The following is a 144,179-nucleotide window of genomic DNA, read 5'->3' as shown; positions in this document are numbered from 1 at the left end:
TAGTTTACCGAATACCGCCTCAAACGGGCAACAGCCATTTCTTTTAACCCTTAAAGCCTTGACACACAATCCCCTAGGAACACACAACGCCCATTTCATGTTTGGTCTTCGACGAGGATGGAACACACAGAATCCAGAAGGCATCATCAAGATAAATTTCGGAAATCACTCCAATCAGGCAGAGTCAGACAAGGGGAGGATAAAGATAGACTACAACACCTTAAAACCCATAGAAATTATCCAGATGGCCACGGGATATACTGAAAATAACCTCTGGCTCCAATGGATAGCTCAGACTGCCAAAGAACAAAGTAAATCAGATTGTGTGGCATGCGCGGCTGCAAGACCACATTAAACTACTGACCCTGCTCCCCTGCACTGCTGGATTTGAGTCAGGACTCCCCCACCTATATAGATGCTATAGGTGTCCCTAGGGGAGTACCAAATTAATATAAATTGGCTGACCAAATTTCTGCAGGATTTGAGAATATACCAATCATTGCTGCCCTTTTCCCTGTGACCCCTAACAAGAATGTCGACCGCATCAATTATATTCATTACAATATCCTACGCCTCGCGAACTTAACTCGAGATGCAGTTGAGGACTCGCTGATCAAACAGGACCTACTTCCCTTATGTCAGTACAAAATAGAATGGCGCTGGATATGCTTCTAGCAGAAAAGGGGGGCGTATGTGCAATGTTTGGTGATATGTGTTGTACTTTCATACCCAATAATACCGCCCCTGATGGTTCCGTCTCAAAAGCTTTAGAAGGGTTAAAAACACTTTCAACCACTATGCATGAGCACTCAGGAATAGACAATCCGTTCAAAGACTGGATGACTGGTATGTTTGGACACTGGAAAGGGTTAATTATATCATTGTTTATATCCATTGCGGTTTTTGTTGCTATTATGGTGACGTGTGGATGTTGTTGTGTATCATGTATTAGATCTTTGATTGTGCGCTTTATTACTGCAACTATTGAAGGCAAGGCAACCACACCCCCTCATATGATGCCTTTGTTAGCTATCCCTGATGACGACGAGGAGCCTGAAGGGGTGTTGAGAATTTGATTCAAGTCCGCTGTGCTTAGGCTTCTGGTATAGATGTTTACTTTTTGTATTCTTTTAGTGAAGTCTTAACAGACTTCAAAAGGGGGAATTGTGGAAATATAAATGCCTTATCAATAGTAGCTAAAGCTAAGATATATTTGGGATTTGCTGCTTATAGATTGATTATTATTAGGAGTTTTGAGTTATGCTTTTGAGAGTTAGAAAAATCCTTAAACAGTAGCTTCTAGTGTGGTCACACAATGAGTGTTTATTATTCAAGCTTGCAGGTGTTTTCTGTCTGTATCGTGAGAAGCCGGCAGTATATTAGGGAGGCATTTTACTCCTCTCACTGAAGATTCCTGAAGACGTGTGGGAAACTGACCTTCAGCAAAAGAATGTGTGAGAAAACTGAGAAGGGCTGCACAACAAATGTAAAATGTATATTTCAGCAAAAGAATGTGTGAGAAAACTGAGAAGGGCTGCACAACAAATGTAAAATGTATATTTCCTGTACTATGTGTGTGTTCAATAAAAGAACGGTGCAGGGGAGAGAAAAACAGATGTGTTCCTGACTACGCAGATGCAGCAATTCTCTCCCCGGCCGGGTGAACAACTTTATTACTTAGTCTGTGTTTTTCTTTCTTAGAGATTCAAGTCTAGTTTCTCATACAGAATTAAGATGCTTTGACCAAATAAACGAATGCGCAGGAGTTTAGAAAAACAACTCCAACAAAATACTTCTTGGCATTTAACCTGAGCAGAGAAATTCTTGAATACAGTTGCGATCAAATTGAGCCAAACAAAAAGAGAATTATAACAATAACTCTCAGGATTATAGTTATTATTATTACAGAATTACAGTACAAAGAATTGGCAAAGGGTTTCAGCGTCAGTATATTTGGATTCATGTTAGAGAAAACTGTTGCTGTGCTTCTAAATAGTTTGAGATCTCTTTGGATTATGTGCACTCCTCTTAAAAAGGATCCTGAAGATTGTCATAACAAAATTGATCAATTACAGCATTAAGAGATATGGCTGAGAAAACATATTTTGAAAAGAGATTGTTAAAAATTTCTTTTAATTCTTGAAGCTTCAAATTTGGCCATTTGTCTGTCTTTGATGTTTTGTCTTTGTTTTGTTGGAATATATGTTTGTTTATATGTTGCATGACACAATAATCCATGTTTAGAATAATGTTTCTAAATCCCAGATTGATTAAAACCTCGAGTTTTCAGGAGTTAAGAAGCAGCTTGTTTCTGAGGTGGGTTCATGTTAACAGTTTTGCAGTTTAAGATACACTAAGATGGGTTGGAATGAAGAAACTGGGGTCCGCCTATAGGCTGCCAATCAGAGGTTAGTTCTGCCTGACTCCGCCCACCTACCAGGTTTGTACACGCCTTTGCTTTCATGGAAACAGTCAGCACCTCCCTTCTTGAGTTGTAACACTGTTTAAGAGACAATAGAATCAAAAGGCTTGTAGTGATGGTTGCCTTAAAAACAAGTTTTTTTGTATAATAATTAAGGATGTAGCATGACATTTAGATTTATATGTATTACTATTAAAAGGTTAATGAAATAGTTCAAACTAGTTTGAAGAATTAGTTTTGCATGCAGAATTATTGGTAATTTATTAGATTGAAAGTTTTCCCTGGTGCCATTAAGCTAAATTGAAGGGCCAGGCAGGTAAATTAACCAGGGTTCTTGTTACTTTTCCTAGTAGAGATGGGTACTCGTGTCCTAAGGACATGGTTTGGAAGTGTGGAAATGGATCATATCTGTATCTGCCTGCTAATTTAGCTCATTTACTACCTACAGTCATTACTTATGATTCAATCACCCCATTATTAGAAAGGAAGACAATGCTGAAATGTAAAAGAGAGCTAGGATTCCATATTGGAAAGGGATTTTGGGTACAATTATTCCTAGTTATGGTGCTGCTAATGCAGCCCATAGGATTAATGGGTTGTCAGTTGAGTTAGAAAATCTTACTGCTTTAACTGAGGAAGATTTTATTGTTCTGATCAAGGAGCAGCAGGCTATAAGAACTATAAGTTTGCAAAATAGAATGGTTTTGGATTGAGAGGGGTGGTGTTTGTCATTTAATTGGGGAACAATGTTGCAATTTTATTCCTGATGTGTCTAACAACATGACAAGTATCCATGATAAATTACAGGAGTTGCTGACGACTCAACAGAAAGAAAATATGGGTTCCTCTTGGAATCCTTGGTCCTGGTTCATTATTGGTGGTTGGACATCCTGGTTACTAAAGACTGGAGTAATTATTTTATTTTTCATTTTGATTTTGATGTTTTTTTCATGTTGCGTTATTCCAATGGTTAAAGGAATGGTAATGAGACTGATAAATGTTTCCATGCTAAAAGTTGATAAGGATGTAGAGTTAATTTCTGTTTGTAATGACTATGTTGATTCTGCATTTGGGATAACAGATGGTATGGATAACGATGGATTTTATATTGCTTAAGATGCTATAATGATGTAATAACTCTAAACTGTTTGGGGAGTTAATACTGATGTTCAGCATTCTAGTGGTATAAATAGAGATATGGAGATTTATTCTTTTGCATATTCTTTTTTATTCTGTTGTATACTCTTTTTTCTTAGTTTTACTTTGATTATAATCTTTGGTGATGGTTTTGTAGAATGTTGCTTTAGTTGTGATTATCTTGTAATCAGAATAAAGGAGTGTAATGGAAAATTCTTTTCAATGGTCTGACCTTCTTTTTACCTCTCTGCTCTCTGACCTCTGTGTTTTGGTGACTTAAGAGCAGATGGGCTCTAAATTCATTATCAGGAGTTTTATGGCTAACACTCCCTGAAGTGTTATATCTCAAGGGATGGTAGATGGGTACCCTCATAAATAACTTTGTTACCTCTGACCTGGGCTGGGGTCTAAGGGCTATACTTCCAAACTCTTTTCAGTTGAGGTAACACCCACATACTGTTTAAATTCTGTCTGTAAATTCTGTTCGGGGCTCTGATTCACTGACTAAACTCAGTGACAGGGTCTTCCAACGCTGAATGCCTTTGAATAAACTTATAAAGACAAAGTCCGGTCTTTCGCTTGTTAATGAGTTGATTTCTCTTTCACTTTGATAAGAACATCCACAACAATATAATCATATATAACACCAATAGCTGAAATACAACAGTAGTATTACGTCCAAAGCAATTTACAGAATAAAACAAAAACTCACCAGAGCTGTAGGTACCTTCTCCTGCATATAATGGACCTGGTAGTTCACTAGGCTTCACTGTTTGCTTTCAGGACAGATGCCTTGCTTTGGCTGAGAAAGCCAACCGTTTGAACCTTGGGTCCAGCAATGTGGCCATTGCCATGACATTTTTGGACTCAGTCCACATGTTCTGACACACCTCAAAAGATTGCCGGAGAGGCCTTGACACCATAGAGAATTTAAGTACACCCTTTCATCAAACTTTTTGACAGGTGGGTGGGACTTCCGGTGAGGGCGGGATTTCCGGTGGGCGCCATGTGGTTGCCATGTGGGCAGGAGGTCACGTGGTCAAGCAGGTGGTGTGTCCAAGGGGGCGTAACCGTGGTTGCTGATTGGTTGTCGTCATTAGGGGGCAATACCTTAAATGAGTCAATTAAAACACAGGGGTGTGTTTGTTATAAATAGAACAAGACAAATATGGTATTATCGGAAACTGTTTGGCATCAGCACCAATTAAAAATAGAGGGGGTGTGTTTGTAAGCATCGTTAAACCTTGAATAACCCAATGAAAACAATAGGGCGTGCCTTAGTGTTTACTTTAAATACAGAGATAAAACTCTGCACTTTACATGCAGCATTCGTTGGAAAAAAAGAACACCCGTTCAACAATGGCTAGAGTTAAGAGAGTTTATCGTCAAGCGGAGGAGAAACGCAACGCGTGCCAAGATGATGATGATGAACAAGCAACTGCATCATATACTTCCTCAACGGAGATACCTATCGGAATTCCCGTCGTGACATACTCTACCGATGATGAGGATCCAACATCAACTTCAACAACCATGGTTGAAAATCAGACCTCGGTTCGGCCAAGAGGTATGTCAGTTATGTGCGAAACCCCAGTGACCGTCTACCAGTATTCATCCCGTGAATTGAATGCTCCTAAGAAATCAACATACTACATCTGCAGGGTACAAAGACCCCCGTTCAACACTCTGCAGGAAGAATGGTCTTTGGAGCCATATGGCCTGGTTGGCAGCTGGGGTTATATTTTCATGTATGAAATAGGAGAGCTTTGCCTGTATCAATTGGATCAAGATGAGGTATTTAATGGATCACTGGCTCTGTGTACACTCACCCACAGCGACTGGGCTGTGTTAAAGCTTGCAATCCCGCACCTTAATGATAGCCCTGAAACAGTCTCAAGGCAGGAGAGGGAGGAAGAAGAAGAAGAAGAAAATGAACTGTCTCCTCGACCTATAAAATGGGCGAGAATGTTTCATATACCATCCGATGTTGAAATAGCTCTATAACCTCTCTTTAGCGCAGTGTGGGGGTCAAAAACCACAGCAAATGGCCGCTGGTCTTTTCGGGCAAGCAGACACAGGAACAACCGGACGAGTCCCTCAGATCTGTTTGTGTTGTAGGCTTTCAATCAAGACTGCGGCGTATTCAAGACAATGCTGGCTCTGCCGTTTGAAGCTTGGGCAGAGAAGATGAGTGAAATTGGACATCGTCTTTCCGACCTTTTCCAAAAGTCATGAAGTTGGATCGATGTCATGTCAGTGAAAAAAACGCTGACGTTTCCTGTTTTACGTTTAGAACAAATCCTCTTCTGAGGACACGCCCCTTCCTATGATATATATACGGGGGATAACTGCAAGCTCACAGACACTGAGAATCGTATCATGAGAATGAGTGGACCGACACCATACAGGGATCTCTACAACCACCGAGCAGAGATCCACTTCTCTCCTGAGCACGATGAAAGCTTCAACATTGGACCATATCATCCGCCTTCCCCTGACCTCTTCTCACCATCCACCTCAACATCCTCATTCTCAGAGAACCACTTCAGTCCTGCATCACCTACAGGATACAACATGAAATATCTACCGCTTTCTCCAGACCTCTGCTCACCATCACCGCTATTCATGGCTGAGTCTGTAGACGCGAATGTCCTGCCTGAAGACATGAAGGTGGTCGTGGAGGAGGAGGTAGCCACCGGCTACTCACCCTCTACCGAAGCCCCTACACAAACCCTGGGACCGATGGAGGACCCTCAGCCTTCAGCAGAGGATGAGAGTAACCAGGAGGACGAAATTGACGGTTGGTTCTCAACCACCCTCATCAATACGGTGAAAACAGCGATACTTCATTTATTCAACATAACCTCTTTGAACTATCTCAGAGAAACCTGCTATGGATGTATAACGAACCACCCAAGCCAGCGTCAACACCATTGCCTGGAGGTACTGGGGGAGGATTATTACCAAGTCAACTTTCAACGCATCGTACGACGACTCGTAACCCCCAAACTCATTCCTGCTATTCAGAATCTTCTGGTACTTCGAAGCATACAAGCGGATGACTTCAGAGTGAAGACGATTGCCAAGACGGTTTTATATGAACTGAAATCGGTACAAGGCATCCACAGTGCAATAGCGCACGTTTATGATCGCATAGTCGATGAGAAACATCTCAAACAACTTAACTCTGTTTCAGAGTGCTATGGACTGACAAACTGATCTCACATGTTTGATGACTTGTTGTATCATTTTTTTTTAGTATTCCAGTACTTTAGTTAATCTGCATTATATGATTTTTCTTCTTTTTTCTTTTTACTATTAAATACAATTAAAGTAGGAACATAGTAACCTTTCCCAAAAGTGTTGTTTAAAAGCTAGTAGTGTTTGAATTCATCTGCATTTTATCTGATTTTGTTTTCTGGTTGTTTTTTGTTTATATTAAATACAAAAATAAAATAAAAAAAAATAAGGATAAATCTACCCTCCTGTGTGTTTTTTCTCATTATTTAACAAGTAATCGGCAGAGTGAGCATAAGGCAGAGATGGCAGGAAGACGGCTGATGAAGAAAGTATATTATAGCCCTTCAAATCCGGGAAGTTTTGGGGGTGTAGATAGGCTGAGGAGGGTTATGCAAAATGAAATGGGAAAGAAGGTTGCGGTTGAAAAAGTTAAAGATTTTTTATCAGGAGAAGATACCTATACTCTACATAAACCTGCAAGAATAAAGTTCCCGAGAAACAGAGTTTTTGTCACCAGACCATTGAGGCAGTTCCAGGCTGATCTCTGTGACATGCAAGCTCTGGCCATGGAAAATGGTGGTTATAATTATTTATTAACAGTCATTGACATCTTTTCAAAAAGGGCGTATGTACGAGTTTTGAAGAGGAAAACAGCCGCTGAGGTGGTAAAGGCATTTGAATCAGTTTTTACAGAAAGTCAGATCCCCAAAAAACTTCAGACTGATGCCGGTAAAGAATTTTTTAACAAGAAATTTAAGGTTTTAATGGAGAAACACGGTATTGAACATTTGGCCACAGCGAGTGAAGCAAAAGCTTCAGTGGTCGAGAGATTTAACCGCACATTAAAAACAAGGATGTGGAGATATTTTACAGCTAACAATACCCGGCGGTACGTCGATGTACTGCAAAACCTAGCTAGAAGCTACAACCATTCCTACCACTCCAGCATTAAAATGAGCCCTATGGAAGTGACCCCAGAAAATGCCTTTCAAGTGTTTCAGAATCTGTATGATGTCAAGTCCAACAGATATTGCAAGGACTCAGTGACAACGTTTAAACAAGGGGATCTTGTCAGAATATCCAAGGTCCGTGGAGTGTTTGACAAAAAATACGAACAGAGTTTTACGGATGAAGTGTTTACAGTGTATGACCGGATACCCCGTTCTCCTCCTGTATACAAACTCAAAGATTTGGATGGAGAACCTATCGAGGGTTCCTTTTACGCTGAGGAACTTCAAAAAGTAAAAATATTTAACGACAAGATGTATCAAGTGGAAAAAATATTAAAACGACGTACGGTCAAGGGAGTCAAACAGGTTTTTGTAAGCTGGAAAAACTGGCCTGAGAAATTCAACAGTTGGATCAAGTTTGATGAACTTCGAAACGTATAAAAAAGGTTTGCACTAAACCTCACAGTTGACACAGCATCATGAACCGTCAGGTAGAGGATGATGGCTTTTACGTTACTCTTCCATCTAATGCTAGCATGGAAGTGTTTAAAAATAATACCAGTTCAAGTTTCCGTGTAAATGTAGCTCAACATATTGATTTAGAAGGCCAATGGATGGTTGCATTAGCCGAGATTTCATATCCTCATACATGGCATAATTTACCGGATTATGATGCCTACTTTGAATGGAGGAAGGTTGGTGATGTGGAGATCAATACGCAAAGGATCAGAAGTGGCTACTATAACAGCGTTATTCAACTCGAGACAGAGATGGAAATGTTTTTCAAAAAATTGAAATCGGGTTTACGCATTAAATTCAGCAAAGTTCAAAAGAGATTTGCATTTCAAGCAAACAGTCCGTATGAAATACGCTTCTTCAGCACTCTAGCTTATATGATGGGCGTGAAACCAGGGGAATGGATTCATGTTTCTGAACCAAAACTGGCTCCTTTTCCGGCGGATATAAAGGCTGGTTTCTATCACCTATACTGTTACAGCGACGTGGTCAGCCCTCAAATAGTAGGCGACACTTTTGCACCTTTACTGCGGACCGTCAAAGTACAAGGCACATTCAGTGATATGATTACTCAGACGTTTAACCCCGCCCACTACCTTCCAGTCTCCAGAAGACATATTGAAAATATCAATATAGAAATTAAATCGGACCAAAACGTTCCTGTAAATTTCGTCTATGGAAAGACCGTCATAAGACTACACTTCAGACCGGTGATATCACAACGTGGCCTGTGATAAATTTTATTTGTATAAACTATTCCAGAGATATGTATATAACCTCTAAGATTGATTGGTTATCATTCATATTACGCTGGTCATTCAACACTGCATCAAGCAGGCAAGAGAGAACATGGCACAGCTAAGTCTGAGACGTGATCCAAATCGCTTTGTAAATTACTATGTAAGTCAATCAGGCGGTAATCTGCCAGGGTTTTATGGGGCCCCGGTCATGTACGGACGCGGAATTGGATTATTATTTTCAAAATTATTCCGCTTCGTATCCCCTCCGGTTAAAAAAGGATTTGCAATTGCAAAACCCCATCTTAAAACGGCTGCATCAAATATCGCTTCGGATGTCATCGGTAGAGCCGTGAGTAAAATGAGTGGTTCTACACACACCGACGGTCAAGAAGGTTCAGGAATTATGGTTTTATCCAAAAGACCCAGAACAAGACCCCCTGGTGATCGTTTAAGGACGGTTAAAAAACAACGAGAAACGCGAAAAAGGAGATCAGTCGCAGCTGACAAACGAAGAGGAAGGAAGTCATCCGCAAGTTTTGATATATTTAAATAATGGCTCTTTTACATAACAAATCATCAGAGTGCACGCTGGCAGAGTTGGACTTATTTTCTGCCCCGATGACGCAGCTATCGATCGAAGATAAAATTTACACCGAGATCCAGCCTTTATCAGCAATCACTGATGGAGGGCCGATCGAGTTTTTCATTCCGGGAGACGGAGAAAAGTATCTGGATCTCAACGATACGCTGTTGCATCTCAGAGTGAAAATTACTAACGAGAATGGAACAAACCTGCCAGATGATGCACCTGTAGGGCTCATCAACTACCCGTTAAACACCATCTTCAGTCAGTGTGACGTCACTCTCGGAGATCGAATGATTTCACAATCCAGCGCTACACATCCATATAGAGCCATGATTGAGACATTGTTAAACTTTTCTGAGGATTCTTTAAAAACCCAGTTTAGCTCTGGTCTTTTTTATAAAGACACTGCAGGTGCTCTGAACTCTATTGTTACAACTAACGGCCCTAACCAAGGTCTTAACAGCAGAGCAGGCTTTACGGCAAATTCCAGGGAGGTACATCTCCTAGGCCCCCTGCATGCAGACATATTTTTCTGCGAGAGACTTCTTTTAAACTCTGTTGACCTTAAAATTAAACTTACAAGAGCCAACGATGCCTTTTGTCTCATGGCCGCAAGAGACTCCACTTACAAACTCAGGATATTAGAAGCATCTCTTTTTATCAAAAAAGTTACTGTCTCTCCAGCTGTACGACTGGGGCACGCTTCAGCTTTAATGAAAGCAAATGCTCTGTATCCACTTTCACGTGTGAATGTAAAAACATATTCCATCCCTGAAAATTCAAGGGTATGCAACCAAGAGAATCTTTTCTTAGGTGTCTTTCCCAAGTATGTGGTGATTGCGTTACTGGATCATGACGCTTTTACAGGAACACGCAATCTCAATCCGTTTGACTTTAATCATTTTGATATGGAATATTTAGCTTTGTGTAAGGATGGCAGACAAATTCCTGCTAAAGCCTTCCAGCCAAATTTTAACCAAGGTCATTCAGTGAGAGAGTATTACAACTTGTTTACAGCTACAGGACGACATCTAAAAGATCTTCCACTGAGTATAACACGTCAGGAATTTAATCAAGGATACTCTCTATTCACATTTAATCTTAACCCGGGCGAGGACACAGATGCTCTATCTCCAGTTTCCAGTGGGAATTTAAGATTGGAAATGCGCTTCAGAAACCCGTTGCCTCATACCGCCACGCTGATCATCTACGCTTGTTATGATTCTATTTTAGAGATTGATTCAAAGAGGCGTGTGCTGGTGGATTATTATTAATCTAATCAGGCATGAATAATCATGAAATTGAGAGCCTGATGCGTCATCTGCTGGGAGATTTGTTTTGCGGTGTGTGGCCGTGCGACCAGCTGCCGCTGCTAGCTGACAAATTCCCAGGGCCGGGCTACTTTATTGTGAACACACATCCTTCACACATGCCTGGGGAACACTGGCTAGCTCTGACATTGGATGAGAATGGTCAATCCAGCTTTTTTGACTCTTATGGATTCTCTCCGGATTTCGAGTTCTACCCGTCAAGCATCGTAACATTTTTAGAAGACAGATCCTCAAAAATATTGTATCATAATAATCAGCTTCAAAACACTCTGTCCACTGTGTGCGGTCACCATTGCATTTTTTATCTATGTCATAGAGCGTGCGGATTATCAATGCAGCAAGTGTTGTCGAAATACACCGGAGATGTGATTAAGAATGATTTAATGGTATCTAACTTTGTGAAAAAATATCAGAAATGTGTCATTAATCAAAGTTGTACATTGTATACTCACGGAACATGCTCTTTGGAGATGTTTCTGGATTGTTATGGAATTTAAAATGTCTTTTTTTTTTTTTCATTGTTTGTTTTGTTTTTTTTCTTATGATTTAATATTTGTGTAATGATATCATATGTTAGTGTGTGAAGTAGAGAACGAAGTTATACTTGAAAAATATAATCAATAAATATTTTATTGAATAAAAGAAATAGACTACATGTTTCATTTTCTTATAACGGTTTATGGTGAAAATGTAATCCATCGGGGTGGTAGTGTCGTCTTACGAAGAGACCTTTTTGATCTCCCATCAGCATTTTTTGGATCTTCCAGCTCAGATCTCGACCAGTAGGGAGAATGAGTTATCTGCCTTCTTCTTCTTTTTCTTCTCTGCTTAACGCTGGGGGGTGTACCCCCATTTTCAATCGATGTACCCTCTGTTTTGAAACGTCTATATTCTTCACGAGCATAAGGGTTAATGACTGAAGATATAGGTATGTTTACTTCTGACATGGAGTGTAGAAAATCAGACCATCCTCGGGTTTGTGATGCTCCAGATTTTTTAAACGGAAGCATGAGATTTTTCAACAAATCAATCATGTGGGACCCCTTTATAATATTTCCGTTAAATACAAATTCACCTCGCGAAGTCCAACTCTCACTTCTTTCGGATAATTTCTTCAAAATGTACTCGGCATTTTTACGATTGTGTTTAGGAAGGCTTTTCAGTACTTCCGTAAGAACCTGATCCTTAGGGGCCTCGTCCTGCCCTGGGCCTTGTTTTTCTTGGGACCGCTCATGTTCAGGAACCTCTGTGTCACGCTGCAGCGTTAAACTGACTCGCTGTTTTTCTTCTTTGACACCTTGCTTAAGTAAAGTCAGATACCTCTGGAGAAGAGCATCGTATCTCTTGATTTTTTCATAAGAAGTCAAACCCGGCTCGTTTAATATCCCTCTCATTTCAGCATCCAAATTCTCCTCCGCCGTCTGTCTGATGGACGTGTCTGACTGGGTCAGACGCTTGAATTGATGAGGTGAAATGAGAAACATCTTCTGCGATGTTCTGAGAGACATTATCTCCTGATGATTCCACCCACTAGATCACCGATCAAGGGTGCAAGAGCCGTTAAGATGGGGAGAATAAAACCACCTCGTTGCTTTTTGAGAGCCAACTGTTTAGTTTTTATCCCGGTTCTTTTATCACCCAACAATCTGATGATATTTCTTTGTTTCTTCAATTGTCGGTGTTGAGAGGGTGATAGTTTATTGTTACCTTTTAGGATATTCAGTGCAATCTCGCACAGAGCCTGAATAAAGTCGGGAGAGCAGTGTGCGAGAATATCTTTACGTTTCTGTGGACAGGCCTGGTACAAAGCTCTGAATAATGGTAAATTCCTTTTTATACGCGCTGACATGATGACTTACTTTGTTCTGGGTACGTACACAGCAGGCCACTGCTGAGGAAGTATCCCCGTTCTCAGTCTGAAATGTTCTGGGCAGGTAGGCGTAAAATCGATGATTAAATATCCATGAGCTTCTCTCGTTGCGTCTTCAAAACTCTCCAAGAAGAGACCCTTTTGAGATGGAAACATTTGGCGGGCCAATATATTCAGCTGGAGTTTATCTCTCGGGTTCTTAAACAACACCATATAATTACAGTTCAAACTAATAGTGCGACTGAACTTTCCCTGATAAAAAACATTCTGAGTCAACATCATAACACTCATATTACGATGGTGACGAAACTGGGTAAAGACCTTCATCACGTTTTCATCATCTGAGGCTTGAGCAATAACATCGTCTAGAATAATCAGATGATTCTGATCAGGAGGAAACAGGTTTTCATCTTCAAAAGAATGAGGCAATCCTTCCACAAAGGTAATATTTTTATTCATCTTCTGCAATTCAGCATACATGGGTTGAAAAGATGTGTAAATCCATACAATATTTTCTGGAACAATATCCATGACATGATTACTGTTTTGTAAAATACTTTTTACAAAGAAAGTTTTCCCGCAGCCGCTGGGTCCAACTATCATACATGAGAAAGGTGCTCTAAATCTAGGATCAAAATCAATCTCCTGTAAATCCATGTGACTTTTTATTTTATTTCTTCTTCAACTCTAATAACCGAAAGGCAGAGTTGGCCCGTCAGAAAAAAGACGTCTCTTATCATACACCAGTCGAAACTTTTTAAGAAATGTCGCGTTTGTCAAACGGAATCTCTTTTTATCCCTCCTGATCGTGTGTTGAGGGATTTCAATGACACCCTCACTTGACCCCTGTAAGTAGCCCTCGACCAGCCCTTTGATGCTGTCAAAATTGACCCCCTCGCTGCATTCATGCGTCTGAGTGATGCCTTTAGCACGTATCACTACTTTTTTACGGTTTTTAGTTTGGTATGCATAACTCTTGGGTCCTGTCGATGCAAACTCCGAAATGCTGTCACCATCTAACTCGTCAGTAAGATCACCCAGATAATTCCCCAATTCCAGAGGAGTTTCCCCACTTTTTGTCACATAAATCAAACTGTCCGTGTCAATATAAATCAATCTGTCCTGTAACTTCTCCATGCTGCTGAGAAGTTTTAAACGTGCATTAGCGGTGGTGAATGCTGCTATAAACACATTATTTGTCTTACTTGGTGGATATATGACACGTTTGCTGTAGTTCCACTGCACTACACACATTTCAGGGTTGAAAAAATGAAAATAGTTAACCCTGTATTTACTCGAGAACATGAAGCTGAAAAAGTCTTCAGGGTTAGTGATGACTGTGGTCTGAGACAGATCACTTCTTTGCGCAAATTTCCCCCAAAAACTGTTTAAACACAATTTTGCAACCTGCCTTTTGGCAGGATTCATCTCGATTTTCTCAGGGTCTAATTGGATGCCCTGATGCAGTTTGTAGTCGCTTATATACTTTGACTTACTCTCCTGATCCACTGCTTCAGACGGATAGCCTGAAGCCTCCTGCTTACCCTTTAAAAAGCAATGAATGTAACCTTTAAAGATTGTGTCACTGCTCTTTTCAAAATGCCACACCTCTGTGATTTTAGCAAGACGATAACTACACTCCAACGCTTTACAGAATTCTACACTCGTCCAAACTCCCATCAAAGCTCTTTCTTGATCATTATGCGTGCAAGGACCTGACTGGTAATTTAATTCAGCGCATGTGCGGCAGAGAGTGAACACAAGTTTACCTTGGGATGTTCTGTAAGGTAAAACAGGGAACAACAGGTTACGTGGTGGGTAGACCACAGCTTTGATTATACCGAAGTAGCTGCTGGGGTCATCAAAATCTTTGTAAATGATGGTGGGGTGTCCGAGGGGAAAAACGCAGTTGGCGTTTACATAAGGGTACAGAGATGTGTAATCCACATAGTGTACAGTTTCATCCGGTTCCGCTGTGTACCTCAACTTCATAGGACAGGTGCGTCCACCATACAGCGCATCCCGGGGGGATAGCGGTTCGGGTGTATTAACTTTCTCAAGAAAGCTGATCACCCCTGGGTCTGATTTTTTCATTTCAATCCACTCATGCTCCCATATGACTTCGAGACGAAGGCCGTACACAGTGTGTAACACCTTGCTTCTCTCAACAGTGGCTGCGTAAAACTGTTCAAATGCGACCCCTCTCAACGGACACTTGTCATGAGGCATGTAACACTTTTTACAGCCGTGGAAAAAACAGCCATAAAATTCAAACGCAACTTTGACACCGTTAATCTCTGCATACCCATCCACTGAATATGGCCCGATTTTCTTTTCACCCCTATTTAATGCATGCTCGATAAATATGGTTCTGCTGTCTGCAATCCAGCCGAGCCATTGGATGGACGCGCTGGAGAACGTTTTACTGCTACGTCTGCAGTCCAGAGGTGATGGAATGGCTAAGGTTTGAGGAGGAAGGAAATTGGTTACAAAAACCTTCATGCAGGCTGATGCTATTGTGATACTTTTAAACGGATCCACACTTGTCTCCTTAAAGAACTCGTCTCTGAATTTTAAGCATCCTTGAAAAAGAATTTCAACGTCATTTTTACAATAACGAATAGCTTCTTTCTTAAAGTCAAAGACCTCTTTGCTCGCTTCTCTGTACCAGCTGCTAAACACCTGTTGTTCTTGAAGACTCATGCGTTCTACAGCGTAGCAGGATGGAGGAGGAAAAGCCCCCACATACTGGAGATGTTGTTCAGAGGAAAATAGGTGGGGAAAAAAACCCTTGCTTTGATCGGTAAAGCCTAACGCTTTCGGCATGGCACTAAGCTTCATGCACATGAAGGACAGGCTATCAATGTATTTTAACCTGTAATCAGGGTCGGTTAAACAGAGAAGTTTACTCCCTACCATGACGATATGAGGTTTAATCCCTAACTGCAGCATTGCTGTGAGAATCAGGTAACCATCGTACCCCCGCGCATTGTGCGCTATTAAGGTGTAACCTTTGTACATTGGCCTCCTGAAATGCAGGATAAATTTTTGGGTGCAATTCAGTCCATAAGCGTACCATTCATCACCTTTCAACGTTTTAGCACAGACCAGAAAGGGGGTATGCATGCCGCTCTCATTGACGAGGCATTCGAAATCATACAAAATCAGTTTATCATCAAGCTGATTAATTGCACTGCAAGGCTGAATGTAACACTTATGATCATCGCATGTAATGTCTAGGCTGGGGGGTACATTTTCACCGCAAATACTGCATTTTACATTACACACGTGTGGTTTATGCGGTTTACTGATTGGAATAACGTATATCCGTTTGCATACTTTACACAGTTTTACCAACTCACAGTCACTCATAGGCCTTTCAGCACTATTTCTGATGCGCGGTTCCCTGTGTCTGCTGAAACATGAAGAATTACGACAGATTCTTTGACAGCCTGCACAGTTTACAGGATTGCTAATCTCTTGCATACATTTATATGTTTGACACACTGAACAATAACCTTCACAATGGTGTGTATTTGCATTATCATAGCTGGTGTAACAGTAATTACAAATATATCTGCACCCCATAAAACCTTTGAGATTTTTTATCCCATAGTAATGACCTTGAAATAACAGCAAAAACAGAGGGTTTGAACGATCAGGGAAACTGGTCTCAAATTTACACAGAGCAGTAGAGCCCGTGGTTCTGTGAAACACTACAATTTTTCTCTTCAGAATGGTTTCAAATTTACTAATATCACTAAAAGTAACTGCTGTTTGCTCGTCGAGGCCTGCCTGATGCTGCCATCTCCTCCCCAGTTCTACAGCACGGTGATCCGTGAGCTCAGGATCAGAGACGTGTGCGAGGCTGATTGCAAAACATAACTGATTACCGGTATTGTTTATAATATACAAATGACGCATTTTCTTATTAAACAGTTCACAGTCTAACGTTCCTGCAGCTTTACGCTTAGAACCTCCTGCTGGGTCATTAACAACCTGAAGAACAAATTCCATGTTATTATCTACAGGTATATTTGCATTCGATTGTACTAAATCATCGAGGAACTTTTCGAAAGCAGGCAGGATCATATTTCCATCATCTGTAACAGTAAATGTGATGTGACGATTGAGATTTTCACCCACTAATTCCAGCTGCACAACGTCGTTACGTCTGGTTAACGATCTCGCAGCGTCGGCTAATTCAATTATAATACGCATGATGTCTGTATAGAATGCTGCTAAATCTGGAGCGTTACTTGGACAGGGCGGCGGTATGGTAAAAGGTCTCCTTATTTCATGGTTATTAAAATGTTCACGTTCAACCACAGCTGGAGGATCTCGCTCTATTTGATCAGAACTAACTGCTACATCCGTATTGAAATGACCCCCGTGCTGATCTGCGGCGTGTGACGTAGAAGGATTCTGATGAGTGTCAGGTGGATAATTTTGCTCAATGCTGTGTGGAGACGGTGCGCTATTTAAATCGGAAAGAGCCTGATTGATTACGTTTAAAACGTCACCGTGCCGATCTGCGGCGTGTGACGTAGAAAGATTCTGATCATTTTCCTCAATGCTGCTGTGTGGAGACGGTGCGCTATTTAAATCGGAAAGAGCCTGATTGATTACGTTTAAAACGTCACCGTGCTGATGTTCATTTATTACATTTTCACTGTTAGCAGGAGATGCATTTAAAACGATGTTATCTGCTACTTCTGCATTAACGGGGATTTCGTTAAGTTCATTAACTAAATTTCTTATTTCATCCAGGGCAAGTCTGATTATTTGATCAGAACTAACTGCTACATCCGTATTGAAATGACCCCCGTGCCGATCTGCGGAGTGTGACGTAGAAGGATTATGATAATTTTGCTCAATGCTGTGTGGAGACGGTGCGCTATTTACTTCTGCATTAACGGGAATTTCGTTAAGTTCATTAACTAAATTTCTTATTTCATCCAGGGCAAGTCTGATTCGGTTATCCATTTCTATGAACATAAGAAACAAAATAAAAATAAAACTAACCTACAGAAAAAACAAAAAAAAAACAAAAAACAAAACAGTGATCAGTTCAGTTTAAAATCACCTTGATGTCACCAAAATGCTTCTTTAACAGAATCTGACATGCTGCCAGAAGCGTTAACGATGAGGCCTTATTACGAAGATCCCGTGAGGCTGTAGAGACTGTCTTCCTGCGCTGTCCGTTTCTGTGACCAATCTGTCCTACCATCAACGTTACCTCTGTAAGGAGAATGAACAAAAAATAAATAAATAGATAATAAATATATATATATATATTGAAATAATCACATTAAAGCTGGAAAAAAAATAAAGGAATTCAAATTAATTCAGTATGTATGTATGAATTAAAACGTTTCATTAATCCACTCACTAGCGTTGCTCTGCTTTGTAGCGCGGAGAGTCGCTGTCTTTTGGCCGGGGTTAAATATTCTGTAAAAAACAGAAGACAATAAAAGTTATCTTACGCTGCGCAGCACAGCGTTCATAAATAAAACGAAAAAATAGTTTTTAAAATACACAAGTTTTTTTTTAAATTAAAACACACAAGTTTTTTTTTTAAATCTTACTCCGATTCTTTGCGGTAAAACCTCCAGATTTCACTTCTTGTTGGACTGAAACTGTGCCGTTCTGCTGAAAGCTGTCTTGATCTTTGAAAAGCGACCTTCTGGTGGGCGGATTCAATGTGGCATCTTTGGATGTATCTGTAAACAGGTTTATATGACATTTTATTGAACTATGCTTAAAATACATATATACATATATTGTTTTTATTTAATTTTTATTTTTTTTCTACCCTGCTGCTGCTGCTGCTCGACAGCTGTGTCTGCCACAGATCTCTCAGTCGAATCTGTAAACAGTTTTTATCTGAGGTTTAAAATACATTCACTCTCAAAGAAAAATAGTTAGTTCTTAGGACTTACTTTCTGGTGGTGCCGGTAACTTGTCCGGTGTGTCTTCAGGGGAAATGATGATAATTGACGGAGGAGTATTCAAAGAATCAGTTTTAATTTCTGTGTTAGAAGAAAGTTCAGATGTTGTTGGGGTTTTTTCTTGTTTGGAGATAATTCGCCTTCTTAATTTTGACTGTCGATTCCAGCCACTGAACCCTCCAACTTGATCATTCGGGTTTACCTCTCTCATCAAATCTATAAATTGAAACATTGTCAAGGGTTAACTATAATATATATATATATATATATATATATATATATATTTTATTGCATTTAACATTTACTTACCATAATCTGATTGTGTCAAGATGAAATCATCAAGGTCATCAGCGGTGGGTTCTATGACAAAGAAACAAATATATATATATATATAAACAATATATATAAACAAAATTTGAGAACATTCACATGCATTTAATGATTTCTTAAAAATGAATACTTACTTACTTACTTACGTTTAAAGATGTCATTGTGCTTTTGGGAATTATCAGAAGAAGAAGCCACAATTTCCGGGTTTCCTGAAATATTTACCGACATTTTTTCTTGTCAGTACTGGTATTTTTCAATGTAACAAGTGTTATGGTTCAAAGACATTCAGCATTTGAAGACCCTGACACTGAGGTTAACCAATGAAACAGAGCCCCAACATTTACACACAGTATTTATACCAGAACATGACAGTGTTATCTCAACTGCAAAGACTATGTTTTTAAGACCAAAACCCTTCTTGAGTTCAAAGGTGATATGTTATCTAAGAAACAGACGCAACTGCCCCTTCCTGACATCGCCCTAACAGTTGGATATGGTATAACTGTAACCCTGTAACTCTAAGATGAAAAAGTAAAATGTTTTAGAAAAGCTACAGGTAACTAAAATTATCATTCCTTTTTCCTAAAATGGAGTCTCTCATGATTAAAAAACAAACACATCATTGCTAGAGTCAATTTGTAACTTGGAAACAGTATACTGATGTTCTTTTTTTTTCTGTTAATCTGATATTCGTCTTACCTATTTCAGCTGCTTTTCCAGTATGTTGACGCAGAAGCTGAAGGTTTTTCTCGTTCCATCGATGTAGTGAAGCACAATTTTTTTTATTTACTTTTTTAGGTCTTTTCTATTTTGAACGGATTTAGACTGGCTCATATATTCCACAAATAGGTCCTGCTGTAAAGCAAAATTAACTTACAATTCTGTCAGGTTACACAGTTCCTTTATTAGGATTTCATGTGATAGGTCAACATTAAGTTGATTATACCTTTAAAATATAAAAGGATGCATGTCTTTTTTTTTTTTTTTTTTAGATGTATTAACGCCTGAAAAAACATACAGATTATTAATAACACCCTTAAACACACCCCTGTGTGTTTTAATTGGCTCATTTAAGGCCTTCCCCGTAACACCCTTAAACACACCCCTGTGTTTTAATTGACTCATTTAAGGTATCGCCCCTAATGACGACAACCAATCAACATCCACTGTTACGCCCCTTGGACACACCCCCCCTGCATGACCACGTGACCTCCTGCCCACATGGCAACCACATGGCGCCCACATGGCCCCCACCGGAAGTCCCGCCCTCACCGGAAGTCCCGCCCACCTGTCAAAATGTTTGATGAAAGGGTGCACTTAAATTCTCTCACCATTATTACTTATTTTTGCAGACTTGGCGATAACTGCATGGTGCAGAACCTTTGAGATTGATACCATTCTCTTTGCTGAGAGAATGGTAAACAGAAAATAAAACAGGTAAGTCCTCCTCAATTATCTGAAACTCCTGACAAGTCAATAAGGTTATATTAGTTCTAAGAGTTGCGAGGATGCTGCTACATGTTCTTTTAGCTGTTCCAGTGTGTCCACATTAATTACAAGATTTTGTGGATTAGAAAATTCAGTCCATGAGCAATACAGACCGAGTGCCTGATCTTTACAACTTTAGCCCATGCAGTCATATTTGATGCAGCATCTGTCACTAGGCAGTTCACATTATTAGTGATTCCCCTCTCCTCCATGTGAGTAAATGCACTACCCTCTCCAGATTCTCAGATGTGTGACATAAAGTTGAAAAGCTTCACTCCAAGCAACATATTGCTTAGTTTGTTATCAGCACCAATAAAGTGGCAGGTTATGGTTAAGTACATATCCAAATTCACTAATGTCTAAAGATCTGCTGTCAGGTTTCAAATAATTTCAAACACTGCAAAGAAAGTCAAACTGTCTGAAGTGTGTGGATTCTCATGTATGGCTTTGTAAGGCCTAAACATCAATGAGGCTTTATTATTGCAGACCAACACTCTGTCTCAGAGAAAGCACTTTAACGACAAGTTAACTGACACAAGGTTACCATTTATGATGCAAATGCAGTCACATGATAATGTTCACACACATCATACAAACCTTATTGTGAGCGGTTATCTCAAAGTATTCTCAGATGGGAGAGCTTTTTCTCTTTATTCTTAGCTCCATTTCAGTCAGTGCTGCTGAAAAATACGGTTCTCAGGTCCCGAAATCTCTATTCTTACTAAGGCAGCGACCACACTATTTACAACAGGGGTGTTCAAAGTGCAGTCCAAGGGCCAGTTGTGACCTTTTATACCCAATCTTTTATAGTACCTAGGAACACATCCAGGAACCTGTACTGAAAAGCCAACTTTGGTGCACCTAAATCTACTTTATTTATCAAACTTAATTAAATACAGCACGTGTTTTTGAAAGAGAGTTACCCAAATCCTGTTCCTAGAACTGACAGTAGATCAAATCTGTTCAATCAAGCCAAAAATAATTTACAAACTGGATGCCTCTTTTTTTATTGCAGTAAACGTGCCAAATACTTTTTAAGTTTTGGATCTACAATGATTTTCCTACAAATCAAATCTGAATACTTGATTTGCTTCATTAAAATATTGCAGCTTAGTTTATTATTGAGCAGGTAAAAAAAAAGTACTCTACTTTAAAATAATTTTATTTTTTTGGACCATGAGTACTTAGGGTGTGACAAAATGTCAAAACCTTTGAACAACATGGTTCTTCATGCTTTTACTTTGAAAACCAGCCTCTGATCCTCTCCAGACGGTGGTACTCCTGGGGCATCCGGACTCTGGGGGGGGGGGGGGGGCCTTTAGATGCCTGTGGCCCGCTATTAAATATTCTTATGGAGAAACCTATACACAAGCCCAACCACACATGCATCCACAGGTGTTTGGATTCAGGTGTTTATGGATACACAGATATACAGGGGTTGGACAATGAAACTGAAACACCTGGTTTTAGACCACAATAATTTATTAGTATGGTGTAGGGCCTCCTTTTGCGGCCAATGCAGCGTCAATTCATCTTGGGAATGACATATACAAGTCCTGCACAGTGGTCAGAGGGATTTTAAGCCATTCTTCTTGCAGGATAGTGGCCAGGTCACTACGTGATACTGGTGGAGGAAAACGTTTCCTGACTGGCTCCTCCAAAACACCCCAAAGTGGCTCAATAATATTTAGATCTGGTGACTTTGCAGGCCATGGGAGATGTTCAACTTCACTTTCATGTTCATCAAACCAATCTTTCACCAGTCTTGCTGTGTGTATTGGTGCATTGTCATCCTGATACACGGCACCGCCTTCAGGATACAATGTTTGAACCATTGGATGCACATGGTCCTCAAGAATGGTTCGGTAGTCCTTGGCAGTGACGCGCCCATCTAGCACAAGTATTGGGCCAAGGGAATGCCATGATATGGAAGCCCAAACCATCACTGATCCACCCCCATGCTTCACTCTGGGCATGCAACAGTCTGGGTGGTACGCATCTTTGTGGCTTCTCCACACCGTAACTCTCCCGGATGTGGGGAAAACAGTAAAGGTGGACTCATCAGAGAACAATACATGTTTCACATTGTCCACAGCCCAAGATTTGCGCTCCTTGCACCATTGAAACCGACGTTTGGCATTAGCATGAGTGACCAAAGGTTTGGCTATAGCAGCCCGGCCATGTATATTGACCCTGTGGAGCTCCCGAAAGACAGTTCTGGTGGAAACAGTAGAGTTGAGGTGCACATTTAATTCTGCCGTGATTTGGGCAGCCGTGGTTTTATGTTTTTTGGATACAATCCTGGTTAGCACCCGAACATCCCTTTCAGACAGCTTCCTCTTGCGTCCACAGTTAATCCTGTTGGATGTGGTTCGTCCTTCTTGGTGGTATGCTGACATTACTCTGGATACCGTGGCTCTTGATACATCACAAAGACTTGCTGTCTTGGTCACAGATGCGCCAGCAAGACGTGCACCAACAATTTGTCCTCTTTTGAACTCTGGTATGTCACCCATAATGTTGTGTGCATTTCAATAGTTTGAGCCAAACTGTGCTCTTACCCTGCTAATTGAACCTTCACACTCTGCTCTTACTGGTGCAATGTGCAATCAATGAAGACTGGCTACCAGGCTGGTCCAATTTAGCCATGAAACTTCCCACACTAAAATGACAGGTGTTTCAGTTTCATTGTCCAACCCCTGTAGCTTCTTTCTTTCTCTCTTTCTGCAGATGGAGAAGCAGTGTTCTAGAGTGTTATCTTCTTTTCTATTTATCCTTTTTCTCTCCCATATTCTTATCTCCTTCTTTTCGGCCTCTTACTCTTTCTTTATTCCTTCTTTTTTCTCTTTAATTTCCATTTCTGTGTCCATTTCCTTTGAAACAATCCCAAAGCAGTTTCCAATAGTCTTTTCTTATATATATCAAATGGAACATTATAGAAAAAGCCGTAATACTCCACTTGTGAAAGTAAATCTGTTGGGCTTCTCCTTGGCACTCAGAGAACAATTCTGAGTGCCACTCTGCTGGACAGGACACGATAAAAATAATAACGAAAAAAAAAAAAACCTGAACGCAAAATGAAGCAGTGACGTGTCCGGTGTAGTGCGGTGCATTGTTTCTCATCAATTATGTGATATTCAGCAAGACGACACAGGCATCAAAACGTGGCATTATGCACACACGCCCTCTTCTCACGCGGTACACGCCTCGAAGCCTGGGTTCAGATGTCCCATCACCGCTCCCAGGTTGAAGTTGCCATGCCAAACTTTGGATCCTGCCTACAAACCAGATGGATTTCTCTTGGAATCTGACCCACACCACAGTTGTCCACTGCAGTTTGTTGATTCCAACCTTCATCAGCCTACCTGCTCTCCAGCACTCCTTTCACTCGCCCTGTGGATCTCAAACCTCTCCTCCACTCTCAGTGGAACCCCTCCTGGAACACAAATCCTCTTCTTGACACCTCACCATTCCTCCCTCAGCTACTTCCTTATACCCTTAAAAGCCATCCTCAGTTCTTCCTGCACATATTCACTCATCTCCTTTCCAAACACCACAGAACTACAGACTCGGGATCCACTCTCAGTTGTACACATTTATTGCTGTAATCTTTGTAAGTAGATCTCTTGCCTATCACATTATGCATCGTTCATATGGCTCTGCATGTGATGTGAGTCAGAAACTTACCTCAAAACATTAGTCTATTGTGTTTTTTGGTCTCAACAATGCTGTTTGTTCACTAACAAAGCTCTGAGTTGTCCCAGATCAGTCGTATTTGTACTGAGATTAAATTACACACACGCAGTGACTTAGATGACTTTTGCATTCAACAGGTTGCACTGAATTGTGTGCAGATATTTACAGTGCCTTGCGAAAGTATTCGGCCTCCCTGAACTTTTCAACCTTTTGCCACATTTCAGGCTTCAAACATAAAGATATAAAATTCAAATTTTTTGTGAAGAATCAACAACAAGTGGGACACAATCTTAAAGTAAAATGAAATTTATTGGATGTGTCAAACTTTTTTAACAAATAAAAAACTGAAAATGGGGCGTGCAATATTATTCGGCCCCTTTACTTTCAGTCGAGCAAACTCACTCCAGAAGTTCAGTGAGGATCTCTGAATGATCCAACGTTGTCCCAAATGACTGATGACGATAAATAGAATCCACCTGTGTGTAATCAAGTCTCTGTATAAATGCACCTACTCTGTGATAGTCTCAGGGTTCTGTTCAAAGCACAGAGAGCATCATGAAGACCAAGGAACACACCAGGCAGGTCCGAGATACTCTTGTGGAGAAGTTTAAAGCCGGATTTGGATACAAAAAGATTTCCCAAGCTTTAAACATCCCAAGGAGCACTGTGCAAGCAATCACATTGAAATGGAAGGACTATCAGACCACTGCAAATCTACCAAGACACGGCCGTCCCTCTAAACTTTCATCTCGAACAAGGAGAAGACTGATCAGAGATGCAGCCAAGAGGCCCATGATCCCTCTGGATGAACTACAGAGATCTACAGCTGAGGTGGGAGAGTCTGTCCATAGGACAACAATCAGTTGTACACTGCATAAATCTGGCCTTTATGGAAGAGTGGCAAGAAGAAAGCCATTTCTCAAAGATATCCATAAAAAGTCTTGCTTAAAGTTTGCCAAAAGCCACCTGGGAGACACACCAAACATGTGGAAGAAGGTGCTCTGGTCAGATGAAACCAAAATCCAACTGTTTGGCCACAATGCAAAACGATATATTTGGCATAAAGCAACACAGCTTTAACATTACCTTGAACACATCATCCCCACTGTCAAACATGGTGGTGGCAGCATCATGGTTTAGGCCTGCTTTTCAGCAGGGACAGGGAAGATGGTCAAAATTGATGGGAAGATGGATGAGCTCAAATACAGGACCATTCTGGAAGAAAACCTGTTGGAGTCTGCAAGAGACCTGAGACTGGGACGGAGATTTATCTTCCAACAAGACAATGATCCAAAACATAAAGCCAAATCTACAATGGAATGGTTCACAGATAAATATATCCAGGTGTTGGAATGGCCAAGTCAAAGTCCAGACCTGAATCAATCGAGAATCTGTGGAAAGAGCTGAAGACTGCTGTTCACGAACGCTCTCCATCCAACCTCACTGAGCTCGAACTGTTTTGCAAGGAAGAATGGACAAGAATTTCAGTCTCTCGATGTGCAGAACTGATAGAGACATACCCCAAGAGACTTGCAGCTGTAATTGCAGCAAAGGGTGGAGCTACAAAGTATTAACACAAGGGGGCCGAATAACATTGCACACCCCACTTTTCAGTTTTTTATTTGTTAAACAAGTTTGACACATACAAATAAATTTCATTCCACTTCACAATTGTGTCCCACTTGTTGTTGATTCTTCACAAAAAATTTGAATTTTATATCTTTATGTTTGAAACCTGAAATGTGGCAAGAGGTTGAAAAGTTCAAGGGGGCCAAATACTTTCGCAAGGCACTGTATGTAGGAAAAAAGACACATTTTGGCTCCATTTCACATTCATACTAGTTTGTTTTGGATTGTCACATAAAATCCCAATAACATGTATAGAGTTTGTGGTTGAAATGCGACATGTGAAAATGTTCAAGGTGTATGGACACTTTTGCAGTGAACTTTAAGTAAACTACTTTCCCTGATAAAAATAGCCCTTTTATGGAGGGCAGTGTTCAAGAATGTTTAGAAGAACAGAACTTTCAAGAAATCTTGTTTAAATATATCAACTTTAGGAAAGATTGGAGAAAAACATCCCATAATTTGAGACTCCGCATTGATACACACAGACCTTAAATAATTTTCAAGTAATAAGCCAAACAAAATGATAAACCCTCAGGGCTTTGGTAAACCCTGAACCTCATCAATATATATTTTGTTCTATAAACAGATATTCTTGTGCAAATCCTGGCAAAATTCAGCAACAAAATCGTTTTGAGTTTATGGTTATCTTTGTGTCACAGTTCTTTTTGCAACTTTGCATATTATCACCGGTTTGTTTTATCAACTCAGATATTTAAAATAGTTTCTAGGCTATAAGCAAGTTGATCGCTGATCCATGACCTTATGGTGCAGCTGGACTTCTGACAAATCCTTTTCTCTAGTGATGAAAGGTCCCTGATAAATGCTGCAGTGCCCAGAGGGGGCGCTAACGGCTCAAAAACAACTTTAGGTTTCTACACAGACACAAAAGTCTTATCTGAGATTATTCCTTAACGGAAGAGGTCAGCAGTTGTGTGTGTGTGTGTGTGTATGGTAGGTATGCACCACCATCTAGTGCCGTTTTCTTCCCTTAATTCTCTGAAGCCAGAACTCATTAACAGTTTAATGACGGTGAACTGACTCAGTAGGTCAGAGAGGCACTGACTATGTGTGTTACACTGATACTCATCCAATAATCCAAAGCCTTTTAATGTATCCAAGAAACACCTTCTCTGGGCTCATGAGGAAGTGTTCAGGTTTACATTCCACCACGGGAGAGAACAGTGGCCTAAAGTCGCGCCACATCCAACAGATTCTGATAAAGTCCGTGTATGTGTGCATACATATGGGCAGAGTCCTGCAGAAGAGTATATGTTTTACACAAACGCATACAGATACTGCTGACTCACCTGATGACTCCTGGAAAAAAAGGCACTTCCAGTTTTACTGTTTTCCTCTCAAGGGTTGCATCTGTCACTTCTTTTAACATGTAATTCCGGTGTGCATCACTTACAGCGGGAGACAGGCACAGAAACATAAATCCCAAAACACACAGACAAGTAAAAGCAGCCGGAGGGAGGCAGAATTAAAGCTTCCACTTGTTGACTTTAGGGGGGGATTAGGGTGAGGGAGTGTAGAGGCTGACTTGCAGGTATGGGTTAAATTGTTGGTGCTGCTTTCTGTTAATACATAGATTACAAAAACTTTAGACAAGATTGTTTGCCATAGAGATTGTTAGAAAACACTCCATCTTTATCAGCTGGGCTACATTCTTAACATGGGCTTCGACTGCTGACATCCTCTGATCCAGCTCACATTGTGTCCGAGTTAAAGCTCGATTATGGCAGACTGGCAGCATTAAAGGGGGCAGAGTGAAAGATTGAAAGAGTGGAGGGATGAAAGACAAAACAAGCCTGGTGAAGCTGCAAGGAGCTGAATGGTTCGGTTGAAAAGCAAAGTCAGACATGACCCCTGGTTTTTGCAAAGACTTAAAGAATAAAGATTAATCCTTGGGACAAAGATAATGCATGGTATTGAATATCTCCATGATCTTCCTGTGTGCTTGAAAATTCCTTTCTTCTAATCTTTTCTCAATAGATATTTGTATTTTTTTATGTTTTAGTTTTATAAATAGATTATATGACTAAAATTTGTATATATTTATATATATTCATATATATAAATATACACATATATATATATATATATATATATATATATATATATATATATATATATATACACACACATATATATATATATATATAATTCTCAGTGCCTTCATTTCTGATAAAAGATGCCAAGACCTAAGAATCATCTTAGTTTTGCAATTTATGTAACCGTTATTTTACGATGGTTTGAATCACTGTCACGGTGGCACCTGGAGGTTATTATACATAAACCAATGATTATATACACAGGAAATGGGGTAGGGGTTGGTACATCACCAATGAGCTTCCCGTTTTGAACATGTAAGGCATTTCTATTTGCTCCTCTACAGATTTCCTCCAGTTTTGATTCTTAGTCACAGTTAAATGTTTTAGATAATCAAATACATTTTAATCTTTAAATGATGACTTTTTTGGGAAGAGAAAAAATATCCCAAAACAACCTGGCTCTATGTGAAACATTGTTGAATTACGACAGAAACTGTGATTATTCAGATTGTTTTCACAACCTGAGATAAATTTTACAGCATGCCACCTGTTCAAAGGCTAATGAACTATTGGACCATTCATTTGATTCAGGTGTTTCAAATGAGGGCAACATCTAAAACATGGAGGACACTTCACCTTGAGGACTGACTTTGGACACACTGCAGTAGAAAGAAGAAATCACTTCAATAGAACGTTTTGACAACATAATGTAAACTGTAAGATCTCAAAAAGCAACACTTAATCCTTTGATCTAAAGAAATTTAAGAACAGAGGAGAAACAAATTTACTGGCATCTATCTGTCTGGATATGGTTAGGAAGCCATTTTTCAGGCTTTGAGACCAGCAAACCACAGTCAGCAAACGACAGTCAGAACCATTACTCACAAGTGGAGCAAACAGTGGTGAACCCCTCCTAGGAGATTCCAGCTTACCAACATTAGCTCAAACGTGCATCAACAACTATTTCTGGTGGTCATAAAAGAATCGAGGCACTTGTGCCATTTAAAGCCTGTGTTCATGATTCTTCAATAAGAAAGAGGACAAAATATGTACACCCTCAGCAGGGTCCTGGAGAGTGCATGGGAGTTCGCCCAAGCAGTCTACATGTGCTTTGTGGACTTGGAGAAGGCGTTCGACCGTGTCCCTCAGGGAATCCTGTGGGGGGTACTCTGGGAGTATGGGGTACCAGGCCCTTTGATACAGGCTGTTAGGTCCCTGTAGGACCGGTGTCAGAGCTTGGTTCACACTCCTGGCAGTAAGTCGGGCTCTTTTCCGGTGAGGGTTGGACTCCGCCAAGGTCGCCCTCTGTCACTGATTCTGTTCATAACATTTATGGATAGAATTTCTAGGTGCAGCCAAGGTGTTGAGGAGATCCGTTTTGGTGGCCGTAGGATTGTGTCTCTGCTTTTTGCAGATGATGTGGTCCTATTGTCTTCATCAGTTCATGATCTACAGCTCTCACTGGAGCAGTTTGCAGCCGAGTGTGAAGAGAGGTGAGGTCCTCCCTCAAGTGGAGGAGTTCAAGTATCTTGGAGTCTTGTTCACGAATGAGGCAAAAGTGGAGCGGGAGATCGATAGAGGGATTGGTGCTGCGTCAGCAATGATGCGGGCGCTGTACCAGTCTGTCGTGGTGAAGAGAGAGCTGAGTCAAAATGCGAAACTCTCGATTTACCAGTCGATCTATGTTTCTACCCTCATCTATGGTCATGAGCTTTGGGTCATGACCAATAGAAAGAGATGACGTATACAAGCAACCAAAATGAATTTCTTCTGCAGGGTGTCTGGGCTCTCCCTCAGAGATAGGGTGTGAAACTTGGTCATCCGGGAGGGACTCAAGAGTAGAGCCATTGCTTCTCCACGTCGAGTGGAGCCAGTTGACGTGGCTCAGGCATCTGGTTAGGATGCCTCCTGGATGCCTCCCTAGTGAGGTGTTCCGGGCATGTCCCAGCGGGAGGAGACCCAGAGGAAGACCCAGGACACGCTGGAGGGACTATGTTTCTCAGCTGGTCTGGAAACACCTTGGGATTCCTCCGGACAAGCTGGGCCAAGTGGCTGGAGAGAGGGAAGTCTGTGTCTCTCTGCTTAGGCAGCTGACCCGCGATCCGACCCTGGATAAGCGGAAGACAGTGGATGGATGGATGGATGGATGGATGGATGGATGGATGGAGTTCCAAAACCACTACTGACCAAAAAGAACACACATGCCCATCTCACTTTCACCAAAAATATCTTAATAATCCCCACAAGTATTGGAAAAATATTGTGTGGACAGACAAAACAAAAAGGGTGCTTTTTAGAAGATGTGCATTTTGTAACAACAGGCACTTCTGAAAGGAAACTGTCATACTGCTAGTCAACCTCACATCTTGCTCCAGTTGATGGTGTTTAATGCTGACCAGTTTGCAGCTAGGCTAACACCAGAGTGTTTACTTAAATGCAGTTCCAGGTAATAACGTGTGGACAAAACTCAAGTTCTTCTCTATTTTCAAAAATAGACATTCTTTGAATGTCGTAATTTTTAATGACTGATGTTTCAATCCATGTCACTGTGTGAAGGTTTGAACATCTGCGAAAATCCTTATTTATTAGGTCGGATTTTTAAAATCTGTTTATGCAACAAATGGTTGCACAACTCACTGGCTAGCACTGCGCTTGATTGACACAAGACACCGGCAACTGGTAGAGGGAGTTTAGTCAGGGACTACAACACCAGTCATTTAAAAATGCCTTGATAGAGACCCTAATCCGAAGTATCGGACATCTCTTGTTCACATAGTCAGAAATTATGTATGTTGCTGTACCAATGATCGGTTTGTCGATCATCAGTTTTGTAGACAGGATATCATTTAATTTCCCTTTGGGATTAATAAAGTATTTTTGAATTGAATTGAATTTAATTGAATCACCTTGCTGACAGACCTCAGATTCTAAGGGCAACTAATGGCTCACTCAACCCATTTTTGCAATTTTACCACCTGTAGTTTGTCTTAACAAGATGGTCGTCCAGCCCCTGAAAGACCAACCACACCCAGCACAAAATTTTACTACTACTGATCATGACAACAAAGCACTGGCTCCAAAGGTGACACAATAACAAATCAAAGAAAAAATATTCAATACAAACATAAGAAGAAGGAGAACATGAACACTTAAAGTAGTCCTATGCCAGTAGATTTGCTGTTGTCCAAATTTGTACATTTCATCTGTCAAGAACAACTACCTCAAAAACTTTAAAGAAGAAACATTTTACATGCAAAGTATAATTAGTTTTTCAGGACTTTATATTGTGGTATTAACCTCCTGCTGTCCATCATCTAGAACAGGGGTTCCCAAACCTTTAAAGGTGTGACCCCCAAAATAACACACTGCCAGAGACTGGCGACCCGCTAAAAATACATATATAATTTTTACACTCTATAATTATTTTTAATATATTATTCTTTCTTTCTTTCTTTCTTTCTTTCTTTCTTTCTTTCTTTCTTTCTTTCTTTATTCCATTGCGTCTTTGCGTGGCAATTTGGGGACTTTGCCAAGCCCCAAAATGCACACGATTTTACCCAAAATTGTCCCCCGCGTGAAGTTTTTGTTCTTTAATGTCGTCAGTGGACATGGCCAAACCTCATAGCCACGCCCCCAAACGTGAGACAGGCCAAACCATAAGTTGTAGAGATCGGAAATTTGGCACACTGGTAGAGCTCCTCAAACCAAGAAAAAAAGTCTCTTGGAGGTATGCGCTAAAATGCACTGGAAGTCGGCTGTTTTGGATTAAAGGCGAATTTTTGGCCGTTTTCCACTTTTACTCACCTCGCACTTTAACAAACTCCTCATAGGGATTTGGAGCTATTGGCTTCATATTTGGTCAATATGCAGTTAAGGCATAGGGGATAAAAGTTATCAAAATCGTGAGTTTTCTGCCATGTTTAGGGGGCGTGGCCGGGGGACGAACTTGGCGTTCGAGCTGAAAGTGAAAAAAATGCAAGAACTTTCCCAAAGAAATGGCAAATCACACCAAAGTTGGCATGAAGGAGGACATTCGGGTTACTGACGATCCTCTGGGTTCATATGCTGACATCATCCAAGCCACGCCCCCTGAGAACAGCAATTCACTTTTTTTACCAGGAAAGGTCGCTATCTGGCTGTCTACACTCAATCCGCTTCAAACTGTGTCAGGTGACTGATAACTAGTGGGTCTAACTTTATGTGAAGCACTGTGACTTTTCATAAAAGGGCGTGGCCGTGGTGGCGCGGCAAAGTTTGAAGTCACGCCATGGCCATACGTTTGGCTCTAATTTCCACATAGATCACCTGATCTGCACCAAATTCAATATGATTGATGCTGGTCCAGTCCCCAAAAGAGATCTGATGACATAAAAATCAGCCTCGGCTTTGACCGAGGATTATGACATTCGGTACACATAAGTAACTTCTCAGGGCCTACAAAAAAGTCTCTTGGAGCATTGGTCCAAACCCCACAGGAAGTCAGACATTTGGGATTGAATTTGCCCTTTTGACCCCGGTTTTGCTGTTTCTAGCCCGCATATTTGAGCGAACTTCTCCTACAGCTTTTGACTTAGAGACTTGAACATCACTCGGTATACTCTTAAGGCACTGGGGATCAAAAGTTATCAAAAGCTTTTTGATACGTGAAAGTGTGTGGGCATAGCCAAGCCTCAAACTATGACTTCTCGCCATGAAAGACAAAATTGATATAGATCCTACAAGGAAAGTCACAAGGACCTGAAACCTTCTGAGATTGATCTGCCTCTGGGCCTGAACAATATTCACTGATCAGATACTGACATCATCAATGCCCCACCCCCCGAGAACAGGAAGTGTCATGTTTTCCTTTTGATGGTCCATATTTGGTGTCCTTCACCTAATCAATGTGAAACTGTCCCAAGTGACAGATAACATGATTGCCTAAGACTGTCTCCAGTAGTGACTGGTATGGCTGGAGAGTGTGGCGTATTCTGATGTCACGTCATGGCCATACGTTTGCATCTATATTATACATGCATGGTCCAATTCACTCCAAAACAAATATGATTGATCTTTGTCAGCCTCCAAACAGCTCTATTGGGTTACTTTGGAATTTTGATCAACAGCGCCCACTATGACACTGCATCCTACTGGCAATGTGTGGAATCAAAAAGTGGGCTAGTCGGTGTCCTCATCGGTGGCGTTGCCAGTATCCCGCAGTGGCTGCACAGGCCGAGTTGCGCTGAGCTGCGAGGGCCTTCAATGCGGCTTGCAGCTTTAAGTATATATATTTTTAAATTTTAAAAATGACATTTGATTTAATTATTTATTGGGCCATTTCATGATACATTTCTTTATTTCATGATAAATACATTTTTTTTATTTGTCCGACCCCCCATGGGAATCATTGTGATGTGACCACTGAGGTGTATCTAGGGTCAAAAGGGACAAAATTAAATAAATAAATATATCATGAAATGAATAAATGTACAATGAAAAAAATATGTTGTCTCCTGCTGCACCTCTTCTCGGGTGTAGCTCATTATGGGCTAGGCAGAGCGTATTAACCAGGAGATAGAAGCCACCCTCCGCTGCCTTATCTCCTCCAACCCGTCCGACTGGAACCAGTATCTCCCCTGGGTCGAATATGCCCACAACTTTCAGGTATCTGCAGCTACTGGTTTCTCACTCTTCAAAGTCTCCCTAGGTTACCAGCCGCCTCTCTTCCCATCCGATGAGAAAGAAATCTCAGTCACGTCAGTCAACCATCACAACCGCCGCTGCTGAAACATCTGAAATAACACAATCACTGTCCTCAATCACACCGCCGCTCAGAACAAGAGAATCGCCGATCGCAGATCTACACCAGCACCCGAATATCAACCCGGACAACAGTTTTGGCTCTCATCCTGTGACATAAACATGAAAACTATGACAAAAAAACTTTCTCCTAGATACATTGGTCCCTTTAAGATGCAGTCCATCATCAGTCCCACTAACGTGCGCCTTCACCTGCCTCCTAGTTACAAGATTAATCCCACGTTTCATGTTTCTCAGCTCAAAACTGGTCCATTCCAGCACCTTGTGCCCTCCTTCCGATGTCAGAGAATGGGGTTGTTGTCCTGTTGCTGTTTCCTGTTTGTCTCCAGTCCCGCCATCTTCCACCAGAGGGCTCCCTGTAGCAGGTTGCTGGGCTCCACATGCTGTCTCCTGCTGCACCTCTCCACAGGTGCATCTCATTATGGACAATCAGCTTCTCACTTCAGGCAGCATAAAAGAGCTGGAAGCCAGTCACTCGGTGCCTGAGTGTTAACTGTCACCAGTAACTAAACGTTATCCTGCACCTTGTCTTTTTGACTTTTTGCAAACCTTTGAACCAACCCGAGCTTACCTGAGCATTTTTGATCTCTGTTTCCAATGGTAATCCCTGTGTAACTGTTCCTGTTTAAAGCTGCCAGTTCCAGTGCTCATTCATTTCCTTCTTTGTTGAGGATCTCTGTGAAAAAACCAAGACATCTCTGGATCACTTCCCCACGAGTGGCTCCCACTCTGCTGTAAGGCTGGCTCATTCCTGGCTCAGAGATCTGTACAACCTGTTCGTCCAGCACCAGTATTGCTCTCAACGCTCTGGATTTAAAAAGTGTGAGTCGAACCACACATTAACTGGAAACCACTGTTGGCAACCCCATCGATGACTCACCTTTCCCCCTTGTGGACAACACCAACCCCTTCCGTAAGCTCTGAGAGGGAGGGGGTTGCCAACCCTACATTGACTACCGTGGATTAAACCAAATAACCATCAAGAACAGATACCCATCACCCTTGATCTCCCTACACAAAGCCCGTATATTCTCTAAGTTAGACTTCCGCAACACCTACCACCTTGTCCGCATCCACCAGGGGGATGAATGGAAGGCCGCTTTCAAGACTCCCTTGGGACACTTCAAATACTTGGTCATGCCTTTTGGTCTCTGTAATGCTCCATCTGTGCTGTCAAGCACTCCGAGATTTTTGGAATATTTTCGTCTTTGTTTATCTGGATGACATCTTAATCTTTTCCAGTAACCTGTCTGAACACAAACATCATGTCTGTCTCGTTCTCCAACGTCTTCTACAGAATCAGCTATACATCAAGGCAAAGAAATGCGAATTTCACCAGCCATCAGTCACCTTCCTGGGGTACATCTTCGAGGGGGGACAGGTACGTGCAGATCCTACCAAGATTCAAGCAATCACTGAATGGTGTTCCCCTGAGACCAGAAAACAATTACAGCACTTCCTGGGTTTTGCAAACTTTTACAGAAGTTTTATCTGTTAATATAGCCAAATCGTAGCACCTCTTACATCACTCACCTCCAGCAAAAAAACCTTTGCCTGGACTCCTGAGGCCGAGTCAGCCTTTCAGAAACTAAAGAGGATGCACCCATTCTGGTACAACCTGACCCCCAGAAGCAATTCGCTCTGGAAGTTGAAGCCTCAGACACGGGCGTCGGGGCTGTGCTATCTCAGAGGTCAGAGAATGAGAAGCTCCACCCATGTGCCTGCTTCTCCTGTCCCCTCTCTCCTCCCGAGCGAAATTATGACGTGGGGGACCGGGAACTTCTTGCTATTTGATTAGCGTTAGAAGAATGGTGACACTGGTTGGAGGGTGCAGAACATCTGGTGCTGGTTTGGACCGACCACAAGAACTTGTCCTACCTGCAAACAGCTAAACACCTCAACCCCAGACAGTCATATTGGTCTCTCTTCTTCTCCTGCTTCAGCCTGTCCATCTCCTACTGTCCAGGTTCCAAGAATATCAAATCAGATGCCCTCTCAAGACAGTTTTCCCCAGATGACGAACCTTCAGAACCTTCCACCATTTTACCCCCCAGTTGCATCATCGGCTCTGTAACCTGGGAGATTGAAAACATTGTCACTTGTGCTTTCCAAGACAAACCCGACCCAAGACCTACCCCACAGAAAACTTTTTTCGTTCCATCTTCTGTTCGATCTAAGGTCATTCACTGGTTTCACACCTCCAGATTCTCCTGCCATCCTGGTTCCAGTCGGACCATCGCTCCTGCAATTTCTGGTGGCCCTCCGTCCACAAGGACGTCTGAGAATACATTACTGTGCACACAATAAAATCAACAATCAACGTCCCATTAAATAATTTAATTATAAAATGTGTTTAATACATCGAATAATGACATATGGTATTAAATTATTTCACACCATTTAATAAATAAATAAAGTTGAAATAATTAAATGTATTTTTAAGGGGTCTGGTACTGTTGTTCTGGAGGTCATGGGCTGAAAAGTTTGGGAACGCCTGATCTAGAATCCAGGTTAAAACTACTTTAAGATGGGCGCAGCACTGATGGTGTAGGGGTTAAAGCACGTGACCATATACAGAGGCTACAGTCCTCAAAGTGGCTGTCCAGGGTTCAAGTCCTGGACCCGGCAACATTTGCCAAATGTCTCCCCCTCTCTCTACCCCTCTTTCCTGTCTGCCTACTGTCAAAAAATAAAGGTCACTAGTGCTGAAAAAATATCTTTAAAAAAAACAAACTACTTCAAGACATTGTTACTTTTTTGTGCCTTGGCTCCACGACCTTCAAGACAGGTGTTTGTTTTTGTGTGCACCTGTTTGCAGCTCAACTTTGGTTTTGCATATTTGGTGTTGTCCGGTTATATGACCTAAAACATCTGAAATAACAAAATCTACCAACTAAATATGCCAAGCAAAATGTGAGCAACACTCCTCAGAAGATATGATTGTCAGCACAATGGGATAAAAAAAAAAAACCCATCAATATTCTGCTTCATCATTATGGGTTCGTTATTAAAGATCAAGTAGGTAATGGCTCTTTGGCATCACTGGAAAGAAAAATATATAAATCATAATACCCTTTCAACACAATGTAATTTAAAGGATCTAAGATGAAACCAGATCTCTGGACTTCCTCTTGGCCAGTCAACTTCATTAACATCGGTCAGACAGAGAGATCAGGGAAGTCTTTATTTTCACAAAAAAGAAAATTACCATCAAAACACATTTTATATTTGTAATGTGTTGAAGCAATCCGCTTTTCACAATAGTTTAGAAGTTTTGTCGTGATAGAACTAGTGAAACTGAGACAGGTAGGCAGCCTTACTAGCACACACCTTTTCAGCTCTGTCCACATATTTACTATAAGTGTTGGCAACTCCAAAACATTGACTTTGTTGTCCTTAAGCCACTTCGTAACTAATTTGATGGGGTGATTAGGGTAATTGTCCACTGGAAGACCCATCTGTGCACAAGCTGAAATTCCCTGGTTTATGTCTTGAGATGTTGCTTTAATATTTCCTCATTATATTCTTTTCTCATGATGCAATTTATTATTTGAAGTGCATCCTTCCCTCCTTCAGCAAAACCCCTTCAAAACAATGGACAATGGACTCAATTTTAGTTCCTTGATCCTTGAACATTCTTGATTGCTTAAAAAAATAAATATTTTTCTACAAGTGCATTTGCGAACTGCAATATGGTGTTTTATGTTTTTTTTGGAGTAATGCTGTTTTCTTCACCTAGTGGTCCTTCAGCCCATGTTGGTACAGCAGTGGTCCCCAACCCTGGTCTTCAGGGCTCTTTATTTTGCATGATTTGGGTGTGTGCTGGCTCCTGTACACATGATTCAAGTGATTGTGTTACCTCCTCTGCATGCCATCAAGTGCTGCAGAAGCTTGTTAATCCCTCGTTCATTTCAGTCAGGTGTGTGGCAGCACGGAAACTTCAAAACATGCAGAACAGTGGGGCCTGAGAGCCAGGACTGGGCTTCACTGTGGTACAAGATTCACTTCATACAGTCAACATTGTCACAAAGTCTTTTGCTTTTTTTCTGGGGCTGATGTACACGTTTCACACCAAAACATGTTAATCAGCAAAAGTAAGCCATGTAAGAGATGGTTGTCATGTTGGTTTTGTTTAAATGAATGGTTCTTCCAGATTCAGAGGAGAGGTCCAGGACAGCACTGAGGACTAAAGGTTAGTTATTTTAAGAAGTTGGATTTGGGTCAGACATGATGGAAATAATGGGTGAGATGATTAGCCCACTGCAGGAGAGATGGTGGAGTTCTAAGACAGGAAGGTGAGTACTCCAACAAAGGCTGAGATCAGCAGGTGGTGGTCAGTGGTGCTTGTTGATAATGATTTCTTATTTTTTCTTTGAGGAGATGTGAAGGGCGGTGGAGCATCACAAGGTGGACAGGTGGGTAAATAAAGGAGAATAGTTGCAGGGCGGTCCTAACAGCATGAACCAAGGAAGCAGCCAGTAAGCTACTTTGGTGTTCAAATGTAGCTGTGTGTCCGCACCTCTTTACTACTCCACATAGCTCAATGAGACATTTTCAAACTTCTTCAAATGCCATGCATTCATATTGCAAGCGAACCGCTCCAGGGTCCAGAATGGGTCCACACTGGCGTGATCCATTCCAAAAACCAGACTGTGGCATGGTAATACTTTTTTTTACCGCATCATACAAGAAACACCTCAGGGATCAAGCTGTCTATTTGTGCCTCTAGCATTAAACACTTGTCTAGTCAGCACTTTATACTGCCTGTAATAATTAACTTCCAGGTGCTCATATCCAGTGACAGATTCCAACAGGTTTTTCTGGCTTGCTAAAAATTTGTTTTGCCTCATAACATGAACTTTTTAAGTTCTTGCATTACTTTAAAAGGATATTGAAATTTAGATGCAACAAATTTCCAAATGACGTGATGAAAATCTTGCAAGAGTGGGCTGTCCAAAAAGAACACTGCATTCAGTTAGCCAAAAACAGTAATGAGGTCAAGAAATTCATTTTCATGGCAGATTACTGCAAGAGTTTAACAGTAGCTCCAGCCCTGGTGAGACTTACATCAGAACAACTTTCCCTGTGGTGTAAAACATGATTCATTAGGAAAAGGTATGATCTGGCATTTATACAGCTTCCCCTAGGCGTACATTGAAATGCCCTTAGCTAAGAAACAACTGAATGCCGCTTTGTTGTGGAGAAGCACTCCCAGTTTCTGACAAGACTAGAGAGAAATAGTGGTATGTTTGAGAGCTGTGTTATTAAAAGTGTCCCATAAAGTCAGTGCATAGATAGGTTAGGTAGATCTTTCTCCTATAGGCTTCTCCTAATGACAAGCTGATACTTCTGACAGTCTCTGTTCCAACTTAGGGGATAACTCTAACATGAAAAGGACCTGACCTTGGGTGATGTAACAGCAGAACATCTTGTGGTTACTGGAATCCATTGAAGGGGAATGTCTAAGTAATTAAAGTCCTTATCAATAGGCCATTATCTACTACACCCCAGAGAGGAGGTAGAGCTCTTCGTCTTTCATTAGCTTGCATTTATTAAATAATCTAACCTCTATACAGGTTAAATTCATGGGTAAATGAGCATCAGCCTCCACTGTAATGCACTGTAAATGTTGCAGATGGATAGATAATGTTTGCCCCATTTGAAAGAAAAAAGTTACATCACAGTCAATGAAAAAGGGCATCATTTGAATCATAGATTTATTACCATTACAAGGTTCATTATACATCATGTAGGAACATGTACCTTCAAGACCATTTATAGACAAAAAACGTATATGCATACATACTGTACAACAATCAGTGTTAAATGTCGACAAAGTGGTGGAGAACATCATCATCACAGAGACAGCTGTCTTTCACTAAGTGAGGTGGGTCCAGTTTTCTTTTTTCTCCAATATTCAGTTATTTTACCATAATCCTGCAAAAATGGCTAGAGGCCAAACGACCATCCACGCAGACCATATTACTCACTTGTCTTTATATACAAAATGGCAGTGATTTACAACGAAAGTAAAAACGTTTGATCAACTGGATTATTATGTGGCACTGGTCTATCCATTGGAACGTGTTTAATAAAGAGCCTCATCAGTGATACAAAAATATAATACAGCTATTTTTTTCTCTTCAGAGCAAACATTCATACCTGTCCATGTGTGAATGGCCTAATACACCGGCAGCCATTCCTCTACTGAAAAGAAACTGCTACATGACGCGATCATAAACATAGCATCGATCATAAAAGTGGTTTACAACCTCATGTCCATTTGTGATCATTTCAATGAAACCCATTTGAATGGTGCTTTGCTAAAGTATTCTGAACCCTTGAACTTTTCTACATGTTTCATAACAATCACAAAGATCAATGTATTTTCTCCGGATTTTTTGTGAAGAGGGTATGGCACAACTGCAAACACAGCAAGATATTCCTGTTCAAATAAACTGACAGGCTTGATGAGATGGGCAATGCTCAGACAAGAGGTCCATGGTGACTCTGGAGGAGCTGCTGAGGTCCACAGCTCAGGTAGAAGAATCTCTCAACAGGACACCAAGGACAACTATTAGCTGTGCACTCCACAAATCTGGTCGTCAGAGTAGCACAAAGAAAAACGTTGTATCCATACAAAGGACATATCAGACATATGGTCAGATGAGATAAACATTTAACTATTTAGCCTACATGCAAAATGTTGTGTGAAGGAAAACCAACACTACACATTACCCTGAATGCAACATCCCTTTAATGAAACGTGGTTATGGCAGTATAAAGCTGTTGGGATGTTTTCTTCAGTAGTGAGAGGGAAGATGGTCATGGATTGATTGTAAGATCGATGAAGCTAATTACTTTTCGATGCTGCAAAAGCCTGGAAGGTGAAGGTCCCCCTTTAAGCAGAACAATAACCCTAAACATACAGCCAGAGCATATTAGAATGGCCCAGTCAAAGGTCAGATCAATATCCATTTAAGAATTTGTGGCAAGACTTGAAACTGGTGTTCACAGATGTTCTACATCTAATCTGACTAAGTTTGAGATAGTTTGTAAAGAAGAATCAGAGCTGGAAAAGTGCATGACACACTTTTTAGTTTTTAGTTACGGTTTCTGTAACAAAATGTGAAATAATTCACTGGGTATGAATACTTTGGCAAGGCACACCTTTTTAGAAATTATATATCCTGAGGACAGTTACTCATTCCTAGAAGAAATCATTCGAGAATGTTTTAAAGAACACAAGTTTAAAGTATCAGCCTGCCTGCAAACTCTCGAGATCTCATTTAAACAAAACACCTAGTGTGGTTTACCTGTGGTTAGTTCTTCAACAAAAAAACTCTAAAACAAACAAAAAACTGTCGACATGGCTCCTTAGGGGGGCATCCAAGCTCTTTCAAGTGTGACAACTGTAGTTTTTTTGGCAGATGATTAACTGAGGGAGCATATGGGTGTTTCACACAGGCAAACCATACTCTAAACCTTTTTTGCCCCCCAAGCATGTGAAAGCTCTTTTACCAAGAGTAAGTATACAAATAAAGCATCCAGTGAAATACACACAGCAGCAGGCGCTTTACACATCCTGCCTTTCCCACTTCCTCCAGCACCAGAGACATCATAATCCATCACAGCAGGCTGCACTGTCTCAAGTTCTGTTCATGGAGGAGAGAGAGGTTTATACAACATGAATACATGGCCATTTCCTATGCATTCATGTTGCAGAGTTCGAAGATGAAGAGAAACATTGTTTTCTTGAAGTGTGTGCCATCACAAGGAGAGAAAACATTTATGCAGTGGTCACTGAGATGTGCTTTTGCCAGGAAGGCTTTGTCTACTGGAAATCTTTTACACATGGTTCCTCTGGCCTGTAAAAGTCTGCAACTGTGCTCCCTGAGGTTTGTGGTGGGAGTCAAGCAGGTCTGCTTTAGGCAGACCACTGTCAGATTGAGATTTCCAAAGGATCACAATCTATGTAAATTGAAGGCTGTGGTGTCTTTAGCACACAGTGTTCAGTGTTTGGCAAGTATAGACAGTAGTAGTTCCTTGCTTTCTCTCTTTCTTAGCCTGTCTTTCAGATGACCATTGCCAACTTCACCTTCCTCTTTCAGGTGCAGTACTCAAGCTCCACTTGAAAAAGGAGTGGGGAGTGGGAGGGTAGGGACGTGGAGGTGGAGGGCTCAGAGGAGGAATCCGAGGAAGATGATGTAGAGGTGAGAAGGGAGGGATAGGGGCTCATCTTCTCAATGTTGACATACGTGGTGTTGAGGAGTACATAGTGCTCGCCGCTGAAGCTGGAGAAGATGGCGGAGATGCGCGACACCAGCTCGGAGAAGGAGGGTCTGCGTTCCGGCTTTGGATGCCAGCACTCGATCATCACCGTATGGCTGAGGGAGAAGAGGAGAGGCATCAGGACCAAGCATACTGCTGTGTTCTACATATTTTAGCTTTAAAATAGGCGTTTGAGCATTCATTCAAACTACTACGTTGTCATACACACACACACACCCACACACACACACACACACACACACACACACACACACACACACACACACACACACAAACAGAGAGAGAGAGAGAGGCTGTTCTTAGTTGTCCAGCCCAGAAAAACAGTTCACAGAGATCGACAGTGCTTCTGCATAGACTTGTTTCATGCAACGCTGCCTTACATAGGCAGCACAGTGTTTCGTTTCTGCCATGCATTTCAGGGGTGCAGGAAAAACAACCCACTAGCATCTTTATACACCTGTCATAAAATGTCACCAAATGAAAGTCACAACTCTGAAACTTCATAGAGTGCTATTCAAATGTCACAGAATTGACCCAATAATATTACTTAATCTCATGCTTCACTATGCAAAACCCCCGAGCTGATGAAGATTGCCTCACGTTGGCATGCCAAATGCCGCCTGACCTACATTCTTGTTAGTCTGGCTATTGATTAATTGACCTCGTGGAGGCACTCAGTCAGTGTGTTGTTCAGCATCAAACTTTCATTTCGTGAGATGTTGTTTTGGACTAATGGATGATTTTCTGGTGGATTCTTGCATAAAATAGGACACTAAAACCTGGTAAAACCTGGTAAATCCTGGTTTAGGCTGACAAAGCCTCTGGTGGATCTCAGAGGCTTTAGGCAATGATGGAACAATTTGTATATTTTATAACTTTTTTCTTTCTAAGCCTTCTCACAAAAGGTAATTATTTTATTATCAGTCTGCCTTCAACTTGTCTGTAATGATAGCTTGCAGGAGTTAAGAGAAACTGCAGTACTCTCTGCTCTCAGCCTTATTTCAAACTGAATGAATTTTGTTTCAGAACAGTAAACAAGATTCCTATTGGAGTACATTACATACATTACATTAACATAAAAGTGAAATGTCCTAATTGTTACTTTTTTTATAGTTACATTTTTTTTCACTCCTCTAAACTTTTTGGATGAATCTTATGTCATTTTTACGGAAGATAACTGTTGTTCTGTATGCCGGTCATGTTCTTTATGTTAATGTGAAGCCCAGAAAGGTGATATATGAAACTTAAAAAGTTTTGATAACATTCATTTGAGAGTGAAGCTCAGAAATGAAAAGCTTTCATGTTTCCCCTTTGATAAACTAGAATACATTGTCACAAAACTGACTAAGACAGTTTCACTAACATATTTGTTTAAATTACATGCTGGTTCCTGCTGCCCCTGTGAGCAATTGGCATGGAGAAACTGAATTGCAGGAATGTTTGCAGAAAAATATCACCTCCTCATGTTAACCTTTCAGCCTCTGCCTCCCTCCCACATGAACACTCCCATCTTTTACCCAGTTTTCACACAAACACTGACAAGGGAGCTCGTAATGTTATCAGCTGTCCGATTATTGCTGCCGTTTGTTTTACAACGCTGGAGTGTAACAGATGCTCTTATTGCCACAAGTTTCCCAGAAATTATATTTTATGTGAAAGTGAAATATGTCTCATGAAGTGCTGTCCTGTGGCTATCAGCATGCGATTTTGTCTGTGTAAGCAGTGTAAGTAAGTGTAAGCTGTTATTATGAGTCCTGGATATGGAGGCGTCTTGTAAACTTGACACCTCTTATCTATGTTTGAGACGCTTATTTTGAAGAAAGAACAGAAGCAGTGCTTGATTCACCCTTTTATGTTTACAAGTAAGGACCTCTAATTGAACAGGATAACAACAATTGGTTGAATAACTGTGAAGGTGCTGGAAAGCATTTCCCTCAGTAAGGAGAAGCACATACTTAGGCCCTGTTCACAAGGGATTTTTTTCCGTTTCTGTTAACAAGTCTGCACAACGTTTTAATTACAATCTCCATGGTGGTGGAATTAAACAATTTTCACATCCACTGTTGTCATGTGAACACAGTAGATGTGAAAATTGTGTAGTTCCACCAACATGCCACTAGTTGGCGGTATGTTCTTCGAAACTCAAAAACAACAACTTCATAACTCAACACCGGGGATGTTTTTTAACCTTTACACTCAGGAACCCTTTCTCAAATTTTCATTTTCCATTTTCAGAGAAAATGGAATTTAAAGTATTTGTGAATGTGTCCGCGTAAGCTGAAACAGCATGAGCTGTTGCCAGCACCTCCAGCAGCCTAACCGATGGGGTGATCAGTGGAAACAAACCCAGAAACAATGACCTATCAAAAACTCAGGACAGAAATGATTTCCATTTAAACATATGGTAAAACATAACTTTTATGGACAGGATTTCTAGACGCAGCCAAGGGCCGGAGGGGGTCGGGTTTGGGGACCAGTGGATTTCGTCTCTTCTTTTTGCAGATGACGTGGTCCTGCTGGCCCCCTCTAGCCAAGACCTACAGCATGCGCTGTGGCGGTTCGCAGCCGAGTGTGAAGCGGCTGGGATGAGGATCAGCTCCTCCAAGTCCGAGGCCATGGTACTCGACCGGAAAAGGGTGGCTTGTCCTCTTCAGGTTGGAGGGGAGTTCCTGCCTCAAGTGGAGGAGTTTAAGTATCTCGGGGTCTTGTTCACGAGTGAGGGAAGAATGGAGCGGGAGATCGACAGCCGGATCGGTGCGGCTGCCACAGTAATGGGGGCGCTGTGCCGGTCCGTTGTGGTGAAGAGAGAGCTGAGCCGAAAAGCAAAGCTCTCAATTTACTGGTCGGTCTACGTTCCTACCCTCACTTATGGCCATGAACTTTGGGTCATGACCGAAAGAACGAGATCCCGGATACAAGCGGCTGAAATGAGCTTCCTACGTAGGGTGGCCGGGCACTCCCTTAGAGATAGGTTGAGGAGCTCGGCCATCCGGGAGGGACTCAGAGTAGAGCCGCTGCTCCTCCACATCGAGAGGAGCCAGTTGAGGTGGCTCGGGCATCTAGACCGGATGCCTCCTGGACGCTTTCCTCGGGAGGTGTTCCAGGCACGTCCCACCGGGAGGAGGCCCAGGGGACGGCCCAGGACACGCTGGAGGGACTATGTCTCTCGGCTGGCCTGGGAACGCCTTGGGCTCCCCCTGGAGGAACTGGAGGAGGTGTCTGGAGAGAGGGACGTCTGGGCGTCTCTGTTGAGTCTGCTGCCCCCGCGACCCGGCCCCGGATAAGCGGAAGACGACGAACGAACGAACATATGGTAAAACAAGAAATTACTTGATCCTAACAATTGATGTGATGTAACCTCCATTTCAGTCTCTAGCTGACCAAGACACATGACAATAATTTTATACAACTCATCCACTGTAACTGATTTCTGTCCTGGCTGCTCTCTTATGATAACATAGAAGGCTTTCATGGTGTACTGAAAGCACAGCTTTACAGTATATTATGGGTACAGCTTTTCATACACACATTCACACACACTGACAGTGGTAAGTTTAAGACTGTCAAAAGAGAGGCTGCCATACAACTGGTGCCACCGAGCCCTCTGACCACCCTCAGCAGGCAAGGGGAGTAAAGTGTCTTGCCCAAGGAAAAAAAGACTGAGATAGACAAAACGGAGGTCCAGTCAGCATGATTGTGTAGCCTACTGACCCAAACTGAGAAACCATTTAGAGGCTCAGGAAACCTTTGCATTTGAGTTAATAAGCTAATCAGAGTGTGACACCTTGCATTTCCAATATTTAACTTTTTCACAATATTCTAATTTTCTAAGACAGAATTTTGGGTTTTTATTATCAAAATGACAAGAAATAAAGGCTCGAAATAATTGCACTCTATGCTTAATTAATCTATATACACTCACCGGCCACTTTTTTAGGTACATCTGTCCAACTGCTCCTTAACGCAAATTTCTAATCAGCCAATCACATGGCAGCAACTCAATGCATTTAGGCATGCAGACTTGGTCAAGACGATCTGCTGCAGTTCAAACTAAGCATCAGAATGGGGAAGAAAGGTGATTTAAGTGACTTTGAACGTGGCATGGTTGTTGGTGCCAGACGGGCTGGTCTGAGTGTTTCAGAAACTGCTGATCTACTGGGATTTTCATGCACTACCATCTCTAGGGTTTACAGAGAATGGTCTGAAAAAGAGAAAATATCCAGTGAGCAGGAATTCTGTGAGTGAAAATGCCTTGTTGATGCAAGAGGTCAGAGGAGAATGGCCAGACTGGTTCGAGCTGATAGAAAGGCAACAGTAACTCAAATAACCACTCGTTACAGCCAAGGCATGCAGAAGAGCATCTCTGAGTGCACAACACTTCGAACCTTGAGGCGGATGGGCTACAGCAGCAGAAGACCACATCGGGTGCCACTCCTGTCAGCTAAGAACAGGAAACTGAGGCTACAATTCGCACAGGGTCACCAAAATTGGACAATAGAAGATTGGAAAAACGTTGCCTGGTCTGATGAGTCTCGATTTCTGCTGCGACATTTGGAGGGTAGGGTCAGAATTTGTCATCAACAACATGAAAGCATGGATCCATCCTGCCTTGTATCAACGGTTCAGGCTGGTGGTGGTGGTGTAATGGTGTGGGGGATATTTTCTTGGCACACTTTGGGCCCCTTAGTACCAATTGAGCATCGTGTCAACCCCACAGCCTACCTGAGTATTGTTGCTGACCATGTCCATGCCTTTATGACCACAGTGTACCCATCTTCTGATGGTTACTACCAGCAGGATAACGCGCCATGTCATAAAACACCAATCATCTCAGACTGGTTTCTTCAACATGACAATGAGTTCACTGGACTCAAATGGTCTCCACAGTCACCAGATCTCAATCCAATAGAGCACCTTTGGGATGTGGTGGAACGGGAGATTCGCATCATGGATGTGCAGCCGACAAATCTGCAGCATCTATGTGATGCTATCATGTCAATATGGACCAAACTCTCTGAGGAATGTTTCCAGTACCTTGTTGAATCTATGCCGCGAAGGATTAAGGCAGTTCTGAAGGCAAAACGGGGTACAACCCGGTACTAGCAAGGTGTACCTAATAAAGTGGTCGGAGAGTGTAAAATATGAGTTTCACTTTCTGATGCTAACTAGACTGGACTGAATAATGATGAACAAAACCTGTAAATTTGTGCACACTCACAGAGCATCAGGGCAGAACTCGGGCTGCAGCAGCCTCCTCCCCTGTAGGAGGAACACGGTGATGTCAAAGGTGTTCACATCAGAGTATGGTGGGGCTCCACGTGTCATTAGTTCCCAGAGCAAAACTCCAAAAGACCACTGTAAGAAAAGTGGTAAGATTAGTTTCCTCCATTAACATATCTTTGTAAAAATCATTATCAAAAGAGAAAGTCTCCTAAGGAGGACTTTTAGTGAGCCTAAGTGGGTCTTCAGCAGAGAGAAAAGAGAGATATTCTCTGTGTAATGAACAACAGTGATTTAATAAAATTAATCTGGGCTTGATTGTGCAGGGATCCACGCCCTAAACAGTAGAGTAAACGAGAACATGAATTTCTAGAATAATCATACAATTATTAATATAGAGGTAAGTTTATTATCCCCCCAGTGCAAAATTAAATAGTTTCAGCAGGAGGACAGATTAATGGTGTAAGGTAATATTAGGAAGGATAAATAAATAATACAAACAATAATAAACAACCATGAATAAAAAGTAAACAAAATTACAAACAATACAATACAGACTATTTAAATATTTACAGACTATAAAATGTTTTCAAAAACAAAATTTGGAAAAAAATGGAAAAACTTGAAAAAATAAGTAGAAATTCTAGACAACAGTACTATAATCTAAGCACTATATACATAGAAGGAAGATGTAAATGAGGTGAATAAGTATTTGCTGTCCTGTACATGACAATGTCAGCAGCCCCAACCTAAATAGTCATCTACTCTACAACGCTCCCCGTCTGTGGAGAAGTTCTCTGGTGTGCTGCTATCTCCTCTCTAGCATCTGAATGCAGCAGAATGCAGAGCTGCTCACATTCCAGGCTGGTGCTGAAAGCAGAGGGAACGACGCATTGATCTGCTGGGAATGCCTGTTTGTTCGCACCGTGATTGCAGGACCAAATCTGCCATTCAACACTCCTCTCTTCTCCTCCACCAGCAGGCTCTGCTACTCTGTTTGTTTTTTGTTTTGGTCATTTTACCAAACTAAACTTCATTATTTAAGAAGGCAATGACAGCAAAATGCTGAGTTTTAATGTTAATATGAAATTAATTAATAGAAAAATAGATGTAGTATGAAAATGATCTGCAGGGTGAGTAAACATAAAAATAAACAAAATAATGACAAGGATGTAAATAAGCTACGTTCAAACATTTTGATGCTGTATTTAATTTTGCTACGTTTTATCATCAGGATTTACGCATTTCTGAATCCAGTCTAAATTCTATCATCAGTTAATTTCTCTCCATTGATTGCTAGGAGCGCATTTGTTTTGTTTTTTTGTTGTCTTTTGCAACAACCAATCACAGCTCTTAGAAGACATCATCACACCTAATGGGGTCAACCACATCTCCTCACTAAGATAGGAATCTCTGTCCTCTTCTCGCTCAGAGTTGTTCTCAGCAGAGAGCTGAATCACTCTGAAGCTACGAGTCCTTGGCAGGAATTTTTAGGCTAAGTTAGGAGCTCTTTGAGAAGACTGGGAATCTTTGTGAATATGGGCCCTAGTCTTTACTTAAATAATGACCTTACTTTGGCCAATATTTATCTTAGAAAAAGTAAGTTAAAAAGTAACCAGGACATAGTTACATCACCTGTCAACCAATCACCTCTGGCATACAGAAGAGCTCATAGTTGACTGCAAGTTGTCCTGGCTCTGATTGCAAGAAGCCCAAATCGTCAACCCTTCCCAACATGCTTGACAACGTCATGTGTCATTCATACTGATATATTTGTTTGGTTAAAAACTGTTACGCAATGCAAATATAGCTAAACATCCCCACTTTAATATGATTTAGCTAAAGAATATTGATCCGCAAGTTTTGCAGATGAAACTTTCCATGCCTTCTCTTATATTATGATAAATAAAACCTCTCAACATAAAGGTCCGATTCTTCTTTTAACCTAAGCAGTGTAACTCCTTTACATTTCAAATAGATTCCAATAATGACGGAGTTCTCACCACGTCTGACTTGGTGGTGAATTTATGTGTTTGGAGACTCTCCAGAGCCATCCATTTGACGGGCAGCTTGACACCGCTCTTGTTGTGAACGCTGTAATATTCTTTGTCATAAACGTCTCTAGCAAGGCCGAAGTCTGCCACCTTTACTGTGTAGCTCTCATCCAACCTGGCAGGGCAAAGAGAAAGTTACTTATTGAGGTATCTTTGCTTTGGTTACCTTGTCTCATTGCTGCTTGTAGTTTCATTTCCTTTTCTTTCACATGTATAACAAGCAACAACGTGGGAACCAACACAGAGCTAAAACTGCTAAAAACCACAAGATTTTAGGTTTCAATGTGTTTCTGTATATTGGACAAAACTGTAATTTTCTAAAATGTCGCATTGTATATGTTTTATGAAAAAAAAAAAGTTCGTTAAACACTAAACTTTGCAAAATTCGAAGATTTGTCTTTTGACAGGGAACTACTTGGACAAAAGACAACCACAGCAGAGTTTGCACATCCTTTTGTGTGGCTAGACTGATAAAATAAAATAATCAAATCAAGCTCACATGCAGTTCCTGGCAGCCAGGTCACGGTGGACAAACTTCTTACTGGCGAGATACTCCATCCCTCTGGCCACCTGCAGCCCAAAGCCCATCAGGTCCTTCACTGTTGGGTTCTGGAAGGACATCACATTTGCCAGTTTATTAACCATCAAACCAATGCAACTTCTCAACAGAAGGCTAGATTTCTTCATTGCAATTGTGGGCCCCCTTACATGTCCTTCATTGCGAATGAAGTTGCGCAGGTCCCCATGCTTCATGTAGGGCAGGACCACCAGCGGTGAACCCTCAGGTGGAAGGCAGATGCCCAGCAGAGAGAGAACATTGGGGTGGCTGAAGTCCTTCATGATGATACCCTCCTTCAGAAACTGGGAAACCTCTTCCAAGTCTGTAATTCCTGTAGAAAAAAATACTCAGCTGAGAAAGTGGTATTTAGGGTAAGATTCCAGTAGACATTCCAGTAAATTTGCCTCAAATGAGACCCTGTAATGCTCAGAGAAATGCAAAGAATTCAAGTGCATCATCTCAAATTTATTCTATTGAAAAGCACTGTGAGAGGATGGTCACAGGAAGCTGAAGAAGCTCTACTGGGTGGCTTTGAGGGTACAGACTGGGACCCACTCTGCCAGTCACATGGAGAGGACATCGACACCATGACTAAGTGTGTGACTCACTACATAAACTTTTGTGTTGACAACACAATCCCCACCAAGACGGTGAGATAACAAATCCTGGATCTCCAGTGACTTGAAGGAACTGCTGAACAAGAAAAGAAGAGGCTTCAGAGAGTGAGCCAGGGAATACTTTAGGAGTATATACAGAAGCAACTTAAAGTCAAGATTAGAGACAGCAAAGATGTGTACAAGAAAAAGCTGAGGAGCAAGCTACAGAACAACATCAGAGATGTGTGGTCAGTGAAGAAGAAGATCACAGGCTCCAAGCAGGAGGATCAGGTTGAAGGAAGTCTGGACAGAGCCAATAAACCGAACACATTTTCAGTAGGTTCAGATGAGGAACAAGCTCAGCATCCTTCTCTACTGCACCTTGCCCAAGGCCTGTGCCGACCAGCAATGTGAGATTCTGGAGCACCTCTTCAACCTTAAGCTGACCAATGAAAGGGTTTCAGTGTTGCGGAAGACATCCTGCCTTCTTCTGGTACCCAAGAAAGCTCATCCATCAGTCCTTAATGACTATAGACCTGTTGCCCTGAGATCCTAAAACATGAAGGTCCTAGAGAGACTCCTGTTGGCCCACCTGAGTAAACAAACTAGCACCATTGAAGCCCCACTGCAGTTTACTTAAAACCATGGAGCTGGAATTAAAGACACCATCATTGCCCTGCTTCAACAAACCCACTGTCATCTGGACAATGCAGGCAGCACTGCGAGAATCATGTTCTTTGATTTCTCCAGTGCATTTAACACATTCAGCATAATTTTCTTTGTCAGAAACTCCAGAAGACTCAGGTGGTGGTCTCAACTATTGCGTGGATCGAAGACTACCTGACAAACAGACCACAGTTTGTGAGACTGAAAGGTCGTGTGTCTAACCAGGTAGTCAACAGCTCAGGAGCACCACAGGGGCCTGTAGTCTCACCATTCCTTTTCACTCATGTTCAAATACAAGATGAAGTCCTGTTCTCAGATGACTCTGCAGTCGTCGGGTACTGCGCACTGTGGATGACTAAATATTTCAGTTTGTTGTATCCCCAGTACCTGGGCACCTAGTTCTACATGTTCTAAGCTAATGAGTAGACTACTGTTTATCTCTTCTACAAGCTAATGAATTATGGGATGTGGTTAGTCTTTCAACCACTGATTTTCTGTAGCATATTTGCTGTGTGTATTCAAGGTTAGATTTGAAAAAATGAAAATCTGGTGCAGACCAGACTTTTTATTATTATTTCCTGATACATTATAGTGCCAAAGGTAGTCTGTGACCTTGAGTGAAATCCCAGGCTTAACCCATAGGGTTTAATATGAGAGGTGGCATCCTATCACTGGACCATCTCGGAATTCAGCTCCTGAGCGTTATAAATTATTTTACAAATGTTTGTAGATGCAGTCTCAATGCCTAGGTGACTGATTTTACACATTTCTGGTCATGGAAGTGATTGGAACACGTGGATTCAATGATTTGGTTAGTTGAGTGAACATTTTGTCAATATGGTGTACATATTACCCTAGAATTGAAATGAAATGTGTAATTTTCTTTTTCTCAGACTGAGGATGAAAATATGAAGTTACTGAAGTTTTAATATCAGTGGGAAGGTTGTTCCTTAAATGCCTTTGAGGAAGAAAGACAAGGGTAGGCACCTAACTAGGGGACATGACCCAGTCAACCATTTGCCAATTCCTATTTGCTGAATGCATCCCTGTTTCTGGCATCTCGCACTTTAACCTCTTGACTCTGCTGTAATCTGGTTAGAAATAGAGGCTTTTAAGGTAGATGATTAGCTTCACTTAAAGGTCAGACCTCAAAGAAAGGAGGTGTAGCATGCATGGGTTGGAAAAGCCGTGCAAGTTACAAACATAAATATTTTAATGCAGAAAACGTATATACAAGCTGATAAAGTAGGCTGGTTCTGTTCTGGGGACTCCTCTGGAACCTCTGGAGATCATTGTGCAAAGAATGAAGAACATTATGGAGAACCCCGAGCATCTTCTTCCTGAGACTGTCGTACAACAACACAGTGTTTTCAGACCGATGTTTCTTCAGATCTGCTGTAAGACAGACCGTTACAGGAGATCTTTCCTGCCCACAACCGTCAGCATCTACCTGTATAATATGAGCTACAACAACATTGAATTTCCCTTTGGGATTAATAAAGTTGTTTTTTTTTTTTTTATTGAATTGAATATGTTAACCTATTATAAACTGGTCATAACAGAGCATAGATTATGATCTACTACATATCTACTCAATGCTTTAAATGCAACAAAAGCCAAAAATGGCACTTGGGCCTGATAGTTCACAAGATGAATAGAAAAAGGTTCAAATCCCTGTGGATCAGACCCAAGCAGACTGAGCCTAGGTGGTCCCTCTTCAGTATGTGGTATCCTCTGCCTGAATGGGTGATTCCTCCATATTATTTCAGCATCAATCTCCCTGTCCCAGCTGACAGGTTATAAGATTAGCCAGGACCCTAATGTCGTCCTCGCCGCTGGATCCTCATTCATCACCATTAGCTCGAGCTGAAAGGGATTCTGGGCCCTGATGGGATGAGATCCATAATCCTACTGTTGGTGCTGTGACATACATTAAGGATGGAGTACAGTGTAGACGGATGAACACGTGCATATTTAGACAAGAACAAAGTGTACCAAGTCTTACTGGGAGCTGAGTTCTTTGATTGTAAACAATAATGTATCAGTCAGAATGAACAAGAACATAGAACCAGACATTTGCATGCACTGTACAAAAAGACAAATCTTTTTTTTTTTTTTTCGACTAAAAGGGTTTTAGATTAAATGGTTCCTGTTTTAGATTTGTAACTGTAGTTATTGCAAAAATCATTATCTTAACTATTGCTCTCAAACAGCATCTCCATTGGAACTTGACTCTAATCAATGCAATTTATTTTCATATTTAGTAAACAGAAATATTTTTTATAATCACAACTGGCAAAAAAACTGTAAAAGATAAGTCTGATTTAAAGGGTTAGGTTGGATTTTTTGAAGTGAGACCATATGGAATTATTATCGGTAATACTTGCCATACATGTAGAACGCTGACACATGACTGGGAGCTCATAGGAAAAGTAAGTACATTCTCAAAGGTGGTAGAAGCTAATCATTCCATCTCACCGGTTTATTTGGCAGATCAGCTGATTGGGGGGTAATTTTCAAACAACTATGAAACCTAGAAAGATTTTGTATCAGTTGCTGCACAACTGATATAAAATCCAAAAGTTTATTCCCTTTTTGGCAGAGCAAGAGTGCATTAGAGATTGTTACAGATGGCAGACTCAAGAGTAACTTCACAGAGACACAGATGTTTGGCTGAACAAAATAGCACAAAAACAAATTATTGACAGTTATTATCCACTAATATAACAATGTTTGGCACGGACACAAAAATTTTTACACCTGAAATGATTTAAATTGCTAAAGTCATCTGAAACAGGCGGTGTACATCTGGTTAGTCATCCACAACTCTGAGGACTCTATTTAATTTCCTAAGAGCTCATACTGGTATGAGATAAACATTTGAACTAACCCATTAATGTCAGACATTAAGAAAAGGTAGTCATGTTTCCTTTAATACAGGGTGTGTAAAAATCTGCTTTAAACTACACACATAAAAAAAAAAAGAAATTGCTGCATCTGTAAACGTCATGAATGGCTGCCAGTCTGGGGAGAGCAGCATTATATAAAATAATAATTACTGAAGATTTTCAAGCACTATTTTGGCTTGGAGTACCCATCCTTAACTTTAGTACTTTGAATCAACTTGATTTGTCTTCCAGCCATTCATGATATCACTGTCGTGCTGTCTTAATTTCGACACATATTTGGTTGTTAGGCAGATCACTTTATATTTGACTCTGAAATACTTTGGGTATTCACAGTCAACAACTTGGCTGCTGTGTGTTTGGCTGCAAAAACAATCCCAAGTCATGTTTGACACAACGTATGAGGTGTGTGCATACCACAACATGCTGCATCAAAAACTATTATAGATGAAGAACCTACCCTCCCCCAACTTCTCCAAAAACTCTTAGAATTGTTATTTCTGCTCCTCGTGGCTTGTTTCATCATTCCACTTACTTGATAAGGAAACAAATGACCTGCTAAATATAAAAATAGGTATTACTCACGGTTTAGGGACTTGACGGCACAATGCTGTTTCTGCCCATCTGACTCCAGCAGCGTTCCATGGAAAACACAACCAAAGTGGCCTGCAGGTTATAACATGATGGACTTTAGTCAGAATCAGTTACCATCAAAAGTGTAAAATCTCCTGTTCAAACCTGTGAATGATGCCCATGTAACATGTGTTTAGCCTTGACAAGGGTTACATAGTCATACCACAATCCTTTATAAAAGGAGCATAACTTATGAGGTAATGTAAAGGAGGCATTGTTGTCATTGGGAACTACTGGCTGCCAATAGAACAACTAAAACAGATGTGCTCACCCATCCACTAAGTGAACCACAGTGTGTAAAACTAAGATTACCTGCTTATCTTGCACTAAGGACTTCTGCAGTAACTATTTTGCTCTGCGTAGACAGACTGCATTGACATTTTTGTCTGTAGCAACTATTTCATCAATCACAAAAAAACAATGTAAGTATTTCACATCGTAAGTAACAAATGTTCTTTGAGCTGCCACCACACTAAATCAGTCCCTTCAATGTAACCCAGTATGAGGCTTTCTTCATTAATATCCCACACAGGCTAATAACCAGCGTCAAACCCCCTTGAGTTATTGTGTGTTTTATTGAATTATTTCTTGCATTTAAGACAGGGGGCTCAGTCCAGACTAAAAGGATGCAGGACCAAAATGAGCGCGGCGTTCTCCTATCACGTCCTTGCAGATGGCTGGGAGTGTTGGATTACAGCTCTCCACAATGGACCCTGGGAACACTAGCTGAGAACAAATCATCCTACACCACTTTGAAGCACTACAGCAGCCACCAAATCCAGGCTTCAGGGGATAATTCATGCGAGGGGTCAAACATGCTGCTGTTCCGGAACATTACAATCTTTAGGCTCTTTCTCCGTTTGATATTAAATTTGATCTGTCGGACTAAACTGTCTACTAGATGTGGTAAAACGGGCTGATTTTGTGTCTGTATGTCAAGTTTGAAGTATTCTAAAGCAAGCAAACTGTTTAGTGACACTTTTTATTTTGCCTGACTGTAAATTTTTGTCAGCACAAGCATGAGCTTGCATAAGCACACAAGCATTAAGGTATTATTACCACTCAGCTGGGATCGGAAGTATTTCTTCTTACGGGGTAAGATTTTTTCTCATGTCATGAATTTATGTTTGATTTACTGAAGAAAGTAAAGATGCTAACTGAATTATCTGCAGTCGTGTGAAACAGACAAAAACATAAAATCCATCGCAATCTAAGAATAACATTTGTTTAAAGAGCTGAATTAGATAATTTTCAGCTTGGTCTGCTCTCATCGGTTCCCAGATGCTTTTCTGATCAGAAAATGTACCAAGCTTGAGTGCTATTGGCTCATGCTAAGAACAGCACTCTTCAATGTGAATGGTGTCACTGAGTGAAATATCAGTGACAAAATTAAAAATGAGGTCACAGAAAGCAACGAGATTAACTATATACAGGTCCTTCTCAAAATATTAGCACATTGTGATAAAGTTCATTATTTTCCATAATGTAATCATGAAAATTTAACATTCATATATTTTAGATTCATTGCACACTAACTGAAATATTTCAGGTCTTTTATTGTCTTAATACGGATGATTTTGGCATACAGCTCATGAAAACCCAAAATTCCTATCTCACAAAATTAGCATATTTCATCCGACCAATAAAAGAAAAGTGTTTTTAATACAAAAAACGTCAACCTTCAAATAATCATGTACAGTTATGCACTCAATACTTGGTCAGGAATCCTTTTGCAGAAATGACTGCTTCAATGCGGCGTGGCATGGAGGCAATCAGCCTGTGGCACTGCTGAGGTCTTATGGAGGCCCAGGATGCTTCGATAGCGGCCTTTAGCTCATCCAGAGTGTTGGGTCTTGAGTCTCTCAATGTTCTCTACACAATATCCCACAGATTCTCTATGGGGTTCAGGTCAGGAGAGTTGGCAGGCCAATTGAGCACAGTGATACCATGGTCAGTAAACCATTTACCAGTGGTTTTGGCACTGTGAGCAGGTGCCAGGTCGTGCTGAAAAATAAAATCTTAATCTCCATAAAGCTTTTCAGCAGATGGAAGCATGAAGTGCTCCAAAATCTCCTGATAGCTAGCTGCATTGACCCTGCCCTTGATAAAACACAGTGGACCAACACCAGCAGCTGACACGGCACCCCAGACCATCACTGACTGTGGGTACTTGACACCGGACTTCTGGCATTTTGGCATTTCCTTCTCCCCAGTCTTCCTCCAGACTCTGGCACCTTGATTTCCGAATGACATGCAGAATTTGCTTTCATCCGAAAAAAGTACTTTGGACCACTGAGCAACAGTCCAGTGCTGCTTCTCTGTAGCCCAGGTCAGGCGCTTCTGCCGCTGTTTCTGGTTCAAAAGAGGCTTGACCTGGGGAATGTGGCACCTGTAGCCCATTTCCTGCACACGCCTGTGCACGGTGACTCTGGATGTTTCTACTCCACACTCAGTCCACTGCTTCCGCAGGTCCCCCAAGGTCTGGAATCGGCCCTTCTCCACAATCTTCCTCAGGGTCCGGTCACCTCTTCTCGTTGTGCAGCGTTTTCTGCCACACTTTTTCCTTCCCACAGACTTCCCACTGAGATGCCTTGATACAACACTCTGGGAACAGCCTATTCGTCCAAAAATTTCTTTCTGTGTCTTACCCTCTTGCTTGAGGGTGTCAATAGTGGCCTTCTGGACAGCAGTCAGGTCGGCAGTCTTACCCATGATTGGGGTTTTGAGTGATGAACCAGGCTGGGAGTTTTAAAGGCCTCAGGAATCTTTTGCAGGTGTTTAGAGTTAACTCGTTGATTCAGATTATTAGGTTCATAGGTCGTTTAGAGACCCTTTTAATGATATGCTAATTTTGTGAGATAGGAATTTTGGGTTTTCATGAGCTGTATGCCAAAATCATCCGTATTAAGACAATAAAAGACCTGAAATATTTCAGTTAGTGTGCAATGAATCTAAAATATATGAATGTTACATTTTCATGATTACATTATGGAAAATAATGAACTTTATCACAATATGCTAATATTTTGAGAAGGACCTGTACATGTTATATCTGGGATTCATTCAGGCTGTGAGAGTCAGAGAGAGCTGAGCTTAAAGCAGATAACAAGTTAAACCTGCTGCAGTAGTTGCTCTGTTTGATGCTCTTGAGCTTTCAACGCTTATCAGTATCACAGCACTGGAAAAATGTTTGCCAAAGTAACTCCTTTCCTATGTGGTGCTTTAAGTTTTGATGAACATAGAATGACTAATTGGATCACTGGTTTCCAGCTGTGGTTTGTATCCATGTCTTTTATGCTTTAAAATTCCTTGTGTTTTCTTGGACTGTTTCATAAGCACCTGTGCGTAACATGTTCCAATTTCTTTATTTCTTCTCTTAATGTCTGCAAACATTTTTGGGTTGATCAAAGTTAAAAAGAGGACTCTGTTGTGTTTTTGTACACTTTAGCATTAGTTACTTTGACAACCTGGTAAATACCAGATCATTTGCATTGTGGCTACAGTGTGAAAATATAAACCTTGGAAAAATGTGCAATGAAAATCCTACATGTTAGCAGATGGTGCTCTCTGTTGATCACTGACCTCTGCCGATGACCTGATTGACGTGAAGCAGCAGTTGCTCCCTGGCTATCACCACATGCTGCACTTCAGTCAGCAGGTCTGGGTGAAGACAGGATGGGTCAATATGGACCGGAGCCATCAAGAGGGGTGATACCAAGTCACCTTCCATACCCAAGCCTATCCCACCTCCCAGTGTCCCCAGTCTGGGAGACAGCAGCTCCCCATTGGCTCTGTAGATGGGAGGAGCTGCCCGACATGTCTCAGGCCTGTCGACACCTTGATCTGGAGAAGCAAAAAAAAGAGAAGAAGGGGTCAAAGGTTGGTCGCTTTATCACAACACCTTGACCTCCAGATGTCAAGGTGTGTTACATGATCAGAGAGGGACAGCTATACAGATGGAGAGAAATCTGACACAGATACAGAAACTGACAGAGCTGGAAAAAAGCTTCTGATTTTCTGTTCTGATGCTGTTAGTGGAAGGCTAATAGATGCCGAATTTCCTTCAAAAACGGCAGAAAAGAAACGAAGCTGAAAGAGAGAGCAATGTAAAATGTCCTGAAAGCAAACTTTCCCTGAAAGCAAGCATTAGGTCATTAGTTAATCCACCTTAAGGCCTGCACGCAAATTGCTTCAGCTATGATCCTAGGGATCATAATTCAAGGAGCCTCTCTGTGGCCCTCAGGACTAGAACAGAAACCATATGAGACCCTGCAAATGACATCAGACATATGTTTGATGGTAGATCTTGTATATCATAATTTGCTGGACTCTGTATTGTTTTTCTGTTATGTAGTTAAGTTTCATGTATATAGAATTTAATTGTTTTATTGTGGTTAGCCTAGTCCTTTCTGTCTCTTTACTTCCTGTTATCTCTCTCCATGTTTTTTCCTCTGTCTTTGTATTTTTGTCATTCTTCTGGTTTTTTCACATGTCCTGTCTCTGCACTATCAGACATGCCATATAGAGATGTTGGCCTACATGTGACATGGCAGTTTTTGCTCTACAAAACGGACATCTCAAGATTAACTGATTAACTTTATTTAATCATTTATTAGTTCAGTCATTCTCATGTTGAGTTATATTCAGTTTTGTGATTGTTCTGGTCTGTTTGTGTTCTGTTTTCTACTTTCTGGTCTCTGTGCAGGTAGTTTCTGCTTTGCCATTTATTTTTCCATCCATTATCTAAACCTAATGGAGGGATGGGGGTTCATAGGCACTCATCCTGTTAGATTGTCTCTGTCTCTTTTCTGTGGTTTCTCACTCAGTCACTCACACTCTGCTAATTAGTCTTCCACTTGTCTCTTGTTCTCATCACCTCTCCTCAGCATATACTTGGTTCTCTCTATCTTTGCTGGTTCATTCAGTTATCACATTGCTGGATTCTGGATTACATCCTAATAATAATATATCCATCCATTTTCTATACTTCTTCTGTACAGGGTCACGGGGGAGCTGATGTCTATCTCCAGCGGTCTATTGGTGAGAGGCAGGGTACACCCTGGACAGGTTGCCAGTCCATCGCAGGACAACACAAAGACATACAGAACAAACAACCATGCACACACCCATTCACATCTAAGGGCAATTGAGAGAGACCAATTAACAGTCATGTTTCCGGACTGTGGGAGGAAGCCGGAGTACCCGGAGAGAACCCATGGATGCACAATGTGAAAATGCATGTATAATGCAACATAACCCCATGCAGAAGAACCCCCAGCTGGGAGTTGATCCCAGGACCTTCTTGCCACAAGGCAACAGTGCTACCAACTGTACCACCATGCAGCCCTCAATAACATATATTTCTCATAAATGAAAATATACCTTGAATTCCAGTTTTTGTTTTAAATGATTGATTAAATCACCTATTGTAAGGTGAAATGTATCACTTGAAAAGGAGACCCAAGGTCTCTATGGGACATGTACTGTACATAACATCTTGAATAAATGAAAGGTAGATCATTGTGACAAGTGTTTAAAGAATCATCCCCTAGGCAGGTAATAGACTATATAGTCATGATGGAAAAGTACAACGTGTTTCAACTTAAGGGTTTCACACATCAGAAAAAATAAAAAGCATCTGGCCAGGTTATGAATTAATTTAAATCTAACTAAAGTGTTCAAAACATAACAGATTCTGTATTGGCAATATTTATTACACAAAGATTAAGCTAAAATAGAAAACCTGTAGATGAAAACTAAAACTGTGTACATTCCAGGATTCTGTAGCTTGTAAACCTAAGTAGCTGTTTTTCATGTGACTATCTCACTAACATATTGTTTCAAGGACTTTTGGCCCACTCTATATAACATTGATTCATTGCTTGCATGACCCAGTCTATGTCAAGACTTAGGTTCGACACTAGAATACTTTAGCAAACAGTTCACGGTTGAACCAAAGACTGCATGGGGCTCAAATTCTGTAACTGCCAAGCAAGCCCCAAATCATCCCCCTCCACCACCATGCCTGGCAAGTAAGGTGGTTGTGCTATTTTTATTTTTCTTCAAACACGGCCAAACATCTCTACTTGGGTCTACTTTTTCAAAATAACCCGCTTATTTGTGCAGGACCGTAGAGATGCAGTGCCTATTCAACAGTCATTGGGCTACACTGTGGTCAGGTCCATCCATAACAGTGCAACACAGGGCCACAAAGCACACAACTATCATGTATGCACACACTCATACGTATGGGCAATTTAAAAAGACCAGTCATGTTTTTGGACTATAGGACTAAGCCAGAGTACCTGGAAAGAGCCCACATGTGCATAGGGAGAACATGTTGAAAGGTTGTGACTCGATCTCAGGACCTTTTTGCTGCAAGAAAACAGTGCTAACCACTGCATCACCATGCAACCCTACATTGTTTCATTAAGTCTTTAAGTTCTGTTAGACGCAACTTACAGACATATTCTTTGTAAAGAAATATTTTTGTGGCTTTATCTCAGCAACCTTTCCAAAAAGAAAGAACGTGTTCAGTCCTTTTCTAATTGTACTATCATGAACGCTAACATTCAACTTGCTAACTAAGCCCTCCACAGCCTGAGATGTAGCTCTTGGGTTTTTTGCAATTTCTCTAAGCAAGGAACTATCTGACCTTAAGGTGAATTTCCTAGGACTTGTGTCATTTTTTTTTGTTGCAATTTGTACTTGTGAATAATCTTTCTCACCGTAGTTTGGAGTTCAAATAGTTTGGAAACTGTCTTATAACCTCTCCCAGATTAATGGGCAGCAGCAATTGCAATAGTGTTTCGCTATAAAAGAAGAATTAATATTTATCCATTTAATATTCATTCAACATAAGATATCATGGATCATTCTTCTTGTTTTTGCTTAAGCTAAATCAACGTCACCTTTGATTAACTCAATGATGAGGACTGCTGTTAGTTTGAAACATGTACAATACAGCATGCACAGCTAACCACTGAGGCCAACAATAGAGCAGGTACATAAGAGGCAGGTGAAGTGTGAGAACAAGGAGTCAGGTGGAGAAGGAGTGGGGAGGGGCTTATCTAGTTGACATACCCTCCAGCAGGGTTGTTCTATAGTCGACGGATTCGTGGGAGACCATTTCATTAGTGGGGCTGACGCTCCTTGCATTAGCCAGCCTGTCCAGATGCTGGATGTGACCCCGGCCATCATACCACACCTCAGACAGATCTGGAAACAAATTTTGCAAATATGATCAAGAAAGGGAAAGAAAGAGATTGAAAAAACAGGGGAGGAAAGAAGAATGTAGAAATAGAAAGTAACACAGCAAGACAAAGGGGAGAGAAAGACAGAGAGATAAATCACTGAAAAAAAGCCAAGTGTTTCCACCAGCGCATCCCACACAAGAAATTCCTTTAAACCCACCAGGCAAAACAAACCCAGCAGACACACAGGCAAACAGGCTAGAAAAACACACTGAACTCCAATTAAAAGAAAATGCTAATGTATAATTGACAATTGATCAACTCAAGCCTAAAAAGGTGACTGTGGCTCAGTAGGAAGAGTAGTTGTCTTGCAATCAGAAGCTTCCTCCTGCCATAGGTCAATGTGCCCCTGGGCAAGGCACTTAACCTCAAGTTGCCTACTGATCTGCATATCGGTGTATGAATGTGTGAGCGTTAGTGAGTGCAATTGGGTGAATGTGGCTCTAGAGTAAAGCGCTTTGAGCGGTCTGTATGACTGGAAAAGCGCTATATAAGTTCAGTCAATTTACCATTTTAAAAATCACACCAACTTTATGGCGCCGACTAACAATATTGTGTTTAAAAAAGTGATTAAAAATGAGTGCTAGCTACACAATAAAAAGTTATTTAGGAAAAGGCAAAAAATGACAGAAGATTCATGAAATTAAAAAATAAAGTTTAAGAAATTCAACAACAAGTGGATAATGTTATGATAGGAGTATAGAAGAACATTTGGTGTATGAGTCTTTCAAACCTGAGAAGTCTGCGACAGCTGTCACGTATGGCGGTGGTAGCATGATGCTAAAATGAATTTAACTTTTTTGTTGGATAACGGCATAAATGCATTATCAAATGCCCAAAATTAATATGACTTCAATGCTGACGATGAATGTGTGTAAACGTCTGACTGCAACTGTACCAGTACAAAACACAAAACCCTGAGTTTTTGTTTAAAGTGCATGCTAACGTTAAGTGAAGAGAGGACCAGCAATGAAATATGTTTAAGCAGAATGGGAGATAATTCTCTGTAGCATTCAGAAATGAAATTGGAACTAAAGTATGCAAAGTCTTAGACAGTTAGAAGCTATCAAATGGAAAGCTGTTTTCCAGTTCCTTGTAATCATGACAGATAGGATAATCAGTATTTGTTGTGGCACGGACCAGTCTCTCCCGATATTACCCATTAACACCTCCCTGCTCTTACCATCAATGTGCTTGTTCCTCCTCCACATCAGCACCGTTCCCAGAAGGAGCAGCAGGAAGCTGACACAGACACAGCCCACGATGAGGCCTGTGTAGTCCTGCTCCTGCGCCAGCGTCACCCTGCCCAGATGCCTGATGGAGCCCGCTTGGCGCCACTGAACAATGGGAAAGGATTTGGTTTGTCAGAGGTGAAGCAACTGAATGTTAAAAACTGTAACAAATTTGGTTTTTGTTTGAAAACGGCTCATGTTTGCAATTTGTTTTTACTGTAGCTTGCTTTAAAATCTACAAGCAAAATTTAAGTGAATTTATAATGAATGTTTTGGCTACAAGAGTGACACCAGCTGTACACAACCTGCAAGCCAGTGTTGTTCCTCTGACTGGATGCTAGAGGTGTGAAGCAGTGGTAGCAGGACTGCAAGGAGCAGCAGTATTACTCTTTTAAGCCATTATATTTACTCGTACTCGTCGTCTTCCGCTTATCCGGGACCAGGTTGCGGGGGCAGCAGACTCAGCAGAGACGCCCAGACGTCCCTCTCCACAGACACCTCCTCCAGCTCCTCCGGGGGGAACCCAAGGCGTTCCCAGGCCAGCTGAGAGACATAGTCCCTCCAGCGTGTCCTGGGCCGTCCCCTGGGCCTCCTCCCGGTGGGACCTGCCTGGAACACCTCCCGAGGAAGGCGTCCAGGAGGCATCCGGTATAGATCCCCGAGCCACCTCAACTGGCTCCTCTCAATGTGGAGGAGTAGCGGCTCTACTCAGAGCCATTATATTTATTCCATATTTATTATTATTATTATTTTTGTCTAGTCCTGTCTCATCACTCAAGAGACCTCCATGACAAACAGGGGCTGTGAAAACGTATTTGAAAACTTTTATGTCACACTAAATTCAGACAGAGATATCCAAAAACCTTAAGTTCATTTTGATGAGCTCGGTTTATTTTACAAGCCACACTCAAGGCCTGGTTGTTACAAGATTTGTAGATACAATACATTACTTAACTAGAACCTGCTGACAACATGAAGTAGGCTAAAAGAGCTTAAAAACAAACACAACATGACCAGATCTAATGAGGTTCAAGAACAGATAAGAAACAAAGTGACATTTATCAGCCAGGAATACATATTTCTAAGGTTTAAGGGTTCCAGAGAACCATGGCGAGAGCTGTTATTCACAATTGGAATAACATAGAAAATTGGTATACCTTCCCAGGAGTGGAAGTTCAACATCGACTCATTCAGAAGGTTTCAGAAGAACCCCGAATAATTGCTGAGGTGCTGCAGGCCTCAACAGGCTCAGTTAACATAAGTGTTAACTATTGCTATTCAACAATAAGAAAGAGACTGGCATCCATGTGAGAGATCATAGACTAAAACTAATGCTAATCAAAGAAAACACAAAGACCCATCTCACATTCCCCCCCCCCCACAAAAACCTATAGATGATCCACAAGACTTGCAGGAAAATATTCTGTGGACTGATGAGACAAAAGTGCAATTATAGAATGTTTTCCAGGTCTTTAAGTAGCATTTTTCACAGCATTGTGTCATTTCTGGTCTTAAACTGTGAAATGTCTTTATTTGTGTTTTCTGGTGACACTTTACATAGGAGGCCTATAAACAGTGGCACCAATAGTGCACTTGCCCCTCTAAATTGTGTATGGCACATATGCAATATAGACAAGCCACATTATTTGCATTCAGACAAAACGATGTGGAGTAATAATCAACACACAGTCTGCAACTAGAGTCTTGGGCCAGATTAAATCAGTGATATTGCTCCTGCTTTTATTATGTTTAGTGGAAATTAAGTTCCCACTGCTGCCTCCTGCAGATGAAATGATGTGTGTGTAAATTAAGACTGTCTGGACAGGCCTTGATGTTGGTTTGTGCAGCAGAGGGATATTGGCTGACCCTGCCCTGAGATAAGGAATTTTCTCTGAAGGCCAGTTCACAAGTCAACAGCGATGAGTCTGATAGTGTTTGGTCTGGAGACGGCCGGTGGATTCTATCTCTGGAGGAGTCTGAAGAACCGGGCAATGTTAGGTGGACTATAAATTGTGGACATTTTATAACACAGTTAATGCACCTAGGTGTTGGGAGTTACATTAGTTTACCCCAAGATGCAAAAAACTGATGATATAGTTAAATCCAACTATTTTTACAGCGACCTCATAAAACAGTGTTTCCTTCTATTTAGTGAAGACAGTTGTACCTTAAGCAGCTGTCTCAGAGTGGAATACCGATTCCTGTCATGCCTTTGAAGTATTTGTGTCACTTTTGGTGCACTTCTCTCCTGAATAATGTGTGTATGTTGGGATCAAGGAAGTAGAATTCAGAGTGCAGCAATTATGTTACTATGTTAAAAAATAGGTGTAAGGGTTGGCAAAGCAACTACATGCAGAATGACAAAACAAGCCCCTTCATAAGCATAAAAACATATTTTTTGTTGCAAGCTGTGAACCATGACTTAGTTTTCATTTTAACCTCTAAATACATTGATGTCCCCTTGGACCTTCACTCATAATTCAAGAACAATTTCAACACAATTTCTCTCCTTGCACCTACAGGGGTTGGACAATGAAACTGAAACACCTGGTTTTAGACCACAATAATTTATTAGTATGGTCTAGGGCCTCTTTTTGCGGCCAATACAGCGTCAATTCATCTTGGGAATGATATATACAAGTCCTGCACAGTGGTCAGAGGGATTTTAAGCCATTCTTCTTGCAGGATAGTGGCCAGGTCACTACGTGATACTGGTGGAGGAAAACGTTTCCTGACTCGCTCCTCCAAAACACCCCAAAGTGGCTCAATAATATTTAGATCTGGTGACTGTGCAGGCCATGGGAGATGTTCAACTTCACTTTCATGTTCATCAAACCAATCTTTCACCAGTCTTGCTGTGTGTATTGGTGCATTGTCATCCTGATACACGGCACCGCCTTCAGGATACAATGTTTGAACCATTGGATGCACATGGTCCTCAAGAATGGTTCGGTAGTCTTTGGCAGTGACACGCCCATCTGGCACAAGTATTGGGCCAAGGGAATGCCATGATATGGCAGCCCAAACCATCACTGATCCACCCCATGCTTCATTCTGGGCATGCAACAGTCTGGGTGGTACGCTTCTTTGGGGCTTCTCCACACCGTAACTCTCCCGGATGTGGGGAAAACCGTAAAGGTGGACTCATAAGAGAACAATACATGTTTCACATTGTCCACAGCCCAAGATTTGCACTCCTTGCACCATTGAAACCGACATTTGTCATTGGCATGAGCGACCAAAGGTTTGGTTATAGCAGCCCGGCCGTGTGTATTGACCCTGTGGAGCTCCCAACGGACAGTTCTGGTGGAAACAGGAGAGTTGAGGTGCACATTTAATTCTGCCGTGATTTGGGCAGTTGTGGTTTTATATTTTTTGGATACAATCCGGGTTAGCACCCGAACATCCCTTTCAGACAGCTTCCTCTTGCATCCACAATTAATCCTGTTGGATGTGGTTCGTCCTTCTTGGTGGTATGCTGACATTACCCTGGATACCATGGCTCTTGATACATCACAAAGACTTGCTGTCTTGGTCACAGAAGCGCCAGCAAGACGTGCACCAACAATTTGTCCTCTTTTGAACTCTGGTATGTCACCCATAATGTGGTGTGCATTTCAATATTTTGAGCAAAACTGTGCTCTTACCCTGCTAATTGAACCTTCACACTCTGCTCTTACTGGTGCAATGTGCAATCAATGAAGACTGGCTACCAGGCTGGTCCAATTTAGCCATGAAACCTCCCACACTAAAACGACAGTTTCATTGTCCAACCTCTGTACTTCTACGGGCTATCCCTAATGTTTTAGCAGATTTTTTAATGTTTCATCTCCCTGTTTCTTGATCAAGAAGACCTATGTGTGTAAAAAGGCTTTGAGTAATGCCTGATGACATATCCAATCTGAGCATGCCTTTCTTGCAACTCAGAAGCTGCTTGACTTACGTTCAAGTGACAAGATGGACAGCTGATCAGCTTAGTCAGTTCATTCACTCATCACACTGTGTAACGGATTCGCTCTGAGCTCCTCATTTAAGAAAGACCACATTAGGACATGGGAGTTAAACTCAGGAACACACGAAGAATGGGGTGATTCCCCAAAATGTCCCCAAGTTTATTATATAAAGCTCAGTAAGGCCACAGTGATCTTGTTGCTGCCTTTTGATGCCTCATCCAGTCTGGATAAGTTTGGTTTAATTTGTCGCATGGTGTCTCTTACTATTTCTTTTCCACTGTAGGAATCTATAATAAGTAAATACACGTAGGACCTTTATTCACATCCTATTGGTTTGTAAAAAATTTAATGAAATATACTAAAGAACGTGAACATGGACTGAAAAGACTGCTCCCACCCGTTTTGTTATCTGAGTATATTTGATCATTTCCGCCAGACTGGTCAGCCTGTTTGTCCATCACAAGAAGGCACTGAGATATGAAGTGATGATAAATTCTTATTCTAAGCCTGACGGTAGAAAAATATGGGAATCTTCATATAAATACATTATGGCTGGCTTTATTGAGGTTTTCTTCTCATATCCACTTCGGAAAACATGCGTGACAGCCGGTATCAGAGCCATGATCACATTTTCAGGGTCAAGTTATTCTAGACTGGAATTTTTGGAGTTCTGAGTAGGGCAGGATTTGTGCAATAGTTTAAAGGTAATTAGCACTGTTCTAAATCATTGCCATTTAAAGAAGGTTGAGCAAAAGAAAAGTAATTCACAAGTCTTTACAATGGTGTTTATGCTTTATCCTTATTAACCCACCGCTTCAGTACATGATATTGGTCAGATATAGTTTAACACATACACAAAGAGCCTGCACATGCGTTAAAAACATTAGTTCATGCTTGGGTTTTTCTCCCGGCACAGTCCCTGGAACAAGTTTGAGCAAAGAGGATGTAAGTGCGTATATGTGCCTCTTTGTGCAAACATGTAGTTGGGGCGTGGACGTGTTTTTGTGGTGCCCCGAATGCTTCTGCAAACAACGGCTGTCTTAATCAAAATAATTCTGTTTACGGACTGTTGGACAGGTGTTATAGAGCCTGTGCCTCAAGAAAGTAAACGGCGCTGTGTCATATCCGTGGGGCACAGGTGTGTCTCACCTCCACCTGCAGCTCCTTGGCCGTGGCAGCCTGCAGTTCGGTGGGAACGGTGCACTCCAGTGTGTTTCCTATTACGGTAAGACTCTCACAGCTGTGGTTGGAAACGGTCAAGACCTGACACTTCATCGCCTCCCTGTCCATCCGATCTCCCTGCAGAGGATAGTAGGTGGAGTATAAGAGCGGAGATTGGGAGAATATAACCAGGGTAAAACAAAGCACTGGAACAAATGAAGATGGGAAGGAAAGATTAGTTAGACTAAGCCAGGGACAGAAAAAAACAACAAAATCAAACCAAAATATTTTTGTTACTTTTCTTTAAAATTTGATTTTTATCTCAAAGCCAACTGAAATCAGCTAGCTTCAGCATTTTTTCAGGGTCTAGGTGTGCAAAACCACTGGAAATTTGCCTGATTCTGTTTATTTTCCTATTTTTTCAGCAGCCCCCACACAACTCCATCCCACCATATGGTGGTAGTGCACTTTTCAAAAGAAAGAAGCTTGATTAAATTCTTTGCAAGGAGTTACCACAATTTGTTTTCTTTTTTTCAGCGATGAGTTATAGAAGCAGCAAATTTCCTCACATAGTATTGCTTCAAACCTGCTCTGGGTTTAATCACCCCATCTCCAGTCCCGTCTACGAGGTTATATAACATCTACCAGCAGAAGGTAACTGAGTAATTTAGGTCATATTTCATATTAGTCATCTGTCCTAAATGGGGATCAGAACCAAAATAAATAGAAATGTAACATTTTCTTAAAATAATTTACAATTAAATAAAATCATTCATGAGATCTGAACAAAAACACTCCAAGAGAAATAACCTGGTATGCAGTGGTTTAAGTACATGTTTATGGGTACAAAATGTATACATGATGGGACGAAATGGCAATACCTGGGTATAAAATGGGGGTACCAATTGGCAAAGGGGCGCACTGAACCCGAAAAAACACCAGCACCAATTGACCCGGATCTGTCTCGGACCCCTTGAGACAGATCCGGGTCAATTGGTGCTGGTTTTTTTTAAGGTCAGCTGGAGCTTTACCAGTTTGCATCCCTATTTTGTACATACAGATTTTTTATTCTAAAACTTTTATTTCATACTCAATGTACTTCAAATATTTTCCTTGTAGTTTGGCATAAATTAAAGATATAATCATTAAATGCTCATATCTCATGTATTAATTTGTTTTCTTCTAGATTATTATACGATTATCGTTTTATATTAATTATATGATCTATATACACTGCTCAAAAAAATAAAGGGAACACTCAAATAACACATCCTAGATCTGAATGAAACAAATATTCTCATTAAATACTTTGTTCTGTACAAAGTTGAATGTTCTGACAACAAAATCACACAAAAATCATCCATGAAAATCAAATGTATTAACCAATGGAGGCCTGGATTTGGAGTCACTCACAAAATTAAAGTGGAAAAACACACTACAAGCTGATCCAACTTTGATGTAATGTCCTCAAAACAAGTCAAAATGAGGCTCAGTATTGTGTGTGGCCTCCACGTGTCTGTATGACCTCCTTACAACGCCTGGGCATGCTCCTGATGAGACAGTGGATGGCTTCCTGAGGGATCTCCTCCTAAACCTGGACTAAAGCATCCGTCAACTCCTGGACAGTCTGTGGTGCAACGTGACGTTGGTGGATGGAGCATGATGTCCCAAATGTGCTGAATCAGATTCAGGTCTGGGGAATGAGCGCGCCAGTCCATAGCTTCAATGTCTTCATCTTGCAGGAACTGCTGACACACTCCAACCACATGAGGTCTAGCATTGTCCTGCATTAGGAGGAACCCAGGGCCAACCGCACCAGCATATGGTCTCACAAGGGGTCTGAGGATCTCATCTCGGTACCTAATGGCAGTCAGGCTACATCTGGCGAGCACATGGAGGGCCGTGTGGCCCTCCAAAGAAATGCCACCCCACATCATTACTGACCCACTGCCAAACCGGTCATGCTGAAGGATGTTGCAGGCAGCAGATTGCTCTCCACGGTGTGTCCAGACTCTGTCACGTCTGTCACATGTGCTCAGTGTGAACCTGCTTTCATCTGTGAAGAGCACAGGGCGCCAGTGGCGAATTTGCCAATCCTGGTGTTCTCTAGCAAATGCCAAGCATCCTGCACGGTGTTGGACTGTGAGCACAACCCCCATTTGTGGACGTCGGGCCCTCATACCATCCTCATGGAGTCGGTTTCTAACCGTTTGTGCAGACACATGCACATTTGTGGCCTGCTGGATGTCATTTTGCAGGGCTCTGGCAGTGCTCCTCCTGTTCCTCCTTGCACAAAGGCGGAGGTAGCGGTCCTGCTGCTGGGTTGTTGCCCTCCTACGGTCTCCTCCACGTCTCCTGGTGTACTGGCCTGTCTCCTGGTAGCGCCTCCAGGCTCTGGACACTACGCTGACAGACACAGCAAACCTTCTTGCCACAGCTCGCATTGATGTGCCATCCTGGATGAGCTGCACTACCTGAGCCACTTGTGTGGGTTGTAGAGTCCGTCTCATGCTACCATGAGTGTGAAAGCACCACCAACATTCAAAAGTGACCAAAACATCAGTCAGAAAGCATAGGTATTGAGAAGTGGTCTGCGGTCCCCACCTGCAGAACCACTCCTTTATTGTGTGTGTCTTGCTAATCGCCAAAGATTTCCCCCTGTTGTCTATTCCATTTGAACAACAGCATGTGAAATTGATTGTCAATCAGTGTTGCTTCCTAAGTGGACAGTTTGATTTCACAGAAGTTTGATTTACTTGGAGTTATATTGTGTTGTTTAAGTGTTCCCTTTATTTTTTGGAGCAGTGTTTATTTTAGTAATTAAAATATGGTTGTTAGAAAAGACAGGCGGCTCCGATCCGTACTTGGCTTAGGGTTAGACTAACCCTAAGCTGAAAATGATGAAGGGGTGAAATCGTCAGCAAACAATTTAACTGTTATTGCTGTTTTCCTTCTTCTTGTGATTTTTAATAAGTGAGCTGGAGTTTTATCATGCGTAGCCATACATCTATAGCCTGTGCAATAAACACCATCTCTGGGTCTGGAAGTACACACAGCTGTGGTGTATGACGGACCGTTTTATGCTTTTCAATGGAAAGCCGTGAGAAAACAAAGAGCATCATTTTCTTTTCTGTCTCCTCAAATTTTCTGCTGTTTGACTTTCCTTGTCTGTCATCCACTGTTTCTGTCATTCCTCCTCTCTCCCTGTCATAGGAATGCACATAAACACATTTATCTGAGTGTGGCACAGGGCAATAAAGCCAATGATCACATTCCTTGCTTGACAGTTTGGGATTTTCCAATTTGACACAGAGTGGAGCCTCGCACCTGTTCACTCACACACACACACACACACACATCCGTGTTTTACTATCTTTATGAGGACTTTTCGGTTACTTCCATTGACTTCCATTCATTTTCCTTGATTTTTAGTGCCTAACCCTGACCATAACACTAACCCTAACCCTAACCAGTTAATACCTAACCCTAACCCTAACAATAACTCAATTCATACCCTAGTCCTAAACCTAACCCCTTTCCCAAGAACGGAATTTGAAAAGGTGAGGACCAGGAAAATGTCCTCACTTTGTCAAAATGTCCTCACTTTGCGATAAAAATACGAAAGATGGTTCTCACTCAGCAACAAGTACAAGAACACACACACACACACACACACATTCTCTCATGCACAAACATGCAGCAGTTCTTGCTGCAAGCTGCAGCACTCATAGACATGTACATTAGAAACAAACAACAGGCAGCGTGCAGAGAGAAGTTAAAGTTTGTAGGAAGGTGTCAAAATGATAAGAGTCTCTGAAAATAAACTGTCAGGATTATAATTAGAAAGGACTTTTCTGAGTCTCCTGTAAAAAGATTTGGCAGTGATAAGACCCTGGTTCTAAGCCAAAGCCAACAACCTGAGTTTTTCATTGACGTACAATTTCAGAGCCGTCAGTCAAAAGCAAACCTTTTTATGAGGTAGTTTGCAAAACTTTTGTGGCTAGAGTTATCAGATGGCGCCTAATGAGCCCTACATCTATCCCTTTACCAGAGGGCACACCAAAGCAGAGTTATCAGATGGCGATAAATGTGGCTTGCTGCGGTGCATTGACTTTTACCCTCCTCCACCTTCTAGGAGGGGATAAATGTTAGACTGATGGTGAGTTTAGTATGGGGACCAAGGTCACGTCTGGGAAAGAGGGAAAGAAGGAGACGACAAAAAAAAGGAACAGTCCCGATCCCTTGTGAGAGGCCCAGCACAGCTGCCACAAACTGTCGGGCTGCAGACAAAAAAAAAAAAAAAAAAAAACAAAGTGGAGAAAAATGTATTTCATTGTGTTCCTAAAACAGGGTCTGGGGACTGTGGTGGCCTGTTTGAAAAGGGGCATTAATATGTCAAGAGGTTTGACCTCAGTAAGAACAATACAAGTCGACAGAAAGCATACAGGGAGAGGTATTGCCACAGAGGAGAGATGAGGAGGTAGCAGTGAAGGGTTTGAAACGATGGGAAACAGACTCCACTTCCTGTTTTTCTTTCTGTATTGTTTCCTTCCCAGCTTGACCTGGACTGTGGGTGGGTGGGCGTGTGAATATGTGCAAAGATTGCGAGGTACAGGGCAGGGACCTGGGGGTGTGAACTTAACCTGGCTCCAAACTGTGGACTTGGATTGATGGAAGTTAAAGAGTCAAACAACCCCTCTTGCGAACTCTTGGTAGTGTTGGCATTGGTCATGGTTAGCACCCTGTGCATCTGCTTTTCAGATTTGCCACAGCTCATAAATCGAGATTTTCTTTACTCAACATCCATAACATTTTTCCGGCTCTGCACCTGTTTCTGCTGAAAGGATGTAAAACAAGACCCTCACTAAAGGTTACTGTGATGTAACTGATCTTGGCTGTTCTTCAATTTGGTAAAGAAGTTGTTAGATGATCTTGCTTTCTTTATTAATATAATTTGACTTTTTTCCAACTTTGAGATATTATAGACACAAACTTCAGTATTTGTTGGACATTTCACGCAATTTTCCTCTGAACCAACCCAGTGCAACCATGTACATTCAGATGTCCCTAATTAGTTAGCAGAATGAACCTGTGTGTAATTTGATTTCAACATAAATCCAGTGGTTCTGTGAAGGCTTTAGAGATTTGTTAGAAAACAAGTGAACAATGAGCACTATGAAGACCAAAACCAGCAGACAGGTCATGTAGAGAGTTTAAAGCAAGGTTAGGTTGGAAGGCAATATTTCAAGTTTTGAACATCTCGCAGGCCAGTGTTTAATCTATCATATTGTCACCTTCCTAAAATAATGGCCTAAGTAATGTTTTGTCAAAACATTGTTTTTTTTGCCTAAATCATCTCCTTATGATGTTAGCCACCTCTTGTAAAATTGTCTAAATCCTCAGTTGAGGTGGTCATGCAATTCTACGCCTGTTGCATAATGGCCTATGTCAAGAGTGTGACTTAGGTGGGTTTACAAATGGCAACCGCTTCAGGAAAAACCAAAATGTACCTGCCACTTAAGCTATTTCCACAATTCAGGGCTCATCCCCTATTGGTAAGTGATAAGGATTGCCACAATATAGGCTAGGCATTAAATATTGCATACATATTTAGTATTTTAATTCTGTCTTTCAGTCAGCATTTTGTCCACAAAGTAGCTACATTCATGAAGCTAGCATTTAGCAAAGAGTGGAAGAGCTCCAGAACCTGTGGCTGTAACAAGTAATCATTTTTTGTCAACTATTTTCTTTCTTTTAAAGATTACTTCATCAACTGTTTTTCTTTTAATTTTCTAAAATTTTAATATTCTTTTAATCTAATTGAGAAAGATAAGTAGCTTAATAAAAAGGAATCATAAGATATTGCTATGTCAACATGTGTGATTACCTTTTTGGGTACAATTGTTAATAAATATTACATATATTCTGTGAAGTTTCTTGTGTTTCCTGAAAAACTAAAAAAACAACTTAGGCCATTATTTTTAGGAAGGTGACAATATGAAAACCGAAAATCTGTGGTGTGTGAAAATGTGAAAACGTTAAAGGGTATGAATACTTTTTAAAGGCACTTCAAAATAAAAGAATAAGCACCCTCACTTTGAGCTCCACGATGCTCTTGTTGTCTTTGGATGTAAGTTTGGGGTCCTGGAACAGAGGGTCCTCTACGTAGATCAGGTCCTTCTGATCCGTTAAGTAGCCATCTAAGGAAAACGCCACCTTGGTGACCACTGGTGGCTGCAAGGCAAGCTTAGCCAGAGAAGGTGTGGTACACTGGATGGAGGTCCGATTTTCACCATACACACAGCTCTGAAGAGGACACAAACTAATATTAGAGAATCTGTCTGACAAACAGAAGTGCCAGAAAGGATGAAAATCTAACAAGTGTCTGTCAACTGCTTTTATACTAAATACATTACACAAGACACAAGCTGTTGCCATGTTGACTTCACATTTTTTGTTCACATTAGGACCTCCATGAGAGACACAAACATATTAAAGGATGGAAAACACAACGTTTTGGCAATAATACATGTATTTTCATGTATTTCAATGGGTCAAGAAGGGAAAAAACCTAAAGCAGAACACTCTGCACAGATTCTACCTAATGAACGTGGACACCACAAGTGAAATGTTCTCTTTCCCAGTGACTGTATCAAGCCCAAGTCATGACAGTTCCATCACTAATGCGGAGTTTTTCTGTTTATGAAAAGTCTTTTTTTTCCACAATCAAAAAATGCAAACAGTGTTACGGACATGCTGATGGGATCAGGGAAACAGTACTGAGCTGGTTTAAACTATACTTGTCTGACAGTTTCCTGTTTGTTCGTGTGACTAAACTGTGTTATGACAAATTTTCTCCATGCTCCAGGATAACTTGTGGAGTGCCACAGGGTTCATATCATACCAAGTGAAGCATATATATTATATGCTTCACTTGGTAAAATTATCAGACAGCATGGACATGTTCACTGTTATGTTGATGATACTTAGCTATATTTATTCAGAAATTCTGAATAATCCAATCAGTGAGGTAGGCTGCAGGTTTGTTTTGACTTTTGCTTTTCCTCTCTTAAATTCAGACAAGTCAGAAATTGTTGTATTTGGACCTAAGTCTTTGAAAAACAAACGACCTAGTCCGTCATTTACTCTGCATTAAATTGATCTTCGGTTTTAATATTAAAACCTTGTTGTCATCTTTGCTCAGAATAAGTCCTTTAAATCCCCTATTAGACAGCTAAAGTATAATAACCCTGTTTACCTCTAAGAATAGGCTTAAAACATTCCTTTGTTTGAGCTTATAGTTAGAGTGGCTTAGGTATTTCTGAGCTATCTCTTCCTGACTATGACACTTTGTCTTACTTCTCTCCAATTATGCATTATACTGCATAAATCATTAGATTTAGGTTTTCTCTGTTTTGAATTTCCATATAAGTAACACCTGGTCTAACGTTATGTTTAGCTGTGACACCTAACTAGAGGGGACCATTTACTATGTGTGAAATACAGGGGTTGGACAATGAAACTGAAACACCTGGTTTAAGACCACAATAATTTATTAGTATGGTGTAGGGCCTCCTTTTGTGGCCAATAGAGTGTCAATTCGTCTTGAGAATGACATATACAAGTCCTGCACAGTGGTCAGAGGGATTTTAAGCCATTCTTCTTGCAGGATAGTGGCCAGGTCACTACGTGATACTGGTGGAGGAAAACGTTTCCTGACTCGCTCCTCCAAAACACCCCAAAGTGGCTCAATAATATTTAGATCTGGTGACTGTGGAGGCCATAGGAGATGTTCAACTTCACTTTCATGTTCAACAAATCAATCTTTCACCAGTCTTGCTGTGTGTATTGGTGCATTGTCATCCTGATACACGGCACCTCAAGAATGGTTCGGTAGTCCTTGGCAGTGACGCGCCCATCTAGCACAAGTATTGGGTCAAGGGAATGCCATGATATGGCAGCCCAAACCATCACTGATCCACCCCCATGCTTCACTCTGGGCATGCAACAGTCTGGGTGGTACGCATCTTTGGGGCTTCTCCACACCGTAACTCTCCCAGATGTGGGGAAAACATTAAAGGTGGACTCATCAGAGAACAATACATGTTTCACATTATCCACAGCCCAAGATTTGTGCTCCTTGCACCATTGAAACCGACGTTTGGCATTGGCATGAGTGACCAAAGGTTTAGCTATAGCAGCCCGTCCGTGTATATTGACCCTGTGGAGCTCCCGACGGACAGTTCTGGTGGAAACAGAATGTTGTGTGCATTTCAATATTTTGAGCAAAACTGTGCTCTTACCCTGCTAATTGAACCTTCACACTCTGCTCTTACTGGTGCAATGCGCAATCAATGAAGAGTGGCTACCAGGCGGGTCCAATTTAGTTATGAAACCTCCCACACTAAAATGACAGGTGTTTCAGTTTCATTGTCCAACCCCTGTTTATATACACACACATCTCTAAATGTTTCAATGCACATGTCCAACTTTTTAATGTTTCATTACTTTTTGCAGCACTTGCTGTTCTCTAACAAGGAGCTTAATGGCAAAATTAACAGCAGGTGATTGATCCATAAATCGATCAATAAATTTCCAGGTTCCATCAAAACTGGTATTTAAACAGTCCTCCTCATCATGCTACTCAGATTTTGACATCATGTCACCAAGGCGACAAGACGACACCTCGCCAATGCGATTTTTTAGGATATAGCATGTTCTCAGATGGAAGTGGCCACTGAGCTTAGAGTGTCACAGACTGTCATCGGTAGGTTGCAACAGAAATGCAGAGAGACTGAAAGTGTTAAAGAGAGGCATAGAAGTGGATGTCCTTTGGCCACATCCCACACTGATGACCACTTCATTGTGAACAGTGCCCTGTGGAACTGGATGATGAATGCCACTGAACTCCAGGCAGGTTTAAGTGTGGTAAGAGGCACCCAAGTGTCGTGCCAGACAATTAGAAATTGTTTACAGCAGTGTAGTCTGCGTGCTAGACGACCTACAAGGGTACCTGAACACACCACCAAATACAAGCATCATCATATTGCCTGGACCATGGAGCATTTATGCTGGACGAGGGACTAGTGGGACCCTAAATGATGCTGTCTGATGAATTTCAATTTAGGATGAGCAGAAATGATGGCCGCCAATGATGTTGGAGATGTTGAGGAGTGCGCTATGCATCCGCCACTGTTGTCACCAGATGAGGCTTTAGTGTTAGTGGTGTTACAGTGTGGGCAGGTGTGTCTAGTCAATACAGAATTCCCCTACACTTTGTGAATGGTACGGTGACCGGCCCATATCTGAATACCCATACATGAACCATCATTATTCCAGCCATTGTGCATCTGCATGAACAACACAGGCCTATCTTCCTCTTCATGGACTGCTGGAGACTGGGGTACCTCGAATGGAGTAGCCTGAACTTTCTCAGGACTTTAATCTGAGAAGAAACCTATGGACCAGCTGAGACGTCGTGTAGAGGCTCACAACTCTGTACCCGAGAACCTCAATGAACTGAGGGTTGCCCTTGAAGAACAGTAGGATGCTATGCCTCAGCAGACAAAAAATCAACTTGGATGAGGCGTCGTTGCCAAGCTGTAATTCATACTCAAGGGCACATGAAACGTTATTGAGACATTGACATTTTTTGTCGTGGTATACCCACCACTTTTGGTGGTTTTTGTTTCAATAGATTGTCTGATATATATGCTCTGAAGCAATAAGGTGCCTAACATTTTTTGTCACTGAATTAAAATGAACACACCATTGTGAAATCTACTGTTGCTAAGCTAATGTGTATAGCTCAAACAGTAGCAGTGTTTCTACAACCTTCCTTCTAGCTCGCAACTTCAGTTTATGAGGTAGATGCAGGTGCAGTCAAGAGAAGCATTCTAGGCTGTCTGCGTGTTGAAAGGTCATTGTGCATATTTGCTCTGTGGTGGCAACACATGATAGCCAGTGTTTATCTTCTGGGTTCCTAGAGTTGCATGTGCCCATCAGTCAATATTCCACGTGTATGAGAGGTTAAAAAAAACACTTCTGCGATCGATATGCTGCCTTTAACCTTTGAACAATACCCTGTTGTTTGGGGTGGGCAATTTCAGTGGTACAAATGGTTTTTTGTTGATGCATTTCTAACTATTTTCACCAAACTCTCCCCAAGTTTCTTTTTTTTTATGATGATTTGTTGTGGTATTTGTTCCCAATGTACATGTGGGTTTACCCCAGTAACTCCTGGCAGAATTTTGTAAAGCTTTGAAATGTCTATACCAAACTGTACAAAACAACATTCAGTGTTTTTTCTCTACCCATTTTACTAGCTGAGGCAACATCACACTGTGTGACAGAGCAATCACACCAAAGGTTTTAATATTTTAAAACTTGATGAATTTGGCATTTTAATCTTCCTTTGGCATCTTATGTAGCTAGAGATGAGAAGAGTTAGCGCAGCTTAGCTATGGTCCATTTAATGATCAGTAAAAATTGGGACTTGAGTTTACACCCAACCGCTCACAAGTAAGGGCCCATCAAGCTGATTAACGTTCGGTGTGTGTGACCAGTGTCTCGAATGTCTGTTATAGCCCACCTATTGACAGACTCTCTGTTCAGCGAGGGGAAATTTTTACATAAAAATGTTTTGTATTTAATTAAACTACAGTTCAAATGCGGTTTGTGATAATTTTCACATCATTTTTCTTTTGTGAAAAAAAAAACAGGACTTAAGTGGCATATTTGTAGAAGCTGGGTTCTTCAAAGTTGAACTCAAAAGCAGTGTGGCCCTTTTCAATTAGTACCTAGTTTACCTGACTCGTCTAGTTTCAGCTTTCCGTTGTTTTTCATTACAATTGAGTATCATCCCACTGTGGGCGAGGTCAAAATCAAAGTGACCACACAGTCAAAAAATGTAACGTGACGTGATTCGTATGTAAAACAAATACAACAACAGCCTTGACTGCTGCTCAGTCTATGGCTGTTATCAGACTCAGAGTGAAAGAAGAGAGCCAGAGAAGGCTGTAGGCAGTATCAACCTGAAGGTTACCAGCTAAAGGACGTGTGAGGATAAGCAAACGCTACCTAATGCTAGTTTATATACACAATAAGCCCAGCATACAACGATTTAATGGCTGAAGATATTGGTTATAATAATGTGTATGCTGTGACTAGTTATGCCGCCCCCTACCCAATCAGTGACCGACAGTCTTCTAAGGTCGCGTTTTTACCCTGACACAGTTGAAACCACATCCAAACAGGTACTAAAAATAATAATGGTTTAAAATAACCATTACTAATGGAAAAGCCTATAAAGCAAGTAGAGTCGTGCCAAACCACGCTGAGTAGGTACTAGTGGTAAAAAGGGTCAGTGCCTTTAAAGGGCAGTTTTTTACTCCCTGGAGAGCTGCACTGACTGCAGTAGCACTTCCTGTGTGGCTGAAAAGTCTGACACCTGGAGTGAGCCATAGACGTCCAGATGGACACACACAAACATACTGGAACCATACAGGCATGAAAAATGTGTATGTTTGTGTGTATAAGGGTATCGTTAAGTCCCACAACCAGGAACAAAAACAGTTAACCACATACATATACCAGCAGAGAACAAATAGGGCCGTATGGTACAGTAGACTACCTCCATTCCACTCGGCACACCACCTCCCCATGGGTGCAGCAAAAGGAAAAATATCCAGTGAATTAGAGGAAACCTCAGTCATTTTCATTGTTCAGTCGCTGTCTCCTCTTTTAGGGAGAGGAGGTGTGGGGCTATAAGCTGAGAGCAGCTGTAAATACAATCGCTGGCTGAGCAAGAGCTGCTAGCAGGCCGAGAGCTTAGCTGTGGAGTGATGAGAGAAGCAGCCATCCCAAATCTCTACCATCCCTGAAGGATCATTAGTGGTAACAGCCTGCGAAAAAGCCAAAAGTCATAACAAAAGTGCCTGTCAAATCTAGAGTGATTTATAACAAAGTTGTTTTACTCTGTTTCCTACTGTGTTGGTTTGTGTGATCAGCTCCTTGGGTCACCCTTGTTTCCTTTATTCTAGATTTCACATTCTCTTATTTTCAACTATAATCAGATAATTGCATATTAAAAAGCATAAAACAAAAGCTTTAAATAGATAACAAAAAACACAGAAATAACTGGATATAATATGAACAGTAGCTCAGCCTTATAGCATCCTGAGGCTAAAAGCTGTGTCTGGTTGTTTTGCTTTTGACGTCATGACACCGTTTGCCTGATTGCAAGACCTGCAGAGGGTGTGACGAGTCTCTGACAGTGTTCAGAGCCCTCTTTCTGCACTGGTTATGAAACAGATGATGGACAGAGGGTAAGGATGCTCTATTGATCTTCTCAGCTCCCCTCACTATCTTCTGCAGGGCCCAGTAACTTAGGGAAGCCAGTTTGGATAAAAAATAATTCTAACCATTCCACTATTGCTGAATGTTGCCACATTTTCAGCACACCATAAACTGCAGGTATAAGTGAATATATCTAACACGAGAGGAAACTTAACCAAATAATGAGATAATAAGCCTCAAATGAGGTAGACAGTTACAGCGCTGTGAAAAGGTATTTGCCCTCTTATGAATCTGTTTTTGCTTTGTCATCACACTTGTGTTTTTCAGATTATCAGACAAATTTTAATATCACACAACAATAACTCAAGTTAATAAGAAATGCAGTTTTTAATTGCTGATTTCAGATAACAAGTGGGAAAGCTGTGAACATATTATTGCTCCCATTGTTAAATAATGAATTAACTGGGATTAACCACAATTTTCTGGTTCAGTATCACTAGCCATACACTGGCCTGATAACTGCCTGACCTGCAGAAAGAAGGGGGGCGGTTTGCTTGTCATTTTCGGCTTTGAAACATTGACTGCTGAAGGGGCAGAAACTTCACTGAACAACAGGACAGTAAAACTCCAAAATGTGACTTGAAATGCAATGAATTTGTGAGCCACATTTATTTTTATAAAAGTTGTTTTGTCGTTTTTTTATGGTAGACCTACTAATGCACTTCAGATCATTGTCCTGCTTCATAGCTCAATAGAACTTGAGCTTAAGGTCACAAGCTGATTGCTAGCATTTAGTCTTCTGGGGAAAAGATAGGAAGAAGAGCCTGACAAGAAGCAAACCAGTATATGAGCTGAGGCGACAGGTGCCTGCCTATGGTGAAGACTCCTGTCAAAAATAAATATCTGTATTAGTAATGCACCGCATCCCTGCTGTGGCAATGGGAAAACTTTCAGCTCAGCCCTTCTCCTTTATGTCTATATGTGTATGTATAAATGTATAGACTTCTTTGGCTTTGCGACTGTGCCAGCTTTGTATATCGGTTGGTAACATAAGTCTCTTTAATGTATGTGGTAAAGCTTAGACTGGCTAATACTAGGCTTTAGCAGAGATCTGAGGTGTAGATATCAAGCTAACATGGACTGTTTTTTATGCCTTATCTCAGCTGGGATGTCTGGACCTCAGCGGAAGTTTTAAGAGGTTCCTGGTTCATTCTCCTTTCTACACTGCCCACATGTATGACACTGCCAAAGACTAAGCTGAATGCAAGCCTCCGAGTTAGGTTTATTATCACAACTCTGGGTAGCTCACATTAACCAATTTGCAAGTGAGGGTTACCTCTGGCACGCCTATTTGTGAAATATCTATTTTCAGGGGTTAGGACAATAAGGTACTCATACTGTCCCTTCACAGGCTGAGCTCTAACTCATCCCGTTGACTGGATGGAATTTAACAAGTGACAGCTGAGGCCCAATGGGACATGATCCCTTCTTAAATCATTAGTATTGACAGACTTATTTTATCCTAGCTCTTTGCTTGATGTTTATATGTTATGGTCACATTTTAAATAGAAATTAAAATACTGCTGTAGAGGTTCAGCTTTAAACACATTTTCTTTTCTAATTTTGCTGCTGACCTGAGGGTGAACTGAGCCCTGACTATCACAGGGTGTAAATTTCATGTGCTGTACCACCAGACAACTTTTCTTACCAACCTCCGTCACCAAAGGTTGCAGGTACAATTTCACCCAATAAATGCATTAGTACATAAGCTACGCAGGTCAAAATAGGATAAAAGTGAAATTGTTCTCATGTTTCAAATACACTGATTACACATGACCAAGGTTAGGGGTAAAGTGGTGGGGTACGATAGGTTTTCAAAATTCTAACGTAACATTGTAAATTTCAAGGGTCTAAAATTAGGTTTGTCTCTACTTACACTTGCTTTTTTGGATGTATAAAATAATTCCAATCAAAGTAGCTGTCCATTTGAAGTTGTATGGTATTAAACTCACAGAATTTTATATCTTTCCTCTGCCAATGCTAAATCGGGTAAAGCAGAATGTGAAAAACCATCAACAATAAGTAGATATTCAGGTTGTTTCATTTAATGCCTCAGATGTATATCCCAGAAAAGCTTAGAATGGAGATGATACAAACTAGTGCATATGCCACTCTGCAGCTCTGCAGACGGCTGCTCATACTGAGCCTGGTTCTGCTGGACGTTTCTTCCAGTTAAACAGAGTAGCACCTCCACTGTTGCCACATGCTTGCTTAAGAGGAGTGATTGCTTTCTTCCTTAGACAGATAACATTTTACCTAACGCCAACAAATGATCAAATGACTGGTTGCATTATATTCTTTCAAATCTGAAACCAGTCCAGATATGAGTTCATGTGCTGAAATTTGAGCAACGTTAAACATTTAAAAACAAGACATTTTGCCATGTTGGAGAGCTCTGCTAAATATATCTTATAGAAATTGAGTATAGCTTTTAACAGCCCTAAAATCTTTAGCTTCCTCAGTGTATTTTTAGAGCAATATTGACTGGTTTTCTTCTGCTTTTATACAGATAGAGCTGCTCAAACATTCTTCCCTAACTTAAACAGATTTATATTTTTCCACCCAGAAGTTTCCAGGTCCAGCAACAAGTGTCTGCTGTTGTCAGTCAGTTCCACTGGAAAGACTTGGCATTAATTGATTATAGATGCATTGATAACAACAGCTGGAAAGGGATCATCTGAATTCTTGGGATCATAAACCTGATTTTAGAGCTTTTAACTTCAGTTTGCTCTAAATGTTTGTGTGTAATGAAGCCTAAGCCCTCCTGAGACCCATCAACCACTGACCTGAACACAGGTCAATGACCAGAGAAAGGGAAACTGAAATATGAGACAGTGAGGGTGGGGGATCTTTATGTGTATGTATGTGTGTGTGAGGGCAATAAAAAGGGATATTCCATCACAAAGACTCGAGCTGGGCCTCTTATTTGATGAGTGTGGGTCCTGCAAGCATGTGTTTACAGAGCGTATTATTATCTCCAGGCTGAACCTGCAGCAGCGTGTGCATCTGGATGACAGATAGCATCGTTACAAGGTGCTGCTTGTCCTCAAACCGTCTCCTTTCAGCAAACAACAGCACGCCTTCCTGGTCCGGGAAAACCAGGAAACATTAAATGTGCAATCAGGAAACTTAGATCTCCCATGTTGTCATAACACATGAGGGAAAAATGCTTCAGAAATGTTGTTTACATATTTGTTTTTGTTTTAGTTCTGCTTCCTTAAAGTGAGTCTCAAAATATAACAAATATATATTTTTAGTGCTTGATTTTCTACTTTAGCAGCAGCAATAAAACTTTTGCCCTGAGACATAATAATCGACAGTAGTGGATTAGAGGGGCCTGTAAGCAGTGGTCATGGTCAGGATCACTATTATTGCTCATTGTCATTTCCAGTTGGGATATAAAAACTCTGCTTATGCAGCACTAGAGTAACCAAAGGCATGTTGGAGGTCTGTGTTTTCCTATTAAAATGTAGTTTCCTTTGTTGAGAAAACACAGAAAACAAAGTAAAGCACAAGGAAGACAGAAGAGTTTATGTGAGCTACAGTTTTGCACGAGCCTCACATGAACAGATGTGTTGCTCATTAGAGAATAGATAATCCAAACCAAGTCCAGTTGCCTCTGACTTTGGAATTTGATGAGATTTTATATCCATTGAACACCTTTTCATTGCTTTTATAACTGAGCTAGGTCACTTTTGGAAGCTTAAAAAGCAGCACGGTGAAAGACCAGAGCATGTCAGGTTGTATAATTTAAAACAGCTCCAGGCTGTAAAGACCAGCTGTGCTGAGGCAGAGATTACGTTTTTCAGACATAATTTTGTGTGTCGTAGAGTACAGCATGGTGGAGGTGATGGGAGCCAGCGAGTCCAAGAGGTTCTGCTACTGTGCGTGAGTCACGGGTGACAGCTGGATCCTACATATCAGACAGTGGATTTTCCATTTCCTGTCCTCTCATGTGTGTCTGAAACTGTAGCTGTTTTTCTTTGTCAGGAATTTTTTGTATAATGAGAATACCATTTATGTGTTTGGGGTAGTGAAATGTTTATTAGCTCACATCTTTTTTCTAATGAAATTGCTAAGCTCAGTTCCTGAACTGAAAGTCATCAGTCAAAGGTAAAAAAACCTCCCAACTGCAAATAAAGATACTCCCGACAAGACAAATTCCTCAGCAGGGATTTTTGCTGAGTATGGGAACATGCATGCAGGGGTTTTTGATTAAAACCTTTGATCAGTAAAGAAGAATACCTTCTATTATAAAGAGATCACGGTGCAATATAAGGATGTCCCAAAACCTACATGCAGCTCATGGGACGGAGCAATACATGGAACTGGGTCCAAAAGAACAAGACAAGGTTTTACCAATGTTTGGTTGAAAACTAAAAATCCCTTTTTGATTCATCCACAAATAGAGTAAACCTTTCACAAATCGCCAACTATCTTTTAAAGAATCTGTGATTAGTGTAAGCTCAGGTTTGACCAGTCTATATGTTGCACTTTCCGGGCTTTCACAATCGCTAAACGAGCCAAGTGTGTGTTTAGAGTGTCATGAGACACATATTGAATGATAAGATGCATTGTGTGACTCTTGAGGCGTGTTCCCATTTATTTTGAAGTCAGAAAGGACATTTTTCTTGTTTTGCCCTGTTGTGTTAACAGAGTCGGCTACTAAGAACTTCTCGTCAGTCTTAGTTGGCAACACTTGGTCACAAAACCCCTAAGGAAGCCTCTGCCTCCTTTTAAATCGTTCAGAAGGCAGCATTTTGGAAACTGTATATAAAAGGAACAGCAACGGTAAGACAGACAGGATGCCAATAATCTACAAGCAGTTTTAATGTTTAAGGTTAAAACTGCCATCTGCTTAGGGGCTTCCTATTATTGCTAAACTACAGACTTCAGTCTTATTGAGTTTTTAGTGCGTTTGACCATTTCAAAGCAATATCCAATTTTTTCATAAAGCACTTTTAAAAAGAGTCCTTGATCAAAGTGCAATACATTAAATGACAAAAAAGCAAGAGGAGATTAAAAACACCAAGAGTAACCCAAAGAGATCAAAAAACAAAGAGCAACAATGCAAAAAATCAATAAAAAGTACGTTCAAAATCTAAAAATCGAGACTGATGAAATTGACACCGAACAGAGCTTATTTAAAACAAAGTTAGAGATTTATGAAACCTTTATCCAAAATGTAAAAATACAAAAATGGAGTAATTTTACAGTTTTTTGTTTTTTTTTGCATTAGAAGCACCTTTACAAAAGACAACCTTTGATGGTCAAACCTGGAATATTCTAAACTGATTACAGATTTTCTGAAACATAGTTTGTGTTTTATGAAACCTAAACTCTTGTCCCGTTCTTATGAACCAAATATTGTGTAAGAAGAGAAATGCTGGGATTAAAGTTTGATGGTTATTGATGAACCTCATACCTCCACATATGCAAGTCTTGAGTGTGATTGATCTTGTTGCGTGTAGTAAAGAACACAGTGGTGGAAATGTGTTTCCTTTCAGCTATGTCGTGTATTATGTGAATTGTTTTCTGGCATAACAAAGCTTTATTTATTTCAAGCATTTTAATGGGAGAATATAAATGTATTAAATCCTGTGTAAGATCACCGCCTCCTGTATGCAGCTGTAAATGGAGCATGTGATGTTGTACTCACCACATGGAAGACTGCAGCATTGTGACCGGTGGTGAGAACCATCTGGGGCTGGAGGCCGGACTGGAGGTAGAAGCCATGAGCCGATACTGTGCAGCCTCCACTACAGCGAAGGAAGGGGGGGTCGAAAATGGATCAGCGTTAGCATCAGACACAGGAGATTCCCATTGGGGGGTACCTGCTGTTCGCGTTAGCAACTTGTCACCTCCCACTCACTTCCTACTGCTGTAAAACCCCAGCATTAATCTGTCTCATACCATCCATCAAACCCCCCACATCTCGGTTTTTCGCCTGCACCTTCAGTTAGGTGATGAAACATGGATGAGCTTAAATTCACATTCATGAAAATACAAATGTTTAGGTGCTTCAGTGCTGGCCTGTTGGCCAGAGAAGGCGGAGACTTTAGGGACTGAAACTGGAGCCACTTTTGAAAGAACCAGATTCTAACCTCACAAAGGAGCGTAAGGGCTGGATGCTGCTGATGATGGGGTCTTCGTTGTAGGTAAACAGCACAGGCGCATGGCGTTCAACTGAATCCACCGTCAGCTTCACCGGCTGCTCAGAGGGAACAGTGTGTGGCGGCGTCTTACAGATCAGCATGGTGGGCGACCGGCTACAGGTGGAATGGTACAAAGATTTTGTAGAAATTGACAGTCATTCTGTTTATTTCCAGCAGTCTTGCAACTAACTCTAAATGCTTAAGAAAACAGCAAAAAAAAAAAAAAAAGTGTAAAAACATGTATGCAAGAAAAAGGTACAAAGAAAGGAACCAAAATCAGAACTTCATTCAGTGAGACAGTACTGACCTCTGGATCGTACAGCTTGCCGTCCCTACAGTCACCACTGGTTTGTTTCCAGTGTCCAAAAAATCTCCTCTGATTGTCAGCATGGTATTTCCAGACTTTGGACCAAATGTGGGAAAGATGTTGTTGATCACTGGGTCCTGGATGGATGGAGGGCAAGACAAACTATTTATTAAAGGCTGTATTAGTGAGGGGCGACATTTCTATTTTGATATCGTCTGGAAATACATCCAAATCCAATGAAACATTTACTATGAAAAGTAAGATATTGTGGACTGACACACATTGGTGGGCATCAGTGTGTTCTATCTGTCACATACCCAGCACCAACGGAAAGTTTTCAACCCCACAGAATGATGTAGCCATCACCGTCTTGTACTCTAGCGTTTATTTTAATGTTAAAGTGCCTCGGAAAGGTATTCATACCCCTTGAACTTCCTCAATCTTTTTCACAATACAACACAAATGTTTTATAGGGAGTTCATGCACTAGACCAACACAAAGTGCTGTATAATTATGACGTGGAAGGAGTAGATTACATGGTTTCCAACAGTTTATAGATTCTCAATTGGATTTAGGTCTAAGCTTTTATTGGGTCTTTTTCTTTGTGGGGGCAGCAGTGTGGATCTGGACCTAATTGAGGTCTGTTCTGGACTCAGATCCATTAGATTTCATGTAGACTTTGTAACCGTAAGACAGCGTAGATGTAGACACAGGTAAACCTAAGAAACAACCCTCCAGGCTAAGAAGGAAGCTCTGCATGGTGGTCTCTAAAAAACAAGAACTTAAAGGGGACAGAAAGCATTTTTATTTAGACTGGGCATAATGCAGTAATATTAAATATAATATAAAAAGTTAACCAACTCAGCAAGTGTTAAAAGTACATCACTGTGCTATTGTTGTTTTTGCTAAGATTTTTTTTACATAGGGGGAATAACACATTTAGTGTTTGTTTTCTTAAAGCAGACATTTGCCTATTTGAAAACCTCCTTTTTTTACTTAAATGCTAACATTATATTCACTACTATTTTACAAGTGAATATGACAAAGTATTTATTTAAAGTTATATAAGTTTTAGCTGTAGTTAACATGTAGAAAACATCTTACCACAAATTTGAAGCCTTCCAATTTGGACACCTTGTAGCCACTGGTAACCTTCACTGAATGTCCGGATGGAGTAAAGTTCCCACTGAACACTGGGGAACACTGCATCTCAGTCCATCTGCAGCCGACCCCCAAAACAACACACAAACCAGGCATTATTCTCAAGCACAACACCCAGCATTTAGCCTAATTCAATGATCATGCAGTACCCAGTAGGGATGCACAAAGACTCAATCTTTATCTGAAATGGTGTAGGCTGTCTTTTTTAATTTCCTATAATGAAGTTGTTTGGAGTAAAAAGGAGCTCTTGAATGGGACAAGGTCCCAGTGGATTTGGATAAGGACGACGCTTGAATTCAATGATTTTTTTCCCAGCAATTTTTCAGTTAAGGTAGTCATGTGTTGAATGTGTCAGGCGGGGGGTGGATGTTTTTAACATTCCAGCTTCCACACAATCACTCCTGCTGTAGATGCTCCCCTACAGGACACCAGTGAGCAGGTCTCTTTATGTCCCAAATGCCCACCGCTTAAAACCCCTCAGTGGCTTTTCAAGATCCTGAGCATGTACACACACCACAGAATAACAAAAAACTCACATCTAGCCAACCTAAAAAGCTGATTTCAGATCCCATCACACACACACTCGCACACCTGTTGATATGGTCTTGTTTAGTCAGCTTGCAGGGTGCTCCTGCCACTTCCACGTTCACCATTGAGGCTTTGAAGTTCTCTGTCTTGTCGAAACCAAAGTTACGTCCACAAATCGTCAGAGCTGTAGAGCCTCTAATTGGTCCAGAGGATGGGAACACCTAATAGGAATGCAGAAAAGAGCTATTGTTGGGGCGCTAGCCTTGCTAATGGTGCTAAGTCCAATTATAAGATCCTAAAGTCAGTTTAAAATGTTAATTTTGTCCTATTTTTAAATAACAATAAGCTTTGTTTTGGTCATGATTGTTCTCCTATACATAGGGTATAAGGTTGCCACTGCTTCTAAAATAAATAATAATTACCTTTCCCATCATGAAGGCTTGAAAAATATTTTAATGGTTTTCTTAACATGAATCAGCTAAAACTGGTATTTGGCAAGTCAAAAATAACAAAAACCGTGGTTTGGGAATTGAACACTCATTGGTGTCCACAGTGAGTAAGTGTTTTCCTAAGTCTTGCTGTGATTAACACCAGAGAAAAAAGGATTTTTACATGTTCTTGTCCTGTTCATCCTTTTTGGTACATTTAGCAATGTAAGGTTCAAGAATTGCTTTGTAGTTATTTTGCAGCTCAGCAGGCAGCACAGCAGAACACGATTGGGCAACAGAGAAAAAGCAAGGCAAGCTTGAATCGCAGATTTCATCAACAAGACAATTCAAAGCGCTTTGCATGATAAAAAAAAAAGGCACTGTAGTGACAAAAAACATTAAACAGGTACACTGCATTGGGATGATAAAGGAAAGTAAAGAAAAGTAAGGAAAAGTTGTACTACAGACTGAAATTAATGAATGCACTATGTGCTTTTAGGCCAATATTTTCTTAATGTGAAATCAAACATTTCTCCCTGGGAAGGAGTCAACTCTTTAGAGCTGTTCTGACCCATTATGCATCTTGATAATGGGGGAATATTCCTTTTAAAAACTAAAGTTACAACTAAACTCTCACACAGACCCAGAAAAAAATAAGATTGCATTATATTATATATCACAGTAGTGTAGAGTGAAGTAGAGAACATTTGAATAAAATCAGAACCAAGCCTGATTATATCACACAAGGTTAGTCCAAGCAGACTGAGCTAAAGGAAAGATAGACAGTAGCTTTAAGTTTTCTTTAAAAAGAATTAGCAATAAATAACAACAATAATGGTGCTGTTGTTCTAATCACCAAGGACTTTGTATACCTTAGTGATGACTGGTGTGCAGGTGTTCTGAACCCACACGGAAGAGGAGGGACACTGGTTCCTTCTGGTGCAGCGGCCATCACACCAGCCGCATTGAGTCACTCTCGATGACAGCAAGCAAGATGTACAGGTAGTCAGCTGACCACAACCAGGGCCAATCAGGGGGATCTTGGTGATCTAGGAGGAAAACAGAATTAGGAACAAAAACCTTAAACACATGAATAGAAATTAGGTCCCCTCATTTTTATATGAGCCTGAGCCATTATATAAATCTAGTTTCTATGCTTGTTTGGCTCAAAAGTGTTTTATCGACTTCTCACTTCAGCAATTAAATCAACAAGAAATTAAAATGATAATCTGCCCAGGTTATAATCAAGGAGAGAAGAAAGTACACCCTGCTTAAATTCCAGAATTTGGGGAAAAACTGCATAATTGAAGGAGGTGTCTTTTTTTACAGTGAGTAAATTTAATATGAATACATTGCCTTCAACATGACCTAGTGTTTCTCTTTTTTACTTTATAACGCAAAGGACAAAAAGAACAATAAATCCGATATTATCACTGATCTGTGGCCTCCTTCCTACCTTGTTCCCTGTGGCCATCAGCACTGCTCCCTCCGAGTCTGGCAGTACTACACTGGCAGAGACAGGACTCGAGTCAAGGCCGATGTTCACATGGGGAGACGTAAATCTGGAGAACAGTACCTGGAAGAAAATGAACACTTCTGTAACATCTGGAGATGCCTCTGTTTGTCATTAAAAAAAGATAAAAAAAACATTTTTTTTTTACATTTAACTAACTGTTCTGCCCCAAGATAATTTAATCAAACTGTTTTTCAGCCAATTGTCGTCTCGGTTGAAAAGTTTCATTGTAAAACTGGATTCATTATATTTGAATCATTGTGCCTCTTGAAAATCTTCACTAATGACAGAAAGAATAGAATTCAAGTGCTTAAAGCCCATGATGCTAACCTTCATGTTTCAGAGGAACGTTAAAACTGAAGCCGGATTGGATGTAGAAGCAAAAATAGAAGCTAAGCTGTTTTACCTGATAAAATGTCTTATATATCTGACAAAAACATTCCTATTCAACCCAAAAGGGGGGTCCGGTCATGATGCTCCATCAGAGGGGAATTTATTCATTCACCACCCTTGCATTGTTGCAGAGGTAAGCTGATAAAAGCCAAGAATAATAAAAGCGGGACATATCATATGCAGTGTACAATGGAAAAACTGAAAAAGCTAGAGGACATCAATAAGTTATTGGAGTACTGTGCCAGAACAACTAGACAGGGAGACGGAGCAGAAAAATGATCCAGAATGTGTCATCCCTCCTAGGGTAAGGCCTCTACTTTGGCCTATTTTATAAGATCACGTAAATCAGAGCTGTGTGAAAGCAGCATTTTTTATTACTGTCAGAGGTAAGCTTAATGGCACTTGGGAAGTCAGCTTGTGTAGAATCAAGACCACTTTAGGATTCTACATGCATATCAAGAGATGCCATATATCTTATGAACCTATGCTGGATAAACTAAACATGAACAGTGACTTGCAAAATTATCCATACCCCTTAAACCTGTTCACATTTGTCATTTTCAACTACCATGGGAAAATATGTCAACAGGACAACAATTAGACGCACACTTCTCAAATCTGGCGTTTGTGGAAGAGTGGCAAAATAAGCTATTGGGAAAAGAAAGCCTAGAGAATTCCTGTTTGCCGTTTGTAGAGAACACAGCAAATGTGAATGAAGGTGCCTCAGTCACATGGGACAAAAACTGAACAAGAAAACACCATGTGTCGTGCGAAAGAATGGCTCAGTCAAAGGTCTAGACGTAAATGCAATTTAGAATCTGCTGCAAAAATTGAAAAATACTGTGCACAGATACTCTTCCTCCAATCTAATTGAGCAGGAGCTATTTTGCAAAGAAGAATGGGTAAACAATTGTGTTCCTAGATGTGCAATATGTAGCATAGCATAGCATGCAAAGTATGGACTCTAGGAGAAGGGGGTTTGAACAAAACATGCGGCTTTTTCCTTCTTCTTCACAATTTTGAACTACTTTGTCTATCACGCAAAATCCCAAATACATTAAGGCTTGTGCTTTTAACATGACAAAATGTGCAGAAGTATGAATACCTTTGCAAGCCACTGCATATGTTTGCACTAATTCATTACTTTTTTGCTAACTTTCACTTTTAGTAATCAGTTAGCTTCAACCAGGCAAAAGTAACCTGTTGTCATCCTTCTGCATGTTAATTTGAGGTAAACATCAACGCTCAATCCCATGTTTAGATACAATGGCGGCAAAAATCCCAAATTTTACCAGCATCCACACACACATCCAGTGAAGCATACCTAGTGCAGCATTTATCATTTGTGGTCATGAAGAAGACTTTGGGCTTGGAGCAAGCAAAACTTAACAGGGCTACTAATGGGTTATGTGTGGTTACTCCAGTAATGTGGGGCCTGTCTAAATTATACACACACCCATACTTGCTTGCACAGAAATAGATACATACACAACACACACACACACACGCACGCACGCAAACACACACACACACACACACACATAAGCATGCATTCATCTACACATACACACATATAGACAGAAACACACACCTGGCTGTCTGAAACACACTGTTAAGCCAATCCAGAGTTGTGACTTGTGGTATGTGTGGGATTTATGGCACTGGGCAATGGGCTACTGGATGCACTAAAACTGATGACTGCTTTATCCTCTGGTTCTAACCTACTACGTGTCAGGGCATCCAGTAAAAACCTGACACACTCGGCATAGTAAACTTTAAAAGTACTTTTACTCAGTTGGCTGAACCACAGCTTTCCCTCTGTCTCTTCTGCTCAAAAACATCTTGTTTTCCAGCATCATTCTCTTCACTGCTTGAGCCTCATGATCAACGTTAGCTTTGTGACAGCGAGGATAATAGGTGGCTTTCCGCAGGGGACGCAGCCACACAACAGCCATCTCTCTGGAGGTAATAGCGGTGTAAATTACAGCTTATTGTATTAAGGAGACTGGGGGGAAGTTTGGCCTATAAACACTGGCACTGTGTTATTCCCACAGTGGGTTGACTGAAGTCGAGGGAACACTTCCTGAGTTAGTCCACTGGGGGGGAAACAACGTTCCTTTTCTTTTACTGCCTCTAACCTATGTTCCATCTCGCTTTGTCTGCTGCGACTGACAAGGAAACTGAAGTGCATGAGCAGTTGACAGGTCCTTTTGACCAAACTAACAAAGAAATGAACTTCGTTGGCGTAGAAGAGCATGTCTCACAGATTGTCTTTAGCATAGCTTCAGACGGAGACAGCAGGTGGCCGGAGGGTCATCAGGTCAAACAAATACCACTGTGATTTAGGAGAAGAAAAGTGGATGAAATACTGCAGTCACACTTGCTGATAGGTTTTGTCTGGGTGAAAGGAAGCATCTTATCGACTGTGAAGCACAAATCCAAATTATAAAGGACAAGAATTGCTCAACAATGTTCCTACATAATCAAGCTAATTCTGATACTTTTAAAGAACCCTTCTAGTATGTGTTGAGTTGAAGGCAAAGTGGACAGCTCTCATTCTCAGTTTGGCTCAGGAAGTTCAGCTGCTGGAAGAACACTCTGGACCGAGAGGGCTGTGTGGAGTCTCAACTGATTTTTAAGGGGCCAAAAACCACAGGAGAACGTCTTAAGCCAACCACCAAAATGACACTTTAAAGAAGATATGGATAGACTGTTGATAGATTCATCCTAACAGACCGTGTTGAGCATTTGAGATGAGTGTGGTGTGTTTGCTGCTGTCATTTACTAAAAAGATGTAATCCCTAGGATTGAGTTGACCCCATTTGTTTGGAATCTCAAGGCTTGTCTCCTGTTGATTTTTCTGTAAATTGTACAATCCAATTCTACCTTAAATCTGCTCTGCCAGGCAGTGATAACTGAGTATTGTGCTTGTGTGACAAATAACAGAAGCTCTGGTGGGTCTGTTTGGGTGTAATTCTGTTGTGAGCTATCACTATAGAAATGTAAGCAAGCTCGCTGTGTGGTTGTGCTCTCAGTTTACCACAGACCCACAGCTAACTACGAGGTTGACTTAGTGAAATTTAGACTCTTGCTTTTGCTAAAGCTTAAAAAGTCAGATGTTAAAAGTGGGACTGGTTTTCTGCATGCGAGTGGTGACGGTGGTGGCGGGGAATTGGGTTCCGGATATTGGGTAGAGAGGCACGGCTTGCTTGACATGGAGTGGTAGTTGACTGTAGGGAAAAAACACAGTAACAGCTGCACAGGACTTGCAAAATGCCGTGCAAGGGAACGTGTTAGGGAAGCCCGCCATCACCATTAACGTGCCGTTCAGCTTGTAAGCCCCCTCGCACCCCATTGCCGCTGTTTCTTCCCTCCCTGCCTTTCCTTGCAGCTGTCAGGGCGTTTTTCATGTCTGTTGCTTTTTTCATGCATGTCTTTTATGTCTTCAGTTTCAAAAACACGTGCTATAATTCAGCTTTTACATTATGTGATTCATTCCATTTGTAATATTTTACTAAAGCAACAGAAGTTGTGGGGCTCAGTCGGCAGCCATGACCTTAACGTGTTGTGTTTTAATGTTGAAACGGGTGGGGGGTAAAAAAAGGAAAACCAAACAAAGTGTTGGTTTTTATAATGTGCTACGAATTAACACAGGTTCATCACTGTGAGTTAGTTAACCAAAATCATTAACTACAATATTTTCCCTGAATATGCATTACTTGTAATGGTCTACTATATAAACTGAAACTTAGAGGCAGATAAGAATCAAAGGTACTGTCCAAAGGTATCTTCCAAGTTCTGTAAAGACATCAAACAACTGAAGATTAACCAATTTCTTACTATAATCATAAACAAAGATGGTTACAATGTTGTAAATTTGCTTACATATGAATCCTATGTCTTTTCATTCTGGCTGGTGTTTGATCACATTGCAGACTTTAACTTCCACTTGTGGCACAAGATATTAATAAAACACAACAATATCTGCTTAAAGTGAAATCTGTCTTGCAAAGCGTTGTCCAGTTGCTGTCAGATTATGATTATGATTATTATTATGATTCTCTGTAGAAATAAGTACAAGCTAGTATTATGACAGCTAGTATTATGTGTAACCTTTGAGCTTAACACCCTGTATCTGTGTTTTAAACAGTTATTTTGAAGTAAGAATAGAAGTAGGTCTTGAGTTGCTGTTGAACTGAAAGATCCGACTAATAAAGACTTCTTGTTGAACTGGAATTAAAGAGCAGTCCACCACTTCCAAGAGGTTTGCATGGCAGCATTGTGGGTCTTCAGTGAAAAAGGAACAATGACAGAAATGACACGAATATTTTGTAAGCACCGCAAAACACGGTGCGCCATGCTAACCGTTAGCTGTTAACAAAGCTATAGCATCCGGTTTGTAGCTGCTGTTGGCGCTAAACTTAAAGGCTATGTTCACACTGCAAGTCTTAATGCTCAATTCCGATGTTTTGGTTAAATCTGATTTTTTTGCGTGGTGACTTGTTGTGATCTCCTGTGTGATCGCATTCGTACAACTCAAGTGTCCCGCATGCGCAGTAGATGAGGCAATGACGTCACATGTAGCAAGTGTGCTTAGTGTTTGCGGAAGTAAATATGAATGGAAATGTTGGCTGTATTTAGCAATTTTTAAGTTTTAAGTTAAGAAACGTGTGGGTTTGGCATCAAAGTCAGCAGTGGTGGGATAGGGATGTGAGCGGCTTTAATGATACAGACTTCATTTATAATTTTCAAATGACAAAGGCAACCTTTATGTGCATATTTTTCTTCCCGCTTCCGTGTAGCAGGACCCAGAATAGTGACATTTGTTGAGTATCAATGACGTACAGGTCGAATGAATGCGACCTGGCCGTACAGACCCAGGTCGCAATTGAAAAGATCAGGTACGTATCGGATTTAGGACCACATATCCAAGTGGCCTGGGTCACATTTGGAAAAATTGATCTGTGTCTTTCAGACTGTCATGAAAAGTTTTGATACAGGTTGCATACGGGCAAAAAAAATCGGATTTGGGTCACTTCAAGCTGCAGCGTGACCGTAGCCAAAGGCTATTTCGTAGTCTTTTATTGAGTCTGGACTGCACTTTATCACATTAATTTCAAAATCTAAACTAAGACTGATCAGACTTAAATCTTGATTATTCCATGATGAACAGAAATCCTTTAACACATAGTTTGGAAATGAAGAACTTTGATGAACCTGTGAAACACAACAAGGAGGCATTGTGAATTTTTTTTTCATCAGTCTGTGTTTTGTGAAATCTTTAGTTGTGAAATAAAAAAAACTCCCAAACAATCTTGTCTCGTCTTGTTCTTATTAGATCAGAGTTTCTACCAGCTTAGTCCTAACAAAGACACTCAAAACTGATTTTTTGTGCTTACAATCCCTCACATGCTGACACCTGCCACATAAAAAAAAAAAGAGAAACTGCACAGGACTTTTACCAATCAGACAGCATTTTACAGGGAAACCTCCTTACCTGTATGTGTCGTCCATCTGCTGTTCCAAGGTACGCTACAGTGCGACCATTGACTGGAACCACTGTAATTGAAGTGACCAAGGTGTTTTTCAAGTCTTTGTGCCAGTACTCCAGCCTCTGGACAAACTGGGTCACCTGCAGGTGGTATTTGCCCTCTTTTCCTTCACCGATTCCTTCATGGGGGTCGCAATCATCTGAGGAAGTCTGCAAAGAAAGCATAGGCATGAGACAAAATTTCAACTGAGAAATTGCTTTCTGTTGTGGTTTCAGGCATGACAGAGTATTTTCAGCATTATCATGTTTAACAATATAGAATATTTTTTATATAGTATACAGGATACAGTTTATCTATTAAAATGTGTGACTTTTTATAAGAATACTGTGTGGAGTTAACACAAAAGCTGCTGATCACCAGAGATAATTAGAAAACCGGTGAGAAGGAGACAGGGATTGCATTTCATTGTTCAAACAGACCCTCTTAAAAAACCACTTGCTATATAATATCACATAGAACTATCTGTTTTCATATCTGACCCAGTGGGGGAAGGGTTAAGAGCCAAACCTGCTAAGCCCCCCCTTAGCTACTCTTTCATCAGGCTGAGCTCGTAATGTAGTTCTCGCCATGATAGTACCTCTAGGGCAAGAACATGTTTTGTTGGACAGTGGGGCTGAGGACCACAACATTTCATGGGAAAAAGCTAGACTTTCATGCTGTTTTTTTATTCCACCGACTGTTTTTCCTCTCTCCAACTGGAAAGCACACGTTTTTTTATTCCTATCTGAGCAACTGCTTACTGACATATGAAGAATAATTACCAAAATCTCTCTCCAGAGATTCGAATATCAGTGGTTCGAGCACATTGTTGTGTCTGGAGCCTCTGGAGCCTACAGTGAAAGCACCCTTGGTGCCCAGGGTTTGATCCAGAGCCTTATCAATACCCACTTCACCTCCCTTCCTCTCTTCAACCCCTTCCCTTCCTGGCCATTCTTGTTTTACTGCCTTTGCTCTTTACATGTTTAGCCATGGCATTCTGTCCCAGCCTCAGGTTTCATTAATTATTAATGACCCAGGGGGTGGCAAATCTCTTGTGGCTCTTTAGATCCTTGACCTGGACGCTTGACCAAGCCGTAGCTTTCTGTTGTTTACTCAGCTCTAGTGGATGATCTCTTCACTGGAGTCACAAGAAACGGGGGAGGGAGAGCAGGTTGAACAATCATGGCAACCCGTTAAAAATGTCCTCTTACTGTGAGTTGACCTGAAAAACTGATCTTTCTGCCACAACAAACCAAACTGGATTTAATAACTCAACATATTCCTGAATCTTATGAGGTCATAGCTCCATTATTTGTGGTCTGTGTGAACTTTGCTCAGCTATTTGTTGAGGCAGACAGGCTTTGAAGATGAAGAGAACAATGGGGCTGTAATAAATCCTTTTTGTGACTTCACCTAGTTCAGATGATCAGGACTTTTAGAAGGGATAGGCCAAAACAGGCAGAGAAATAGTCATAACTGAACGGCACACAGAAGCAAACCTTAGTCAAATTAAATAGTTTCAAAATCAGTGGCTGCAGAGAGAATTTTTAAGCTAACCTCAAGGAAAACGTGAAGGAAACTGAAATTTGGTAGAACCAGTCTGTGGCTGAAACACATTAGAAACTGGATGACAGAATAGACACGAAGGAAAGCAGAAAAAAAAAAAACACAAAATATTTTGAGAAAATGCAAAAGAAACGTTTGTGCCTGCGAGAACATCTTCATGATATCTATCTCTTTCAGGATGATAAGTTTGAATTATAATACATCAAAACACCTGTTTGCACATCTTAAAGAAAACAGCCAATACGCAGTAGTTATTAAAACTATAGGACTCTGCCAAACCTAAAAAAACATTGCACGGACACGCATCATTGCAAAAATTATGTCATGTTGAATTAAAAAGCTAACCCTGGACTGATTATTTTCAGAGCAAACAGACAAGACTTTGGTCTGTTTGTTGAAGCGAAGCATATTGATGTGATGACGAGCTCAAAAGTCCAATAGGAAGCATTCCTCTGCCTCGGTTGAAGTATTTAGGTGGATCAAGACAATGAAATTAGACAGCAGAAAGCTGTTTTGACAAGCTTTGTTTAAAGCTGTGTTGCTGTTATCTTTGCCTGTTTTTTGGCTTGAAGAAAGCATTTGTGGGGCGTCCCACCACCACATACCACAGAGGAAAAAAAAGGTTCAACAAGATGCTGAAGTCTTGCACTAGCTTTTATCAAGACCCAAATATATAATTTGATTATAAAAGAAAAAGTATAAAGTAGTAAGCTAGGACTGGTTATGGAAAACAAAATATAATGGTTTGTTATAGAACACTACCAACAGCCTTACAAAGTTAAAAGAAGACACCAGACAGATCAGAGATAAAGTTGTGGAGAAGCAGTGTTATGAAACAATATTCCATGCTTTGAACATCTCATTAAGCACTGTGTCCATCTATTTTCATTCTGAAAAGGGAAAGAGTTTGTGTCACGGTTTGAGGTTGTTGGGGACCCATATTGCAACTGGACCCGGGCAGACACATGATGAGAATAGATTTAAATGACGAAACTAAAACACTTACAGAACATGAGGACACCATGGACACAGTATCAGTCAAATAGGAAAACCCAGCGAAGAGAGAACAGAAATCAGGAATTTAAATACAGCGCAGATGCAATAAGCTACATGAAAACCAGATGAATGCCATCAATGGAATGCAGAGCAGCTGAGGAGGAAACTAGGCAGGAAATTGAGCAAAGGCAGGCTAACGGGCAGAGAATGGATCAAACTACAAACCACTGTGGATCATGACAGGACAAACAACCAAAAGTGGGCAGAGGGAGCCTTGGGATGATGGCAAGAGAAGAAAACAAAACTAAAATTCAGGTGGGCGACCTGGGACTCGTCCCGAGGAGGCACAGAGTTCGGAACGGTGACCTAATGGCCTGCCAGTAGCGAAGGAGGTCAGGGGACCCATGGTGGAACTCAAGAGACAGAAACCCTAGGAGGAAGCAGCGGTGGAACTGCTGGAACCCTTGAAGAAACCTTGGTGAGCATTGGTGGAACCACTGAAACCCTAGGAGGAAACTTGGAGAACAGTGCTGGAATCACTGGAACCTTTGGAGAAGCCCTGGTGGCAGGTACACCTGGATACTCTCGTCAGAGAGCTCATAAACAGGTACACAAGGCAAGCCCACCTGGACACTCTTGTCTGAGAGCTCAGGCACAGGAACATGAAAAAGGGTCCACCTGGAAAATCCTCTTCAGAGAACCTGGTGGTGGCTGTGGTTGAGGCAAAGCAGCAGGTTCAGGAAAGAAGCAGGCTCTGGTGCTCAGAGGCAGCATGAAGGAGCAGAGACATCAACCAGACCCCTCTGGAGAACGAATTGTGGCGTCTGCCAGATCACCTTACAGAATGAGTGGAGACGTTGATCAGACCAAATTTGCTTCAACCCATTTAGGGTATACAGCAAACATGTGGAAGAAGGTGCTTTGTTCAGAAGAAACCAAACTGAACTTCCTTGCCTACTGTGTATGAACACATCTGTATGGTGACACATGATGGTGGCATCCTTCTATAGAATGTTTTTTTTTTTTTTTTAAATGGGAGGAAAAATCATATTTCTAACATTTTTACTTTTCTTCATTGACTCACTGGTAAATCCAGAATAGAATTTACACTTCTCCTTCTTAGATATAAATCCTTAATAAACAAACCCCATCATTTATTATAGATCTAATTGTCCCATATGTCCCAACAGAAGCATAAATCAATTAAACCAAGGACAAGCAGTTTCAAAAACTGTTTCTGTCCAACAGCAATTGCTTAACTCAATACAGCCAGAATGATTTATGCAAATTATTTATTGTTCTATGCACAAACCAGATACCTTTTTTTCAACTACATTTGTAATTGTGACAATGACAGTAAATCATGTTCTACTGTATTCTATTCTTCTTTGCTCAGGTGACAAATTTACCTTTCCTATCTAGTTTAAGACTAGGTTTAAAACTTTCCTTTTTTGTTAAGCCGAAATTTAGAGTGACTTTGGTCACCTATCCCTTGTTTTGCTGATATAGTTCTAGGTCGCTGGCGAACATACTAACCAATTGTCCTCACTCTGCTTCTTTCTCCTACTACTTTCCAGTTATTGGGATACACTTGTCTTTTGGGGGATTTATGCTGTTTGCAAGTGCTTCTGATGTTCTACATGTCCCAGGCCATTTTGTAAAGCAGTCTTTGAGCCATAGAACAGTAACCCTGAGGCAAATATGTAAGATACTGTACGCTTCTTGGCCCCATACTTAACCAGCAGCCATTGTCCCCAAAACAACAGCCCTGCGATTGGATTTCAATGTTGTGGAGCCCCCAAAGCCAGTGGCACTGCTTGGTAGAGCCAAAAGAGAGGTGAAAGGTGATCCCTGTAGCTTAATGTAATTTTCCTAGACTCCCTGTGGCCCCTGGGTCCTGTATGAATAAGCATACTAATGCCTGAATAAGAAACCACTGACTAGGTTACTTGCAAAAATGCTTTTGGATATACAAATTGTATCTGTGGTGCAGAAATATGGTTAAAGGCAGCATCACTGATGTACAAAAATACACATTTTGTTGCTGAGGCTTAGCTCCAAGTTAGCAGACTTGCACACATGCTCTAACACTGTCTGTCTTGTATGCAGGGTGTTCAGCTGGCTGTCTCTCTGGAATAACAGACCTTTGACCTGTGGATTGTTTGTGCAATGTTGCACTCCAGGCAGCAGAGAGCTTTGGTTGTCATTGGGGTGTGTGAAAATGCATATTTTAGAGAGTGCAAAATGCAAAACAATTTCAAACACACACGTGCTTCTGAGGGTGGTGTGTTGGGGGGGATGGGTGTCATTGCAGTGAAGTTGGAGCACACATTACAGTACTCCACCTGGACTCAGATATACACGATATTCTGCAACCTGAGTCTGTGGCTGTAATTACCGTGATGTGTAGGTGTGTGTGTCTTAATGCACAGGTGGCTGAGAGAAACCAGTACATGGTGTAATGTGTTAGTGTGTTTGCATGTGCGGGTGCTGTGGAGAACCAATTGTTGGGAAGTGAGAAGTGCTGACAATAAGGTGAGGACAGAGCCTGGAACTCACAATCCCCTGGAGTTGCCCTCAAGATGTCAAGAAAGACTACAGCTGCATTTTACAATCAGGAGGGGGATTGGGGGCTGAGGTGAGTTCTAGGTATGGGCAGAAATGACAATAATGCATAAAAAAGATCAGCAAAGGTCTGGCATGATATGTAATAAATATCAAGCTTTATAAAGAGGACAAGAAATATTTATTTATTTATATAAAAACTTACATGACATACAAAAAGTATGATTATTTAGAACAAAAAATGCATGTGAAAATGTCAGAAGGGGGACTGAGCAGGCTTGTTTTCACCAGCATCAGACATTTTGGAAACCCAATTTTAAAACCATTTACACATTATACATAAAAACTAGACACATACATACATGCAGCACTGAGTTGTTTTTTAAATTCAGATTTATGTATTATGGTATACATATATATAATATGAAAATAGCTCTACTCTTGCTGCATTTAGGGATTAGCACGCAGTTTTAGCTTAGATGTTTTCTAAACAGGTCACCAAAGTCACTCTGACCAAAATACTCTCAGTAGCTATATTTGTCACATTTGTAGGAACTGGATGCTTCCAAAAAATTATTTCTTGAGGAATTCCACACATTCACCATCTCCTGGTGTTGTAAATTGCAACAACTGTGAGGTCTTTGCTTAGAGTGTGAAAAGTAAGGCAAAGAGAATGCAAAAGAATGTTTTCATACAGACTTTCACAAACTTTGCCATGGCACTACTTTGTGTTGGTTTATCACATAAAAGATAAAAAAAATAAAATGAAGTTTGTCAAATTTTAAAAGGCTTTGATGAAATAAAAAACTCAAAATTTCATTTCATACCTTTGGGATCTCCTTAAACTTTGTAATGTATCCATTGCACCATGTTCTCAGTATACAGGGTCCTTTCTGTCCTCAGACTTAAGCCATGTCAGCAGACTGCACACTGCTGGAGCATTTTTTCAGTCAACAGCTCTGAAACTACACAGCAGGATGACCAATCTACACAGACTTATGTTAATAAGGTATTCTGACAGTGAATAGAGTATTGACTTTATGCTGCTAACCAGTAAATTACATCTGAAATTTGAATTACATCATGTAATTTCAAAAATGTTTTGAAGCATGAGATGGCAGAGATGTTTTTGAGCAGAAGAAAACTGAGAATGACAATACAGTTATTTTTTTATACTTTCCTAACAAGTTACTTCCTGGACGAAACTCTTTCTGGCCAAAAGCCCAATTCTTGTGTGCCACAGGGAAAAGGATATACCCTTGTTCAGAGCGGATACTAAAAATACCATGTCATTGTTTCGTGAAAATAGCAGTCCTTCAAAGCCACATTAGCCATCCCTAAGGCGATTATTGTCCCTCAGACTTCATCAATCCCCCTTTTCACCTGCCATCTTCTTTTCTGTTTCCTTACCTTCTTCCAACACACAAAAACATGAACCTTCAATTTTTAAATAATCTGTTTACACGTCCCAGAGATTAACATGTTTTTTCTGTGAAATGTGTCCTCCAAACCCAGAACGGAAGCAAAAACAAATGGTAGGAGAGTCTCACCTGGCACGGAGCTTGTAACGATATGACCAACAAAGTCATGGCTACAGAGCTACAGTGCCATGCGAAAGTACTCACCCCCCTTGAACTGGTCAACCTCTTGCCACATTTCAGGCTTCAAACATAAAGATATAAAATTCAAATTTTTTGTGAAGAATCAACAACAAGCGGGACAAAATCATAAAGTGGAATGAAATTTATTGGATGTGTCAAACTTTTTTAACAAATAAAAAACTGAAAAGTGGGGCGTGCAATATTATCCGGCCCTTTACTTTCAGAGCAGCAAACTCACTCCAGAAGTTCAGTGAGGATCTCTGAATGATCCAATGTTGTTCCAAATGACTGATGATGATAAATAGAATCCACCTGTGTGTAATCAAGTCTCCGTATAAATGCACCTGCTCTGTGATAGTCTCAGGGTTCTGTTCAAAGCACAGAGAGCATCATGAAGACCAAGGAACACACCAGGCAGGTCCAAGATACTGTTGTGGAGAAGGTTAAAGCTGGATTTGGATACAAAAAGATTTCTCAAGCTTTAAACATCCCAAGGAGCACTGTGCAAGCAATCATATTGAAATGGAAGGAGTATCAGACCACTGCAAATCTACCAAGACCCGGCCGTCCCTCTAAACTTTCATCTCGAACAAGGAGAAGACTGATCAGAGATGCAGCCAAGAGGCCCATGATCACTCTGGATGAACTGTAGAAATCTACAGCTGAGGTGGGAGAATCTGTCCATAGGACAACAATCATTGATGGGAAGATGGATGGGGCCAAATACAAGACAATTCTGGAAGACAACCTGCTGGAGTCTGCAAGAGACCTGAGACTGGGATGGAGATTTATTTTCCAACAAGACAATGAACCAAAACATAAAGCCAAATCTACAATGGAAAGGTTCACAAATAAATGTATCCAGATGTTGGAATGGCCAAGTCAACGTCCAGACCTGAATCCAACCGAGAATCTGTGGAAAGAGCTTAAGACTGATGTTCAAGAACGCTCACTGAGCTCGAGCTGTTTTGCAAGGAAGAATGGGCAAGGATTTCAGTGTCTCAATGTGCAAAACTGATAGAGACATACCCCAAGAGACTTGCAGCTGTAATTGCAGCAAAGGGTGGCGCTACAAAGTATTAACGCAAGGGGACCGAATACTATTGCATGCCTCACTTTTCAGTTTTTTATTTGTTAAAAAGGTTTGACAAATCCAATAAATTTCATTCCACTTCATGATTGTGTCCCACTTCTTGTTGATTCTTCACAAAAAATTAGAATTTTATATCTTTATGTTTGAAGCCTGAAATGTGGCAAGAGGTTGACCAGTTCAAGGAGGCTGAGTACTTTCGCAAAGGCACTGTATATTATAAAAGTCAAATAACAGTTTGCAAAAGGACTCTGAGACAAACAAGTACATTTTTGAAAACATGTACGGTGGTCTGATGAGGCAAAAATTTATGGTTAGGTTTAAGTGTTTTGCCATGATGACAATGAAAAGGGGGAAGGTTGCAAGCTTGAAAACACAATCTCAACTATGAACTCAAAAATGTTTGACCCAAGTCATACTGTTTTAAAGGCAAATCTATTAAATAATAAGGAAATGTATGTAAACAGTTGAACTAAAGTTACAGAAAGAGGAAAAAATAAGTACATGTTCATGAGTACAAGTTTTTTTTATACAGAATGTGGAACAGAATGTGTACTGTATGGTTGAATGAGCTTGCAAGGCCTCTCCAGAAAAGAAACTATCCTCAGCGCTACTTACTGACATTACCAGGAAGAAACCTGGCTGGGTGAGTGATTACTTTGCATCCTCTGCTTCCTGTGTAAATGTCTAAAATATTATCTTTGAGAGCACAGTGGGGATGATTTTTCACATCTACTTGACAACTTCTGCTACAGCATGAATTAACATATATATCTCCTCATCTTCCCAGAGGATTTATGTGATTGAAAACAAGGCAAGGGAATTATACACTGCTGAGACTGAGATGGAGGCCAACAGACACTGAAGCTGTTCTTAACAAATCTGTGTGTTTCCACGACTTCTGGAAGGCAAAGGCACATTCTTCGGTCGAGCTTTCCAGAACTGTCCTGCAAATACATCTTTCGGTCAGGCTGACACTGCAGCTTAAATTTCAATCTGCAGATCAAAGGGGATTAGCTGGGTCAACTCCTTAAGAGATTCTTTCGAATTACAAAGAAGACATATCTAAAGAAAAAAAGGTTCACAAGAATTAGTTGCTAAACTGATACTTTCAGGGTAATTTCAGTGGCAATGGCGTAACAGTCAGCTCTTTACTGTGTTAGTTCGGGTAGCATCCATGCTTCTCTTATCCTAGGTGTTTCATAAAAACTTCAGACATATGAGATACATTACACCATATAAACCTAGGCTAGTCAAGAGAGCCCTGCATTTTCTACACCAGACATATGGTAAATTACTCCTGCTGGACTCATTCTTTTCTTCTTGATTTTTATTTGCTTAAATAATGAAGTCACATTGATGTTTGTGACATCTACTGCTAGAAAGCTTTGCCAATGAACATTATGGGAAATACTACTGGCTTATCATTTATATGCTTAAAGAGGAAAATGCATCAACATAGATCTAGATTTAAAGGTTTAATTTCCTAACCATTTCAGAAAGTTTATTCAAACTATTTGAGGAACGAAAATTAAGGATTTGTTGTCAACAGAAAGTCTAGGGTCTTTCTATACGAGTTTTTCCACTGTGCTGACTTATAGTGAAGCTACTAAAAAAATACAAGTTATACTTATAAAACTAGATGGTCAAACACCACGTCCTTCATAATTCAAGCTGCAGCAAGGCCAATCAGATGTTAGATGATACAACGTAGTGTTAAAATAGTTGAAGTGCTAAACTATCTAAAGGAATAAGACATTATTTTTATGAACAAATTTTAAAACTTCAAGGTTACAGGAGTCATATGATGGAAGTCAAATCTCGTAATAGAGCTCCCTCCCACAAGGTACTTTGTAAGTACAATTCAAGTCCTTTGGATACCTTCTCAGTACCTTGTAAGCTCTCAATATTTACCCCATGGGTGCCACAAAGTACCCTATAAATGCCCCTGTAAGAAAACCATTAAGTACCCATAGGTATTAGTACGTAGCCAGTAAGTATTCAAACGGTACTCTCAAATACACTGTAGATAACCATATTGTACACCACTGGTAACCTGTAACTATACTGTAGATAAACTCATGGTTCCCAATATGCAAATGCATCTGATCATTAAAGCAAGTTCAGCAACTGTTCCCCCATTCTTAAAAGTGGAGAAGCAAACCTAATTTTGACACAAAATGTTATCCATTAGATCCAGGGAAGACAGAGTACCCAGAGAAAACCCATGCATGCACAGGGAGAATATGCAAACTCCATGCAGAATGACACCCCGCTGGGAGTCAAACCCAGGAAGTTTTAGGTGCAAAGCAACAGTGCTACCAACTGCGCCACTGTGCAGTGGGAATAAAATGTACCTCCCGATCTGTAATACTGTTGTACATTTTTTACCCATGTCGAAAATTGGCCACACAGGTCAACTGACCAAAACAAGAGAAAAGCAACATGACCTGCCCGGTCATAATAAGAAACAAAAAACGACAAGAGCAGTACTGATTTATTTGAATATGGACAAGTTTTCTGTGCTTAAACCTTCTGACTGAGCTGTACCTAAAGCAGTACTATCTAAGTGTAAGTTTTAGCTATACATCCCATACTGTTGTGCTTTTGTAGCCTTTATATTAGTCAAACGGGATATTTATTTAAAGCATTAGTGTCTTTCTGAGGTCACAATGATTTCCAATCGCACAGCTGAGCAGAGGGATGAGTTGAATTTACTGCTGCAGCTTCTATTCCTACAGGTGCTCTTAATTATTGAGACACATGAACATAAAGACATGGCCGATTTAGTGCCAGAGCTGCTTTGGGGAGAGTCATACACATCATTTACTGTACAAACATGACTCTATTAAGATTAGTGTTAGCCTTTTTCATTGAGAACTAAACAGGATAGTTACAACTGCATGAAAAAAAGCAACATGATTTTATATTCTTTACCCTGAGAAGACCTACATTTATTTTAAAGAAGGAATGTTGCACAGACAATATATACTTGGAATATTTCAGGGTTATTCAGCCAAATCTTTTTTCTTCTAAAATTCCTCCCTCCTAGCAGTCTGGAATAATCAAATCCATCCACCGGTGCAGACACTTGGCAGAAGCTTCACAGCAGAAACAGCTTGGTGCTTTTTGCTACTGTTTAAGCCTAGAACATTGATGGCTTTAAGTGTTGCTCTGGTTCTATATATATATATATATATATTTAATTTTTGATGCACGTTGCATACAGCCAAACAGCAGCTGGTGGGCAGTGGCTCGACAGCAGCCGTTAAGGAGTAGCCAGATAACCTCAGGTTGTAAACAGCAACTGTTTGTACTTCTATTGCAGGGCAGCTTATCAACTGGGGGTCAATATAACGTCTGAACACCACCATGTAGCATGTATCTGCTAGTTTTGAATCAGACTTAAATGCTTGAGATCATTAAATACATTTTAATATCAGAGGAAAATAAAATGAGTAAAATTATCTAATTAAGGGGAAAATATTTCTAAATAAACTTGGCCCTAAGTGGTAAAGTAATTGTCCTCAGGTTATGTCACCCTTGGTGGCACTTACTACCATCTAGTGATTGCAATAACTGTGTCTAATCAGCATTAGCGTGGTAGGAGATGCTATAGTACTCCATAATCTGAGCTAAGGGGTACCATATACACACTGAATACAGGAGTCCCACACGTGATATTTATCCGCTCATATCTGTTCAGTTTTATAATTGCCAAATGATACAAAGTAGTTCTGCACTGCATCAAATAAGATCTGAAGTTATCCAGCACTGCACCAGACAATCCCAGTCACTATTTGCAGTGTTGTAAGCTCCTGCCTATAGAATACCGATATGGAATCTGAAATGGGGCAAAATAATGGGGTGAAAAGAGTTCTTCACTGGGAAGGCGTCTCTTATTTCTCAGTCCCATGGATATCTTTTCAGAAAGTCAAGATGTCATTTTCCAGTAGCAAAGTATAATATAGAAATCCCACTACTGCACAGTGTAAACCTCATCAAAACACATCACAAAACCAACATACTTTTTATAGAAACAAACTACCATAAAAGGTTTCATATGTCGCAGCAGCTTGCAGGTGGCATCCATTTGTACAAATATATAAAGTGCATGACGAAGCAAACAAAGGGACAGCTCTCCTGAGAGAGCTGTCCCTTCCTCAGAGAACTGACCATGAAAGTAACAATGCTATTTTGTTCTACCTTTTCCCACTTGTAAAACTTCTGGAAGTTGGCATTAGGCTTCATCAGTGTAGCTCAGCCTCACATGTCTTACGTTCTTGTAAACATTTATAAAAGACCTTCAGAGATTGTGCTCAGAAACATTTTGATGCATCTGATTGCCCTAACTCACTGAGGAGTAGTGCCTAAAGCAAGGATTTATAATATTCAGGGCTGGGAGATGCCCTCATAATGACGGTTAGGTCCAGATCCTACTTTAAAAAGTCAGCAAGCATGACTCAACCAAGAAATGGATCAGTAAGACCAGAAATTTGGCCAGGTTTGCTAAACTAAGATATCTTTAGGCTTTTCTGGCTATTAGTAAGTCACAAAAACAGGTGTGAGTATACCTTCTGTCTTCTTCTTCTATTGTTGAAGTCAGAAACATTGATGGGAGGATAAGATCAGAGCCTGCAGAGACACTGGGGTGTCTCGGGTAGTGACTTGATAGCATCTCCGTTTGTGGTGCATTGTATGGGAGCAAAGCTGGGTGATAAAAGCCCTGTAAGTGGATGTGAATACAGAGATGGACAGAAGGGTCCATACCCCCTGTTTACCTCCATTACTTAAGTACACAGTTAGACACAATTCTTTCTCTGCATTGTGTAGGGATTACTTGTTTAAGGGAATGGGAAGGATTAGTCCTCATCTGAGGTCCAAGCATCCTGTGGAATGACATATCCAGTTCTTTTTGGTTTTAATTCTTCAAACCTGTTGGAAGTCAGACTGGAAATTCAGGAGATCATTTTACTTATATGGTCATTTCGAGCAAACAACAAAAACCTTTTGTCAGTTTTGATATTTAAACTGTTTTTGCTTATCTCTATAGGTATGCAAGAGATTTTTCCATCGGGCCATTCATGTGTTGGTCTTAGATAATTGTTTGAGATTTCTCTCCTTAAATCACAACTGTGCACAAACCTTCTTTTAGGGAAAAGATGTTCTCTAATGTCCAACAAAGATCTTTTAAATAATTTTACTTGTTGAACATTTATTTGACTTTGTATGATGACACATCCATCCATCCATCGTAAAATGAATGATAAATTACAGATATTGGTTTCTGATTTATTTAAGAAAAGCAAATGATTTTACTGAAAATGAGACTTGAAATTGACCAAATTTTGAATAAAAGATCATTTAAGTAATTAAAAGTTTTTGGTTTGTTTACTGAATTTAAGAGCGCATTCACACTGCTGGTCCAGTTCATAGATTAGTTCCGGGATTGGTCCTGGTTTCTGTTGCTTCTTTGGTTTTTAAATGCACCATTTTACTACTCCATGTAACCACATGAGACATTTTCAAACTCTTTCGTCTTCAGATTCGCGCTCTTACTTTGTTTTTCCTCTACTTCTTCTTCTGCTCAAATGTGCTGCTGATACTGGCATGCATTCACACTCCAAGCGAACTCCAGCAGAATTCCATTTGATTCAAGACAGTTCTGCAATAGGGGGAAAATTCTGTTCTCCTCCTTTTGTTGAGAGAATCTGCCGTGACACTGCGGGGCAACCCGATCCACCATACTGTTTGCCTAAGCTGCCAGGACAGAACAGGTATGCATGGTACTGGTAAAATGAGATATAAATCCTCAAAAGTCCTAATAAATCACTTTTATCATTATTTTCCCATTGTTTTACTGAATATCCGTAGACAGCAATGTCATTCACTCTCAGATTTAGGAATTTGGACCTCCAACTTAAGGGGGCATTCTTGTTGTATTTCTGTTCTGGGAACAGTAAGCCTGACTTCTGTGTACAAACAAAATACAGGTCCTTCTTAAAAAATTAGCATATTGTGATAAAGTTCATTATTTTCCATAATGTCATGATGAAAATTTAACATTCATATATTTTAGATTCATTGCACACTAACTGAAATATTTCAGGTCTTTTATTGTCTTAATACGGATGATTTTGGCATACAGCTCATGAAAACCCAAAATTCCTATCTCACAAAATTAGCATATTTCATCCGACCAATAAAAGAAAAGTGTTTTTAATACAAAAAATGTCAACCTTCTAATAATCATGTACAGTTATGCACTCAATACTTGGTCGGGAATCCTTTTGCAGAAATGACTGCTTCAATGCGGCGTGGCATGGAGGCAATCAGCCTGTGGCACTGCTGAGGTCTTATGGAGGCCCAGGATGCTTCGATAGCGGCCTTTAGCTCATCCAGAGTGTTGGGTCTTGAGTCTCTCAACGTTCTCTTCACAATATCCCACAGATTCTCTATGGGGTTCAGGTCAGGAGAGTTGGCAGGCCAATTGAGCACAGTGATACCATGATCAGTAAACCATTTACCAGTGGTTTTGGCACTGTGAGCAGGTGCCAGGTTGTGCCGAAAAATGAAATCTTCATCCCCATAAAGCTTTTCAGCAGATGGAAGCATGAAGTGCTCCAAAATCTCCTGATAGCTAGCTGCATTGACCCTGCCCTTGATAAAACACAGTGGACCAACACCAGCAGCTGACACGGCACCCCAGACCATCACTGACTGTGGGTACTTGACACTGGACTTCTGGCATTTTGGCATTTCCTTCTCCCCAGTCTTCCTCCAGACTCTGGCACCTTGATTTCCGAATGACATGCAGAATTTGCTTTCATCCAAAAAAAGTACTTTGGACCACTGAGCAACAGTCCAGTGCTGCTTCTCTGTAGCCCAGGTCAGGCGCTTCTGCCGCTGTTTCTGGTTCAAAAGTGGCTTGACCTGGGGAATGCGGCACCTGTAGCCCATTTCCTGCACACGCCTGTGCACGGTGGCTCTGGATGTTTCTACTCCAGACTCAGTCCACTGCTTCCGCAGGTCCCCCAAGGTCTGGAATCGGACCTTCTCCACAATCTTCCTCAGGGTCCGGTCACCTCTTCTCGTTGTGCAGCGTTTTCTGCCACACTTTTTCCTTCCCACAGACTTCCCACTGAGGTGCCTTGATACAGCACTCTGGGAACAGCCTATTCGTTCAGAAATTTCTTTCTGTGTCTTACCCTCTTGCTTGAGGGTGTCAATAGTGGCCTTCTGGACAGCAGTCAGGTCAGCAGTCTTACCCATGATTGGGGTTTTGAGTGATGAACCAGGCTGGGAGTTTTAAAGGCCTCAGGAATCTTTTGCAAGTGTTTAGAGTTAACTCGTTGATTCAGATGATTAGGTTCATAGCTCATTTAGAGACCCTTTTAATGATATGCTAATTTTGTGAGATAGGAATTTTGGGTTTTCATGAGCTGTATGCCAAAATCATCCGTATTAAGACAATAAAAGACCTGAAATATTTCAGTTAGTGTGCAATGAATCTAAAATATATGAATGTTAAATTTTCATCATGACATTATGGAAAATAATGAACTTTATCACAATATGCTAATTTTTTGAGAAGGACCTGTGCCCTAATAGGGTGTCTATTATTCTGAAACTGATATTATACAGTCTAATAAAATCAACAGCAATTGTTTCATTTTAGATTTTTCTAAATACTTGGTATAACCAGAGATAAAAAAAAACAACATTAATGTGATAGAAATATTCATAGTGTCTGAATACCCATGATAAACAGGCAGCTATGGCTTAGAAGGACCTTAATTGGACCCTACAAAGACAGTTCGATCCTTTCTACCTGGTCCTGTTGTGACTAAAACAAATTTTAAAGATAACATGCATCTCCAAGATGAAGTAGCTTCTTTCCATATGTCCAACCACTTAGGTCCCAAAGCTTGAGTGAAACACGGATGAGGTACACTTTTACTTCTGTCTCCGTTTTACAACGATTGGAGGTCTGCTGGGATAATTTGCTGCTTCAGCGAACTTTGCGATTATGAGCTATTCAAAGAGGTGCACTTAAACCTTATGACAAAGCACGGACCCGCAGCCAGGGAAATTAGAACAATCCAAGGTCGAGGAGAGGCCACTGCTCAGGACAGCACGAGAAGAGGAGATTGGTTTTGGTCCTTTATTTAGAGCACGGGGGCTGACAGATAAGCATCCACATGCCTCGTTTCAGTCGAGAGCAGGATATCAGCATGTGATGAAACAGAAGTGTAGGAGGCATCCAGCTGATTAGGAATTAGCTTGGGGGAGCTTGACTCATAAGCTCTGGAGAGCAAAGCTCTTCCATATTTGACACTAAACAAGTGTATCATAAATGGCTTCCAGCACTGCTGGCAAGTGGCTTCGTGCTAGCAGGGAAAGCATTTAAGAAATTAAACCAGACCAAAGCACTCGGCAGTATGGCATTTGGGAGAAGTATCTCCGTTGCAATAATGTCAAAACAGACAGATGACATGGCGCTGGTGCAATGATCACCTTAGCACTTTGTTTAATTGGGTGGAACATTTGTTTTTTTCTCAACTGACCACATCAGTTGAAATGTGGTCAGTTGAGAAAAAACTAAACATCAACTGACCACATCAAAAAATGAACTCAATATTTCACTGCCACAAGTATCTTTTTAAGGTCACAAATGTTTCATCAAACAAATTAGAACTTAGCATGTTGACTGTAAAAATAGTTTAAAAGAAAGAAGTGAAAAAAAGACCTGGATACAACACTTTGTATCCTACTCTGTTGAGTCAAACATAAAACGTTTCCAATTCAAACTGACATTTTAACCATGCTAAAAATCCCCAGTAACACAAGATAACACAGATCTATAAGACAAATACTATGTTGTTCAATATCCATGTGTGTTCCTTCTGAGTGGCGGTTCTGAGGGGCTTTTGTGGGGAGCTGAGCCCTGGTAGTTAATAACTAAAAAATTAACGTTTTGGCCCTTGGGCCAATTCCCACCAGAAGGTTCCCAGAACATTGGAACAGTTTCCTTCAGAAAAACCTAAGGGCTGTAACATTCATTTATTAAAGTTTCTTGTTTCTTCAAACAAGCAGGAAACCTAAACATATTTTTTTCTAATGTTATAAAGTGGGGAAAATGCATTTCGATTGCAATACTGATGGAGTAGCACCACATGACCCAGTCAGCTGTTCACAATTTAACAGAACCTATCTTAAATTTTTAGCAGTGGCCTTACTGAAAGACAGCTTGCAGGCTCCAACGGTTTGCATATTTACTCTACTCTTTATCTAGGGAACACAGACAGATATGTTGTGCACACAAAAGCCCATTTAAGAGGACTTATGCACACTTCCAGCTACAGAGCAAAACAAGAAACTGAGCTCCTTAGGCAATCATTAACTCCACAAATTAAAAACTAAACAGTGAGTAAATGTGAAATCATGTAGAAAATCTGCAGGAAATGCCTGCAGTTGTGAGCGGGCACAAAACCAATGGCAACACCACAGAAATGCTTCGTCATTGTTGAATCACAGTTGATGGACTCTATATAAGTGTGGTCTCTTGTACAATCAAAGAACTGTGAAACTAAATATTCAGTAAGGTGAACATTGATTGGGATTTATGATTCACTGGAGCGTGAAGGGTATTCAGAGGCTGAACTGCTGTGAACATCATATCAGATAACAAGCATGTTCTTGTGTTTTCTTTCTTATGTGGGAAACAGCTGGATGTGGGGAACACTGACCTTCGTGAGAGGGTGGAGGAATGAAAGGATGACACTCATCAGAACGGGACAGAATCATTCGGAGGTGTGGGTTTTAATGCATGAACAGCAGCTTCACCAGTTCTAACTTATCAACTAATCATCTTAGTCTTCTCTGAAACTGTTCTACGGTCAAGACTCTGCCAAATAGGGTAAAAAAACGTATTCATGGACTCAAGTTTATTTAACAGCGACTAGTAGAAATACATAAATGATCGTAGGGCTAATCAAACACACTACTCAACTTACAAAGTCTTAAAAAAGTTTTAAAAACTTGGGGTTTACACTAACAGACTGGTTACAGCAGGTTTTTATTCAGGGCTGGCCCAAGGTTGTATGGGGCCTTAAACAGAAATTGATTTTGGGCCCCACTACCTGTGAAGAAAATCCCCACCACTAACGGTGTTTTAATGTAGATTTGGACGAATCTGGGAGAGCAGGCCAAGTTTAATTGGCTGAGTTTAAAGCAAATCACAGATAATTGGCTCTTATTTGCTGAGATTTAGCTGTGAACAAACTGAACTCAAACACGAAGAGTTAATGATGGGGGCAACAATGGCATAGGGGTAGTAGGGGTTCGTCCTATAACCGGTGGGTTGGTGGTCAAAACCCCTCGCCGTCCGTCTCAGTTGTTGTGTCCTTGGGCAAGACACTTCACCTACCTTGTCTGCTGATGGTGGCCAGAGATCCCAGTGGCGCATATTGTATGGGAGCCTCGCTTCTGTCAGTCTACAATGTATAGCTACAAAGTAGCCTACCACTGTCAGTGTGTGAATGTGTGTATGAATGGGCGGAGTGTAGTGTAAAGCGCTTTAGGGTCCTCAAACTAGGTAAAGCGCTATGCAAGTGCAGGCTATTTACCATTTAAACTTGAAGCATCAGATTGTAACTAACTAACTAACTAACACAACAACAAACAATGAAGATTATTCTTTGCACATCTAGAAATTAAACTTTCAGTTTCAACAACAGAATGTCTTCAGTCAGAGGCTTCTTCAGATCTGCTGTAAGACAAACCGCTACAGGATATACTTCCTGCCCACAGCCATCAGCATCTACAACGGCTCTTTGAAGAAACCTGCATACTATGAGCTAAAACAACATTTAATTTCCCTTTGGGAGGAAAAGAGTATTTTTGAATTTAAATAAATTCTTTTAAAATGTAAATGTTAAACAATTTAAAATCTTTTAATTTATCTTTCCTGAAACTGTCAAATCAACTTTAGTGGTATTCTCATTCTCAGTAAACAAAGTAATACATTTTAGATTTATGGTCCGTGATTAAATTCCAGCATCTGTGGGAGGCCCCTGATGGTTTGGGGGCCCTAAGAAGCGGCTTAGCTCGCTTTTGCCTTGGGCCGCCTCTGTTTTTGTTAAGTAACTGAAACAACTGTGTCTGACTGGCGATCACACACTTAACAACTGGCTGATAAGGAAATCACAAGGTATAGAATTTATTATACTAGCTAAAACCAACTGAACGCATCAAACTGACGAAGGCAACAATTTATAGGAAGCATTTGAAGTGTCCCCTCCTTCAACCGCCACCTTAACGTGGTGGAGGAGTTTGAGTGCTGAAATGATCCTAGAGGCTATGTTGTCTGGGGCCTAAATGCCCTGGTAGGGTCTCCCATGGCAAACAGGCTCTAGGTGATGGGTCAGACAAAGAGTGGTTCAAGAATCCCTCATGAGGACCAAAATATCGAGGCACGTGACGTCGCCCAGTACGGCGGAGCCGGGGTCCCACCCTGGGGCCAGGCCTGGGGTCGGGACTCATCGGAGAGCGCCTGGTGGCAGGGTTGCTCCTCGCGGGACCCGGCCGGGCCAAGCCCAAACGAGAGACGCAAGGCCATCCCCCAGTGGGCCCACCACCTGCAGGGGGAACCGTGAGGGACCGGTGCAAAGAGGATTGGGTGGCGGACGAAAGTGGAGACCTCAGCGGCCCGATCCCCGGATGCTTAGGCTGGCTCTAGGGATGTGGAATGTCACCTCGCTGGGGGGGGGGGGGGGGGGGGGGGGAGGAGCCTGAGCTTGTGCGGGAGGTCGAGAGATATCGACTCCACGCACACCGTGGGCTCTGGAACCCCTCTCCTTGAGAGAGGCGGCGGGCTGGTGTGGGTTTGCTTGTTGCCCCCCAGCTCAGCCGTCTCGTGTTGGGGTTGATCCCAGTGGATGAGAGGGTCATATCCCTGCGCCTTCAGGTTGGGGAGAGGTCTCTGACTATCATTTCAGCCTACGGGCTGAGTGGTAGAGCAGAGTACCCGGCCTTCTTGGCGTCCCTGTCGGGGGTGCAGGATAGTGCCCCTCCCGGGGACTCCATTATTCTGCTGGGGGACTTCAACGCCCACGTGGGGAACGACAGTGACACCTGGAGAGGCGTGATCGGGAGGAATGGCCTCCCCGATCTGAATCCGAGTGGTGTTTTGTTATTGGACTTCTGTGCTAGTCACGGATTGTCCATAATGAACAACATGTTCAAACATAAGGGTGTCCATCAGTGCACTTGGCACCAGGACACCCAAGGCAGGAGGTCGATGATCGACTTTGTTGTCGTATCATCAGACCTTCGGCCGCATGTTTTGGACACTCGGGTGAAGAGAGGGCCTGAGCTGTCCACTGATCACCACCTGGTGGTGAGTTGGATCCGCTGGAGGAGGAGAAAGCCGAAAAGACCTGGCGGAGCCCTCGGCCAGGGATGTATTCAACTACCACCTCCGGGAGAGCTTCGATCAGATCCCGGGGGATGTTGGAGACATAGAGTCTGAGTGGACCATTTTCTCCGCATCTATTGTCAATGCTGCTGCCCGTAGCTGCGGCCGTAAGGTCTGCGGTGCTTGTCGCGGCGGCAATCCCAGAACCCGGTGGTGGACACCGGCAGTAAGGGATGCTGTCAAGCTGAAGGAGTCCTATCGGCTGTGGTTGGCTTGTGGGACTCCTGAGGCGGCTGACGGGTACAGTGAGGCCAAGCGTGCTGCAGCCCGGGCTGTGGCAGAGGCAAAAACTCGGGCCTGGGAGGAGTTCGGTGAGGCCATGGAGAAGGACTACCAGTTGGCCTTGAAGCGATTCTGGAAAACCGTCCGGCGCCTCAGGAGGGGGAAGCAGTGCTTCGCCAACACTGTTTATAGTGGGGGTGGGAGATTGCTGACCTCAACTGAGGACATTATCGGGCGGTGGAAGGAGTACTTCGAGGATCTCCTCAATCCTGCCATCACGCATTCCGTGGTGGAAACAGAGGCTGGGGACTCGGGGTTGGACTCTTTCATCACACAGGCTGAAGTCACAGAGGTGGTTAAAAAGCTCCGCGGTGGCAAGGCTTCGGGGGTGGATGAGATCCGCCCTGAGTACCTCAAGTCTCTGGATGTTGTAGGGCTGTCATGGTTGACATGCCTCTTCAACATTGCGTGGCGGTCGGTGACAGTGCCTCTGGACTGGCAGACTGGGGTGGTGGTCCCCCTTCATAAGAAGGGGGACCGGAGGGTGTGTTCCAACTACAGGGGGATCACACTCCTCAGCCTCCCTGGTAAGGCATACGCCAGGGTATTGGAGAGGAGAGTCCGGCCGATAGTCGAACCTCGGCTTAGGGAGGAGCAGTGTGGTTTTCGTCCCGGCCGTGGAACACTGGACCAGCTCTATACCCTCTACAGGTTGCTCGAGGGTTCATGGGAGTTTGCCCAACCGGTTCACATGTGTTTTGTGGACCTGGAGAAGGCATTCGACTGTGTCCCTCGTGATGCCCTGTGGGGGGTGCTCCAGGAGTATGGAATTGCGGGCCCTTTATTAGGGGCCATCCGGTCCCTGTACGAGTGGAGCAGGAGTTTGGTCCGCATTGCCGGCACTAAGTCAGACCTGTTCCCTGTGCATGTTGGACTCCGGCAGGGCTGCCCTTTGTCACCGGTTCATAACTTTTATGGACAGGATTTCTAGACGCAGCCAAAGGCCGGAGGGGGTCTGGTTTGGGGACCAGTGGATTTCGTCTCTTCTTTTCGTGGATGACGTGGTCCTGCTGGCCCCCTCTAGCCAAGACCTACAGCATGCGCTGTGGCGGTTCACAGTGGAGTGTGAAGCGGCTGGGATGAGGATCAGCTCCTCCAAGTCCGAGGCCATGGTACTCAACCGGAAAAGGGTGGCTTGTCGTCTTCAGGTTGGAGGGGAGTTCCTGCCTCAAGTGGAGGAGTTTAAGTATCTCGGGGTCTTGTTCATGAGTGAGGGAAGAATGGAGCGGGAGATCGACAGACGGATCGGTGCGGCTGCCACAGTAATGGGGGCACTGTGCCGGTCCGTTGTGGTGAAGAGAGAGCTGAGCCGAAAAGCAAAGCTCTCAATTTATCGGTCGATCTACGTTCCTACCCTCACCTATGGCCATGAACTTTGGGTCATGACCGAAAGAACGAGATCCCGGATACAAGCGGCTGAAATGAGCTTCCTCCGTAGGGTGGCCGGGCACTCCCTTAGAGATAGGGCGAGGAGCTCGGCCATCCGGGAGGGGGTCGGAGTAGAGCCGCTGCTCCTCTACATCGAGAGGAACCAGTTGAGGTGGCTCGGGCATCTATACCAGATGCCTCCTGGACGCCTTCCTCGGGAGGTGTTCCAGGCACGTCCCACCGGGAGGAGGCCCAGGGGACGGCCCAGGACACGCTGGAGGGACTATGTCTCTCGGCTGGCCTGGGAACGCCTTGGGCTCCCCCTGGAGGAGCTGGAGGAGGTCTCTGGAGAGAGGGACGTCTGGGTGTCTCTGCTGACTCTGCTGCCCCCGCGACCCGGTCCCGGATAAGCGGAAGACGACGAGTACAAGTACATTTGGAGCGTTTTTTTGTTTTTTACATGAGGCTGTTGGTAGGTTTTTGACTGAGCGTAATTCTAAAAAATTTCAATTTAGGTGAATTTTTTAACATAGCGCCAATTTACAACACATGTTGCTGAATGCACTTTACAAAATACAGAAAGGAAAAGTCAATTTAAACCAATCATACAGACAGATTCCAAGTCATTTACATACAATTCCAAGTTGATTATATTTATTAAACAATGCAGTCAACTTCAGTTTATTATTCAAACTGGTTAAAATGTTTTCTATCAAAGGAAACCCAGCTGGACAGTCGCTTGCATTGTGTAACATTGTCTCATTGGGCAACAATGAGACAACCTCAAAAACAGGAATGGTTTTCCAGGTGGAGGCCACAGATGTTTTTTTTTTGCCCTCCTCTGTTTTTTGAATGGTTTTCAGTAGTTTTGCATTTGAACAGGGTCAGGGTCACTACTGCATGAGGTGATATCTGGACCCTACAGAGGTTGCACAGGCAGTCCAACTCCATCAGGATTGGGATCTGCTCCTTTGTCCAAGAAGGAACAGGATGAGTCCTGTCAAAGCCCTACAAAGTGACCTCCAGCGGGCCACTGACGTGAATGTCTCTGACCAAACCATTAGAAACAGACTCCACGAGGGTGGCCTGAAGGCCCGATAGGCCCTGTACTCACTGCCAGGCATCATAGAGCTGTTGTTCAGTTGTAGATTCTGAAAGATCGCCAACTGTAAAAACTGTGAACCTTTAGTATTCGATAATTGAAAACAAATCTTCAGTAAAAACAAAGCTTCCATATTGAGTCATGATTATACAAAGGGTTCATTGTTTTCATCTAAATTGTTGTTGCTGTATTTAGCTACATCTTGTTGCCGATGTGCATGCAGGCTTTTTGGAAGATCTGTGTTACCATCTGATGATAGAACCCACCAGATCTAATCTCCTTAACTTTAACCAAAAAGACCAGATGAATGAAAGAGATATGAGCTGAACAGAACATTAGAAATCTTTCATGAATTCCCATTTTCCTGCCAGATTCTGCACTCATCCTAGAGAAAAACATGGACAGGCTCGGGCATGTCGGTCTCCTGCGGCAACAGGGAATTTGTAAAGGAGAGTGGCGCCTTGAGCCATGCTAATTTCCCTGATTTCTATCTTAATGCTAACACTGTCACCATAGTGCTGCTACATATTATGAAAGTGTACAGCTACCTCTCTCCTTTGCCAGGTGTTGCATATGTTATCTGTTCTGGAAAGAAAAACCTTTGACAGGTAAATCCACAACAGCTTGAGATCCTAACAGCAGCTTCGCTTGGACGAATCAGGCTTCCCAGAGTGGTAAATGTTTATACACTGCTCTAATGTACTCTAGTGACACCTTAGAAACAATATGGAGGGCCTGACTGGACTCAGCTTTACAGAACAAATGAGAAGGAGAGGAAACAGGAGAGACATAATGATGACCTGATGTTATTCTCCAGGAGGATTTATCCAAAGCTAACTTTAGGATGAAAAGGAAACTTTTTCTTAAGTTTATTTTTTTTACTTTATTTATTTGGAGAAAACCAAACATCCAAGATGTTAAATGTCTCGATAATAAAAGGTTAATGTAGTCCATTTGTTCAATTACAAAAGGGAAATATGTATATTGTAAATGTTTCTATTCTATAACAATGCTAAGTATTTCTGTCATTTATTATGATTATGGCTTAAAGCTAATTAAAACCCAAAATTCATTTTCTCAAACATTTTAAAATACTCCATAAGATCAATAAAAACAACATTTAATAAAGATATGTAATGTTACGGCTATGTTATTAATATGCTGTATTCAACATTTTAATGGAAGCGTAAGTGGAACAAAAAACCACAGTATTAAAACGATGTGAGCAACACGGATAACTACAGCCTCGAGGAATGAAGTGCAGTGCAGCACGAGCCAGGGCTTCAAGATCAACCAGTCAGATGTTCCAAGGCGTGTCATATTCCTTGTTGTAAGCCACTCCTGAACCAAAAAGAACATCAGGAGCGTCTTCCCTGGACTAAGTAGGAATGTGTTGCTCAGTGGTCTAAAGTCCTCTTTTCAGATGAAAGAAAAGTTTGCATTTCATTTGGAAATCGAGCTTCCAGAGTCTGGAGAAGGGATGGAGAGGCACCTAATCCATATTGATTGAGGAACAGTGTGAAGTTACCACAGTATGTGATAATTTGGGGTACCATGTCATCTGCTGGTGTTGGACCACTGAGTTATCTAAAGTCCTCAGTCAACCCAGCCACCTACCAGGGAATCTTAGAGCACTCCATGCTTCCTTCTATTGACAAGCTTTACAGAGACGCTGATTTCATATTCAAACAAGGCTTGGCACCACACTGCCAAAAGTACCAATAACTACTTTAATACCCATGGTATCATTGTGCTTGATTGACCAGCAAACTAGCCTGACCTGAATCTATGGAGTATTGTAAAGAGGATGAAAGATATCAGAACGAACAATGCAGAAGAGACGAAGACCACTAGGCTTCCTAGTCCTTCATAGTCTGATCACCTCCATGTCGTGCTACATTGATGCAGTTATTCATGTATAAGAAGTACTGACCAAGTACTGGGTGCATATACTGTACAGAACAATGACAATACATTTTTACCTTAGTTAGTGTAACCAAATTTTGTGGAAAGTGAAATTTGTGTTTTCTTTAGCTGTAAGACGATCATAATTAACAAAAATAACCACTTGAAATATATCACTTTGTCTAATGAGCCTTCATAATACTGTATGTAAGTATCATTTTTTTTTTATTGAAATAAATAAATCTTTTGACGATATTCTGAGATGCATCTGTGCTTTTCAATGTGCAAAACCCTAATGCACCTTGGAAGTTGGTGAAGTTGTGTTCCAAACTTTTGGATCTCTGAATTGTTTTGCTGTAAACCAACATTTAAAATGTAACGGTGGTAGATAAGGTAGTTGCATCAAGATGATGTTGATGCTACTCTGTGTTTCCCATCCTCCTTTTAGCCTGCTGTTCTGCACATCTGGTTCCTATTTATAGGAAACAAATACCTGCTTAGTGATGCAATCAGCAGGTTCTAGCATGTGGAGCTCAAAAAGCATGACATCCGCAGCAGAGCCCTCTGAATCAGCAGAGAGTGATCCAGCATTAAGTGCTATTGTCAGACAGCTTGTGGGCCTAGTCACTTGAACCACTTATTAAGTCAGTGGAAAACTACAAAATGTGTGTGGAAGATCAGGAGCAGTCATAGCAACGACTGATGGATGGGTTCCTGCTGTCACATTACAACACGTCCAATCACAGGAGACTATGTTGGTTGTTCACAAGGACATGTAGCCTCTGGTGTGTTTTCAGATGCAGGGCAATAAGGTAAATATATCTGTTTTGATTCCAGGTATGTTCCAGAATGAGATTCTCCAGTATGATAGCCTGGAGTAAAAATACTACAGTTTCTCATTTTAGAAAATAATTTAAAAATAGAAATGTATGATAAGGGAAAGACTCAACTAACACATGAAATTCTGAGCATTTATACACAATTAGTTGTGCCAAAAACCTTTGGATCTCTGTGGTTTGTTACTCTAAAATAAAAGTGTATAAAATAATGTAACTGCTTTTTTTAAACACAGAAAGGCAGCTGTTTTTTTCTTCTGCCGCTGAAATAGAATTACATATTACAATATTAACAGGGTTATCTACTGTTACTCTGGTATCTCATTATAAGGACCCTAAACTGTAGTACATACATTTTTGAGGAGCTGTTTGGAAACCAACTTTTCTAAACTGTGGTACATCTTGATATTTGGGATATCGGGATAATTTGCTTTAACCACAAGATAATGGTTGACGATATCTTGTGGGTAAAGCAGCAACCTTCTTTCCCAAATATATACAGGGGTTGGACAATGAAACTGAAACACCTGTCATTTTAGTGTGGGAGGTTTCATGGCTAAATTGGACCAGCCTGGTAGCCAGTCTTCATTGATTGCACATTGCACCAGTAAGAGCATAGTGTGAAGGTTCTATTAACAGGGTAAGAGCACAATTTTGCTCAAAATATTGAAGTGCACACAACATTATGGGTGACATACCAGAGTTCAAAAGAGGACAAATTGTTGGTGCACGTCTTGCTGGCGCATCTGTGACCAAGACAGCAAGTCTTTGTGATGTATCAAGAGCCACGGTATCCAGGGTAATGTCAGCATACCACCAAGAAGGACGAAGCACATCCAACAGGATTAACTGTGGACGCAAGAAGAAGCTGTCTGAAAGGGATGTTCGGGTGCTAACTTGGATTGTATCCAAAAAACATAAAACCACGACTGCCCAAATCACGGCAGAATTAAATGTGCACCTCAACTCTCCTGTTTCCACCAGAACTGTCCGTCGGGAGCTCCACAGGGTCAATATACACGGCCGGGCTGCTATAGCCAAACCTTTGGTCACTCATGCCAATGCCAAATGTCGGTTTCAATGGTGCAAGGAGTGCAAATCGTGGGCTGTGGACAATGCGAAACATGTATTGTTCTCTGATGAGTCCACCTTTACTGTTTTCCCCACATCCGGGAGAGTTACGGTGTGGAGAAGCCCCAAAGAAGCGTACCACCCAGACTGTTGCATACCCAGAGTGAAGCATGGGGGTGGATCAGTGATGGTTTGGGCTGCCATATCATGGCATTCCCTTGGCCCAATACTTGTGCTAGATGGGCGCGTCACTGCCAAGGACTACTGAACCATTCTTGAGGACCATGCGCATCCAATGGTTCAAACATTGTATCCTGAAGGCGGTGCTGTGTATCAGGATGACAATGCACCAGTACATACAGCAAGACTGGTGAAAGATTGGTTTGATGAACATGAAAGTGAAGTTGAACATCTCCCATGGCCTGCACAGTCACCAGATCTAAATATTATTGAGCCAGTCTGGGGTGTTTTGGAGGAGCGAGTCAGGAAACGTTTTTCTCCACTAGTATCACGTAGTGACCTGGTCACTATCCTGCAAGAAGAATGGCTTAAAATCCCTCTGACCACTGTGCAGGACTTGTATATGTTATTCCCAAGACAAATTGACGCTCTATTGGCCGCAAAAGGAGGCCCTACACCATCCTAATAAATTATTGTGGTCTAAAACCAGGTGTTTCAGTTTCATTGTCCAACCCCTGTATATAGCTAATGGTAAATTCCATTTTAATATGGACATTAACATGAAGGAAATAGTTTCTAGTGCTTTTGAAACGTCAACAGTTTATACCTTGATACTGAACATGCCAATGCCTACTGAAGTAGTGATGGGACCTGCCATGTTGGGGCTTCATCGAGGTAGTATTTTACGAAGCCCGCATTGAGGCTTCTATTAAAGACATAAGATGATGTCGAGAACCTCGCCAGGAGGCCACACTACATTACTGGTTTAGAAAGGGCCTTGAGACTTGCCACCCGACATGAAATAAGCGCCTTCCCTGAGCTCTGTCTTCACAAAAACTGCTGAAATATTCTAAAAAATGCTTTAGTCTTGAGACTGTAAAAAACAATAAAACATTTATTTAAAAAAAATGGATACACGTTTTCACCAAATGACATAAGCACATTAACTTTAGTCCCATGAGTTTCCTTTTTCCAATTTTCCATTATGACCGCTGCTATTTCAAAGGACAGTTTATTTATTAAAACGGAAAACTTTACATGTCGAAATAATAATAATCCTGTAAAAGGTTTGTATACTATACGAAAGTGAACCAATTTAATAAAAAGGTTCAGTGATGGTTCAAGAAAGCCTCATGAAATCATCTCTAAACTCAATACTCTCTAATGCCATTACCATTTCTAATTTAGATGTTAGGCATTTCAACATCAACCACATCTTATGAAAATGTCTTTGTCTAATCTTTTTCATAAAACATTTTGCAGTCGTGGTGTATGAATATCCAATTTATAATTAACTTTTTGTTGAATGTTGAAAATTGAGTCTTTTTATTGTAATTCTGTTACTATTTTTGGACACAGCCAATTATTTAGCCTCATTTGAGAGGTATCTTCAATCCAAAAGCACAGCTGGGACAGATATTGCAAATTAGGTTAGGCTATAGCCTAACTGTATGATATTTGCTGATAATTGTCCCTATACAAATAAATTTATTTAATTCAATACCTAAGCATCCTAATAAGAAGCTTAATTTGAATGATGAAGCAGCAGGGAGGTGTTACTTAAAACTAGAGGTTGCTTTGTATCGACAGAAAACTGTTTGGTTGTTTGCATTTATGAATTTTAAAGATCTCCATCATTTGGTCACTAGCTGTGGTGTTGTATGCAGATGTCTTATGTGCAAATCCAATAAAACAAGTCTTACTGTCTCTGGGGCCAAATTATCTAACTGTCATAAATACTTGAAGTGACACAAAAAGTTGTTTATTTTGATTCAAAAGCAAAGACATAACAAAAAATCAATAAGAGGTGGTTTGCTCGTATTTTTAAATGCCAGTATGAAACATGTTCATTAAAACAAGCAGCCTAATTAAAATGACTGTCGGTCAAAAGTGTTTCCCAGCTGGAATTATATTACGCAGTCGCGGTAATCAATAAGGCTGGAAATTCAATTTAAAAGCAATCAGCATTTGGCCGTTTTTTTCAGATCAATGGTAATCTGATGATAATTTTGACCCAGAATGTTGCCGTTCTTTGTTTCTCGTGCTGCCGCTCTCTCTGTGGACTTATGAGAATGGGTGCTAGACGGGCTGGGAAGGCTCCAAATCCCTGTGACGACTCTGCACAATGCATTACCCAGGAAAATGGCTTTACACTTCTGTTTTGAAAGCAATGCCGTCAGGCCGGAGCACTTCCTGAAGACCTGGATCAATAGTTTAAAGCGTGTGTTTGATAGATGCGGATTTCAGTGAGGTTAAGAGCTACAGAGAAATTCGGTTTTGTTAATTACTGTTTGAATGTTCAAAAGCAAATTGTTTTTGCACTTTTTGCACTACATTCTTCAATAGACTGGACTTTTGAATGCACAGAATTTAGAGATCTAATAGCAGTTAATATTGTTACTACTATCCTCCTGTCACATTGTGGTTTTGGGGTGGACCAAAGCACAGACAAGAACTTGGTTGCAGCATTGTGAATCGTCTTCAGTTTTATTTGCAGGTTTCAAGGCGAAGCAAAACGTAACAAAACTCAATGCAGGTACAAGCATGAAAATAGTCCAAAACTTACTCGAGTATCACTGCAGGAACGTAGCAAAAGCTGAATTTAATCAGGGGTTGTGATCGGGTGTGAAATGAGGAACCAGCAAAGGACAATGAAAACAAAACCAACTAATATACAGAGCGAGAACAAAGGCAGGTAATCAAGGAACTAAGAACAGGTGTGACAAGGAGGCAGGAAGGCAGAGGGAACAGGTGAAAACAATACATAGATTAAAATATGACGAGGGACTAATAAACAATACCAAAATGAAGCTATAAACAAATAACCAAATGAAGCATGAGAGTAAAGAATAATCATGAACCGAGAAACTAGAGGGAACATAAGAAACACCATAACCTAAGAACGAAGAAGGAACCCATAAAGCAAACCAGATTACATAGTAACAAAACCTAACACCACACAGACTGAACTGACAGGAAGGGAAGCAGAGAACATGAGGACTAGGATGTAAACAAACAAAATGTAAACAATAAGTAAACACAACCTAACCAGAGGGCTGGAGAAATAAGATAAAGAGAGCACAATAATAATAAACATCATAATAATAACAATAATGACAACAAAGAGAAAACCATACTAAGTCATAACTAAGAAAGATAACACTAACTAAAGGAGCTATGAACGAGAAGGGAGAGAAACACAACCTACCACTCAAAATAACTGAGGAGAAAACAAAACACAAAGCCAACACAGAGTCCAAAAGGTGACACACCCTGACACCTCCACATTAAATCAAAATAAAGCCATTAGCAGAAAATGAAAGTTCAAGTATTTGCAGTTACAAAGGTATTGCAAAAACATTCATAGTACTTAAACCTTTGACCCTTTTTTTTAATCTACAGCCACAAACTTCAAAGTATTTTATTGGGATTTTATATGATAGACTAACACAAAGTAGAAAATAATGTTTTCGTCTGAAAATAAACTAAAAAGAGTGGCGTCCATTTTTATTCAGCTGCTAGATGTCAACCCTTTATAGAATATCCTTTAGCTGCAATTACAGCTGCAAGCTTTTTAGGTGTGTCCCTAGTTCTACATTTAGATCTAGAAAGAAACTGGATTGGTTTACTTGTCCAGATGGAAACTGAACATCTGCCTCAGTCTCAAATCTTCAATTTTTCTCAGTGTTGCCCTTTATTTAGCTCCATTTATCTCCCTAATTAACTCTGACGGGCTTCCCTGTCCCTACAAAAAAAAACAAAAAAAACATTCCCACATCATAATGCTGCCACCACCATGTTTCACACAGCGTGAATGATGTGTTCAAGATGATTTCCACCACACCCAGCATTTTGAATGTAGGCCAAAAACTTTATTCCTGGATTCATCTGACCAGAGCGCCTTCCTTAACTTGTTTGCTGTCCCCTACATGGCTTGTGGAAAACTGCAAACAGAACTTTTTCTGGGTTTCTTTCAACAATATTCTTCTTCCCACTCTCGTATCAAGGCTGGATTTGTAAACTGAATGGCTAATAGTTCAGCTCCTCCAGCATTATCATGGATTTCTAGGCTTCCTATGTGATTAATGCTCTCCTTGCTAGTCCGTCATTTAAGGTGGACAGTCAGGTCTTGACAGGTTTGCAGTTTCACCACATATTTCAGTTTTCAGATGATGGATTGAAAAGAGCTCTGTGAGATGTTGAAAGTGCATGTTAGTGTTTTATAAACTACTCTTTCTTTACACATCTCTTTTAAACCACTTTCTCCCTAACCTGTCTTGTTTTCCTTCGTCTTCATGATGCTGTTTGTTCACTAATGTTTTTGACAAACATTTGAGGCCTTCAGCAAACAGCTGGATTTACGCACCGATGGACTCTATTTATAATTCTGTGATTTCTGAAAGCAGTTGGTTCTGCTGGATTTTATTTAGGGGTATCAGTGTAATGGGAGCTGAATAAAAATGAAAGGCAGTATGGGAAGAAACTTGTGCCATCAGAAACTGAATTTGAATTACTCTGACTGAATTTGTATTTGTGTAATTTGAAATGAAATGCATGGGTTTGAAAATGAATTTCACAAAACTGAAACTGAATTTTATGGTTTGAAACTGAATTAATTTGTTTTTAAAATGTATTGCGCTGTATAAAAATTCAGTTTGACTACATTCACTTTCAGGTCTGTAATTCAATTTCAGTTCCAAAATTCCGTTTTTTGTGTCACACATCCGGGTCCTTGAGGATAGCCACAGATTAATCAAACACGGATTCATCGATTTACGTTTCTCATCAGGTTAAACTTCTTTTACGGCATGTTGAGCTGGAGCAGCGCCACATACAGGAGCTTAGCGGATGTCAATTACCAAGTCAAATGAACGTCTATAAGAACAAATGATGGTCAAACAGTAACACTAATGCTACCTGTAGCTATTAGCTAAACATGACAGGTTAGCATAGTGTGCCGCTGGTGTTACGTTAGTCTGTGTTTCTCTTGCCCTTACCTCAGCGTAAGTTAGGTTGCATAGCAACCGTGTTAGCGTGAAGCACAGAGCTGTGAAGCCGAACAAATGGAGCCTGAAGGTTAATGACGCTGTCTCTACTGTAAATAACTACACGGTTTTTATTTACCCTTTTACATATTGCTGATGGCGTATAATGCTGTTTTGTTTTAAAATGTTATTGTTTTATGATCTTGTTCATTATTCAGCCATTTAAAATTTTCAAAATAATTTTTGTGTTCATAGATATAAAAATCTAACATTAGATAAAATACATTGATGACAAATACCATTTGTTTCATTTATTTGTAAAGCTTTCAACAACTTAAACACTAACATATTAACTTTAGTAACAAAGTTTAAATCAGTTTATTTGTAGAGCAAATAAAGGAGAATAATAATAGTAATTATTATTGTTATTATTATATGTCATAATTATTATTCTAATAAATAAACCAAACATTTATATTGGATTAATTCTGACTGAATTATATCTGTTTAACTTCCACCCATTGGTAAAACCCAGCGGGATTTTGAAAACAATGTGCCGGGAGTCAGCCGTTCTCTCGGGGTTTAGCGCACCTCAACCAGCCGGTCAGTTGACAGCTGGCAAGGCGAGCGGCTACTGAGGCAGCCGATGGCTCATTTGTGCAATTAAGCAATTTTTTGATAAACTGATCAGATATTTTAGGTTTACACAACTACATTCTCATCTAAAACATTGTAAAAGTTCAGTGGTTTCACAGAATGCGCAATATATCCCATTTTATTCACAGCTTTTTTTGTCCTCCGGCCTTTGCTACTTCCGTTTGAACAATCAACTTCGACCCGCAATGAATCGTGGGATAGGGTGGGACACGGAGGATACACCGGACCCATCCTTCAAATTTGGGGATAAGAAGGACGCTTTTGTTGGAACCTTGGAGATTGGACAGCATTCGTCGCCTCATCCAGGACGTTATCAGCCTACAAATGCGTCCTTTAAAGGATGCAGTCCTGAATTTGGACACAGCAACAGTAAATGACATCCATGAATCAGTAAATCTGTGTTTAATTAATCTGTGGCTTCAAGGACCCGGATGTGTGACACAAAAAACTGAATTTTGGAACTGAAATTGAATTTCAGACCTGAAAATGAAAATAATCAAACTGAATTTTCAATAAAAAGCAAAGCAATTTTCAAAGCACAAAAGTTCAGTTTTAAACCATTATATTCAGTTTCTGTTTAGTGAAATTCATTTTCAAACTATGCATTTAATTTCAAATTACACAACAGATTCAGTTTGAGCAATTCAAATTCAGTTTCTGATGACACAAGTTTCTTTCTATAAGGCAGACTTTTGAGCTTTTTTTAAGAAAAAAAACAAAAAACTTTCAGCTTTTTTTTAGATTTTACAAATATGCACTACTTTGTGTAAGTTTATCACTTAAAATGTCAATAAAAACATTGAAGTTTGTGATTTTGGTGAAGTGAATTGGTAGAAGGTTCAAGCGCAATAAATAATTTTGGATATTGTGAGGATAAGCCACTTTTCCTTCAGTTTCAAGCTTTCCTATAAGGAGCCCGGAGACAGAGATGACCCCGGAGAAACTACAAGAAAAGCAGATTTACTCCTTTAGAGAGACAGCTGAAGAGAAACTCACTCATTATTACAACATACATCATATCTCACAGCCTAAGCTGGAGTTAAGAAGCAACGTCCAAACTGACAACCACCACTTAAAAACTTCAGACATGCTCTTACTCTGAGCATTTAACCCTATCCACCTCACAACCGGGAGTTTTCAATCAGAAACACAGTTTAGTGGGAGAAACGACAAAAAAAAAAAAACAACCATCTGCATGTTGAAGTATGCACCCTCCCAGCATTTAAAACTTTCATAACTTTACAACTGCGTTATCTCTCCCAAACCTCACAATTACTTAGAGTCAACCTGCCATATGCCGCTGGATGCAAGTCATAAATCCTGAGGTGCTTCTAAAGTTAGGCAGAGCACGAGCATGTCCGATGCCCTTTTGTGGTTAAAGCTTGTTTCATACTCTCTCTATCCTCTTGTCCTTTTACTGAAGACAGGAAGATGCAATCAATGGTCAAAGCAATAAAAGAATATTTGGAAAAGGAATTTACAAAGATAAAAGCTCTTTTGTCAGCACTCGACCTGATGTGCCTGCATATTTGAAGTTTTAAACTGTGCAATGGAAATATTTGAAAACAGCAGAGTTTGGTGCCAGTTGTCCTGAAACGGGCCAGAAAGCAGTACAAACTCCAATTAAGCATTCATGTTTTTAATTAGCATTAAATCACACTATATGAAACAACATACAGAGTAGCAAGTATTCATACTGCATTGGTTTTCAGATTTTGTCACATTGCAAGCACAATTTTCAAAGTGTTTTGTAGATATGTTATGTAACAACACAAAGTGTACCAACACAAAGTGGAAAGAAAGTGGTTTTCAAAATTTCTATGCAAAACAAAACAACTTTTCCTTACTTTGATGAAGCTATAAATAGAATCCAGTGCAAGCAGTTACTTTCAGAAGTAATTTAATTGGCAAATACATGTGAATGTAGGTACTCTTGTCAGATTGGACCAAAGTTAATCTTTTTGGATAGAAATAGAAAATCTTTGATGTTCAGATATACTCACTATCTGATCTGATTAAGTTGGAGCTATTTTGCCAAGAAAAATGGGGAAAAGACCTGGTGCTTTAATTGTATTAAAATGTGCTTCTGTAATGTAGTGACTCAAAAGAGCTGAATAAAAATGCATGCCACACATTTGAGATTTCTATTTGCAAAAAAGAATTAAAAACTCTGCATCATTGTTCTCCTACTTCACAATTATGTCTCTATGTTACACTACATAAAATCCCAAAAAAATACACTAAAGTTTGTGGTTTTTACATATAGAAATGTGCAAACGTTCAAGGATTGTAAAGACTTTTGCAAGGCGAGGTTAATGTACATGAAGCAGCATAAAGTATAGTTTAGCTGATAATTATACAGCTCCAAGAAGCTCCTGAAAACTGGATGTCACCCCATAATCAAATGCGTCAGGAGGAAAGAATGTCCAATAATAAAATTGCACACACTCACTCTGGGAGATCAAACCCTTTGCTCTTTTTAAATGGAGGTAGTCAAACTCAAGAATTAGTTTGCAGCTTCGAGAATGTGTGTCGTTCATTACGTGCATCACAAGTTGTTTCAAATAACAAGGAACTGAGAGCATAAATGCCAAGTTGTTTGATTTGCAGCAGGATGTTTTCAGCCTTGGTCCTGTGCACAGTGGCTCAACAGGCTTTAAGAGTGATCAGCTTACAGAAAAGAACTGTTTCTGTCTTTTGCATGAATACAGAATATCTTTGCTTTGCAAAAATCTGACTTTTGTCCTGAAACATTTCAAGTAGTTTCCTGCGCAACTAAAGTAACAGAAAATACCATTGCCGTATGATTATAGCCAGCTGTTCCAGTGTACGGATGGACATTGACTTGTTGTAGCATCAGTTCAGATAAAAAGGTTCCAAGGTGTTGCTGATGCTGTGTTTTTCCCACAGGTTCTGGTAACAGGTGAAGGCTGAAAGAGCAGAGATGAAACCTCGCCAGCGTGGCCAGCTGCCACAGCAGCTCAAGGGGGAGGTCATCTTCCGCCCAGCTGCTGATGCCCAGTTATCCCAGAGCCATTCATCATGGCTCGCTGAAAGTCAGATATGCACTGTCGCCCACCACACCACCCTAAACCCCTAGCATTCCACAGTTCCCCCTGCAGATCTGTACCGCTGATAGCTGTCAGGAGAGCAATGATGGAACCACAAACCCACCAAAACAGTTCATGTTGTAAAATGCTTCAGAGTGAAAGTTATGTACAGTTTTTTTCAAGTATTTTTTCTGTTAGTTTGCACATTAAGCATGTAAATCAATCAAAGTTAAGCTACCCTTTAAAGCCCTTTTGAGCTGAGTTTAGAACAACAGATCTGTATTTATTTAGTTTTATGCGCTGCTGTAGCGCATTAATGAAGATGCACATATGCAGAAAAGGCATTGTTGTCTTGGTAACTAAAACTATTCAGAACTGACTGCTTTTTTACAGGCGACACTGTTGTTAGCAGTGTGGCCTTCCAGTGAGAAGAAATCCTGGTCAGGGGCCGTCTTCATGGATTTCTCAGGCTCTCCCTCTACATGTCTGGGCTCTCTCTGGGTACTGCAGCTTCCTTTTAAAGTCTAGTTAATTGGGGTCTCATCTGCCTTAGTCAGTTTCTTTTTTACTCAAGGTGCATCGAACCCAATGTTTTTCAAGAGTTTCAGCTTTTATGGTTTAAACCCAAATGATGAAACTTCTAAATTTCTAAATGTAATCAGAGCTATGGACTCTTATAGCAATATGACACTCATATTGCTATAAGGCCACCATCTGCAAATGAATTTGCTTTTGTGAATAGAAAGCATTTTGATTCCAAAAATGTGCAACTCATTTGTCATGCCCAAATGTGTCTCTCAAATGAAGTGACACGTTGGCCTGGTTCAATCCAGGATTCCTTTATACATTACATTATAAATTACAATAGTCTGCATCGAGCTATGATTCAACTCAATGCAGCACCTAGACAGCAGCATTTAGATTTGATGCAGACATTGTAGAACAAATCGGGTACGAGCCGACAAACTTAATTCCAGCCAGTTTTGTCAAGGAGTTGCACTTACTGAATGCCTTTGCCATGGTTATTTAGACACGGGGTGGAAGAGCCTCTAATGTATTTATACTAATTTGCATTAGGAGGGGGGTTTGGCGGGGGGGTCCAAGCGGCACCTGCAGCTGCGCTTTATTTCACGCATAAGGATGTATGAAGAAAAGATCTGCAGAAACATGAGTGTGCATGGTTTTTATACATGTGAACAATATTTTTGTGTGCCGCACTTTACGAAGTTTGTCGCTTTGCCAACTTTTAGTGTGAAAGCTGCACACTCTTTTAAACACGAGGCCACTGGAGCATAGCTGGGCCCTTACGGAAGAAGCTAATCTCCTGCTTCAGAAACTTAAGACTTAGGTCTGAACGTCACTGACCTCTCAGCAACACAATGCAAAGACCGACAAAAACAGACACACAAGAAACTGAAGCAGGGAATACAACCACTGTTTCACAAGGAATGTCATTGTAGGAGGAAAACCACTGATTGTTAGATTTACAAGATCCAGAAAATAATGTGCATGGCATGTGCATGATACTGTTTTTCAAACCCTGTAGCCCTTCTGATATCTTCTTGCCTCAGCCTTCTCATGCTTGGTAATAGTTCCTAGTGGAAAAATCACCTCCCTGGTTACAAACACAAAGAGAAAATGTTTTTATAGGAATTTTCCTCGTGTGTGTGTGGTGTTTCCACATCTATTATTGTTCCTGTATGTGCTTGCCCCCAGAAAACCTATTGACTGAGTCAAATCTCAAGGAGGCCGAGGTAATCCTCTGTTTCTCCAGTGATATACTGTACACTTCTGATTGATGCTGAGCTTAAGTAAAGATGAAGCCACGGTAGGGGCAAAACCAGCATACATATTGACAGCTCCTTTGGCAGGGTGGTCGGCAGTTAACTCTGTGTCACTATTGATCAGGTGATTGAGCTAAATGATGGGGGCTACTGATGGATTGAAAGGCAGAAGCACTGCAGTAACTGCTTTGAAGCTGCACTTGGGGAAAGCTTACAGCCTGGTACATTAGATAAACATTTGAACAATAACTGCAAAGATACTGCTTCAGTTGTCAAACAGTCCACATATTTGTGAAGAATCAAATGAAACTGCATAAAAGCAACCAAATTTAGCCAGCAAACATATTAGGTGTCTTGTCTTGGTATGCAAGGCATGTAAGATCATTTTCTTCTTTTATGGTTTACGGCCATCACTCCTGTGTTCTTTATCTGAGGCATATGACCAGCTCGAATCAGGTCGGGTAACTGACTTTGCCAGTAGAGATCATTTTTCTATTTGAAGAATGTGCATATTTAGAACTATCACCCTGGCACCTTGTCCAAAAACTGGAGGAGTGAGTTTAAAAATGGCAACAAGTTATACGCTGTTCACCAAATATGGACAGAAACACAAAGTTCAGCTTAGACATAAAGCCGAGCATGTTTGCCTCAATGTCCTCTAATGAGTACAGATCATGAAAAAACATTTCGCTAACTTCCTTTACCCTGTACAACTGGTAATGAACCTATTTACAAAGACTGGATACAGAAGTGGTGCTCAATACCAGGGTTTATGCTTCATAAGCAAACAGTACTCAAAGATCTTCTTGCATGTACTTGAGAAGCTATAGCCACAGTGGTTCCAGTTAAGAGGAGGTAATGCCCTAGTGCCTTGCTCAAAGGCAGTCTGGTGCAGATAAAGTGGACGAAGCACCTGTGTAATCCTGCGACCACCCAGTTTCTAGGACTGCCCAGATCAAATAAACAGTTGAAGCCATAACCCCCAGACAATGTAAACTGAACCAGCAAAAACATGCACATGCTCAGTGAGTGTTCAACAATCCTTCCACCCCACCAAGGAAGTAGCTACCAACCCCCCCTAGCTCTTACCACATTATAGCAGGACGTCTTGTCTGAGCCAGTGAAGTGGTACGGGTCGATTGTGTTGCACCTCTGCATGTACATCTTGAACATGTTGTTGATGTGCTTCAGAGACATGACGCAGACAGCCGAGTTGGGGGTTGGCTCCGGAGAGTCTGGCTTTCCTTGAGCGAAGGCGGCAAATAGCACATCTTCGCCTTCTTCCACGTTCAGCTGCCTCTGCAGTTCTGCGTCATTCCCTACCTTGGTGACGTGGGCGGCCTGAAGGATGTTGAACACCTTCACATCCTTAGTGGAGCGTCTGCGTCTTTTGTCAGTGCTAATGCATTCTAGGGGCATTTCCACATAGCGGCGAATCACGAGGTCTGAGGAGCACAAGCGAACTATGCGAGTGTGGTAGGCCTGAGTGTCCTTGCTGACCTGCTGCACTGTGAGGAAGTAGGTGAAGTGTCCGCTGTGGAAGGAGTAAACATACCGCAGGTAGTAGTTTCCTTGGAGGGATGGGATCAGGTCCATATAGGAAAGGTTGGAAAAAAAAGTGAAGCCATTTTGGCTTGTCTTCATCTTCCTGTGTGAGATAGTGTGCGGACGCGAGGCATTGCTTGAAATACTTCCGGCGTTTGGAATCTCAGAGTTCCCAACAAAAAATGTGATGACGTTACTCTCCACGTTGAGCACTTGAGAACCTGATGGGCTGACAACAACATCTGGATCAATGGGGTGACCCTCGCCTGGCATTACCTTGTCCGCGAAGCAGTAGACATCCTCGTCAACACCTTTTAGGCTATAGCCTTCATCCAGAACATGACGGCGGCACACTCCGTTATCCGCTGAACCACAGCTGTACAATCCCTTGTCGTAAATGTTCTCGACCACCAAAGCAATATTGTGATTGTCAACCCTGCCAGTACTGCCCGTTCTTGTCTGTGTCAGGCCGCAAACCTCGCTGGCCAGCAGCGGCCCTGTGTGGTACTCAGACAGCTTTGTGAGGTTCGGGGCCAAGGCATAGATTCTGTTCACAGCTCCAACGTAGATGATGTCATCCAGGGTGACCATGTTTTGGATGGGGAAGTCTGCAGTGAAGGTTGGGAGCTCGTAGGTCACAGAGAGATTCAGTTTGCTTGTCTCGGATGATTTATCACAGTGGTTCTGTACACTGGGGCTCAAAGCCCACAGCAATATAGCGGCATGAAGCGGGAGAAGGTTCATCCTGTTCCAGAAATGAGACACATGAGATAGGAGTAAGAAAAACTTTTCACATACAACAAAAGCATTCATCACAGATGTCACAACTACCTGAAGGATGCACTTTGTGTAAAAGCTGAGAGACTTGCTTATTAGGGACAAGAAAGAAGAACAAGTGGACCAATGAAATCTGTTTTGATTATTAGAACTGTGAATCTACTCACGCTTAAATGACTAATGGCTTTACTGGTAACTAAAAGCTTTAACATCTACCTTCTTATGATGGCAACTTTTCTATGAGACACCACTGACCACGGACAAAGCAGATGTAAGACTGAAGTAAGCACCTCTGACCTGCTCTGCTTTATTCCCAAGTGACCACAGCAAAAGCCAAAGGAGTGAATCACCCTGAAAGGAGCGTGCTCTGCACGGTGATCCAGGACTAAGTTTAGATGGTGAAAGCCCCAAGGGAGTAGAGATAAACTCAATTATAACAGACGAAGCAGGAGGGAGATGGAACTGGAGGGACCGTCCGGCAAAATGATAAATAACCCTACTGACTAAACCGTAATCCACTGGGAGATGCTATTAAAGGAAGACAGCCAGAGAGAGTAAAAGGGAGGAGAATCAGTAAGGAAAATGTTCATTTGCATGTGATGTCTATACGAAGGACAGCCTGTTCTGATGTCAACTAAAACAGAGCAATAAGATCCAGTAAGATCCAATAAGATGCAGTATTCATGCCTGTTGAAATGCAAGCTTTTATTGGGGTTCCCTACACACTTCCACAAATGTATGCCTGCACAAAAAATATCACTTATAGGTTATTTCTTTAATCTTTATGCAGGATTTATGCTGTTGGGACTGAGGCTGAGAGGTTTTGACCAAACACTGTATCTGACTCAGCTTGTTGGGTTGGATAAGAGATTAGAAGGAACCTCCTTATTCTTCACAGACTGACATTTTAAACTAAACAACAACCCAATGAAACTTCACTGAAACTCCTCCACAGGATGAAATTACAGATATTAAGATGGTCAAATACGCTGTATAACACGGCAAATGACTTAGGTTTATACTAGAAGACGACTTTGTTCACTGATACTAATTCTACCTTTCCCTGCAAAATAGTTAATACCAAGTTGCTTGCTATGCTCAATATTCACACTGCAATATTTTATATGCTTGATATGAGAATGGCTTTTATTGTCCCAATTCAATTGTATAATAAAACTCTTATTAGATAATTAGAAGTTGCTGTCAAACATATTTTAATACAGCATTACTCGTTTAGTTATGCAGGTTATGGGTTATTCTTCTCAACCCACTCTTTGGTGGACATAGCATCAGACATTAGCAACTTTAACCCATGTTAAGGAATTAAAACCTGACCCACTATGCTGGGTCAAACCCATAACCCAGCTCTAAATCCACCCAGGCACTGGATTGGTCCATATTTAACCCAGGATTGGGTTAGCAAAATAACTCAATCTGGGTTGTGTTTAGGCCAAACAGTTTTTAAAGTGCACTTTACAGTTGCCTTACAGATACTGGATCCTTTTATCAAGTGGATAATAATAAGAAAAATACTTGCCCTATCAACAAGAGGGGCAGAACTCAAAATGAAGATTAAAAGATGCAAGTTTCTATGAGCAAATTTAAAGTGTTTAACTGTATTATTTCTTATGAGACAGTGTAAGATGCTATTCTTATATAAGGGAAGGGAAAAGTGTTCCAGAATGATGAGTAATGGGGTCACATTTATGAACACCTGCACCGAAAGAAACAGAAAATAGTATTTGCTTATTCCCAAAGAACAAAGAAAGAAAGGAAAGAGTAAAAATATTTTGCAGTGTGAAAGGAAAATGACTCATACTGAAAAATCGCAGAAAACACTTTGGGGCAGTTATTGATAGAGGTGCTGCTGTGAGGCAGAAAAAAAAGAACATTTCAAAACACCCTGTCATGTTTAAAAGAGCAGGAGGAGGAGAAAGTATGGAGTTAAAATGCTCACACCTCTGCGTTTTTACGCATGAAAAGACGGTTAACTTAAAAAAAAAAGAACGGGAGATGAGCTCACCTGTTAGGGGACAACAGTTCTGTTCGTCCCTTTGATTCAAATCATATCCCCGCTGGTCTCTCTACAAAAATGAGATTCCTTAACTTGTTTCCTCTCTCCTCAGAAATCGACAGATGTAATTCTACTTGGCCAAAGCAGAGCTAGATTCCAAAATAACGTTTTTCTTACTGATCAGCTCGTTTTCCAACAAGTGAGATTCAGTGAGCGGACCTGTGGTCGGAACGCGTGAGAGTCAGTTCTGAATAACTGCATCCAGCTACGCTCACATCTCTGGCTGGCCCCGCCCCGCCTCGTTCTGTCTCCGTGCGAGTTCCGTGACGCGTCCAGGTGCTGCTGCGTGGTCCTTGGTCTGTGGCCGGAGCGGTCACAAGATGTCTTGGGTAAAAACTATTTGTGAAATACAGTCTGAATATTCTGAGACACTGCTGATGTATTCGCACAAGTTCCAATGCTTTTACAGTCAGTGGCGGTTCTCGCATGAATGGCGCTCTGGGAGAGACCCTTCTTCTGGCGCCCACAAATAACCCACCACATACCCACTACTAAGGAAGTAGTAACCTAAATATTGACCATAATTGTACATTCAGAGGTGCTGTAGAACAAGTCCTCTTTAACCTTTTCAAATGTTATCAATAATGTTTTTATGTATTTTTTTTATTATAAAAAAGAAGCACATAAAATATTTGGCTAATATTTTTTTGATAGACTTGTACAGTGCTGTAAAAACGTACAGTATTTGCCCCCACCGCTTTTTTAGTGCTTTGTTTTATTATTACGCTTAAATGTTTTGGATCATCAAGTAGATTATAGTGTCAGACAAAAATCATTTTTCAAATTCATTAAGTGAAAAATGTCCAAATCAAACTGACCATCTGAAAAATAGTGATAACCCTCTCATTAAATCACGAGTAAAACGTGATTAACCACATGTTCCGGTTTAATTTCAGTCGTAAAAGGTCTGATTACTTTATGACCTTTAGAAACAAGAAATCACTTATATATATGACCTGTTTGACAACATGAAGTAGGCTTAAAAACCATATGACCCGTTTGAAAAAAAAAATTTCAAGTACCGTTGAGAAACAACCATGGAACAGTGGTGAACCTTCCCAGAAGTAAACGGTCTATCAAAATTACTCCAAGAGCACATCAGCGACTCTTTCAGGAGGTCATAAACTAACCCAGCTCTGCTGGTCGCATTGCCTCAGTTGAAGTCAGTGTTCATGGTTCAGTTGGACCACATGGTGTCCCCTGAGACTGTGCTGCCATAATGGCCATACCAAAAACTTCCTTTGCTTACAGTAACAAAATAATAAGTTTGCTATGGTACTAGGTTGATTAGGTTTCGATCAAAACATTACAAATGTTTACAACAATTAGGTAGGGTGGACAACTTTCTTACAGCACATCTCATTTTAGTTTCAAAGGATTGAATTTAAGAGAACCAAAGCTGAGGCCAAACAGGCTCTTTGTTCCTCCACCTGACTCTCCTCCTTCACCCTCTGAGTCAGACTTCTGGTCGTCATGTCAAAACGTCTCACTCAGCCAGAAATAATGAGCTGAGTTCTAAAGGGTAAACCAACTATGTGTGAGCGTGTCTCAGCAGTGAATCACAGTGGGCAGTCCAAAAAAATCCTTTGTGCCACTTCCTGAAAAAGAGAGGGCAGTTGGAGTGAAGACTAGAAGGCCTGATAACAGAGTAGGGATGCAGACTGAGTAAGATGAGGCTGTTTGTGCTGGCTTTTCAGCCTGGCACAGTAAAAAGACCAGGCTCTGTAAGATCTCATCAGACAGATGACCAAGAGGTTCCGGAGGGTGGGGTACTTCTTCAAACTTGACATGTCACTCTTTGTGGCACTCAGTCATTTAAAGTTCCATCACAGAGTACAGTTTCCTCTGTTCTTCCGATGTATTTCTGACTTTAAAATGTCTGTTCTGTTAATTTCTCAGACTGAATAAACTCTGCTAAGAAGTTTATTTACATTTATTAAGGGAATGAATGTCACAATATAACATATTTCAGATTTTTAATTACTTATTTGACCTGTTGTTATTCCAAAGTGGAAATTCATTGACTTTTGAAAACATGAAATGAGTGTACAGGTTTGAATTATTTGTGGAGTTTATCTGTCAACAAAAGAATACATGTAGCTTCAAATATATACATACAGTTCCACTAATATTTCCTTACAAGGCCCCTAGAAAGTTACATCTTCTGCACCTGCTTTCTGGAGTCATCGACAAACATCTGGCAGCGTTCTGGCCGGATATTTGACCACTCTTCTTGGCCGCACTGGTGGAGTTCATATAAACTGGTTGGCTTGGACCAGACTTTTACACGTTCACAAATATTTAACAGGGTAGAGGTCTGGAAGGTCATTCCAGAAGCTAAATCAGAACTTGCTTTACCAATTCCCAAACCAGCTTTGAGTTTAATTTAGGAAAATTGACCTGTTTACCAAGTTTCAACTGTCTACCTTATGATTTGGGGCGAACCTGGAGAATTTGGGGGTAGTCCTTCATCAATTTTTCATCTGTCTGGGAAAATGACTGGCAGTGAAAAGGTCCCATTGCATGATGCTGCCACTACCATGTTTGACAAGTTGGTGCAGTGTTCTTGGGTTGACTGACAGCATGACTGGCATTTTCCTTTCAATCATGTTTGAGAGTGTCGTACCTTGGCTTTGATAGTTGCTTAGCACCCATCTTCTGGGAAATATGAATGTTCTAGAAGTACAGAGGAATAAGAGAAAACATGTTCCCTTAACTTGTTAAGAAGCTCATGAACCAAACTGCTAAGGCCACGCTTCTTTGTTTCTACAGACGTTGATACCAGCAAAGACTAAAGCTTTGATGGTTCACAAACTTTAAGCAGATTTGGGCTCAAATAAGCTCATGAATCAGGAGGATTTATTGGATGATGTTGTTTTATGCAAGGATATTTCTTTCCTTAATGAACCTGAAGTTTCACAACGGCACTCCCTCACCCACTGCAGTGTTGTGGCTTTTTGGAGGAACTGTTTGCCATACCTCAGGGCATTTCCAGCACATTTGCCAAAGGGGTGTGTTGATAGCAGGTCATGTCATCATGCATGTGAGTGTATACCCCTGGATGGGTGTGTCAGTGTGGTTCCAGTGGTGGTAAACTCCGCTTTGGCTCACGCTCCCATGTTAGTGCGGAGCAGCAGCGGCAGCAGAAGAAGGAGGAGAAGGGGAACGTGGAAGGATAAAACATAGAAATATACCATGAGGTTCAGTGGTGAACCTCGCATGTGCTCGCTTAATTAGACGGTTATCTGAACGCATGACATGCACTTCAGGGATGATTTGCATCCCACAACCATAACACCTGCAACAGAACAAGGAGGTAACATTTTCAGGGTCTGCTTTCTTCCCGTGCTTTTCTCTTCCAAGTCAACCAAGCATTTTTTATATAATTGTATAATTTAGCATGCACTGGTGTTCCACTACATCTAAGGGCTCATTAACATTAACACTATTAAAAAATAGTGAAAAGAGTAAAAAAGTAAAATTTACCAAAATCTTTTTGAAAAGCCATGAAAACAGAATGAATGTTTAATCTCAACAACTCTTCCAAATCTGTAAGGAGAAAAGTCCAAATGTCAACAAAGTTTCTTTTCAAAATTGTGTCCGAACAGTATTCTGTGCACTAAATGTGTCCTAAATGGCGCCACTTGCTGGTATGTGAGGTTAAAGGCATTTAGAAGTTTCCTGAGAAACTGACATGACACTTGTTCTGGCATATTTATGAGCTCCTGAACAGAGGGTGAATGGAATAATCTTTTAAACAAAAGTGAGACAGTATTAGGCAGAAGCAGGGATGCACTCCGTCTTGATTGGTCTGTTTCTGGTGCACCTAACACAACTAGATGAATGTTATTTATCACCCTTGGGTCAGAAGGACATCTCAGCTCCTTGCTGATCAGGGGGGTAAACTCTGACTGATGCTGTAAACTCCCTGAAGGTCTTGAATGCTTCATTCTGCAGATATAGGCTATATCTATTTTAGCTCATTGACAGAGTGGTGAGTAGGTGCATTCTTCTTTCATTGCTGGTTCATATCCATCGTCATAGAGCTGATTTTACTGTGAAAACAGGAGGAAGATAATAAGTTGAAGGTATTTACTTTACATCACTGTACTCCTGCAACTCCTGTCATTGTCTGGTCCCACAGTGTCTATATGCCTTGTGTGGTTGTTGTCAAGCATAAAAAACAGTTTCCTCTTCATTTACCCCATCTGCTGACAACTATTGGGACCTTTTCTTAACTAAAAGTTATTACTGTTTATATGTGCATCCAGATCTTTTTTGTCTTGGAACTTCCTTGCAACTTTTTGTTATCTGTAAATCAGTTCCCATCTGTCATGCCTGTCACAAATTCCCCAAAAGATTGAGATAGGGACTATATGGGGTTAGTTTTGAGATGAAAATAAAAGTAACAACATTATTTTAAATGCTTTCTCTCAGTTCAATGTAATTAACTTCAGTTTAGCTCATTTCAGGTCAATTTAGTGAAGTTAACTTCATTTCTGTTGAATTCAATTACAGTGCCTTGTCTCTCATGCTATTGCATGCAATTTGACTGTACTTAACTGCATTTTATTGGACTGAAATGTGAAGTTTGACAGGTTTGGTTTGTATCTGAAGGGTAACACTGTAAGTATGTTTAAATTAAAAATTGATTTTTAACAACCACAAACTTCAATATATTTAAATGGGATTTTTTTAAAAGACCAACAAAAAAGTAGCGCAGAATTGTGAAGAGGGGCATTGACCTAAACCTTATTGAGAATTTTTGGCAGTACTTCACATAATTAAAGTTAAAAACAAACTCCATTCAAGGTGGGAATTCATTATCATTTAATTCTCATTATAATAATATCATCCGGTCGGTTTATTTCCACCATGGTAACAATAATCCGTCCCTTCCTCGTCCGCCATGCCACTTCTATCCTTGTCCGTTGCCTCGTCACTTCCAGCACTGACTATTGTAAATCTCTCCTCACAAATTTCTCCCAGAATTCAGCCTCACGTTTCAACACATCACCCCAGTTTTACAGTAGTCGCACTGCCTGCCTGTTAAATGCAGACTAGAATTTGAAATTCTTCTGTAAACATTTAAGGCTGTACACAATCTTTCTCCTTAATATTTGACAGATCTTCTCTCCACGGCCAGTTCCCCCAGCTCTCTCAGGTCATCCTTCTGCATCCACCTCACTGTACCCTCTGCTGGCCTATATCTAACCAAGTCCATAAATTTCAATGTACATGATTTTAAAAATAAAAGGTTTGTGTGTGTTTTTGAGTCCTACTTTAGGTTTCTGCTGTAGAGTCCTTTTGTAACAATTTCCCTAGACCTCTACACAATAGGATAGGTACGATGAAAACATTGACAAGTATAGTATGTACAGTGATTTGCAATCCAGACTATAGTTTATTTGTCCAAGAATTGCTGTGCCGTTTGCCAGCTTTGCTCTTACATAATTTACATGAGGTTTCCAGCAGATTTGTGGTGGACACCAAGAAATTTTATTTATTTACTTATTCCATTTGTGTATTTTAATTTTTAGTTCCACATTAGGTTTTGTTTTATGCCTTCCAAAAAGTATAATCTTTGTTTTACTCAGGTGTAATGATAGGTGTAATTATTTCTGTCAAAC

At 41.0% G+C, this 144,179-nt stretch overlaps 1 protein-coding gene across 3 annotated transcripts; it reads right to left on the bottom strand.

Annotated features, from left to right (window-relative positions):
• Positions 1–39,438: 39,438 nt before the first annotated feature.
• met (MET proto-oncogene, receptor tyrosine kinase) lies at positions 39,439–138,726 on the bottom strand. Of its 3 annotated transcripts, XM_047350074.1 has the most exons (22): positions 138,499–138,726; positions 135,243–136,443; positions 96,604–96,807; positions 90,657–90,776; positions 90,073–90,249; positions 88,836–88,993; positions 88,188–88,302; positions 87,084–87,220; positions 86,726–86,890; positions 86,281–86,380; positions 74,355–74,570; positions 68,253–68,402; positions 63,102–63,255; positions 61,749–61,883; positions 58,413–58,508; positions 58,248–58,325; positions 54,618–54,698; positions 50,014–50,195; positions 49,805–49,914; positions 49,255–49,420; positions 47,250–47,386; positions 39,439–42,126 (listed from the first exon to the last, which is right to left on the bottom strand). In XM_047350074.1, the coding sequence occupies exons 2-22, from the start codon at positions 136,440–136,442 to the stop codon at positions 41,847–41,849; spliced, it is 4,161 nt and encodes a 1,386-aa protein (XP_047206030.1). In that variant the 5' UTR covers position 136,443; positions 138,499–138,726; the 3' UTR covers positions 39,439–41,846. The 3 variants fall into 3 exon arrangements, with proteins under 3 accessions (XP_047206030.1, XP_047206010.1, XP_047206020.1); XM_047350054.1 differs by having other exon boundaries at positions 58,248–58,508; XM_047350064.1 differs by having other exon boundaries at positions 58,248–58,508; positions 74,361–74,570.
• Between the last annotated feature and the right edge of the window lie 5,453 nt (positions 138,727–144,179).

The sequence above is a fragment of the Girardinichthys multiradiatus genome, chromosome 2 (assembly GCF_021462225.1).
Source record: "Girardinichthys multiradiatus isolate DD_20200921_A chromosome 2, DD_fGirMul_XY1, whole genome shotgun sequence".
In the NCBI taxonomy this organism is placed as follows: Eukaryota; Metazoa; Chordata; class Actinopteri; order Cyprinodontiformes; family Goodeidae; genus Girardinichthys; species Girardinichthys multiradiatus.
Note: the sequence above shows the minus strand (reverse complement) of the source record. Positions and strands in the feature narration are given on the sequence as shown.

What these genes read in the sequence shown, in the direction of transcription:
- met (XM_047350054.1), bottom strand. Translation starts at nt 136,442, where the DNA reads ATGAACCTTCTCCCGCTTCATGCCGCTATATTGCTGTGGGCTTTGAGC. An exon ending in CCCTTACGCTCCTTTGTGAG is followed by an intron (nt 86,381 to 86,725) that starts GTTAGAATCTGG and finishes CCTTCGCTGTAG; the next exon opens with TGGAGGCTGCACAGTATCGG. An exon ending in GAGTTCTGCCCTGATGCTCT is followed by an intron (nt 42,127 to 47,249) that starts GTGAGTGTGCAC and finishes CTTCTCCCTCAG; the next exon opens with CCATACGGTGATGATCGAGT.